This window comes from Nesoenas mayeri (genome assembly GCF_963082525.1).
Source record: "Nesoenas mayeri genome assembly, chromosome: 3".
Lineage (NCBI taxonomy): Eukaryota > Metazoa > Chordata > Aves > Columbiformes > Columbidae > Nesoenas > Nesoenas mayeri.
The window spans coordinates 97,799,823-97,944,001 of record NC_137544.1 but is presented as its reverse complement, the minus strand read 5'-3'; the positions used below and the strand labels follow the sequence as shown (position 1 = coordinate 97,944,001).

The 144,179-nt window shown below is 38.8% G+C and overlaps 1 protein-coding gene across 1 annotated transcript; it reads right to left on the bottom strand.

Annotated features, from left to right (window-relative positions):
* Window positions 1-31,437: 31,437 nt before the first annotated feature.
* KCNK2 (potassium two pore domain channel subfamily K member 2) lies at window positions 31,438-138,089 on the bottom strand (the record flags this gene model as incomplete). Its single annotated transcript, XM_080342799.1, has 7 exons — window positions 31,438-31,755; window positions 45,997-46,136; window positions 54,754-54,940; window positions 58,219-58,379; window positions 94,093-94,210; window positions 106,953-107,263; window positions 138,056-138,089. The coding sequence occupies 7 exons, from the start codon at window positions 138,087-138,089 to the stop codon at window positions 31,438-31,440; spliced, it is 1,269 nt and encodes a 422-aa protein (XP_080198925.1).
* Between the last annotated feature and the right edge of the window lie 6,090 nt (window positions 138,090-144,179).

Here is a 144,179-nt window from a genome sequence, read left to right as displayed (position 1 = left end):
CATTTATTGTAATTGATTGTATAGCATGCCTTATGTTATTATGAGGTTTAATAATTAGAAGCACATAACTAAGTCATCTCTAGCTGTGGAGAACCATGAACAATATGCACCATAAAAATAGGAGCAGCTGTAGTCATTGATGTTCTCTGATCTTCTAAATGCACACTGGAAATTGTATTATCGAAGATAACAGAAAGGGAAATGTCTTGTTTCAGAAATAGTATGAACATAATCAGATTTGTGGAACCAAATGATTTTAGTACTATGGGGCACTGTGCACTGAGAGCAGAGAAATGGTTTTTTGAATTGTAATTCACTACTCAGTAGATGGCAGAAAATGAACCACTTCATCCTTCTCTGTCAGTGTGATTGCTATTCTTGACAATTCAATATAAATTTTGATTTCTCAGGTGCCACACATTGGAAGTATGAAATTGGGACAATGCTTAGCAAAGTAGCTTCAGAGTAGCCGCTTGCACTTTTATGTTACATTGAGGAAAGAAATGCATGGAAATAAGTCAGTGGAAGTCTGCTCTAAACATCATGTGTTCCTTAACCAAATTTTTATATTCCCACACTGCTCATATGTGACTCCTTTGTGTATTTTAATTGCTCTTTTTCTAATTCTGGTTTCGTAACCACCTCTAAAGAGGTGAAAACAGGTTAAATATCTTTCCTACTTGAGAAAAAAAGAGTATCGCTACATGTGAAGTTGAAAAGTTACTCATTTAAGTCTCAAAATACACCCCTTATAGATGCTGTTAGACTGTGCTGAGTCATACTATTCAAAATTATTTGTCTATATAGAACAACTGTATATTAATTATGGAAGACCATATTTGTGCCATGAGGATGGAGCCAGGCTCTTCTCAGTGGCAAACAATGATAGGACAAGGGGTAATGGGATCAAGCTGGAACACAAGAGGTTCCACTTAAATTTGAGAAAAAACAACTTCTCAATGAGAGTGCCAGAGCACTGGAACAGGCTGCCCAGGGAGGTTGTGGAGTCTCCTTCTCTGGAGACATTCAAAACCCGCCTGGACATGTTCCTGTGCAACCTCACCTAGGCGTTCCTGCTCCAGCAGGGGGATGGGACTAGATGATCTTTTGAGGTCCCTTCCAATCCCAAACATACTGTGATACTGTGAAATACGTCTGAAATTATGGCTTTAAGGCATGCCTAACATGCATTTCATGAGCTGAGCTGCCCAGCTGGGACATTGATTTTTGCCAAGCCAGTGGGTTGCAAATTAACTATCAGTTGGTGTGACAATGTACTCTGAGGTACAAAAGCAAACACAGAATGTAACCTCATTTTTCCAACAGAATTTCTTTTTGGAGTGTTTGTCTCTGCATTTTTGCTTCTAACTATTCTTAAACTGTAAGTGGAGGTCATATTGAAGTGCTCCCTGTCTCTAAATACCACTTAATGCTGTTCCAACATCACCAGTCCTCTCACATCTTTTTCCCCATAACTTCCAGTACATCACTACAAATAATCTCCTCTTTTCCCACCTTCACTTTCTGTTACAATACAGTTTCCTGCTTTAGAATCATAGAATAGTTTGGGTTGGAAGGGACCTTCAAAGGTCATCTAGTCCAAGCCCCTCCAGTGAGCAGGGACATCTTCAACTAGATCAGGTTGCTCAGAGCCCCATCCAGCATTGCCAACCTTTTTCCTATGCTGGAAAGATATTCCTCATAAATACCCACAAAGTTACCTCAATGATCTTCCATCATGTCCCTTGCTGCTCTTCAAAACTCAAACCCTGATACACTTAGCAGAGGTTAAGCCTCAGACATGTTGGTATGACTCCATATCATGCAAATAAAATCCAACTCTATTCACTGCCTCTATTCAGTGACTTTCATCTGTCAGTCAGCATCTGCTGCTTTGAGATTTTTATGTAGCTAGCAAACTCTGAGGCAGAGAAAATATCTTTGCTCTAGGTTTAGAAAGCTCCTGACACAGTAAAGAGCTGGTCCATAACTGGTTTATATAGGCATTGAGGCAATTCAGGTAATTAATAATAAAAAACCATTTACACAAATACTACACCTATAATTCAGTTGTAGTATAAAAGAAGGAATCAACTTTTTCTACCTAATGTTACACCATAGCTACAGTCATAACTACAGAAGTTTGGAACCCCAAGGCTCATAATATCTACAGATTATAATGATGTTGAAGATCAGGGAAAAGACTAATATGGAAGAAAAAAATCTCTTATGTATTGAAATACTCTCCTTTGAAGTAAGAAACAATAAGGGCAATATTGAGGACAAAATGGACCATGAGTCTGCTCCCTATATAATTTCATATATACAAAAAAAATGCAACATAAACACTATTCTAAGAGATGTCCAGGACATGCTCAGCTATGTTAAAAATATACCACTAGTCTTTATGTCAGTCTAGTTTTGTCAAATATATTTGTCATTAACACCTTGTCCTTTTAAAATAAGCATTAACTTTAATAAAACAGTGACCTAATATTCATACCATTGAATATTTTCATTTCCCAAGGAAAAGGTTAATTTATAAGTCATGGTTTAGATCTGTATCTACTTGGAAGATTAACAAGAAAAAAGTACCAAAGCGACTACTATCCTGTATATTATTTATAAATGTGTTAAAATAATTGCCATATTAGAATATCTGAATTAATCTGGAAGCTTGTATAGCAATAATTTTATATTTCATTCTTAAAAGGTACTTTAAAAGACCTCCTAGGTCTAAAGATTCTAAAATGATAAAGATATTTTTGGTATAATTTAAAAGTAGAGAGACAGTAAATCTATCCGTTATAAACTCACTATTATTCAATCAGACTCTGTCCAAGTTAAGTGAGGTGAGCAGAGACTCTGGAGTTTGAGCCAGGAACTGTAACATATTATTCTTTATGCTCATGGCATAGCAAAAATGAAATAAATAAATAAAGGAGGCATGTCTACTGTGGCTGAGTGCTCCAATCAAAATATTTACAAGGCTATTTAGCAAAGAACTTCTTGACTAAGGCAAAATCTAATTTAGCATATTGTACATTCCCATACCACATTTTGCATTTTTTTTTCAATTCAGTAAGACCTCCTCCTGGAGGATTTAAAAAATATTAATCCAGGGATTTGTATTTCTGTCTAGGCTAATATTTGTAGCTACTTCTTACAGAGTATCTTTTATTTTTGTGTTTAACACTGGACCCCAATGAAAAATGGTCTTTCAGAAGATTATCTACTGGTTGAGATACTCTTAACACCCTCCATGTGCTGATGTTTCACTGGGCAAGCTTCCAAAACAGGCTTTGGATTACATATTCTTCAACAAGCTGATTTATGTGAAGGAACAGCTGCTGAGTAATAAGAGAATAGGGAGTCTAACAGAAGCAATGTGAAAACGTAGAAAAACTGTAAGTGTACAAAACTGAAAACATGTCAGTAAATAAATGAGGAGTTCCTCTATTTTTTCTGCATCAAAATATAGTTTCGCTAGGCCCTACGCAAAAGTCAGTTCAGATCACAACTTCAACAGAAAGATGATCAGGCAAAAGTAGCACATAGTTTTCTGCTGGATTTGTCGACTGGTTCAACTCACCCCAGCAGCTCAAGGGAAGGCTCAGGTCCACATGAAAGCACCTGTATCTGTGCATGGGAAGACAATGAGTTGTTTGGTCAGTTTGTGAAGTCTTAGTCCAATTCAAAGCCTGCTGAACTCGATGGAACTCCACGGATATTTTCATCCTAGTTTTTTTATCAAAGAATAGAGCATCATATTCATAGTGCCTGCATCAGATTTTTTTTTTTCTTTAATTTTTGCTCAGCACAGAGATTCGCTATGACTAGATAAAATGGCAGGATGGTGAAATCCAGTAAAGTAGTAGCTGTCCCACCAAACAGTTCATATCACCATGCCCCAAATACCGTCTACGAAATCTGTATTTTCCCATCGTGGGGTAACTGAGAAAGTCCCAACTCTAACATCTAAGAAGAAACAGCATCCATTTCTACAGACAGGTAAAAACATACCTCAGAAATCCTTCTCCCATAACCTATCTGCTTCTTGGGTCATGTAAGACTTTTGGTGCCAGAGGCCACTCCTGAGGGGGGGAATTGCACCATCCTCACACAGATGGAAAGGTCCCATGTCCTCCCTTGCACTGCCCTGGTGCACCTACAACACCATTTGGAGGGCAGGTCACCATTTACGAAAGGAGATTAAAAGCCAAGCAGTTTTCCTGGCTCCTTACTAACTTCATGGCAAGGGAAGAGGGTGGAGATTGTCAATAAAAGCCCTTTGCATTCCTTGCCTCATAGGTGCTTTACAAAAGCCAAGAGCAGTTGTTGTTATTAACAACCTGCAATATGAACATACTTGGCCTGATTTTCCTCTTGTTCACAATAAGCTTCATGCTTGTTTAAGCCTCAATCAGGATGGAATAAGCCACTTTCTCTGGTCAGTGCAAGGGGAGTCTCGAAGAGGTGGCATAACAAGAATCTCCAGAAGAAAAGGCAGAAGCAATATAAATAATTAAATAAATACATACATACTTGATTGAGTGCTCCCCTTCCTTGAAGGCTGAGCATGGAATCAAAACAACATCAATTGTATAAGCCTTTGCCCCGTGCACTTCTCAGTCGCTTGAGTGATAAATTGTCTTGTTTGGAAAATTATTTTTTTCAATGAAAGCTTTTTTTCTTTTCAATGTGTCAAACTGCTTACGATACAGCGAGAGAGACATCAAAGATTCTGCTGAGACTTTTTGATCAGAAAAAAAAAAAAGTCAAGAGAGGGGAAAAAAAGGAGAAATGAAACAAATCTCATCAGTTTGGGTTCTGAAACACTTTTCTGTAAAGCATTAAGATATTTGGAGAGGGAAGCAAAACAACACCACCAACCCCTATCGAGTTCTAAAATGAGTCCCAGAGGTTATGAGCTTTAATGTTCTGCAAGTCACAGGAGGCCCTTTAGTTTGTCCTTGATCCTTTGAAGTAGCTGGAAACAAAAACATAGTGCAGAAGCTGTGGCTTCAATTAGACATAATATTGGAAAAAAAACCAAACAAACAAACAACAAAGTTTGATAGCTCTTTCTTGCTAATGTCAAACAAGAAAAAAAAAAGCTGTGGAAGAATGCCATCCCGCCCTGCTAGCTGATGTCAATCGAGCAATCACACACATCTAAATATTATAAAAGTCTGGGTAGCTCGCAAACATAGCTGTATTTTGCACCTTTTTCCTCCATGGACTGGCTCCTTCAGACTTGAAGCTGCATCTGCCCCTTTTCTTAAAGAAGCTTTTGATGCTTTCCTCTCATCTTTTTAGCACATCAGAAAAAAATTAGTTAGGAAAGAAGGTGCTGGATTTTTTTTTCCCTCTTTCCTACTGTAATTCACAAATTATATCAAGGAACCAGGCCAACCACTTTTGAAGTCACTGTTATCCCAACTAACATTGCCCTAATATCAGAGGTCTCTAAGCTTACACTGGGCAGATAACATTAATTTAGGAGAGGAGGCATGTGAGTGAGCTTAAATATCAGTTTCAGTCCTCATTCTGCTTAACATGGCTTGTTGTGTGTGCAGGTAATTAGGACTAAATAGAGCACCTGTACCTTTACATTTATGCTTTACCACTTAAGTAATTTGGTTTTTTGAAGAGCTGAAAGGGATCTATGTATATATATAAAAAACAAAACAAAAACACCCCCAAAAAACCACACACAACCTCCCTTCCCTCATACACACACAAAAAACCACCACCACCAAAAAAACCCATGCAAAACAAACAAAAAAATCTAAAGCAAAACCAACCAAACAACCAAAAAACAACCATATCGCAGGAAAAACATAGAAGTGGAAAGGAAAATTAAAATTACAGTTCTCGTTCAGTTTTGACACCACTGCCAGCCTGCTTGATCACCCTTAACTCCTAAGTGAACACAGTGAATGACTATCATGTCAGTGTGGGGCTCAGGATGGTCAGGATCCATATCCATAGAATCAGCAAAACAGCAGGGTTGATGCAATGACTGTGTACTGAGGATCCATATAAAAGATCTAAATTCTGTAGTCTAGAGCAAATACCTTGCAAACATCACCACACTATACAATGGGACTCAGAAAAGGGCCAAGAATATTAACATGACTCTTTTTTTAAAATTATCATTACTTTAACCCCAAGTGATGAAATCTTTTTCAGCTAAAAGATAGTACCTTTCCTATATTCATCCAGGGAGTAATAGATTCAGTTATGTTGTCCTTCTACACATTAATAAAAAAAGCATTTTCCTAGGAGCTAGCATTAGTAGTTGGGAAGAAATAGTGTATCTGTTTGCAAGTAACCTTGCTTTAAGTTACTTGTAACTTAAATAATGTATTAGTTACTATGATATACTATTATTATTTTAAATATAATATAAAATACACAGGATACAACAATGCTTTTAAACAGCAGCTGCCAGCCAATGTTTCACGTGTCATTCCAGGGTGAAGTGCAACTTGATACAAGGTGGGAAACTGAGCTCAGCTCTCCATCAACACCTTCCATGTCGCCCAGAGATGAGAGACGCCCTCAATGCATCAGGTCTCTTTTCTGGAAGGCAACAGCTCCAGCAGAGCTCAGCAACAAGACCTTGTCCCCATCCCCCACAGCGCCAGCCACTGCTGCCTTCTCCGGTGAGCAGAGGAGGAAAAGGAGCAGCAAAAATGATCACCCTGAGGTCACCCAGTGACATTCCATTGACTTATCACCTCCTGTACCTAAGCAGGGTGGCTGTTCTCGCCATTAATCCTACTTAACTTGGTTCTGCACACTTGTTTTTTTCCTTTTGTACATTTTGTTGAATTGAGAAGACCAAGATATTCTTCACTCTAGCATCATTTAGGAAAGTGTTCAGGATTCTTCATGGCTTGCTGTTTCAAAGGAGGATTTACTATACTAGTAAGGCATAAAATACTGACCATTTCCTCAAGTGAGGCTTAACAAAAACAAACAAACAAACAAAAACCGTCCCAAATAACAACAGCAAAACCAAAAGAACCCAAACAAACAAAAAAGACCCACCACAACAAAACACCACAAAACCAAACTACAAACACAAAAACCGTCTCAGAGTTTTATGTGTTTCCACTTCTTCAAACAATTTGTTTTCAGAGTCTTTAGCACCTTACACACTTTCAGCAAGACTTCTAGTTGAGATTTTTCATAGAATTGCATAGCTCCAGCTCTCCAGCTGTTATAATGGAAGGTATCAGGGAACTTTCCCAAGACCCTGCTTTTGGTTAGTTATAACTTTGAATAATCCTAATCACTTTATGGATTTTGTGCCAAAGATGGATGCTCCCTAGATCCTATTAAAGATGCCTTTGAGAATCATTTGTTTGCAGGTAATTAGTAGAAACTTGCTTCACCTCAACAGCTAAAAATCTTACTGAGTTTATGGAGACCATCTATAGTCCTTCCAGTCAAATAGCTCATGTGTATTAGACTGAAAACCTAAAGCTGAGCATGCTCTGACCCTTCACAATGCCTTAATGCAATTCCTAGAGTAATGAATTACCGTTCATTTTGCAGACTTCTCTTTTTTCATATACAATCAAAAAGAAAGATAGCAAAACTGGTTCTGCAGAAAGCTCTACCTGGTGCATAGCTTTCCAAGCACATTTACTCATCTTCATACCCTTCCCTGTCCCACCCCATAAGGTAGCATAAGCATAGTTCAGAATCAGAAACTTCACGTTTTACAGCTAGAATAGCTGGAAACTCAGCATTTTCAAATGCTCAAACTTTTGCCCACAAAAGTCAGGCCCTTCATTTATACCAGCCAAACCAATTTAAAAGTCATTATTGCCATTTACACCAAAGACATAGCTCGCAGATTGCCACCAGAGACTTCCAGTATTACAGATTTGCAGATCCTCTGAGCATTGTGGCAATGAAACTACACAGAGAAAACCAGGGATACTTCCAAGCTGCAGTTCTTAGTGTCATTTATTTCAGGAGTCATCACTTCAGAAGTGTTGCTTATTTTAATAAAAAATAATTTTTTTAAAAAATATACTCCCCCAAATACAAATTCCTTGTTTCTTATTCTTGTGCATCAAAACTTTGAGTATTTCCAATCAGCAATCTCGAAGTACACAAGCATCAGTACTCTGATTCGGCTTCTTTGGGAGAGACAACAGCTACACAGGTGTAGTGGCTACTGACAACACTCTTTAGCTTATAAAAAGAAATTAAAACCAAATGGTAAGAAATCTCTTATGGATAGCTGCTCTTGCAGAGTGGAACATCTAATTTCAGATTTAATTTCAGCCAAAATAACTGGAGCACTTCTGCTACAGGGGACCTGTAAAAAATTCTGTAAGTTTTATAAATAAATCACCTTTCAAAAGTAATTATCCCTCCTCCATCATTCTTTCTTTTCAGGGTTAGAAAAGTAATAAAACATTTTAGTTACCCTCCAGCAAAGGCGTGAAGATATGCTAGTAATATTCTCATGTTTTTATCTTGACTGAATCTCAGCAAACCTCAAAAAATTTTAGAAGGACTGAAAACCAGGGAAGACAGCAGTCCCATGAAACCCTGAAAAGCTGCATATTCACAACTCATATGGTATAAAATGCAAGCTCAGAATGCCTTTGATTAAGTCTGTCCTTAATTATTGAAGAACAAGGTAGTACAAATAAGGGAGAGGGATAAAGTACTCAGATCTGCAGCATTATGTATACACCTTTCATATCTAAACAGGTCATTTTATGTTTAGTTTTTCAGATCACATTAATTAGACAGCAGAAGTTATGGCTGACTCTACAAAAAGCTTACTAGCAAAAGAGCTAGGGATACTATTTGCAAATTAGTTGTCAACAACTAAGCTAGCAAATAATTTGGGTTTTGGTTTGGTTGTTTGGGGTTTTTTTTGGCAATTCCACAGAGTAAGTAAATAACTTGATAAAATCATCTTCACTGAAGGATCTTAACAAACACCGCTTCAGCAAAAACTATCAGCAACAACCCACGTGCCACCATCAGAAATTCTTTAGTTAGAAATGGTCATGTAGTCTTTCAAAATTGTTCTGGATTTCAAAGAAAGCTCTAGAGCTGGATCTGAAACTAAAGTTGTTTTTGATATACTGTCAGTTTGGGAGGACACAAATTTGAGGCCAGATATAGCTATGTAGGTTACTTATTTAAATAAAATATTACTTTTTTCTTCTCATAGTGAAACTGTGAAGGGGAAGAGGTTTAACAAGAGGAGAAAACTCTTCTTGATTGAAGTAGATTGTATTGTATTTTATTTATATGTACATTACATCAGCACTTCATGCTTTGTTATAATTATATCCTGCATTGTATATTGTGTATGTATTGCACCATAAAAAAAAATGTTATAACATGGAAGGGTTTAGCTAAATTTTGCACCCAGGCCAATGAGATGGGTATTTCAAAATAAACCTTTCCTCTCCAGTAGATAAAACAAAACCTAAATAACAAGCTTTTAAGTGACTGCAGCTAGAGAAGTAAACTTAATCTGTTATAATAAATAGAGGGCCAACTACCAGCAGTATCTTTCTGACCCCACTTTCTTTCAGACTTGCTTCCCTCTAGGAAGAGGGACACAAGACTTCTTTTTTACTCCCTACTCCAAAATACACAATAAAGCTTCAAAAACTTAGCTTTCTAGTAGGGCTTCCATTTAAGATTATTATTGTGGCTTCACTTACTGTTAGATAAGCCTTGATTGAATTTTAGTAACTTGCTGGAAAACTGCTGTCGCCAGACACATACCTGGAAGGAAAGCCCCATGTTAGGTCACAGATCTTTCAATGAGGTCCACAGCACATGAATGGCCTCAGGCAGCTTAACATCCACAGTTTGTGGCTGCCAGAAACTTGCTCTTCATTTGCAGCACAATCTGCAGGAGTCCTTAGGGAAGACCATGAAACAGCAGTTGATTTATGTGACTTCCCCCACTTCATTACCCCATGCAGCTGGTGAGCACATCTGCAGAAACACAAGTCATGGCTTATGGTTTTGTCATGTACGCTGACTTTTAGGGCAGAATAAGTGAAATATTGCAACTGTGACAAAGATTTTTGAAGTTTAATTGTTACTTAGATGTCAAAACAACTCTAATTTCTAACATGGTGGGACACTTGCATTTTGGACAGTTCGTCATCTTCCTCCGAAATCTCCCATGGGCAGATTGTCTGACTTTATGTATCTGTTTTCCAATTTTGTTTCACAAACAGTGATCCAGAATGTAATTTCCAAGACATGCAACTTTCACTAAGTAGACTTGAATTTTCAAAAATAAGCTGCTAAAAGTGTACTTGCTTAAAATGATTTCTAGCAAGAACTAAAATCTGTATCTAGGCTCCATATTACTGATTTAGGTTTTGATCTACCACTCTGAAAATGACTGCAATATTTTCTTTGCAAGGGGAAATAGAATGTTTCCGTACTTGGGGAAAACAAAACAAACAAACAAAAACCCAACACCAACTTATTTTGGCTGAAATGTATCTCCAGGGCACACTGTTAGAACTCAAATATATTTTTAACAAGCAAATGTAAATTGTTCTAGTGGGTACTTGGCTACTTACGATGCCAAAAGAAAAAGAAGCCGTTCTTATCAAATTGTTGATACATACTCAAGAGTTATATGCACAGTAATTAAATTTAAACTTCAAAGCTTGAAGAAAACCCTGCATATCCTTGGAGGTCCAGCTGATAAGACTATCAATTATAATTTCTGCTTTTTATTTTTGTATTTAAATTGTACTGCTTGTCTCTGCAGTTAAATTAAAAGCAGAATCAGACACTGAATTAGTAAATCCAATGACACCAACATAAAGTCCCTGAATTTAGTCAGAGATGATCATTAGGAGGCAGCAGGTTAAATCCCATCTCAACAGAAAGAGAAATATGTTTTCCAACTTTTTTTTTTTTTTTTATTTGGTAGGGAAAATTCCCCAAACAAACAAAAAAAAATCCAGGCATAAAAATTCTCTTAATCTTTCCTTTCTAAAGAATGACATATATCCTGGGATTTTTCCTTGATTAAATGAAACATAACATACATGCTCCAAAGAAAAGTACATACACTCAGCTGAACTTCTAACTCTTTGGTTCAAATGGTAATATCTTGACAATAATCACTGAAATATAAAAGGCAAAACAGTTAACAACAGCAAAGACCCACTGTCACTTCAGTATGGCTCTTTTTGCAACACAAGGTGAGTGTTGATGACTCTGATATTCTACACTACTACAACAGCAAACTAAATCCTGCTACAAATGACTGAAATGCTGCCAGCTTGAAGATATGACTGTGAAAGCATCCTGATGACTAGTGATTGTTAAAGCAGAAATAGAAGTATTTCTAATTTTGTGGTGTTTGAACACAGAATTTATTTTCTGTTGCAAGATTTTATTTTGTTGCATAAAAACTCAGATTTTGTGAAGAGAGAGGGGATTTAAGCACACTTTTAGCCTGGCTACATCCAGAAACATTATTCCACTACTGCCAGACATCCAAGCTACTTTCCAAATCAAATAAGTAATCGCACATTTAGATTATCCTTCCCTGGTAGAATGAGTTGAAGATTCGGAAAAATAAAAAGCAGGTTTGAATAACAGCTGCCATTTTGGTACTCTGACAGTCAGACTGGCAGACAGAGAGATGAAAAGCCTCATTTTATCCAGAGGGCATGAACAGCCCAGACAGCAGTGCTGGAAGCTTTCCCTGTTGTCCTACCCCTCAGAAAATACAAAACAAACAAACCATTTTGAATAAATCAACATGGCTTATAAATTCCAATAGATTCCAACTCCATCTTGGCCCCCCACTAATAGGTCTTGAGCCTAATCTAGCATTCCAAAATACAGTAAAGTGTCTTTCATTTCCAAAGCACCATAGATAGTAGTAAATCATGGATCAGTACTGCTGTTCCTAAACACGAATGTCTTTGTCTTTTCTGTCTTGAGATCTCCTCTAAGTTAAAAGTAGGCAACTGAGCAAGTAAGGCACAAGATTTACTGTCAATCACATTATTAAGAGAAATTTTAATGACTGCTTCAGGGGTGTAAAACTTTTGCCTGAAATATCTGGCACCTTTAAAACCACTGTACTGCAAGACTTTCCTTTTCCTGTATCACTCTTCATTTTTGAAAAAGGGCAAGCAAGGTTTTGATAAAAATGTTAGACTAGTTAAATTTCTGTTATAATCAGTGTGCTATATTTCAGTATTTCCGTATTGAGAAATATTTCATTATTTCTAGAAAATGGCTCCAAGAAAACTAAGGAGCACAGTGGTGTTTAACTGACTCTTTAGTCACTTGATTCAGCTGTGGGTATCACGCAAACAGAATTGTTTTGTTTTCTAACTCCAAAACTTTCTTGCTCTGACTAGGTAAGGCAGCTATAAATGAGATCTAGTGGCAAACCAAAGTTAGTGGAGACCAGATTTTGCCTCATAAAAAAAAATGACCAGAGTATCTATATATTTTCACATCATTCAGGAACAAGAAGATGAAGATTAGGTGAAAATGCAACCATTTTTAACCTTGGTATAGACTTCATTTTATCTACTGTATAGTGGTATGATGAAATTATCAGATACTTCTCCAGTGAGCTTGCCATTCATGTGCTCACATGCCATTTAAGTTTGAGGAAGTTGGATAATAAAGGTATACTTCACACAAAAATGGACTGCCTCTTGAAAAGAGAGTCCCCTTCTGGTACTGGTTAACCTGAAGGTAGATCCAAATGGAGGATAAATTTCTCAAAGGCATTGCGAAAAGCCTGGTGTGAAAGATGTCTGGCACCTAATGACATCTGATCCACACAGTCTATAATGGATTTTATCAGCACTTTTGAATACCGAGAAACACAATATGTAACTGATCTCACATTTATTTCCTACCAACTTGCCTGCCTAAGCCAATGAAAACAAAACCTGGAGCCAGAACAGCAGCAGTTTTCACTTTTACTTGTACTGAGTTTAACAGGACAATTACTTCAGAGTTTAAAATCATCTCTAGGGTTCAGATGAAGTTCTGCCAAGCTTTAGGTTATATAAATAATAATTGGGTTGTAGTTTAGAAAGTGGACAGACCAAAGAGGATGTTTACTAGAAGCTTCAACAATTTCATTCTTTAATTTCCTCTTCACCATTGGTAGTAACAGAACTACATACAGCTACATTTACAGAGACTAGCAGTTTGCTGAAAATCTAATGGTTTCTTCAAATCCTGGCCTGTTATCATATTGTTGCATTTTTCATATTAAGCTACAATTACTCTCTTTCAGCGGTTCAGTTACATTAATTTCTAGTTAACATTAGGGTTTATCTACAACAGATACACTTAAAACAGCTGTAGTCCCTTTTGGAGCTGTACTATTATTGAGACCATATGGCCATTATCGTGCTGTTGTTTCCTCTTTTTTCCTCTCCTCTTGACAAAATAATTTATCTTCAATGTGCTAACGCCCTTCAGAGCTGGTCTGAACACCGGTTTATTTTTATCCCCTGAGATACTAACAACCTCACGAATAAACAAAAGTCAAGGGAAAAGAGCATGGGTGTTCCAAAGGTAAAACTTTAACTAAGATCTCCACCCATCCTGCTTCTTTTTTTTCATTAATATCAATATGACAGCACAGTTTGAAAATAAACAATGCAAACATATGTCATACTTGTTTCTCTGCTGTTACACTACCACCTTTTAATACTATAACATTGCCTGTTGCTTGGAATCACTGAGAAAGCCATTATCTGTCAGAATCACCAGTTCCCAAAATTCAGTTTCTGCTGAAGGATTTGCTGATAAGGGTATAAAAGTAATAGGCGGGAATGAAATTCACTGAACTCCACAACTAAGCTCTATATGACCACAACCTAAAAACCTGAACTATCTGATATGGAGGCAGAAGGGGAGGAGAGCAACCTTGTGGATATCAGAGAGCTGAAGGTGGGGATTTCCTCGGGTCTTCATGGCATAGGGACAGAATTAACATACAGTTTAATTTCTTCATAGAGTACAGGTCTGCCTCTCCTTTTCTAAACAATCTTAATCTAAGTTCTGTTTGCCAGTACTTTGACTAAGGCAAATATACAAGAAATACATATTAGATAAGAAATTTGCATGAAGGAGAATTGTAGACCAAGACAAGATGTTCAATTCTACAATATAAAAAAAATCCTTAGATGTTCTAAAATCAGTAGGAGAAGTATATACACAACTGTTAAATTTCTAAATTTTTTAAAAAGAGTTGTAGATTGATGATAAAAAGTCTAGTTTAAGAAGCCTCTGAAAACATGCAGAAGAAATTTGGCATGTGACAGTGACTCAGTGGTGCAGCCAAGCATCTTACACCTGCCCTGGAGTGGTCCTTTCCAGAATGAGAGCTCAGCCCCATGCCACCCTCCTCCCGATGTCCCACGAGGTTGTTCTGTTGCCTTGGCTGCGTGCAGAGCTTCAGCTTTGTTTTGCAGGAAACCAGGCAGCTTTCATTTACCAACAGCTTTGTCTCCATGGCTTCTAAGCCTTGACAAGACATTACAGAGTCCCAGTCACCCTCATCACCTCACTAATGAGCTGCCTTAATTAGTGTACTCGCCAGTTTCCCCAGAATCAGGCACTGATTAACCAAAGCTTGATATCAGACGATGTGTTCTCCCATTAATTTGGGATAGAAGACAACTCCCAACTTCACAATGACAGACATCCTGTAGAAGTATTTAGCATCCCATTTTTAGAATTGTCAGACCACCTTCTTCATTCACACACAAGATGCTCTGGATTGTTTTTCCAGTCCTTGCTCAATCAAAATTGCACAAAGCTAATATTTCGCAGAATGATGTTAACCTGTATTAGCTATTTCAGGCTAATGAACACTTCCAAGGATGCAGTGAAGACTCAGCTACTTTTTCAAAAAGGTAACCACAGGCCAAATCTAAGAAAATTCAAACTGATTAATTAATATGCAGTGTGAGATTTCAAGGAAAGGTAAGGTGATTAAGGTGATGTTCAATTACCAAATGTCTAAGTAGATTTTCCCACTCACACCTTGCCATAGGTTTCATTCACTCATACTCCCAGACTCATGCTCCCACAAGCCCCAAGACATGTGTGACCAAGCAGCCTGGCTATTTACAAGAGACATCTGGATCATTTGCATGAGACAGTGGATCAGAGATACCAGCTTTCAAGTCTTCGCCACTTCTCCAAATTTCTCGCAATTGGTGACAACTAATGTTTGGATAAACCTTTTACAGCCTTAGGAGTCAGTACTTGTTATCCTTAATTTCAAAATCTTGCTTACTTAACTCTCCTTAAGCAAAGGTGTCATTCATTCTTTTTCCAGGTTTGTTTGGAAACAAACATAGGATCTTCCACAAAGGAGTCATCTGTGCTGTGGTCTTGCCAACATGGTCTCAACATAACAAAACCCCTATTTTGCTTAGCTTTACTTCTGATTTACCTGACAGCAGCATACTTAGGTTTCATCACAAGCTATTCTTTTAATCCTTGGTCTGACACTTTTTTCAATGCCTTCACAGACACATTTCAATTTATATTTCATTCATGCCAAACTAAATATTTCTTACAAGTCTATACCTGGAAATAAGAATGTGGTCATACAATCAGCAAAGAGTGACCCCAGAAATATTTTGCATATTGACCTAAACTTGAAGTGGCCAGTTGGTAACACACGGGCAATTCAGACTCTCCAAGCACCATCTCACAACTCACAGCTACCTGGGCTCATGACAGGAATGAAGGTGGATGAATTAAGCAACCCGTATGCTCCAGCAGACTCCTTTGCATAGAGTAAGACTCTTATGGAGAGATCTGTTTTGATCTAAAGAGGAGTGTTTGCAGCTCCAAAAGCAACAGCAAACTACTGTGCAGTGGTACAAAGAGAGTACCAGAGGGAAGACAGGCTGAGGCTAAAATAAAGTGAGAAAGGAGAATCTATTCCTCTTGAGCACAAAAAGGAAGATATAATAATAGAGCAAACAAGCTTCTGGCAAATGCAAACCAGAACCTAGTAACACTTGCTTTATAATCCATTTCTCTGCAGGAAGAACAAATAAAACATTTCTGTTTGCCCACAGTACCTCAGCTGACATCTCCAATAGCCCTTGCTTCCAGACACTGTGGTCTCCTGCACATGGCTCTCTGTGGCCTGTTACCATATGTAGCTTGATGCCATTGTCATTATGCACTTGCTTCAAAGCCAGGATAGGAGTCTTCATGTGAAAATGAGTGGTGACGACTTAAATGATCTGAGCAAGGAGGGAGAACAAGCCTCTCCCAGAGGAATGCAAGACTGAACTAAGTAACTTAGTCAACACAGAAGAACAAAGTGATAAACAACAGTTGTTTGAGGGGAGGTTTTAAAAACTAAACCTACATATTTGTTAATTAGCACTGAAAAGGCAGGCTTGCAAGGATTTAAGAGCCAGAGTTACAAAGTCTATTAAGTTTTTGGTTGTTTGTGGTGATCTTTCCTGATTGTTTTAGTATTGTTCCTATATACCCAAAGCTAGTGTCACTTTTTTCAAAACCGTATTTCACAATTCCCAATTCAATAAATTCACCTGACAGCCCTAGGTTTTGCTCTATTAAAAAAAAAAAAACAATCAATCAACCAAGCACACAAACTCAAACAAACAAAAACCACAAAAAACCCCACAAAACACGCAAACAGAAACACATAAGACTGGGAATAGTCAAGCGTTTTTGCTTATCATTCCTCATGCTGCATCAGTATGGATGAAGTTGGATCAAAGACAAAAGAGAATAGAAAACTAAGGCCCAAAATGCGAACCTAAAGAAAACTAAGTTGCATGCAACTATTCCTCCTTCTGTACTAAAATGCGGACTTGCGTGACTCCTTTTCTGAAAGCGAGTTGCGCACTAGTAATTGCTTTGTCCTTTTAGTTATACTGGGAAAAATCCCACATTCAATAAGTAACCTTCAGCAAAAACCTTGACAAAGCATTTTTTTCAGTGAACTATCAACATAAAAAATGTAACATGATGAAACAGGCAACTCATCTGATTTTGCACATCACGTTTTCTTCCCTCCTGTGCATTTCATTAACGTGCTATTCCTGCTTGATTTCTCTCTCTGCAACATGATTGCTGCTGGATTCCTTACTATCCTGCTTGCTTAACAACATTGCAACATTTCCTACAGCTCTCCAGGAATTCCACAACTGCAGGAAGAATTTTAACTTATCATCATCAGTCATAGTATTTTCTACCACAGGCATCACTATCTTGACTCAAGTACAAGACAGCCTCCAACCTAACAAAATTCTCACTTCTGGGTTGAGAGGAGCGCAGTAATATGGTGTGTTAGGAAAATAAGAAGAAAAATCAAAGTAAAACACAAATAGTCCAGACAGCCCTTCATCTCCCTTAGCTCTCTTCACCCCCTTTTCTAACATGGCCTGAACTCAATGCCCCCTCAAAGTGAAAACAAGTGACCACACTGCCCTCCCCCTCTCTTATTTCAACCAATTCACCAGGCTTTATCTGTATGCATCAGTCAGAACTCAAAGGAGCCTGAAATCCCCAACCTACCATAGCTCGCTGCTCTGTGCAGGCACTGCCCCTCCATGCAGCTCATTGACCCATAAAGCCTTACCACCACCATCTCTCCCACCATATGATATCACCTCCACCACCACAGCTGCCCAGGGTGGAGGCTGATGAGACCCCAACCACACCCTGCTGCAGGGTACAAACCCACTGTGTTTTGCCAGAATATCTGGCTCCATCTTTTGATTTCCAGAACTCTGGATTTTTGGAATTAGGCTATTTTTCAGAAGTAGGCTTACTCTTTAGGTTAGTGCCCAGGGACATCTTCCAGACTGGAGACTCAGCAAGTTAGCTGCCAACCTCTTCCTCTAGAGTTGGTTTTCTACATCACCTTGCTTTAAATGAGCAGTGGGTCAGCCATAGGGCTCATCTGTGTAGGACTAACTAGCTTGCACTTCAGCTGCAGGGCTTTTGTCACATACCACTTCAGTTTCAAGTGGGAGAATTAAATGTGCTACCTTGAGAGACGGACCTGGTGCCCATGGTTCAACTGCTATTCAGGGATGCATGAACTCATCGTCTCCAGCTAAAGATATTAAATATTCCAGAAAGCTGTTGGGTAAGAGCTATTGTGTAAAAAGAGGCAGTAACAAAACCCACTTCAGCCTGCTCTGACTGCACATTAAAAGGTCCTGCCTAAGTGCTTTGGGAGGAAAAAACCTTAGTAACATATTAGATCAAGTACCGGGGGAAGCATGTCACTGCATCCTCAGATAAATCTTGAACATAACGCTTACCTCTATTTTCAGCATTTCCATTTCTAAAACTAGATCTAGACATGAGGATTCAGTGGGGACCTGAGGGGAACTGCAGCTTATGTGTTAGCAAACCCTGGTGCTTTCTACCAGATGACAGAAGAGAGCTCAGTTACTCCCCAGCCCCCCTGCCACATCCTCTGCATCATTAGCAGGGTCAAGTCCAGCCTAACTCATCGTGGCCAGGCTGAGGGCACCACTCTTAGGCCCTCTCTGATGATCTGAGAAATTTCCTTGGCTTCTTTGTTGCTCTTGGGCCTCAATAATATGCATAGGGGTTTGGGTCCCTATCTGGGGACCAAATGCTGGAAAATTAGGTTCTTTATTGTCTATTTTTAAGTGCATAAATTCTTTATTGGACCTAAATCTCAGAGCTATACTGAATGAAAGCATCAATTATTAAGTATCACCTCAGTAATTAGTCTTTCATGTTAGCTGAAAAGCTTAGCATTCCTTCATTTGATCAGAGGTATCTCTCTCTCTTCTTCTCATTTTCTGTCATTTCAGATATTTTTATTCCAAGCCTGATCTTTTAAACTTGAGGGCTTATGAATTAGAAGGAAAATGTTCCGTAATATAATAAAAGTGAGGGCTAGAACTTATCCTAATGCATATTAATCAACTCTGTATTTTATTCTACCAGAAAAAAAAAAAAAAAAAAAAAAAAAACACAACAAAACCAAAAAAACAAATAATCCAGCAGCTGATAGGTGCTTTTACACATCATAAGAATTTAGCTGTGTGGAGGTCACTCAAAAATGGGACAAGACAAAACGGATCAATCCCACCACATGATACTTCATCGTCATCTCTTGTGCTTATGTCATCTCCTTGTGATTTGCAAAGCAAAATGTAGACATCGTGCCCTTTTATTTATGGATTTTAGATGCATAGAGATTGCCTTAGAAAGTGCTCTTGCAGTATGACACTTTCCTTTTAGACAAGTAATGGCATAACCTTTGTTTTCCTCCAGTGACTTGAAGGCTATGACAAGATCATCAGACAACCTGAGTAGTGACTTTGCAGAAGGATGAAGATGAATCTGAGTTCCTCCTCGTTATCTACTTCTTTGCCCTAGTTTGATTTATTAAAAACCAAAACAACAACAACAAAATCCAGTTGTAACCACATCTGTCAGCCTACCTGTCCTCCTACTTATGGAATAAATGAAGACTGACAAAGACGAAACAGGAGCTCACTTGAGTGGAAAAAGCATCTTCAGAAGGTTTGGCTGCTCTGTAGAATGGGAAGTGTCAAAAGGACCATTGTGGTAGCTCTTGTCCTGAGCTCCATGCAGCTCAGCACATGCAGTGTCAAGCACACACACTAACACTTGTTCAGAAAGCAAAATTGCTGAGCTGACAAGTTATTAAACTCCAAGAAAATCTCTCAAAAGCTTGACTTGAAGTGCCACAGTGATGTGACTATTCTGCTCCCAAGCTCGAGTCTGTGTTTGTTGCTTCAATATATAGGATGCGTCTTGCCAATGAAGGGCCAAGCATAAGAGGTCTAAAGGGAAAGAGGTTGCACAGCTTAGGGGAGCCCTAGGCAGCCCGAGTTCAGTGCACCTCCTCACCCTACGATCGGCTGTAGGATGTCCACAGCAGCTTTTTGCCCTTCTGGCACTCAGCTACACTGACAGCGAGTGAGCTGAGGTGGCTGCAGACCCCAACAAACTTGAAAGTCACTTGATTTTGTAGCTTCAAGTGATAAGATGAATGAATATTCAGGCATATTAGCAACATCATTATGGTTAATTGCAATTGTATTAAGCTGCCACTCACTGCATAAATTGTGCTTTTGCAAATACTAAGACTTCTGGTCGTTTTAAAGCAAACCCTCTCCTGCAATGTCCTTGTTCTCCCATGTTTTCCTAAAGACAATACTACCCTGTGGGTTATTGGAGCAGAAACTGTTGTGATATTTATATGTGAGTTTCAACAGCAAATGAGAAGAAACTACAAGTAAAGACTTTTTTTTGTCATTGTCCGTATTCAGAAAATAGACAAAAGCATAATTTTAAGAACAGGGTCAAAAAAAGGGTTGGAAAAGGCACTTCAACAGCACAGTTCATGCAAACTTTAGAAGCCTAGAGAGTAACAGAGCATTGAAATTATCCTTGCAAATATTGCATTCCAATTTTCTTGCCCAGTCTTTCAGTTTCTTTGGATAAAAACTATCCTTTTTTACTATAGCAGAAGACTGGGGGACAGAGTTAGTCGAAGAGACAGAGATGAGACTATGGCTTGATATTCTGCCTAGATGGAAGGACATCGTTTTAACAGGCATCTCATAGGAAGTGGAGTTATTTATGTTGCCTTTACTGACAGTTTATCTGACATAAAAACCAGGACTTCGCCTCCTGGGCTTTTGATTCTTGATAGCAGCACTCAAAGGAAAGCTCTCCTTTTACATTTTCTCCTGTGTATATTTCATTTCATGTAGCCATCACTGGCCTTGGATCTTTCATGAGTCACACCTCTGAAGCAGTCCAGCAATCTGGCTGCCTCATTTATCAAAGCAGCTTCACGTCTAGTGTTTTACTGTGATTTGGCAGCATAGGTTTTAGTGAATTAATAATTTCTGTCATCTTCCGTGAAAGGGAATATGTAGGTAACCTTTGTTGTAGCTTAAAGTGTAGGTCTGAAGTCTATTCCCTTTTATATGCTTTTCAAGGGTCTGTACTGTAATGGCTGCCTATTTTTTTAGAAAAATTGTGACATTTAATAAGTACTGCTTTGCAGCTCAAGACTATGAAGTTTTCAGTGAGCCAGCAGTTCTGTTCTGGGGACAAGGCCAGATCTCAAGTGCTGGCTTTGATTTTACTTGCTTGTCATTATAGTGACTTAACAGACGCTTAGAGTGCTCTCAAATAAACATGACAAATAAAATTAACATATTATCTGTGATTCCCATCCTTTGCACTGCTGTGATGCTGTTTCTTTAATACATACCCACAAATCATTCCCAGTGAACTGCATTGATTAAGAATTAAGGCATCATCCTAATACCACAACACACAGCAATTTTTTAGCATTCCAATTAAAAAAGATTTATTCTGTGCACAACAATTTTCCTTTCTTCAGAATCACCCTGCCCTTCACTAGATAGCCAAGGTGATAAACTAACTGCTGGTGGCCAAGATACACACGGAGTACAAGAAGTTCCTGGTAGTCTATATGAATGTGGTATTCAAGATAACTCATTTTCATTGCCACAAGAAAGAAATTAGGCATTTTGGTATCCCACCCAGTGAAAAGATGCAACTGTTTGATCACATGGTGAATCTGCATTACTATAATACCAACACAGAACCCCACTTCATACAGCAGAGAGTAAAGAGATGATCCTTGTCTCCAAAGGCTGCAATCCCAAGACAAGAGAAAGTACAGGGTATGCAGAAAGACATGGAGTATTTCAACAAAATGGAAACAAAATGAATGACCACAACGAATTTGCTCTGATCATGACAGTAGCTAAACCGTACTCTCTGTCATTTTATCACAGCAAAAGATAATTTCTTAGAGTGATTGAAGGAAAGGAGATAAGATAAAACACTTGTAGAGAGCTTCTCTCAAGCAAGATGAAAAGCATATTCTGGCACTAACCTGCAGCAGCAAAAAGAAAAATAGATGCAATTTCAGAACACTTCTATGTTAGGTATTCAAAATATATTTTATTTATTTTTACAGACACAACCTAATGCAATTGTTACCTATAGTAAGGAGGTTCTTGTTGTTGCTCTCTAAATCAGTGCAAACTGGAATAGAGTACATAAACCTAACTCTGGAACTCCTCTGCAACTGCTGTACAACACAAAAAATGTAAAATAAAATTTAAGAAAAAAAAAAAAGAAACAATGGCAGTGTCATCATGGTGGGACCTTTCTGGAGAATACTGAGGAAAGAAGGAATTCTACTGAACTGTTGGACTGGTTTTGTTTTTAATGATTTTTCCGGCTAATTATTTTTAGCTCTGGCTTTCATTATCTGTAGGATGTCTGAGGAATATACAGTCAGGTTGTAAAGGACCTCACTTCACAGTACCCTGATTTGTAATGCTCTGGATTTGCATTAGGGATCACTTGCTTCAGATATAGCTCAAATGCAGACTGGACATCAAAAGCTACTGAGACAATTACTATCCCAAGAATTCCCAGTGCTACTGTGAATTCATTTTTATTTTATCTCAGATAGAATAAGATTTAGTGGAGGCTCACAGGCAGTTTCCAACCCAAGCTATATAACTGCAGTGATAAGACAGCACTTCAGTTGTCAAGCTATTTCTCTTGCACAGCTCCCAAATAGCACAGGTGGAGAGAGGAAAACAAACAAACAAACATACATAAAAAAATGCCAAACACAACACTTGAGAACATAATCTAATAACCACAGCTGCCCCCAGACCTTCTCAGGTCAGTATCTCCTGTCTTTCTGTTCTTCCAACTGGCTTCAAAGATCTTTTTGCTGCAAAACTACTGAACTGACAGGCAGACAAGATGGAAGAGATAAGAAAACAGCTTTATTTTGGATGCGTGCAATTCCAACAGCTGTCTTAGGCACTACAGGGAATGGCAGCCCATGGAGATCTGCACACAATCGTGTTGTGCTCTTCATACATCATGTCATGCCACAATCACCACAGCAACATAGCATTTTCAAAATTTCTAGCATATTAATTGGGAAAACACTAATCAGATGCTTAGTCCATCTTTACTATTTCTCATGTATGATTTTTCTAAATAACCCTTTCCACCTGCTCTGGTGATAGTTTTATTAATTTCTAGTAGGACCAGAAATGTGCAAACCAAAGGCGCACAGCACATAAATTTTCTTCAATGAATTACACTTGTTATGCAAGACACCACTAAAAAAACATTAAAATGTATGAAGTCATTTAACTATAGCCTAGAGACAAAAACAGAAACAACAAAATTAAAGGAAGATATCCTGACTTATCTTTGGAGCTAGCTATGCATTTCTGAATTCTTTTTTTTTCTGGATGGAGTAACTTTGGATTTGTAATGAAAAGGAGGAAAGGTTTATGCTCTGTAGCTAAGGGCTGTACATATTCTCCAATGCCATCCTTTACTCTTGGAGCAGTAGGTTCTGCTAAATGACAGTAAGTATGGAGCGACTTAATTGAAGTTAGCAGAGTTAAACTGATGTGCCCTTCTGTGCTGACAATAAAAATTAATTTCAGTTCTAAACTTGATTTCCATGATCACAAATCAGCAGCACGAATTTAGAGAAATTTTCTCTTTGCTAATTTTCAAGGAACTGTTTTCTTACATTTTCAGTCCACACAAGTAGAAACCACTTCTAGTGCTAATTTGGTACTTAAGTCTTGCTCATTAAGACAGGCCAAGCTCAAAAGCAGCATGCAGCTGCACTGATTAAAAAAAAAAAACCAACAACCTTGCAGCTTCTGTTCTGGTCTTGGAAATACAAATCAGGGTTTTTTCAAAACCTTTCTCTGCCTAAAATAGTGTTTTAATGGCTTCATGTTGGGAAAAAAAGTGAATTTAATGTAGCATTCAGCTGTGGAGTACCTGTTCTTAAAAGCTGGTCCTGTCCTACAAATACCAAACTCATCTCTTCTTACTCCACCTGTGCAGTACAAGCAAGTTTCTTCCCTTTCAAGCAACCCCATCATCATTAATCAACCAGCACTGAGAAAGGTGTCATACATTAGTATCTGGGGCACATTCAGAGCTTACAAAAGCATTGGAAAAGAGCAAGAATATACTGATATAATTCAGACTACACTCTGACTTTCTCCTGACAGTCTCTAAGGACACTTAGAAATGAAAAGGTCTTTGTGCCTGTGCCACCTCCACTTTTTTAAGTGCACAATAGTACATGACGTGTTACTCCCACTTCGACTTTTCACAGCGAAGCCTAATTTTTTATGCTCCTTTTTGCCACAAACCACTAAGGTACTCTCTATTAAAAAAAGCTTTCAGACTATGTGACTTTTCACTCAGTAGTTCAGAGGGGCCTCGACTGTGACTCTTGGGCTGTTATTCAGTCCAAATGAGCAATATAGTGCCTTTAAATCTGTAAAATTCCCTCTCTTCTACTACAGAACAAGCAAAGGTGACAAATTATTCTAAATGCTCTATAAATTAAAGAGAAGGATATGCTCAGTGTGGCTGTGCTAGTTAAAAGAGAATCTCTCTTGATCACGTTTATTGCCAGATCCAGTGGATTTAAATCACAGATTGCTGCAGCGATGCACTCAACTTTATGTGGGCACATCCAATATTTGCCCCTTTAAGACTATTAATTTTAATATTCAGATATCCTTGTTGGGTTTGGCTCTTAGCTGTCAGGAAACTGTCAGAAAATATAGGGAAATTTTGGACAAAATTATGATCTTGGAAAAAAACTTCAGAAATCGCTTTTCATCACTCTAGTTTAGCATGCTTGGGTGCACAAATACTATAATCTTTGGAGAAAATGCAAAATCTATACAAAACAGGAGCAGATTTGTGACCAGTATAAAAGTCAGAATCAACAGTATAGCAATGTATTCCCTCATGTTCCCACAAGAAAATTTTTAACAAATAGATTCAATATTTCTAGTCATCCAACAAAGTTTGTCTCCCCTGAGCTAAACAAAACTTAAATACACTTACTGTGAGAGAAGTATCCCTTCAGAAAAACTTCTAGGACCTCTCTGTTTAATTTGAAAGATAGAATTAATAATGCAACTAAAAAAAACCAACCAACCAAACAAACAAACAAAAAAAAAGGAAATAAAAAAAAGGAGCTATCACTAAATTACAGTTTAAGAAGTCAGGTCATTTCAGGCTGCTGTTCATCTTCTGAAGAATGTTATTTATTACTAGTGACAAATAAATACATTCCCATCATGATCTCTATTATGTGCATATTGAATGTAAATCCTTCTTTTGCAGTTTCTCACTGAGGACATTAATTTGCCAAAGTCATACTAAAGACCTCTATATAAACAGTCTTGTAACATTCCCAGAAAAAGTGGTGCACCCAGAGCATTTAATGAGTACTACTATTAATAATTAGTAACAATGGAGACGAAACATAACGGATTATCACAGTTTTAGTCACGAAAAACTCTAATATCAAAAGCCTGATCATAGTGTATTAATTACAAACCAGAGGGAGACGAGTTGCTTTCTCTGTAATTATCTGTCAATAACATCTAGATGAAAAACAGCTAAACATCCAGAAATAACTAAAGCAGCGAATAAATAATATATTATTTATTATATTGCCAGTGTAGATAGACTGCTATAATTCATAAAAAGTTGTGAAGTAACTCAGTTTTCTAAGATACTGATTTTAAATTGAGCTATATTGTCAAATCACTAAATTAACGTGAAACAATGGTCAATGTACCAAAGTGGGTTTTTTGGTCAACTTAAGATGATACAACAATGTCAACACATATTGAAACTACAAATATATCTGAGTCCAGAATTAAAAAGATGTATAAGTTACTGTATCAGCTGTTACATATAAAGGGTAAAATGCTGTTGTTCTACAATAAGTTATTTATTTGTTTATAACCTTATTCAACATATTCCTCTGAAAGTTTGTAAAAGCATGATAAGCAATGGCCTAAAATCAAAATGTTCAAGTTTTCTAAGTACAATAAACCTATTACAATCGATTCTCACACAGGCTTTTTATAATAGTAACAATTTGGCAAAGCATAGAATGGTCATTCAAATAAAAGAGCTAACATTTTTAATACCCCTGTGTAGCTCAACAGCTTTTCATTTCTAATAACAGTAAATCGACATCTTCTCTATTTTTCCCAAGCATGACACTTTGTTTGCAGTAAGTTTACATTGTTCATTTAAATCTGCAGGGCAAGACAAACAAAAAAGTCTTATTCATGTTTCTATGACAAAATAATTACTTTAACTCTGACAAAATAATGTAAAATGTATATTTTTCTTAATATATAAAATCTTTTCCTTTCAAACAGTAATGCAAGATAGGAAAGAAAAGGTAATTACCACGTAATTGTATGTCAGCATTTTATTAGAAATATTACTGCTGTATTTCAACACTATATGTAGTTTCCCTGACACAAAAATTTCCTTCCAGGAAATACAATTATATACATATATAGACTTGTGATGAGCATGTATGGTTGAAGAAATAGAGTGGCCTTCCATTGCTTCTTCCGCGAGGCGTGTTGTATTATATTCCTATTTAGACACCATTGGTGTAGAAACAACACACTGGAGGAGCAAGAACTCAAAACAAACATACAGACCATATTTTCTTCCATTTGCTGTCATGGTCTTATAGGTTTGCCTAGTGACCTAAGGAGGGTCCACTGCAGGTCAAGGACGGTCCTTTCCAAGATTTCAAGCTTCTGTGGGTTTCTACATTACCCTCCAGCTTTCATACAATTTTAGGAAAAAACAATTCAGGAAGAGGTGAAGAGAGGAAGGCACAGCTAGGATGCTCAGGAGATTCAGCAAGCCTCTGGGTTTAACCCTTCCTGTCATTTGCAGCTCAGACATTAGCACCTCTAGGCTGTCTAAATATTGGAAAAAGGAGGACAGGTAGCCTGGAGCTACAAAACATGGAGGCGATGCCAAAGCAAGCACTTCCCCTGGTAGTCAAGCAATAATGGCACATGGAAAAAAATTTCTGTGCCACTCACGCAAGGCTATCCAAAAATCAAGGCTTTAACCAACATAGACACTTTGGACACTTCACCAGATATAGTACCCCCCCAAAAAAAGGTGCAGGATTATCATAGACAATAGCAAACAATACATATTAGCTACTTGCCTAACAGATTTTGGGTCATTTTTATTAATGTAATGTTTCCTCTAGCACTGAGAAAGAAATTATTTTGATAGGTGGTACATGTGCCTTTACAGATTCTTATGTGCTAGAACTTGTCTCTTATCCAAAACATTTTGCCAATGTCTTTTATTTCTTTTGGCAGTACAAGAGAAAATAACTCTCTACCAAGCTGGAATACCATTTTCACAAACTTGCTTAAGTAGCAAGTATACTAACAGCCTGGAAATGTCTCTCTGTGTGTGAGAGGAAGGAGTTTACAAATGGCATTTCATTAAGCCTCAATTCAAGCTTTTTTAGCTCCATACTTACAAGGGAAAAGGGAACTATGCAAGATTTGCAGATACAAGACAGACACAGGTTTTTAATACAAAAGTCCGCTCTTACAGGAATAGAAAGAAAAACCTTTAGAGTCCATTACATTTCATAAATTCACTAAACCATCCACAGCATTTGTGATCTACCACTATATGTGGAGTGGGATAAAAAGGTTTTCAAATGACATTAATGGTACTAGACATTTGGATCATGATAACTACCTACTTATACCATCTGGACTGTTGCATCTTCTTCAGCTATTAAACTTACAAATAAAGGATTTTATTTGTTAATGCTTTATTCCAAACAGGCAAATCTATTCTAATTTATGTTGATAAGGTAGGATCATTTAGTTCTGTTACAAAAGTGGAAAAAAAAAAAAAGAAAAAAGAAAAAAGAAACAATATATTTCATATATCAATTAACAGGGGTTCTTTTCCCAAAGATCATATACAAAATCAAGGTATCCTAGTTCTGTTAAAAACAAGACCAGTTCTCTTTTAGTGAATTTTCCTTTCATCTAAGTTCTTCCAAGTACCTTCTAAGTAACTGCACTTTTCTGAATTTAACTACATGTTTTTTCGAACACTGCGCTCCGAAACTGGTAAGAGCGACTGATGGAATGCAAGAGAGGCTCATGTTTAGATTTATTGCTATAACAATTAAGAATTCTGATAACATCCCATAACTGAGAGGGGCGTATGTGCAAGGAGGGGCGGACAGAAGAGGTGACTAAAACTGACCAACTGAATATTCCATCCCATACGCGTCACACTCTCTATAAAAGAGGAATATCATGAGGCTTTCTTTGACCATTGCCAGCATCTGAAGAGGACCCTGCCAGTGGTGCCTGCAAATCCTAGGCCTGGATCCAGGCCCTGCATCCCTGAATCCAGTTCTGGTTTGCTGTGAAGTCCCACCCAGGACTTCTGGGTGCCTGCCCCGCAGCTGCCAGAGTGATGCCAACTCCATATTGGGCAAAGATGCTACCCCAGGATATTAAAAATTGGTTTTGTATATTTTGCATATTTTCTCTATTTATTAGTAGCATTAGTAAAGCCTTTAAAACCTTTCCAGCTCAAAGTCTCTCTTCCTTATCATTCTTATCACTTTTTCCTATCTAAGGAGAGAGTAGAGAGGGGATTAACAGAGAACATCTGCCATGGTTTATTGTCACCTTGCAATTAAACCTTGACACAAGGTAAATAAATGCTGAATGGATTTAACAAATATCTATACTAGTACCTCAAATATTGTCACAGGATCTCAAAACAACATATTCTTTTTAGCAGGTCCTGAGATAACTAAAAGTTTCTTTAAATTGAAAGAAAGTACATAGACGCTCACTTCCATATGTTGGTAAATGGAAACAAATTGTTGAGAATGATCCAAGGGTTTAGACAAGGATATCACACCTCTGAGTGTCAAAGACAGTAAACCTTAAACACTACCAGTCCCTTCTGAAAATTAGATCCAAAAGGCACTGAGACACCTCCCACACAAAGGGGATTGAAACAATATAAGAGAACTGTCTTCTTCACTTACCAACACACAGCTGCGGACTCTTGTTCCCTTGGCTGAGTTCTAATTAAACAGCCCATTGTAAAATATTCACTGCAGAAACAACTGCTTTGGCGTGAAAAGGCTCCTTCCCTTAGAGCTGCTTGTGCACACGCTTCTGTGGAATGTCACCAGTGACCACAAGAGAGCTGGCAGGGCAGCAGGTCAGAGCTTCCCACACCTCCCTTGCTGCAAACACAGAGCAGTTGCCATCAGATCTGTAGCACATGACAGGAGAAGCCGCAGCCTGTCAAGTTTTTGAAACAAAATGGCAAAAAACACAACTTATGGTACAGCAACCAAAGAACTTTTTTTTAAAATAATAATAATAAGGAAAAAAAATATTTCTGTGCTGGGTGAGTCAAGCCTTTATTGCTAAACCAGCTTAAAAAGCAGGTGGAAAACTGCTATACTCTGTAACCAATGAAAGCACAAACATCAGTTTCACAAATTATTTTTTTAGCATTCCAGTTGTAGCAAGCAGGAGATTCAGAAAAGCTTATTTTAATTAAAAACTTTATTTTTCATTACAATTCACAGTTTATACATGGCAAGAACCCTCACCATGTGGACATTCAGAACACTGTGCTGGGGAGATGAGGGTCTTTGTTATAAGAGCATTGCTCGGTGCTGTGTCATGGAACTTCCTTAGTTTTAAAAGCGTACTCTCTGTAAATGTTAATTCTTTGATATTTACACTGAATTGACTGAATTTACATATTAACTTATATTTATTAGAAAACAAGCTAAGCATCCAAAAAACATGAACATTCATATCTTGCATGTTATCTAATGGTCAGAGATGCTGTAAGATTTGCCACTTGAATCATGCCCAATCAGCAAAGTCCCATTCTTTTTTAATTTACACAGAGCCTAAATTATTCTTTAAGGCCTGTTCTATTCATTTTATGTACAGCCAAGTTACAATAGACTAACATAAGGGAAAAAAAAGCAAAATTATCCATTCCAACCTGCATTTCTTCTGAATCTCATGTACACCTACAAGCAAAACAGAAGATACAAAATTAATGTGTTTTCTTAAAACCAATAAAGAAAACCCATAGTCTGGTTTAGATCTGCTTCTCATCAGCCTATCCTGTCTGAACAATCATCGGTATTCAGATTGTGCTACTTATCAGCTCCTCTTCATGCCTGTACTTCTATTCAGAGTCATCTCTATTTGAAATGTAGAAAGTCACAGTGATACCAGTTTCAATTGCATTCCCACGTTAGTCACAGCTCCGGCACAGGCAGCCACTGTACAGCGTGACACTCAGGAAAGCACTCCAGGATTCCTGGGGAAAATATTGTATGTTGTCTGGTGTGACTTGACTTAAAGAGGAAGTTACAAATCCTTTTCATAGAGCAAATATCTGGCGGGAAGTTTATGCTTATTAAAAATCACTGTATTTTTCTGCATTGTTTTGTGGATATGGTTATTAGAATACAGCAATTAAAAGCCTCTCCTGCCTCTCCTTGAAATAGTAATATTTATTTGCTCTTGTCATCTACCAAATAATTTAGTGATAGATAAGATGCAGACTTTTTGGTACATCTGATGCAGAGAAAAAAAACAACTGCTGAACACTGCTTGAAAAAATAAGACCCAAAGAGGGTCTGAAAATTCTACAAGTCAGTGTGAAACAAGTATCAGCTGGACCTGAGTAAAACAAAATGCTTCTGGGGGATGTGTTTGCAACTTTAAAAACTGCAGTGCCTTTAAATTTAGAGCTAAGAACGTCATTTGATTATTGTTGAGTTTTGGCATTCATTCATGCTGGTTGGTATCTTCATGACAGACACCTTTAAAACACCATCGTTTCAAGAAGAATGAAAGCTCAAATGAAATACACTTCCCATGTGGAAAAAAAAAAAAAATCAAACAAAAAACCATACAGGAACTGCAGAGGTTCTGGTTCTTCAAAAGATAAGGCACTGACAAAAATTTCTTAGGTAAAAGGCTGCATAAGAATTTCTTGCCATTTACAAATGTGTTGTAGTCCAGAAATGGTCCATTCCTAGGCTCAGTAAGGTAGACCCTGAAATTTTAAGGACTGATCCCTCAAAGCTACATTGTTACCAGAAACAAGTATGATTCATTCTTGAGGCCATATGGCACATCGGGAGAAGTGAAAAACAGTCTGGGCAGATAAAGGCAGAAGACGTTGCTTGTTCCAGCATCTTTTGATAACAGAAGTGCCATTCATCTTTGTGTCTTTGAAGAGATGCGATGGTAACTCTGGACTGTAGTTTCTGTGGAATTCATGCACACATATAAAATGCTATTAGCATTGATCATTGACAAGGTGGAGAAAAAAAGGTAAGTGGCCAGTCTAAGCCAAGAGCTTCTCGAGGACTGGGATCCAAAGTCATGGCTACTTCATGTTTTCAATAACAGCTATCTCTTCTGTGGCACAGTGTGGTGTCAAACCATTCATGTAAATGCTGTCTGTCTTTGTTAGAGCTGGCAAGATGTCCTTCTCACTGGTCAGATGGTTGACTGACAGGGTTCTCTTGCAGGGAGTCAGGTCTTGATTGTGGTTGACGGCGAGCTCTGCAGAGAGCTTCCTTTTGATAGAGGTAGCCCGCTGGAACTTGTCATAGATCTCCACGCTCAGGCGCCTTCGAGTTTCTTTGAACTCTGCGGTGACGTTGGCTGTCCACTCCGCAGCATGGGCTCTGAATTCCCCTACCTGCAACAAAATGAGAAGAAAACAAAACAAAACAAAAAGAAATCATTATGGGGCCAAGAACTTTAGACACTCTTTAGGCTCAAGAGCCTGGTGAGAGAGCTAGGAGGCTTTTGTCCTGGCAAAGAGCTGCTGGCCTAAATTTCTCATGCTGCAGGCTCACTCTTTTATTGATATCAACTAAACAAGAAGAAAATGTCACACCAGTAAGAGTTAACAATTCCAAAAACACAATAAAAATCTCTTCTGCTAAATTTTCTTTAATTATAGGCAGTCAACAATAGGGAAAAGCTGCAGAGCCCTGACAGCTGCACAGTACCCAGCTGGTCAGGGGATGCTGAAATCCCAGCAATCCAGGCTGTGTTGTGTATTGTTACTAGGGTGAGGGGTTATTTATGAGCACTTTTACTGTCTCTGGAAAGACCCCTGGGAGACTTGGCAAAGAAGTTTCTAAATTTAGACAGAAAAGCTTTTCTAAAGGAAAACGTCAGCTGCTTGCATTCTCTTTTTTTGTGTGTGTGTGCTTGCTCAAACGTAGCGCCAATACAGCAGCAGTTTCAGTCATGTCAGCAACCTGTCTGTTGACCACCCTGACTTCTCTGAAATAACATACTGAAAAGCAGCAATGGAACTTCTTGTGATTTATACACGATTTATATTTTTGGTCTTGTATGTCCACCAAGCCACCATTACAATATTAACTAAGTTACATAAGTAATTAAAGGAGGCACATTTTTTTGAGATTATCTTGTGGTAACTGCAAAGGAAATAGTTTCCCTTTAAATCTTTACTTTGTAAGCAGTTTAATAGTTGGAAGGTATAGCACAGGGAAGATAGACTGCTGATAAATATAACTCCAAAGCAAAGCATTTCAGAAGAATTGACCCACTTAAATAAATTAGTCTAATTGGTACTACTCAGTCCAGAATTTCAATCATTGGCAAGCAAGCTCAGACTTGGTGAGCACAGAAATAAATAAATACATACATAAGCACAGAAATACAGCGGGTAAACCACCAAAGAAATGTGCCCACAGGCTTATTCATGCTTTGCAGTGCAGGGGAAAACAGGACTATAATGAAGGTAAAAAACAATCAGCTCATCCAGGAGTGACAGGGTTTAAGGAAAACTTCTACCCTCCAGAAACAAAACAAAAAGATCTCTTTACCCAGGGGTCATTTTATTACATTTGTCTCAGCTTCAGTGAATTACACAGATGACTAATGTGGACCCATTATGTATTTTTTCTAAAACAAGGATGATTATCCATAATACACAGAGGACTCGCCCAGCTGAATGACTATTAGTATTTAAATTGTGCAATTAGGATCAGACACACTGCACTTCAGATCTGAAAATAATGAAATCTGTAATGCTGAAACATTTCACCTGCTACAGTATTTTTATTCATAGTAAACAAGTAATAAAAATAAGATAGGCAGTATCAATGCACACCCTGGGGCAGCCTGTCGTCCTCTGAAGATTTACTGAAGCAGGCTCCTCAGGTTCTGGAGCAGGATTCTGTCCAGGGAAACAAAGAGCTGGTATAGGGGTTCCTATTTTACCCTACACATTTGTACCCCTCAACAGCTGTGTAAGCATTCACCAAAGCAGTTATTTTGCTCATGCAAACATCTCTGGCACTGCTGGTGGTCACATTCAAGGAATGTTTTCAGACTGGTAGCTTAAAATTTGTGTCTTGGCAACCTTCTGGAGGATACAAGCACCCTGAACTGTCTCCCCGTGTGCTTTTTAACTTTCCTTTCACAAGTAGCTTCAGTTCCCATTTGCGTCATATTTTCCTAGCAAAGAAAAGAAACAGTTGATCATGCAAGTCTGTGTAACCTCTAGGATAGGCTCAGGATCCCTTGCCAGTCCTCCTCACTGCATGCTGGTGATGGACCTGTCTTGCACAGGGCAAGCTGCTGTATTGTAACATTTGAACATTTAAGTTGTTCAGGAGAATTTTAAAACTGTAGTTGTTTGGATATCTGATTATGAAATTCTAATTAGACTTCTTTTGGAGAGCGATTTTATGCAGCCAGCTGAAGAATCATAGAATCATAGAATGTCATTAAATATGCCTTTGGAGATGGGCTTATGTTCCGATTATGGTGATGTGGAACACGAACATAGTGGACTCAATCCTATCTTCCCACAGACCAGAGCTATGATGCTGTTTGGCTCAATTTCAGTTTTATATTAAAAATCATAGGGGGAAAAAAGGAAAAACGCAGTGCTATTGCTAAGCAGAATTGAAATGTATCAGTAGTAAAACAGAGGTAACTGGCACAGCATGAGAAACTAGAATTTCAGTGCCATCTGAACCGTTCATGCCCCAAATTACTGCTTTCAGTCCCTAGCTTTTGTGTGAACTGAAATGCACTGAAAATGTTATCTCTTCAGAATAAAACTCTTAATTCCATAGCACTTACAGACTCAAACACAAAAGGTTACAGGGAAAGAAATGTGCAGTATTTAACTGCCAGTGTTCATAAGCAAGTTGGTCTTATAATTTGATCCCTCCTTTATCCATATGAACTTTTATGTATGTGTTCAGGTTCCTTCTGTCCTTAGGGTATGAGATTTTACCATACTACATTACAGCTCCTCTTCATCTGCGGGCTGACAGCCACAAAATGTCTTATGCAAAGTGATTGAAATGCCAGTTGCCTATGCTGCTCAAAAAAAAAGGAAAAAAGATCTTAACATCCCTACCTACTGTAACAATAGTTTGCTTTTCTCCTATTCTCTTGCCTCATTATGGCACACAGCTATGTAGACTCTGCAGCTGTCATAGTTGGGGCAATGCAACATGAGGACAAGGCCTCTTCATCACAGAAATTATTGACAACTAAGTGCTTTACGTAAGGCCGAATGACAGAAAATATATCAAAAGTAATAGGAAAAACATGTCACAGTGTTAGCACCAGGCTTAGCCATATAAGAAGCAGCACTAATCTGGTTATGCTGCTCACTCCTAACCTTCGGAGAATACAAATGTCACCAGTAATGGGGACATGGTCCCTAGCCCAGCACCAGGATTGACTTTCCCCACATTAAAATCCGAATTAGACTGCAAGGTGTTAGACATATTTTACAAGGAACATCAACTCTAACCTTTTAGCATTGTACTTTGAACATCAACGGCCAGTAACTTTGTTAGGTATTTATGAAGAAATACCCTACTGCCTTATGAGTCCAAGGAAGACAGGTCTCAATGACAAATTCTGAAGAAATATGGTAAGGGTAATACAACTAAATATTCCACACAGCACACTTCATCATGAAAAACTGACACTTTTCTATCAAATAAACAGCATTGACTCAGTTCCTTGCCAAGCACAGGCTGGCTGGCCTGCAGCTATCACTGCAGATGGGCCTTGATATCACATACATCCTGCATCATATCTCACAGCCCCATCGAGATGTCTCAAGTACCATAGGTCATCTCTAGTAGCATCTCTAAATGTCTATGTTAAGGTGTCTCTGTCTACCTGTGGTCAAGTGTCACGTTTATGAGGATATAATGAGGAATAACCTCTGAACAATTTGGGAGTGTGTCTATTCATTCCTGTTAAAGTCACTTTTTATTTGGGGGGGGGGGGAGTGTGTGTGTCTCTTTTTAAGTATACATATTAAAAAAGTAAACAAAAAAACCCCACCAACAGTCCCCCCAAACAAACAAACAAATAAACCAACCTGCATGAACTTCCCGAATGACCAAACAGGTCCCAGGTTGTACATGTACATTATCTCCAATGTTACTTAAAGACAGACATACTGAATTTGACAGAACTAAGAAAACACACGGACATTAAGCAACCATTCCTTCACCTTTTCCTGCCAAAACCCATCTAAATTAATAATGACTTAAAACTGGCTCTTAGCCAATATCACCGGTGTGACCAAAACTCTCTATTCATTTTCATTGCCACCATGTGTTAGCTTTCTCACTGTCTAGCTGAGCTCCACTCTTGGATAGAGGCCAACTGCATAACCCAGAATGTAAACATGTCCAAGGGGATGGATGCTGCTGTTAAAAGGGGGAAAAACAAAACAAAAAAACAAAACAAAACAAAACAAAACAAAAAAGAGAGAACACAGAGATCACAACAGATATCCAAATAATTATACAAACACAACTGCCCAATATTTAGAAAGACCATTCATCCTATTAAGTGTGGTCTGGACAGCACAAGCCTTGTTGCCATAACCTTTACATGAGTAGTCTGTACTGTGAACTAAGCCATATCTTTGTTCTAACAGGAAAAAAAAAAAAAAAGCCCAATTAGGAATTAGGTAAACCACTAAGTACCAAAAAAAAGAAAAAAAACATAGCATTATATGTGTTGCGCAAGAAAATGAAAATATGTATTTCTAAATAATGCATGTAGCTTTTTTTTTCATAGCTATATGCTGCATATGTTGCTTCCCTTTGGCATACAGGGGCTCATACATTTTACAATGGCTATATTAGTGCAAGCTCAGAAAATGAATTAAAGATCCAGTAGAAGAGCTGGAGATATCTGACTGCACTTTAGGAACAACAGAAAAAAAAAATGTGGCCTTTGTTACAGATATTATAATGCTCTAGATGTTCCTCAGTATATAATTTCTAACATTTACCCCTAATGCGTTCTCCAAAGTTTTGCAGGTTCCTTTTTCCTCTCCAGTGTACTTCTGTTACTTGAAAATAACACATCCAATTAACCTCTCCATGTTATGCTACTCAGAGACAAAACTAGAAAGGGCATGTACATGTCACATTATCCAGGCAGCAGAGTAGAGTACATAACATTTTGTCTTTGCTCTCAAGAAACTAATCCAGCGTTCATAGAAATTATTCTCAAAGTCCCACTTAAAAAAAATCAAAATTAAAAAAAAATGTCGGTACGGAGAGGGTTGATGAGTTTAACAATGCAGCTGCACGGTGGATTGATTCACTGCATGGGTTTGTCTATCTGACATCTCACTTTTCTGCAGTTCTGGGCAACCATAAACCACCTGAGCTACTGCTGGCCACAAATGTGTGCTCACTACATCAGTTGTCTATGGGCTAGAGAATACTGGGATGCAGAAGATAAAAAGTTTGAAAGTCATTTTTATTGAGGCCCATGTATTTCTTCTACATGAATGGGATCTCATTTGTAGTCCAACTAAATAAATTCCCATCCCAAGAGTCTGTCTCTTGGTATTTCTGTAATTACAGCATTATTAGTAAGCACCCAAACTCCATCATGCTGTAATCTTTGAATGGGTATTTAGAGAAGACTGTACTTGTCTTTAATGGTAAAACAAAACAGTAGTAAAATGCAACATAGAAAGACCAGAGACACTGATGAGATACCTGTGCTGAGCTTTCCCAGGAGTTTAACTACCATCTTCTATTCCTTCATTATGTCAGGACCTCAGCTCTGTAGCAACTTCTTTCACACTAGGTCATTAAGCTACCAGACTAATTTCAAAGTGAATGGCACAAATCAACTGATCTCTTTTTTTGGTTCCCCTGACTAGTATACATGTCCCTCTGCTTTTGAGGCAAATATTAGGGAGGAAAAGCATCTGTTTTGTGAAACTGGTATCTTCTGGAGTAACATTTAATTTACATAAACACTTGCATTTTTGTAACTATGGTGGTCAGAATTGTTCTGGGGACAACACTCTCCCACTGGAAATCAGATTATTCAGTCCTGTTTGTGAGTTCATTCTGGTGAGCAATGATTGTTTGGTTTCACCCACACAACTTCCATGAGCACATCTGATGCCTTGGATGAAATAAACCACATTCTCCAATGGGAATGCAGAAAGCCCATGAACTTTGATTATTTTGTTATGGAGAAACATCTATGGGAATATGTTTTGTAGAGATGTGGCAGATGGCAGATGCAGAAATGGCCCTTTTGCTCTATCATGGTCTGATTCAACAAAATAAAAAAGGTGGCCAACAAAATAAATTATAATAATAAGAAAAAAAACCCACAAACAAACACCACAAACAACACACACCATCTCCTACCTACAAAACCAGAAGTACTCATTGTCACCATGATTATTTTGTTTTACCTTTTTTTACCAGAAATGTGAACACTCCTGTTAGGTACCTCATCAGAACTGTTGTTGAATATTGCCCAGACATCTCTTTGCATAGAGCTGTATGTGATGTCTCAATACTGTACACAAGCTAATGGCCTGACTCAGTCCCTAGTGCTCTCCTTTATTAATAACTTCCAAGGATAAAAAAAGATGCTGACATTTTCCTATCAAAACCAGCTATTTGATTTAGCTGTTTCATCTACCTCGGAGAGCCACCCAGCCCCTCTTTCCACATGAGAGTGAGTGACATCCATTTGTATTAACCACAAGAAACTATGTAGCTTTACATAAAGCTCTACCAGCTGAGCCTAAGGTGATTCAGGAGAACAGCATGTATTCTCTGTCTGCACTATAAGGACAACAACTTTGGTGCAGCCAGAAATAGCGAATGTTTTAAGAATTATACTAGAAGCATAATGAAGCCCAAGCCCTGACAGTTGAAAGATGGTCTCAACTTTCTCCCACATGAAAAGGACAACAACTCTTTCATAAACTCATTGAAAGGACTTTCAATTTTGACTTGGTACTGAGTAAAGGCTATTTTTACTACATAGTCAAGTCCCAGGAAAAACTGCTTATTTCTTAACTTCCCAATGTTTATAACTGGAGCAATCTTTGTGTGAATTATTAAAGATCCACTTTGTTTGTCCAGCACTAGTATCACAACTACATTCATCCCTTGTAAAGGAAAGTATTCCATACTTTCTTCAGTCCCTTTTGTCCATGACTGCAAAGCACAGTTTCCTCACAGTCAACAGAACTTCTTGAAGATGCACAGATATTCTGTTGAACTGGCTTTGTCTGGCGACTCATCCACAAGACAACTATCAAATACATACACACTCATTGTTACTAGCGTTTTTGGTGTCTTTTTCTAACAATATCCAGACTCTGAGGTTATCTTTAAAAATAAAGTTTTCAGGAATGTTAATCATGAAGATGTGGGCTGAACAGACTCCAGATTTAATATCACTCTGTCAAAAGAGTTAAATCACAGATACATAAGTTGCAGTAACTTAAAGGATTGATTATGTCTCTTCTCCATAAAAAAATTGAGGTTTCCTAGTGTAAAACATGATAGTGTACATTCAGGGAACCTTCATGGATAATTAACTTCAATAAATGCCACTGCTGTATCTGAACTCTCTTTAATCAGCTTCTCTTATTATGAAGTATAAGTCACTTGCTCCAGTTTTATTTTTGCAAATTCAGTAGCTCTCACCATCACCACCTGGTTGCATGCAGGCCACACTGGAGGGATTTCCATCTCCCCTGAAGCACCCAGTTGGCACGGTGAGACCAGGGGTAGCACTAGGGGAACGCAGGGCCAGGTGGGGAGGCTGTGCCCCCTGCCCTTGGCAGGCACAGAGTGCGGTGCCGCTCCTGCAAGTGTCATTTCAGCAGCACACCTCTTGCGATCAGCACCACACCAGCATCGCTTCAGGAGCTGGTACTTAAAGTGTAGTAACAAGGCAGTTGTCTCTAAGGGCCTTCAATATGCCCAGCTAAGAAGAGTGATATAAATGATATAGATATAAACCACTCCAAAATGATAACAGCGTAGATGTTACGTGTGTGTGTGTGTTGAATGTGAAGCTAAGCAGGCATCATATGTCCAAAGTACACAAAGCAATGAGGAAAGACATATCAAAAGAAGAAAAAAGCGTCAAAAACCATTGGCAGATTAGTTTCCCTGGGACTCTCAGAACAACATGTTCTTTCGTTTGCACATAGTAGTACAGTGTGCTTGTACAAGACTGATCGATACAGAAACTTGGTATTACAGACTGTTGCTAGGGCAGGACTGAGAACACCACCAGGATGACTTATATTCATCATCTCTTGAGAAGGGAAGAGATCAAATTGCATTCAAAACCAGGTCAGCCATTTCTACTTTCTCCTTATGCCAACACTCTTTATACATCCCCAAGAAAGTCAGAAGGGACTGTATTCCCATCTTTTGGTTTTAAGGCAGGGTTTGGGTTTCTTTTTTTTTTTGGTTGGGGTTTTTTTTTTTTGGGCAGAGGGTTGTTGTTGTTGTTGCATTTTTTTTCTGTTGCTAGTCAAATGTGATCAGAGACCGATGGCTGTCTTTATCGTAGAAAGATTTTATATTTTTCTCTGCCTCATATAATCTATTAGAATCTATTAGAAACAATCACCTTTTTGAACATGGCAATTCTTTCTCAAATACACTTTTCTGTACAGCTTTGATGGACTGGAAAAAGCTCTTTCTGCTGGGTGAACTCCTCTTCAGATAACTCTTCTGCCAGTTTTGTAGCTCTCTGTGTTCTTTCTGAAGTTTGAAGCACGGATCTAAGTATTGTTTTCTGGTAATATATCTTCTAATAACATCTGTGGCAGTAACACCTCTTCCCTACAGAAACTCAATGATACTCTGCTTGTGCATCCTAGAATTGTGTCACCCCCATTAATCATTGCCTTGCAAAAGGACTTCACATGCAATTGCTTTCACACCATTACTGTCTCCCACAAATATTTCTGATTCAGTGCTTTGTAGGAACAAGCCTCCACCAAGTCAGACTGATCTACCCATGGAACTTGTGTGTGTATGATTGTTAGAACTACTGCAAGGTGGGCTTCTTTTGAGGTTGTGTTTTGTTCGGTTGGTTTTTGTTGTTGTTGTTTGTTTTGTTTTCTATTTTTTGTAAGAAAAGGAAAAGCCCAAACAGTTTTCCTCAACAGAAGCTGATCTACCTCACTTAAAACAACGTACGATGGATCAGCAATTGGCTCATAGCTTCTAATTACCAGGCAGAAGAGCTATTCTTATTACCTCCATTTCTAAGTGAACAGAGTTTGCTTCTCAAAACAGTGAGAGCCAAGTTAAGAGATCACCACCATTGAAAGAACTCCTCCTTCCTCCTGCTTGCTGGCACACCATCACTGAACAGCATCTCAGGCCTGTCTCTTTGACTGCTACACTGATTCAACTCATTGGAACCATGCAAAACTGTTTCTCACTTGAGCCCACTCATTTTTTAACCTTTTCTTGCATGCAGCCTACATTTAGGGTCCCTCCTTGGGAGATATGAGAGATGGGTTAAAGTTCTCTTGAGGCTGAGACCCATATGCAGAGTGAGCCTGAAGCTAGTAACATGAAAAGACAACAAATACTACAGGGAGTAAAACAACCTCCATGGCATGAACATGACAAGCCTATTTCTGTTTTGACAGATGTGATACTTCTGCCACTGGTGTCAAGAAGATTAAACAGAATGATGATACAGATGAGTCAAATTGGTTTGGTTTGTTTATGTGTCTCAAAGATTCCAATTGCCTCTTAAATTTCCACAAGAAGTGAATGTGCTATTTCTCATGAAATTTTAGGCTTGGTATTTAAAGATGGATCCCTACCATTCACAGCATGAAAATCACTTGTCAAAACTTGTCTAACATGAGTCTGTCACCTGGACTCTTGGTATAGAGTGAAGAAAACATGCTCTGCCAGGGTGCAATTCATCCCGTGTGGTAGATGCCTTAAAAAATTCAAATGGATTATGCTAGAAACACCCATTTCCTTCCCCTGACTATAAAGCAAATGTAAATGACTAGGTCATCTACTAGATCTACACTAGAGAGGAATCTCATCTTCCTTGACTTGAATGGAGTCTGGACAAGAGACTAACAAAGATAATATTGTGTGGCCAAGAGACACAAGCACTTAATTTAAAAAAACAAGAATTTGAAATTTATAGCCCAAATTACTAAGATTCCTCATTGGGCAGGCATTTTTGCTGGAAATGGCTGAAATTCAGAAGATGCTGCATACTGAGGTAAAAGAAAAATATGACAAGGAAAAAAGTCCTACTGAAATTTTACCTTTCGACGAGACTAAAATCAGAAGACTTTAGAAGTGCTCTGAGTAATCAGAGTATAGAGAATAATGAAGAGGAGGGAGTTTAAGGCAAGCTAGTAGAGCTGAAGCTGAGCTTCAGAGACAGATCGCCTACTTAAGATTACAGCACACAGCATGTTCCAGTGACTTTCTGACACTTCATCTGTCTTACTGTATGAACTGCTCCAGCAGCAGATCTATCCTTCTAAAACTCCCACTTCTTTCTCTACTTGTCTTTCACTTCCCTCCCCATTTGATGCATTCAAAACTCTCAAGAGTATTTCAAGAGACAAAAGCCACCTGAGCAACTGACAGACGTTCTGGTTATCTGGATTTTAATGTCAAAATACAGCATTATTGTGGATCAGTGCATATCTGATCAGATTTTTTTGTCTCAGTTCTACTTGCATATGGCAAACTTTCCAGGTAGTACCCTGAAAGAAAACAGATGTTTTATTTTGTTGAAACAGTGAAATGCATTATTACCACAAAGTCTTATGTAAACTGCTTTTAAGAACAATGCTACTGCATGAACAGGACTACAGATATTAGATGATATTTATTATCAGCATGCCCACTTCCTGGAATATGGAGGTTTCCTTTCACAATATATATCCTAAATGTGCTATGATAAACGATTTTTTTTACTTTAGACTACAGGAAAAAGCAAAAAGAAGATTATTACAACTGCATACCAAAAGAGATATCACATTCTTTGGCAAATACGGAGTTTTGGTTGTTGAGGAGAAATGAAGAGAGCAGCTTTTCAACACTTGCAACCCCGCTGTCTTCATCCTGGACTCTGGTACAATTCCCTTGACTTGGCTGCTGTCAGCCCCTGAAACTAACCCCTTGGCAGCTATCAGCCCCTGGCTTTAGACCACTGAAACTAACACAACCAGTCACTATTGAATTATTTGCTCCCTCCTGTGTCTTAAACATGGTAGTCTACTACTTGTTTTGTTCATGGAAGGTATGCTACAAATCCTATAAAAAAATCTCATTTACTTGTAGGTGTCAATACCCATAGTAAGTTTAATGAAGGAAGATTTTCAGTGTCTTGTATTTCCTAGGAAATATATTAAACTGTTACAGTTTTCTGAGTGCATTAATTGTGGTCCTATAGATTTTACCATAGCCTCTATCTCTTGGGACACTTCAGTACATAACATTGTTCCTAATTTCAAAGGCTACCTTTAGGCACAATGAGCTATTTCTCCAAGAACTGACTGCATGTTTCCTTACATTACAGTCAAAAAATATGCTTAGAACTAAGATTTTTCCATTGCACTCATTTCTACTATTTGAACTCCAAATAGGTTCCTCTGCTATTATCTGCATTCATAGCAGCTGGAACAGATGTAAACTTAGGTTTAACTGAAAAAACAGACAATACAAGCAATTCAGTCTCCTTTGGCTTCTGCTGGCATAAAGGAGACCTTATGACAACATTTCCACTGAACTCCCTCAGCTTCTTCACTCATTTTTTCCTAGGCAGATGGTAAGTACGAGCTAAGAGCAGCAGTTTTTATCATAAAATCCTACCTGCAAAGTGAATATTTATACAACTTCTGCTCAAATATAGCCAACCTTACAGCAAAATGCAGTGTATCTGTATGCAAGTTTCTTCCTACAAAGTATAATTAGGATAGAATACAGAAATAATTTTTCATATTTTCTAACTAGCACACAACTTGCGCTATGTCATAATTCAGTTCTCAAACTGATCTCCATAATTTTTAAAACTGCAGCACTTTTAAACTGCCAGAACACTTTCTTTCTGTTTTGAAATTCTTCAAGCATGCCCAAGCAATGGGTTAAAAAGTAGGGGAAGATTTCTGAACATCAGGGCTATGATTAATTGAACAAATGGCACCAATTACATTATGTCTGTCTTTAATCTAACCTAACCCACATGAGACACTTGTATACAGCAAAATCCAGAATACATGCATCAGCCAAGAGAATTTGGACATATCTGAAGAATTAGTTTTTCCTTTCTGTAGACAAAATGAATTGGCTTCTTTAGGTCACAAAGGTCAGACAGAACGGAAAGACAAGATAGGACATACGTTCCTGGTGCCTGAGAAAAGAAAGTCTCACATAGCATTGCGCTGCATAACCTGGCAAATGGGGCCTTACTTGATGAAAATAGGAATGTATTTAATGTGTTAAAGGAATCCATAAATTTGTTCAATTTATGTTTCTTTAAATATTTTCCAGATTTAGTCTATATTGAAATAACTTCAGTATAAAAATAACAACAAGACATGAAAAAATACAAACATTCTTAATATTTTATCATCATTATTATAATATAGATGAGACACTCTAAACAATATTAAACCCTCAGTGTGCTATGTACAGTTATACACTCAAGAGAGCATCTGATCCAGGGATCCTACTGTCTAGATAAAACAGAAGAGTATGAGAAAAGCAAGATTAAAGACTAGATTAATTCTAGGGAGTAGTGTGAAGAACTAAACTGTTGCACCAGTGTGTAAGCAAATGCAGCAAACCCAAGCTTGAACGAGGTACTTTTTGCACAGATCCAAATCATAGTGCAGTTGTATACCACATTTTTTTCAAGAATCCCAGAAACAACTGATTGAACCCAGAAAAACTGATTGTAGGTTAGGAAATGCCCCAATTTGAGGACAGTTACACACTAGGAGAGTACACAGGAGAAACACCACGTGTTTGTCCAGCTCTTACTCCTTCCCAGTGCAGAGGGAAAAATGGGCTAGACCAGTCTCATTCTGAAGTTCATGCAAGTTAACAGTATTTGAAATTATCTACTGGTTTCCTTGCAGCCAGTGTAAATCATGCAAGTTGGGTGTAGAAAATGCCTTCAGTGCTTTTCCAGAATACAAAATGGTGATGCTGCACACTGTTGAACTTGCAAAAGGAAACACTTGTGTGATACCTGCTGCGTCGCATTTGTAAAGGATGCTACTGAAGCTCATTGTGTAGGGAAAGTTATAAATATCCTTCCAAATGTATAGCACAGGGGCAAAAGCTGATACTCTTTAAATGCAACTGATCGAATAAACGCTGTCCTCTGCTTCAGAGCTAAGTGTTTATAAAATGCAGAGTAAAAATGTACTTAAAACAGACGTGCCACAATGCTGTCTCTAACTACAAAGAGCTATGAGCATAGCAAGGGCAAGGAAAAAGGGCGGCCCACCCCACAAGCCTCATGGAGTGGCCTTCATCCTGCCCAAGCACGCAGCTCCCAGCCCGGGGCCACCATTGCTGCTGGGGAAGGGGCAGGGACCCCAGGATCTGTGATAAATTGTGTATGGGGGTCAGCTATCCTTGCCAGCAAGGTCTTTGGGAGCTCAAGGATTGCCAGAATTACATCTAGGCATCGACACCGTGCCCTACAGCCAGGAGAAAAATTTTAAACAATCCAAGTAGTAGGCCACTGCATGGTAACCAAAGCATTCATTCCATCAAAAAGAAACCAGAGTTTTCATATTTGAATAACATGAATGAACTGATGACTGCAGAGGAACTGAAGGTAAACTAGAGAGAAATAATACGTTGCTTAAAACAAAACTGATTTGTTTCTCAAACTCTAGTAGAACTTGAACTGTGCTAACTGCAATCAAAGGAAATTTTATTTATCCTTTAACATTTTCAAAACCAATACATCTTCTTAAATGACAAATCTCAAAGTAAAATATTGTAGCATCATTATAATGATAAATACACATTTACAAGTAAAAATATATTTGAACTAAAAGTAATACACCTGACTACAAATAACTAGGCATTGTTCCTGAAGACATTACGGTGAAATAGACCCAGGCATATTTAAATAATTCATTCCTATACCTTACATGATATGAAACATTTATATTCTTAACACTATAAAATGTTCAAAGGTATCTTAAATATAACTATTTAGTGATTTAGTATTTTTATCTACATATCTGCATGCCATATAGAAACTATCAAAGCAGAATAATTTTTGCCTCAAAAATTAAGGATTCTGTTCTATTGTCTAGAACATACTTTTATAGATTTTATTTCTTTTAAGGCTGATGCAATTGTGCATATACACTTAGCAATACATTTAATCTATTTTATATGCAGCCAGGTAAAAATCACTGTCTGTTTGACTAGGCTGCTACAAAGTTTGCTGCAGTTTGAGCAGCAGGATATACTTCATACATAGAGAGCTTTGACCCATGACCTAAGAACAAAAGCAGCTATAAACTCACCTGGCTTCTAATCAAGGCTTTTAAAAAGTAGTATTCCTTCCCTTTTTAAAATGTTCTTACCTCTTCCTTTGTCTTTTTAGAAATGACTCTTAGCCAGTCTCCAATCATGCTGAGGACAGCTGCAAAGTAAGCAAGCCCAACAAGGATCCAGAACCACACCACCGGCTTATAAAAATCTTGGTACTCAATATCTGATCCCCCTGAAAAACAATGAAGTTAAAAATAAAACGGACTTAATAGTTATAGGTGCAAAACTGTTTTAAAATTAATTCTTTTCCTAAAAGGAAAAAAATTGTTGTTTCTTACAACCTCTTATATTTTCTTACCCATGTAAAAATTCATAGCAAAACATTTTGTTGAATTTGAATAGACAATAATCTAAATTCATCCACTCTTGAAAACACAGTTTGAAGCACATTCATTTTAGACAATGATTGCTAATCATTCATAATAACTTAAAAATGAACACAGATAAACTGATTCAACTTCTGATACATCATTATTTAAGGTAAAGGTCACTGAGGACAGCTTGAAGGAAAGGACTTCCCACCTTCTCCAAATAACAATGCTGTCCCAAATTTAAAGTATTGCTCTGGCACATGTAATGCATTCATAATGTGAGAAATCTGATTTTGCAAGGACTTGAAGAAGAATAACACCTGCATTGACAAGTGTCCCCGTTGGGTAGGCAACATGATCATGTCCTTTTTGCAGTGGAGGAAACCAGGGTGCAGGGACTGAGCTGAATAGATCATACTCAAATAAAAGTGGATAAAATAGATGGCAGCTGAAGGCAGATTTTTTGTATCCCACTGCTGTAAGCACCAGTCACCACCGTCCAGTGTTAAAGTAAAATGATAAATTTCGGAGATGTCTAAAACTGAGCTTTCAGGTGTGATGTAGCTACAAAGAACAGATGCCTTATTTATACACACGAAGTTATACTGACCCAGAGCTCTTGACAATACAAAATAACTCATATTTCACATCTTGCAATACAATAAAACAGAAGCCTTGCAATTCAGCTATGTTGCAAAAAATAGAATCAGTCTCCTGGTTTGAGTTGCTGCAAGTAGAAGTGTGCTGTGTTTATCTGCCCACAATGGAAGAAGAGACTCTACAGTAAAACCTTCTCAGGAACATTTCAGTAGTCAGTATGGGTACATGATATGTTGCTGTATGTATCTGAATCCTGTACTGAGTAGCCAAAGGAAAACTGCCCCCCAAATATCAAGCACCTTGTTACAGTAACAAGCTCGACTCTCATGAAGAGTATTGTTTTTTCCTAGTTGTTGTTATCCAAACATCACAGAGATGACATGCAAATAAGAGAATTTCACTGACGGTTATCTTTGTACAGAAGCCCTCATAGACAGAAATTTTGTTATTTTCACGTCAATAAGCCTTTTCATCAATAAAGTCCATTGAGTTGCAGTGCTTTGCTCAACTGTCCAAGAGATGAAGCCACATTACAAAAATGGATATACTTCAATACCTATATGTCACCAGTATGGTAGATGATAGAGCTCTGTCTAGAACAGAAGACAACTAGCCACCAAAAGGCTGAGTTTGTCAAAGCCAAGATAAACAAAACATCAGATACAAAGCAATTTGTTAACATTGTCCATCTTATGTCAACCTAGTAAAACCAGATTCTTAGAGATGATTAGCATAAAATCTGTTGTCATTCAGAAAAATGGTTGGTTACCACCATGCCTTTACTCTATCAGGACTTAGTCATGACCCATGCTCAGTGGTTCAGCTTCTCTAGCTGTTCATACAATGCATAAGAAAGCATGATATAAAGTACCCATTCAGCTGACTTCTAATTTTTAGTGTGTAAATTTTATAAACCAAAATTGGAACCTAATTCTGCCAGTCTGCAGGGAGTATTTCCTTAACAGTTTATACATCATTTGTTTACAGGAATGTTAATTACCAGGGTAGGAGTTAGGACACGTTCGTATTCAACCAAGAGTTTTCTTTACTATCTGGCCAGGAGGTGGCTCCATCTAGCCATGCCCAACGGCGTTCAGCTTTCCTAAAGTTAGAAAGGGGCAGTGAACAACCCTATGAGAAAAGGCTTAACAGCTAAAAGCTTTATTAGCTGTTGAGTGTCTGACTTTCAAGAACTCCTCAAGAGAGGTCTCAATTTAATGGAATGTTGGAGAGAGAGAGGGAAAGAGAGAGAGAGGGAAACATAGCTAAGGATGCTCTTCCTGAAATAACTACTCTCCTATGATGCTTAAACATCACAGTGTGCTATAATGCAGTTACCCAGGAATATCATGAAATAGAATTCCACGTAGGTAAGAAAACATTATCAAAGACAACTGAATTTAAAGTAAATGGAATTCATTAACTGCTGATTTACAATTCACGTAAGTGGGTATGAACGTATTTGAGTATGGATACGTGAAGGTATTTCTACTGAAGTATGAGATAATCCATCTTATTAGTTTACTGATAACATTGTAAAAAACATATCAACACATGTGCATGAATTTTTCATAGCATAATTTTTATTTCATAATTCCATAATATTTTTTTGCAATGCTTTTTTTTTTTTTTTATGTAGCCTTTTAGGAAGCAAAATGCTGAGAAACAAGAATTTGAATTTAGCTGGTTTTTTTTGCAAAACCAATTTAGTAGGCCAAGGAACAAAACATTTCTGCAGCTTTGACCTCCACCTGAAATAGGTTACAACCACTATAAAGAAAAAATACATCTTCCTTCTCAGATTTGGTCAACTGGACTGTGCTTGCTTACTCTTAACCCAGAAGTCTCATTGCCATAATCTTTTACCCAGAAGAGCCACCATTTATTGCAGAGATGTTTTGTGGTGAAGATTTGATCCAAAGTCCCTTGAAATCCATGAGAAATCCAAGAGTTTTTCCATCCATCTCCATCACAGGCTATCATGTTGCTGCAGCCCCTATTCTTACATCTGCCAAATAACTTGAAATTATTTAATATTTTCAACACTGTAGAAGGCATACGTTGTTTTACAGACCTAACACATATTATTTACTGCGGTGAAAAGGTTTATGTTTTAGTGAAGGGTGGCATTAAAGAAGATTTCAGGGGTGCATTAGGACAGATTGTGGTTATCAGGTAAGGGATCAGGCTTTCAAATATATATATTTTTTTAATTTACATAAAACATTTACATTTTAAATAAATATTGTTCTTTATTGTTGCCACTCTTTTCCTCATTCTTTCTACAGCTGACTCAAAATAGAAACATGCAATTATTTTTGTCAAGTTGTCTGGTTTTGTTTACATTTTTGCTTCAAAAGTAGAAGCAGAGAATAGAAAGGGGTATTGACATGGAATATCTTAATTCCATACCAGCATAAGGTTATTCAGAAGTTGGCCCTTCAAAGTAAGAAATGTCTTTTTTTATTTTTAATTGGCAGAACAAGTTATTCTGGGTATACAGATGTGATTAAATCCAAACACAATTTTAATTGCAGAATAACGAGTAGCTGTCCATCATCCCTTTTGTGAGAAACCTGGCCAAGAGGCTTAATCCAGATATGTAATTTGTCACACTCCAAAGAAATACAGAGATTCAGCCCCGCAGCTTAAAAGGAATTACCTCTGAAGACTGCAAAAAGGGACAGAGACAGAACTGGCTTATGTGGAGATGGTGAAAAGCAGCATGCTTGGGACAAGATAACATTGCCCTGTCCACGACAAACAATATAAGTACCTCATACAAGTTACTTGATGCCACTAAGTGGAAAACGGAGGGCTACTTCTGAACACAAAGCACAGCTGTAAAACACTCGTCACATGCTGTCCTACACGGAAACCGAGCAAGACATGGCAATCTTGACTTAAACTTAAAGCAGCCTGCATGGTTCAGACCAGGCAGCCCATTACAGATGTGAAATTCTGAGGTGGCAAAGATCACTTTCAGGTGGCAAAAAAAAAGACACAAAGGCCATGGGAAAGGAGAGCACACAGTTCTTACAGGATGCTTGACACGTGCCTTTTGCTTGGCATGACAGCAATTTCTTTCTGTAGAGGTCTTTCTGCCAAGTAAATAATATCCCATAGTAAGAACAGAGCAGCTGGGCTACTATGACCACCAACTGAAGCGTTCCAGTTCGGGGAAATTAAACAAGATTAATATATTTCAGCACTCTACAAACGGGGTCTCAGGTCAAGCAATACAGTACAGACCCAGATTATATTAGAATATATTAGAATATATTTTTAAAGTGAAGAGTTGCAAAGTTCTGTGATATGTTGAATCGGACTGATTACAGCATAACCTTATATCATAATTACGCCCCGCTCTGAACAGACTACTGATGTGCTATCTGTTTCTGACCTCTACCTAATTCAGTCAAGTTTTGGACATCTAATCTAATTTAGATTTGAAACCTGTTAGATTAAATACTTTAGAAATATTTGACTGTACCTTCCAATCTGCACTGCAGTTAAAGGATTTATCTGCACATCTAACAATATATTATTATGTTTTACATATATAACTCAATGATAAATTTAGTACCCAACAATATCTTTCATTTTACTAAAAAAAATGACACATTTGACATGAAAAGTCTTCTTACTTTTCTCTTTCATAGAATATTCATAATATCAGCTTGATTTTCTTCTGTCATAACAAAGCCAATGGTTTCTCTTGAAAACAAGAGAAGGGATATTTGACTCTGCCCTGATTTTCATAAGACAGTGCAGGCTATTTTTCGGAATACTGTTCATATATTCTTGAACGTGCACTACAAGGGCTCTTCATCTTTTTCCCTCCTTGCATGCACCTTGAGCAATCAACCTTTTTAAGTTTGCCTTAAGGCTTCTCTTGCTGGTGGAAATTGCATCTGAAATTTCAACAGGCTCCAAAGAGCAGCTTAGATTCTGAGAACAAAAGGGGATGTTTGGGCATTCTAGTTTCTGGGAACAGGGTACTTGTTCTCCAGTACAAATGAGAAGAAACTTGTAGAAAAATTCTGGAAAACTCTACAAGAATTTCTAAAATGACAAACTGCAGTACAGGCTTTAAAACCATTATGTTCCTGAACCCCAAGTTCTCGTGTTGGCTCCCTTTTGGTACAGCTATTCAGAAACTCTCCTTTACCTCCTGAAAGTTCTTCAGGGCTTCTCTTCTACTTTTAATTGCCAGAAAGTGATGAGTTCCATGTTAGTTGTAAATTACAGATATTGTAAGAAATATTTTAAACCCAAATACACATTTTCACAAATGTCACAGTTGAATGTGGGGCTTGCAAACCTGCTTTCCTCTAGGATGGCACTTGCCAAAAAAAAAAAAAACAAAAAAACAAAAAAAGTAAAAAAGCAGAATATTTGGAATTTTTCAAATATTTAGGAATTTTGGATTTTTGAGGGAACTTTATTAGCCAAAACTGACACATAATCATAAGATATCCCATGGACCTCCAATATGCTACAAGAATTCACAGGATCACAGGATATTAGGGATTGGAAGGGTTCCCAAAAGATGATCTAGTCCAATCCCCCTGCCAGAGTAGGAACACCCAGATGAGGTTACACAGGAAGGTGTCCAGGTGGATTTTGAATGTCTCCAGAGAAGGAGACTCCACAACCCCGCTGGGCAGCCTGTTCCAGTGTTCTGTCACCCTCACTGAGAAGAAGTTTCTTCTCATATTTAAGTGGAACCTCTTGTGTTCCAGTTTGCACCCATTACCCCTTGTCCTACTATTGGTTGTCACTGAGAAGAGCCTGACTCCATCCTTGTGACACTTACCCTTTATATATTGGTAAACATCAATAAGGTCACCCCTATTGCCAGTTTGATTTTCATGGTTTTAAGAGTTCACTACATTTTCAAATTGGAGTACCACTGCCCACCACTCTGCTTTAGATTTGACTATAATTCTGAGTGGAAGAAGGTAATTTTCACTCTAATTATTACTTAAGAAGTATGCCTTTCTGGCCAGAAAATACCAGGAAAAGGAATAAATTAACATCAATGTGAGTGTTTTTCCAAATGCATTGTCATCTAGGCACTAAGTGGCCTGAAGTGGCATGCCTCACTATGACAAACCAGAACCAAGAACATAATAGTCTAGAGACACAGTAATTTCAGATACAATACCTATATTCTATCATGGCAAACTTCCGTATAACCTCATACAGCATTACATGCCTTAACCCTATATGCTTGTTTTGCCTCTGTTTATGGCACTCAGATTTCCTAAACCTTCAGGAGGGAGCATTCTAGATGAAGTTTGCCACAAAATATCAATGGCAGTTAGTGTCTGTATGGTAGCTACGATTTACTTAAAATAAAAACAAGCAAAACAACAAATCATAAAGACAACTTACTAATTTGTTAGCATGCAAAAGATTCTGCATACTTCGTCAAAATGAGTAAGGACACCTAGCCCTTAAGACAAATTTTATCGGCTCTGTTGAGAACTTGTTGTGTCAGTTTTCTTCTATGCACACTAGTTAACTGTAAGATTCCACAATGTAAATCACAGTTAATTAATAGCTTACCTATTTTTTTCAGAATTTTTATTTAACTAGACAATTATGTACCTGAATGACAAGGAAGCAAACAGTGCATTACGAAAAATCCTTCAAGTCATCTCCTATAAACTGGGCATGTTAGGCCACACAAAGATGATATTTTCAACTTCATGTTTGACAAAAATACAGTCTAGTGGCAATGTTAGCTTCCCAGTTCTGATGAAGACAGTCACCTAACCTTGTTCTCTTGAGCATCATTGCTACACACTGAAACTCTAAGTCCATAACATGTTACAGTACAAATACATGTCTCGTGCATTTAACTATAAAAGAAAATAGAAAACATTAAGAACATGTTTACATCCTGCATTTACAGTGGAACTTCAAAATAATAAAATACATATGAAGCAAATCATAAAAGTCCATAAGCAAGAGAAAATTATAATCCAAGGACGTTCTGTAGAAAGAGAAAGTATTTCCTGGTAAAACTAAAAAACAGACGTGATGTAGGAACAAACTATGATATCAAGTGGTCTACAAATAGAAAAACCTGCAGAAGTTTATAATGAGAGTAATAATGAATGTACTCAGTGTTCCAGTTAGAGTCAAGTGGGCCATTTCACATAATACCTTACAGTTAAATATAACCAGGCCTTTATACACTATTATTTTTATTCTCTGACATACACATACCACCTCAGGAACAAAATTTAAAACACACAGACTTTTGACATGGAAAAAGCATATATTTTTTATTTGGTGCTAGTTACAATCTGACCAGAATCATAAATTCCTGAAGACAAAATGGAAATAAGAGAAACAGTATGGGAAAGGGAAAGTGAGAAATCGGTGATATTTATTCAAAAGAAACATATAAATATTTAACAAAACAAAACAAAACAAACAAACAAATGAAAGAACACACAACTATGTTTAAAGTCCAAATGGATTTCATTTGTTGGTTTACAGCCCAGTTCTATAATTTATAAGAATCTTCGGCAACTTCTCATGTGGACTTAATATTTTTTTTAAACACAACTTAATATCTTCCACACTATCTAAATTTCCCCCTATTTTACTCAGATAATTTTTGAATATGCCAAACATTTCCAACACTTTAGAGATCTCTATGGGACTTCCCACCAACTTGAAAAACCTGCCAGCAACAAGACCAGTCATGCTCCTGCCATCAAGGCAAACTTGAGGCAGTCCTGCAAGTCACTAGGATGAGGTACCCAACCTGAGGCCCTCACCTTGGTGCACATGGATTCATATAACTGTCATGGCTACAGATGGGACACGGAGGAGCCCATGCCACGTGGATGTCTACTAGAAAGGCTTCCCTCCAGCAGGGCAGCCCACTGACAGCAGCCCAACACTGCTGGCCTTCTCAGCAGCCTTTCTAAGCTCCCCCTGCCTTTCAGAGTTCAGAGGTGAGAGGCATCTCAAAGAGAGAGATGATGGTGCTGCATCAGGAGAAGCAAGAGATCAGGCTGAAGAACACAAGTCTCAGAGCACAAAGTTCTAAATTTCTAATCCTCACCTCCACACATCGCTGGCATGGACCAACACACTTCCTCAACACAGACAACATATACTTAATCCTACTCTGAGAAGTGGCCCAACACCTCTGACACCTTTTCAAGAAAAAAAAATGATGCAGATAACTGTTCAAATACACTTTTAGCTCAGTTTGAAAAAAATATTTGCAACCAATCTAATCCAAGTTAACAGAACCATAGAAGTTGGACATGTTATCTATGGGTTGTGTTAAACCTTCCCCTTACATTACGAAAAACAAAGAGACAGGTGGATGCATAGCAATCTGAAGAAACAAAGCACAGAAGCAGGATCTAACAATAGAAACACATCAAAGGCAGAAACAGAGCTCTGGAACAACTCTTTGAAAGTAAGAGATGCACACAAAAACTGTGTTATATAACCCCACAAGGTAAGACATTTTAAGTGATTCCAGCTGAAAAAATAAACTCAGCAGACTAAAATACTGTATTAATTCCTGCACTTCACTCAATCTGTAAGAACAAAACAATTTATCTAAAAATTAAGTAAAGCATCTTTTAACAGTACAGTAAAAGAAAAAAATGAGTGGGCAGAGACAGAGACCATGCATTTTGTTGTTCTCCCTCCTGTCTCTTGCCTGCCACATGATCCAAGATGGGAACAGGCCCCTTCATATGCACTGACACAAGTGATAAAGGGTAAAATTGGGAGTGAGGAACAACAGAGGTGTGTCTGTTCCAAAATAATACAAAATGAAGAACATATATCACTGTGCAAAATACTGTAAGATAGTTACGAGAAAAATCTTACCTGCAACGTAGTCACCAAATCCAATGGTAGTTAAAGTGATAACCACAAAGTAAATTGCATCTAGTGTGCTCCAGCCTTCTATGTGCTTGAATATAACTGCAGGAAGAGCGACAAACAGCACGCAGCCAAACAGTATGAATATTATTGTTGATATTATGCGAATCTTTGTCTGACTCACATTCCATTTCTGGAAAGGGAAAAGAGAGGAAACCCATCATTAATAAAACTGCAACACTGTACATAAGCACCTGTCACTCATAGCCCCATAGTGAGCACTACATTGCTCAAGAGGACAGTGCGTTAAAATTCTCAAACAAAACAGGGAAATCAAAGCAGGGGTTTACTTTGAAAGGGTTTTCAAAGCAAGCATGACTACCCTAGAAGACACTCGCTAGCAGTAAATGCTGAGCAGGGCTGGAGTCTTCATTGTGGCCAGGTTTGTGGTCTGGGTGATGGCATGTATAGTATTAATATTTACAGCTGATCATGCTGAGGTTTTAAGTACGTGCTAGATATTTGAGTGGGCTTCAAGTAGTGCTTGCACCTGCAATCTTTCTGCTTTCTTGCATCCACAAATAATGGAATAAATTAAGTAACCATAGAAAATAGAGCTGCAAGGGAGAGCTCACCTCTTCCAAACCTGCCCCAAGACAAAAATAAACCCAGCTAAGCCACTTTAGACACATTACTGGACAGGCAAAATGTCATCACACTGAACTGTTCTTGTCTTCAGAAACTTTTTCCTAACGCTTAACTTGCATTTCATCTCCTCCAGTTTAAGTCTATTATTTATGATCTTATACAAGGCAAACAAAGAAATTGCAGCTTTGTTCTTTCTAGCAAACTTCTAGAAGTGTTTTCTTTCAGTCATGTATTCTTTAGATAGAAAAAAAAAAATCATTACTTTCAGGCTTTCTTCACCTGCCCATTCTCATAGCTATTTCCTGGCTCCAACCAATTAACTGACATTTCATCAGGTATTGTACTCAAAACTACGTATTAAAAAAAAAAAATCACAAAATAGAATGGAAGGATCCTTTCTTATGTTTTATCTACTTAGTTATTTACACTGCTATTTACACTTCTAACTATGATGTATGTTTTTTCACAGCAGTATGTCATGCAACCATGTTGTCTTATGAGCCCCTGGAGTCCTCAAAACACTTCTACAACATTACACCTAGACAACTGTTTCCTGACATGTAATTGCATGTTTTATTATTTCTTCAAAGAGAACTTTGAACACGTCCTTACTGAACTGAATCCTATATATACAGACTGCTTCTCAAAATTTTCAAAATAATTTTGAATTCTAATTCTGTCCTCTAGTTTTTAGCTCTCCCCATCTTAAGATAATGTGTAGATTTAATGAACAAAGTCCTTTATCTGTTGTGTAAACTATTAATGAAATTTAAGAGTACCAAAGCTAGAATGGACCACTGCTAAGTCCCATCCGACATGCCCTGCCAGTTTGACAGTTTTCCTCTCAGTACAGTTTTCCATCCATCCAAAGCATGTTGGCTCAACTCAAAGTAACCGAGGGATTGCACAAAACTGAAAACTTTCAGAAAATGAGACCAAAAATGATATCAGATTGTTCATTATATTTGTTTACTTGTATTTAAGTTTAGTGCCAATGTTTCACAGTCAGCATGACCAAGGTCCACGTTTTGTAACCCAAATCACAGTAGTAGTTTGGGCTACGGCAACGTGAAATTCTCTGTTCTAAACTATCAGTGCCTCCCAATTCTTCTTTTGGAGAACTAGTACACAGAACAAGGGAGTGTGCCAGACTACAATGTGTAGATCAATATTTTCATTCAGATATTGCCAAAAGGGGACAAGATGCTGCTTTTTATATTGGGGGCATTCTTGTTGTAGGGATAAATCCACTATGAAAAAAAGGAAAGTCATTATCCCTATGAGTAACAGGCTAAGAGACACACAAATTAGTCTCAAATTTTTTGTACTTCTAAGCAAAAAATAAAATTCAGTTATTTAAAGAAAAATAAACACACACACAACACCACCCAGAAAGTATAAAAATAAAATTCAATGTTCTTGTCCATTTTAGACAAATCTCAATTGAAATGTATGTTATTCATCAGTACCTGGTTTGGACTTGAACTGATGTTTCAAAGTCAAAGATATTTGGCCTCTCTTAAAAAGCTTTCAGGCTTGTATTTACCTATTGCATAAGATTGCTCTGCACAGCCCCAGTTTGCTTGGCTTCAAAAATAAAGCCATGGCAGACCCCTTCTGTATAGAACAAGTGTTATGCATGCAAGATTAAGGCTTGTTGCAGAAAAACAATCCTTCTAACACTTGCAGTGCTGAGGCAAGCAGCTACAAAGTCAGGCTGCTTACCAAGTATTCACTGGATATGACATATTCCACATATCAAAAGACAAATGATTTGAGCACTAGATAATATTTAAACCTACCACATTTTATTAAAGATCAGTAAAACACTTAATTTTATAAAGTTTCATTTACCATTTATTCTATGCTTCAAAAATCTCAGTAAATACATTTTAACAACTGCATTAGTAAAATACAACCTTAATAAACTTTTCTGTGTGAGAAACAGAGACTAAGTAAATTAAGTTTCTCTGCTAGAATCCAAGGCACTTGCGTGTTAAGAACTGGGTATGGCTGAACTTTATCAGTATCTGCACAAGCTTTTAGTCTGTTTGACAGGTCTCTACTTCTACTGAAGTTGTGTCACTTTGCCTGAATAATTAAAGATTAGTAGCCAAAGAAAATGAAGGGCATGAACCTCTAGGCTGTTCTAAGCAGTTTTGCAGAACAGTTTGAAAATCACTTAAACTGTAGAACATCCTGCAGCCTAGTGATGAGACCACAAAGAGGAGTCCAACGTCAGGGAAGCATCAACAGGCTCTGTCCCAGTTAGGTTGTCCAGCTTCTGTGAATGCCCAAAGCTTTAGTTACCTACATACCCATAAATCTGGAAACATAGGTGCCTACAGACTATAAGCATTTTCTCAGGTGTGATGGCATCTGAGTAGAGATGTTAAGAATTTTGATTTTAGATTCAGACACCAAATGTCTTCTGAGAATCAACTCAAAGCAGCAGCAATAATTTCCTTGTTACCCCTACAATTCCACTCTTCCACCTGAGTCACTGATTTCCTGACATAATCTATATGAAAACCTTTAAAGGTAAATATCACAGCATGCTTAGGAGTATTATAAGGGCAAAGCAGAAATGTTTTGGATCTTGTTCCTCTTCCTAATGACCGTTATTGTAGAAAACATTGGGCTTCATCCAGTTCTCAATTTGAAGTGTTCAATAACATGCTCAGACTTTGTAAAGTTCTTCCTACCTTTTACTAGACATCTAGTTACAATGATGAGCTATACTCTGTTTCTCAGGCTTTTCATTTCCCTTGTTAACTTCAGAACAGCAAGCAGCATGAAAAACGAGGCAGTCAGCATACTCACAACAAAGGTATCTTCTACTTTGGCGATTCCTTTTCCAAAGATTGTCCCTAGTTGATCTCCAACACCAGCCAACAGAAAACCAAACAGAGGAATTCCCAATAAGGCATAGATGATACAGAATATCTTTCCACCTTGTGTGCGTGGGGAGATGTTTCCAAAGCCTAAATTACAAACAACTTTAGATGTTTAAGAAGTTACATGCATTATATTACACATTTTAAAAGGACTGCAGGAATGAAACAGTTAAAAACAGGTCCTACAAGGTTAACCATATGACATAGCAAACATTGTGAAAAAAACAAATGACAGTGTGTGTCTCATAATCCTCTCAGAGCTAAAATTAAACTGCTGCACAATTAACCAACTTATTTTATATTGTATATGTACTGTAGAGAAGAAAAACCTTTTTTTTTTTAAATAAATGATAGCTTTTCTCATCTACTACATGTAGTTAATATCAAGTGGTTAAGCTACACCTCAGCTTCTGCTACCTGGAAATGTCTGTTACTGGACTTGTAATCATCAGGCTGCAGCACTTGTAAACAAGATACAATTTTCCTTCAGATGTGCTGTGTTTCTAAGTGAAGCAGCCTGAAAAAAATCACTTGGATGAGCAAAACAGGGATTTCTAGCATAAATGGGACTGATTAGAGTCTTCATTATTGAAGGCTTTCGTTCTTTCAGTGTTGCAAACAAAGCTTAGAGAAACAGTTTAGAGTTCACCGCTCTCCCCACTTGAAAGGGGAAATAATTTTGTCTTCACTGGCTTGACACCTCAATATGCCCAAAACTTCTGAAATACAAAGACCACAGGGCCTAGCATCTGCAAAATGTCCTAAAACGCGTCTTCCAGGACTGGTATTTTAACAATTTAAGTAGGGTCACCTGGGGAGAACCCTACAGACAAGTTTCATGAAGTTCAGAAGTCTTTCTCCTCCAAAGTATCACTCAGTGTTTTGGGGGAGCAGTTGAGCAATTGTAGTAACACCCCAGCATTTTGAACATTGTTTCACTTTTCAGCACAATGTGCATTTTGAAGGAAAAATACTTTTGTTTGGGGGAAAAAAAGAAAAAATATCTTTTGTCAGAGACAGGCTTATTTTCCATGGAGAAATTAAACAAAAGGCTTTTTAAAAGTTACCTTTTTTGTAGGAAAAAGTAACTTGTAAATAAAAAGCAAAATATTTTAGAAAGTAATTGAGAAATTTCTTTGTCTTAAGTAAAAAAAAAATGCAATTTTCACATGAAAAAGCTGATAGACGAATTTTATCAGGTCTATTGAGAACTTGCAATGACAGTTTTCTTTTCAAAACAGCTCTAGTATTTATGCACAATAATGCCTATAAGCTTCCATAAGGCAAAGCATATTTAATGAATAGCTTACCCATTAATCAGAATTTTTATTCAACTGTTTTGAGCATGTTGTTTTAACATAAATATAGATTCTCTTTGTGAAAACTATTATCTTAAGTTTTGGTTCTGCTCTTATGTAGGTAAACCACACCAAATTTCTGTTGCCAAAACTACTTCTTCCTTTCAGTACACAGGAGACGAATCTTCCCCTCACCCAGCTTCACTAAAATACAAACAAATCTCAGTGGAAATATATTTTACTCCTACATATTGAGCCCTAACATCAGTTTCCAAATAATAATCAAGCAAACAATCTTCAGTTAGATTAAAAAAGAGATTAAAAAGGAAATTAAAAAGTTGATATTAGAATTGTCCCCAGACGATCACTAATGAACCCTGTCAACTGAACTAAAAAAAAAAGACAAAATTATAGGAAATATCATAAATTACAAGTTGTGGAGTCCTCTAACTTTGCAAATTTTTCCTGTACTAATGTAATGAAAACGTCTGACTCAGTCAAGTGGAATAAAGTCACAGCACCTTTAGCCCAATCTTCTTCTCCTAACCCAGAGCTGGGGCTAAAATTACTGGTTATTATAATTCTGGAAATTTCAGCTCCATTGAGTTCACTCTGTCCCTTCATGCACCAAGCAGAAAAAACCCTTGAGTTTTAAAATAAAATTAGCTCATCACGAACCAAAAAGCGACACACAGATCCAAGCCACTCTGTTTCCATAAACATGCCTGTTTATGCATCAACAGGAGCTTGAACAGTTGCCAGGGCATAATTCCTGCAGGATCTTAATGCAATTCAGAATCAGGGGTCTGGATACACCAGATTCATAAAATTCATACTAGGGGATTTGGAAATAGCTCTCCTTTTTTTTTTTTTTTTTTTTTTTGATAAGAAGTGCATTCACTTGCCCAACAAAAGCGGTGTCTCATAACGGTGATAAAATACCAGTCCAGCAAAGCACATGCCAAGCAGGCAGTTTTGCTCAGTTAACTTCATAAAGCAAAGCGGCATTCTCTGTGCATCCCACAGCTATTACAGAGACAATTGCTGCTGCGGCATTAGTTCTCATCTGCTGCTCATCAGTATGAGGACATGAAGTACATGTTCAGCGCTATGTATTCTCCTCCCTAAATCAGTCATGTCTTGCTCAAGAAAAAGATGGTGCTCCACTTGACTTCTACCCTCACAAATTGTTTTTCTTCATGAAAAACAATGAATGCTTTTCTTCCACAAATGACAAAAAGGTCTTGTATGATTAATTATACTTTAAAAAAAAATCTCACATATTACTGGATAAAATAATACTCCAACAGTCAGTAGTTCATCTCTGTCCAGCTGCTCACTGCACATAACACAAACCATGGAGTGCTCATGCTAGGACATGTGCTTTAGTGAACTGATCTACCAAGGGGTTTCCATCACACATTCATCATATTTCCTGCAGTGTCATGTTTCATAACAGTCTACTGCTGGACACCACAGCCTACTTCATGAGTTACACAAATTGTCCTCACATCCTACTCTCAGTTTCTCCAGTGAAAAGCTAATCCATCATTTATGCAATGGGAGAGGAAGTGTATTTATATTTCAGGCAGTTTTGTCTCAGAAAAGTAAAAAAAAAATGAATTAAAAAAAATCCTGCTGATAGGGGATACCCAAGGAAAAGTTCATTTAGGGCACTGTGCTTGGGGAGGTGCACCCTCCCACGGGAATGCCATTGCACATCACTCCATACCACGCAGTTCTCCATGCGCAGAGCAAGAATGCCTGGCACTGCTGCAGTAGCTCTCCAGCACAGTGTTGCTGCTTCAGAGTTTCCACTTCTGCTCCAAAGTCTGATATAAAGTCTGTCTACAACCATCTTACTCACTGAGAAACCTCAGGGAATCAGCCACATCACAGCGTAGTTTCCACTGCCCCTTCTTCCCCTCTGAGCTGCTTGCCTGGAGGGGCTGGGGCCGGCACACCCCTAATTGTACAGCCAGCCTTAGTGCCTCGGTCTCTCTTCACACCTTCAGTCCCGTGCAGCTTTTCTCTTCCTCTCTTTTTATTAAGCGGGTAGTTCCTAGAACCAGTTGCTTCCCCATTACATTTTGAACATGGAAATGAACAAAGCACTTGATTTATTGCTCTCTACAACTACCCGAAAGGAGGTTGTAGCATGGAGGGGATTGGTCTCTTCTCCCAAGCAGCAAATGATAGGATAAGAAGAAATGGCCTCAGGTTGCACCAGGGAGGTTTAGATTGGATATTAGGATTTTTTTTTTCATGGAAAGGGTTGTCAGGCATTGGAATAGACTGCCCAGACAAGTGGTTGATGCACCATCCCTGGCAGTGTTTAAAAAGATGTGTAGATGGGATTCTTAGCAGCTTGGCTAAGTGGCAGTATTAGGTTAATAGTTGGACTCAATCTTGAGGGTCTCTTCCAACCAAAATGATTCTATGATTTAAACTTGCTAAACTTATCAGAAAGTATCCCTCAAAGAGCTTTTAACTAACACTGTCCACAATGAGTAGTACAGAGCACAAAACTTAACTTGCAGATTGGGATCACTTTTACCCAAGACAAGGTCCGTACCATTATCAGACTGTCCTCCCCCAATACACCCCACACACATTCCAGTGTCGTAACCAGGAGCACAATTTGCCTCCTAGTTTCAACAAATCCCTTTCATGTCTTGATAAATGCTTAGCATGCCTTTAATGCCCAAAGGACTACATACATTTAGAATATGTTGACTCTGACAAGCAGCTGCAGAAAAGGAAAACATTTTAGAAGGAGCTTCCAGCAACCTCTGAGTGAATTAAGAATAAAAGGTCATTGTAAATTGATAGTAACTAATTGCTCCATTCAACAAAATAACACAGTTTCAGCTCCAAAGTCCTTACAGCCTTGCAGATTCAAAGCGGATTCAAAGGAAACCTCAGACTCTTTGGTCAGCTATAGAGATGGAAGCAAGAATATGCTAAATGAAAAGAAAAAAGCCCAAGAGACTTCACAGGAATTATGTATTTTCATGTCCTCTTTTTTGGACATATTTGAGGATTAGTGTATCTAATTTTTCCGTCTGAAGTAGATTTATTATTAAGTAGAAATTAGTGACTTTGATAATTACAAATATATTACTGCTTTTGAGGAAAACAACATCTGAAGTTTCAATTTCTAGTTGGTTCTCCCCGCCCACATAACAATAGGTTACATTGCAAATATGGAAAAGTTCAAAATGCTAGAAATTCTCATAGAATTGACAAGACACTTTTTTCAGATGAGACATGAGACTGTATGCAAACCTTCATAAAAAAGAAGATTGTTTTAACTAGAGAAAAAGATTCCTTTGCTTTCTAGTTAACTGATATCTCAGTCTTTCAGAAAGCTCTTTTAGATTCACATTTTCAAAGCTGAGTTCAAAGCATAGCGATTCCAAATGACTATGTTTTCACAGAAATTTCCTAGACAAAGCAGGGCATCTACTGAAACTAGCTGGCTGCAACTAAGTAATTCTCATGTGAGAGATTATAGGTGCTTTTGAGAGTTGTAGGACTAGATTTTACTTGTGAAATTGACTGAAAAAGAGTGTCACCACTTATGATTCATTTATATCAAATAGCTCAAGTGGGACTGAAAGGTCTGGGGAAGGCTTAGAAACATTTTCTTTCCAAACAAGAAAATGTAAATTCAAATACCAGTAATTGCTTTCTCACTGTTTTTGACATACCTCAGATTACACAAGACATCATTCATCAGATAGCAAACAAAGTGAAAATTATACCAAAATAATGTCATATATTTTGAGATATGAGAATCTGCTCTCAGCTGTAGGTTTGGATATGTGAGCAGCTGATGAAACAGCTCCATACTGAAAGACAAACAACTCGGTGAACATGCATACCCTTAATTACACAAAAATGGATTGCAGAAACTTGATACTGAGAAGACTGCACAGACTCAGAGCAAACCCTGAGCTCCAGGCTGCTGAATCCCATGGGACAGAGCCTGGCAAACTGGCTGCTGTGCCCTCGGCTTCAGCCACCAGCCACCATGTGCCACTAGCAGTGGCGCTGGCGCAGGTTCACATCCAGCCCCAGTCTGCAGCTCAATTACAGTCATTACCCTTTGCAAAGGGCACATGTGTGTTTTGATACTGAATGTCAAATTGATCTTATGAGATCAAAAGATGCATTTTCCAGGCCCTGAGGAGCTCTCTGATGAAGTCTTTATGAAAGGTACCTCATTTGATTTCTAATAAGATGCTTTCTCCCCTTTAGAATGCCATTTGGGCTCAGGAGATTACCATTTAAATACATGACTGCCCATCAGTCCCAAGGCAAATATATGCACTTATTTATAGATAAACAAGATATCCTTTTTAGCATAAATATTGGTCTGAACATAATCATTAAACAAGAAGGCAGTGTATGTACCCATATGGGTTATGTGGAAATCTCTGGATGCGCTACAGGAATCCTAAAGCTTGTGTGCTCATGTTGACTGTACAGCAATATCCATGTTTTTCCACTTATTCCCTTGGCTCTCCTCTGCTTAACTCTGTCCTAGACTTCAAGCTTTGATATAATTGCACATGCCCATGTCAAATACTTACAAATACTTCACAGGGTTTTACGGCTTTGATTAGTAATAGTATAAGGGCATTTTCAGTCTTCCATGAGACTCTCCTCCCAACATTGTGGTGTAGCTAGAAAATTCCTATTCTCCCTTTTACAAACAGGTCAGTGAAGCACAGAGGGAAGGAAAGTCCAAAATTCTCTGTATCATTTACCTCCATAACTCACAACAAATCTGTGGCTTAGGACTATGCAGTCACATTACAGTGGCCCTTAACTAGGGAAAGTTTGGCATCTAAAGTCCTCAAAGAACCTCAGTCAAGCTTGTTTGAGGCCACACAGTAAGTTGTTGTGAATACTCACAAAATCTATGGACTCTCTTTCTGTCTGGGCAAACACACATGCACATATGTTCCTGAGTACAGTGCAAGAGAACTTGAAGGCTGAATAAGAGCAAAGACTATTTGTAAATCTGAATATGTGGATGAATTGAATGTGAATACCCTTGCAGTGAAAACACAGTATTTCTGTCTTGAATATATACATTAATTCTTTCACACATGCTGTCGTAGTTTAACCCAAGCTAGTAATACAACCATGATAGCCACTCACTCATGCCCCTTCCCACCCCCCCCAAATAGAGGAGAGAATTGAAAGGGAAGGGAGAAACTTGGATTGAGATAAACACAGTTTAATAACAAAATACTAATACCCTACTAGTAAAAAAAAAAAAATATATATATATATGTATATAATAATAATAAATATATATATATATAAAACAGAAATAGAATATAAAATAAAAGGTACTCAATGCAATCCCTCACAAACTCCATCCACACTGAGCAGCCAGTCCCAGGAAGCAGCACCTGGTCCCAAACAGCTGATCCCGATGAGAGAAGAAAGGCAGAAAGGCCCAAAGACCTCTGCAAAATGGCAAAAGACTGAACTAAATGTCCCAAACAGAACTCCTCTGAACAGTCCTGGCTCTGACAAAGAGAGCAAAGAAGCAAGAGAGAGACAGGAAGATCCTGACTCTCCTTAAATATGAAGCATGACACTAATGGGATGGAATACTCTTATTGATCAGTCTGGATGTCAGTCAAGCTCTGCCTCATCTCTACCCTCCTTCCTCCATGCCTCACAGCTGTGGGCAGAGCACTCAGAATGCCCTTGGTTCTCAGACCAGAGCAATTAAAAACATTAATTCTCTGTTGGGGTGTTCTCTTGTTCTCAAATTAATTGCAAATAATGACCCTGCTGACTATGAAGAAGAAAGGTTTCCGACTACATGAAGAAAATTAACTCATTTTCAGTCAAACCAACACACATGCACATATTATAACCAATTTTTTATAGACAGTCCTCACAAGCTGTTGCTTGTGGATTCTGTTAGATCATGCAGCTAATGCTCCTCCTCCAAGTTAATTTCTCAATTTAAACCTTAAATACGTTATCTACATGCAATTGATGAAATTGCCACATGGATCCTGCTGAAGGAAACATCCTGTGCAATGACATAGGGGTGAAGGTACCACAGCAGTCTGCTACAAAACTGAAAATCTCTGCTTTACAGAAGTTCGGCATAATTTCTTTATTAGTCACTACAGCTTCCAGAAGCCAGTTCTCTTAATGGTTTTAGTCAATGATTTGGGAATGATATTTTCAAAAAGTACAACTGTTTAGTTAATATCTTTGCTCAGCACAGTACTCCTTTTGGTATTATCTAGATTCCAACCTAGCAAATTCTGGTTTTTAGCACTAATCCATAATTCTGTGTCACGGAAGTGTCAATATATTATATTGAAGGTTATAATGTTTTGATTCAAGACTGAAAAAGTATATTTTATTTTTTAAAAAAACCTCTAAATTACCAGTACCTCTGAATAATAACACAAAACCTAGACAGACATTAATAAAATGTCAATATTCAAGAGCTGACGAGACAGACACTGATCTGCTTTCAGTGGTTTCTTTTGATCTGTGTTCTGGGGGAGTAGTAATCAAATCAATAAAACTTCTTTTAAAAGAAGCAGCTAGAAGTATTCACAGAAAATTAGTTTCCTTCAAGTCAAAGTGCTGTGCTGGAGAGGACACAGCAGCTGTTGCAGTGTTCAGTAACTCACATTCAGTTGCTAAGGTAGTTTCTCAAGGAACTGAGTAATAATTGTTAAAAGGCTTTTAAAAGCTTAAACATCAATTCAGATAGCTCTGCCTCCCAGTACAGGTCCTTCATTTCATTCAGCAGTCACTTTGTCCAGGGACAAGTGTTTCTTTTTTGTTGTTGTTATTACTTCCATTCATTTTACCTCTAATTCTTATTCTAGTAAAATTGAATCAGCTCCAAAAATGCAAAAACTCCCACTTGATTTTTTGCTTTTAAGTGAGATTGATCCATGGGAGCAAGATGCCTGGCTAACACAACTAGCCAAAACATAATATAATTTAAAGGAAAAAGTTAATAGTTCATAATATCACAAAACTTTTACCACTCATATATCCTTATAAAATGTAAGCATGTACCAGATATGACAAAGTGACATTTGTTCTGCACCAAAGTAATGAACAATATCAATGTATAGATAAAATACATTCATAACAGGCAATCTACAGAAAAGCAAGAATTATTAATTATAGACACACTGACAAAAACAATCTATGAACAATTTTTCTGACACTGCAACTTTAATGGAGATCTGAAATAATTTTTCTAGAGTTTGGGGGCTTTCTTTTAATATATTTCCTTTCTATTCCCTACAAGTAATTGAAGAAACAGGTTTGGGGTTTGGTTTGGTCTGGTTTGGTTTGGTTTTTTGTTTGTTGGTTTGGTTTGGTTTTTTGTTTTGTTTGGTTTTATTTTTGGTTTTGTGGTTTTTTTTACAAATAAAGCAATTCTTGGTAGTGAGTAAAGCAAGCTCTTGCTCGCCTCTCCATCCCAAGTACAAAGCAATCCACATGCTTTCCAGCAGAGCTAAACCATACCCAGCCTTCACATGTTTCTGTCTTCCCTACAGATAATAAAATGTAGCAAAAGTGTTAGCATATTAAGGACTATGGAAGACTTACAGCAACAAATGAGAAGAGAACAGCTAAAATATGTCAAATACCCAGCACTTGCCCTTTCTCTCCAGGAGCACTGCTATTCCCAGAGGTGAGGGGACACAGTTTCTCTTGTGAAAGATGTTCCGTGCCAGCACAGGTATTTTATAAACACACTCTGGTGTCACAGATTTAAAACAAGCACTAAAATCCCCATAATCCTACAATCAGCAGAGTCAGACCTCTGATCCTGTTAAGGTGATAAAACTGGCCAAAATCAATGCAGGTACCTTGACTTGTTAGGTAAACTGCAATATTCTTTGTGGCTTTGAACTTTTCTTCATGCACCTTATTTTATCTTAGAAGAACTTCCACCAGGTCAGTGTTCAAAAACGCAAATATTTTGCCTCAGTTTTGAATGTCACTTATCTATTCTTGTTTATAAGTTACATGTACACAGCCCATATATCCAGATCTTTTACCCTGAATCAGACAGAAATTCTGGGGAAGGGAGAGCGGTCCTGGAGAGATGAGAGACAAGAGACTACCAGGAAAAGTAACCTCCTCCTTTGCACATATTTAAGTACAAAATTGCTTAATCTTATTAAGACAGGTAGGAAGGAGAGCTTTTCAATAGAATATCTATATGCTTATATACACACACAACCATGATATTTGGCACATAATGTCAAATATCTCTTGACTCAGCCCTAACATACATGAGCATATTAAGAAACAGAATGTCCTCAAAAGAGTTAAGGTTAAAAAAGAAAGAATGCTACCAAGTCTCTATAAGAAAAAGATCTGAAGATTTTTATTCATAATATTATTTTCTTTAGTGAGAAAATGAAGTAATTTTTTGTCAGTGAGGCTCAGCATCGAGTATCTAAAAGTGTGAAGTCATTCTCCTATTTCATTTTTTTTTTCTGAGGCAATCTTAACAATTAGGACTAACGTGGGATCTTAAAAACAAGAAAAATGAACCACCATGCATAAATAACTCTACTGACTTCATATTTTGGCTTCCAGCTACTTATGTGTTATATTCCTGATTCAGCAAAGCAAATAATGTGATTAACTTTAAAAATGTTTAAATTTACTCAGGTAACATTTAAATACCTGAAAGTATATACACCTGCAAAGATGAACAAACTTATATACTTTGTCAAATGAAATTCTCAACACATTTTCAATTCATTTTCAACACTGCCGTGATGTGGCAGAAATCAATCCTGGAAATCATGCTGTCACCACGTCTTTAATTTCCAAGAATTTCACATTCGAGTTCAAAAAATCTTTTGTTATAATGTCATTATCTAAGCAACCGAAGAAAGTGCAATTATAAGACTGCAAAAATATTTAAAATCCTTCCAAGAAGCAGGAATTAATTTCTGCTTTCACAATTTTTGATTTCTAGTGAGTCAAAACTATGCAGGTGTGTGGGTTTTTCCTCTGAACAGAGAGTGCTTTAGCAGAAGGCGGTGGGAGATGAGGCCCCTGTGGCTCACAGCATCTACCAACCCTCAGTACGACCCCATGTCTTCACCCAACCACCTGGTGAATTATCACACTGGAGATTCGCACTTGATTCTTTGGCAAAGAGAGCAGTCTAAAGATGGGAATCTACAGAAAAGAATAAAGATAAGCTTCTCATAAGAGTTTGTGATTCTAACCAAAACTCCCTAACAGAGCAGTAATTGAACGTAAAATCATCTCTGTGCATGCTGTAAAGCCATTAAAATGATGACTGGCAGGCACTGCAAAATAAATTCAAAAGTTTGTACTTTAAGTACATTGAAATATTTTGGTTTTACATGCCCAGCTTGCTTTTGAAAGAAGCTAATGTGATTCACAGTGGACAGGAATTTCAGCAAGGAACAAAAACATGAGCACTCAGTTCCTTCACACCTTACTTTTAAATACATAGGCTGTGATTTTCCTTCTACAAAGATAAATCTTTCTGAACTCTCTAATCACCTCACCTGCAGGTAGGAAAATTATTTAAAACGGGACAGAATACTTCGGGACAAGGAATAAAGCTTTCAGCTAAAGCTCTTAAAGTTATATTATCTTGCATTTCAGTTCACAAAGGGAAAAGAAACACTAAAATAAATGCATCTAAAAATTAACCATGTGTGAAGATACTTCTCAAACATTATTTCACTTCTTCCTCTAACCTCCAAAGCCCTGAGCTGAAATAGGAACAGCTCAATTAGTGTAGACTAAGCCATCTGAGTCTGCTAACACAGCTCTGAGTCTTGCTTTCAATATGGGATATGCACAGTCTCCTGAAATGAGCTGTGAAATTCAGTCTCAGTTAGACCAAGCACACCAACTAAGAGTAAAAAAAATATTTATTTATTAAGCAAAGGGAAAATCAAAAGGAAAATAACTTGAGAATCAGCTCAACCATTTGGTGCTCCTCTCCATCAAGCCTGTGAGGCACAAGGCACAACCTGTCTCTTCCCCAGTCTTCCCAAAAGGCTTCCAGGAATTCTCCAACCTTGGATTCTTGTGGAGACTATCAACCTGCCGCCCTATTTAAATCTAAACCACTTGAGGGCATTTTGCATGCTGCAGAGTCAAGCCCTTTGGTTTCTCCATCCTTTGGTGTCTGACAGCCCACATGGAAGCAAATGAGGACTCAGGAAAAATACCAGAAGCAGCCGAAGTCCAGCATTACCACAACAGCAAGCAGCAAAATGGAGTGGGAAAAGGAAAGAGCATCACCTTTGGGGAGTGCAAATTGGTGTCTTTCAATACAAATAAAAGTTTAAGTTTTAATGGACTCAGGTTTGATCTAGTTCCTACTTCAAACAAGCACCTTCACCCATATGCCATTTTTAAAACACAGAAGCATCAATTTACTTTTTTCTCTGTCTCTCCTTTAAGCATCAGTACATCTTGTAAAAGCAACAGCTCCCTTTTCATCAAAAGCACAATATCTCTTTGAACTGAAAGACAAGGAAAGGAAAACCTTTTTCCTGAATAAAACAATATTGTTTTTCTTTCCATAAAACATGAAAACATATAGACAGATGAACACAGCAGGTATGCAAGCTAAGGACAATAAATCTTAATGACTTTTAAATAGGACTATTCCTGATATGAGAAGAGGACAGTTACATTAATTAAAGCATACCCCATGCCCTTATTCAACCCTAAAAACCAAAAGAGTAAGATGGAGATAAGAAGAGTAATATTCTGAATAGTATTTTAGCAGATAGCATATGTTGATCTTAATTTTTCTATTGTTATTATAGCATTCTGTATTGGACTGCAGAAGAGAATATGTGTTAATTAGCATCAGTAAAGATCACTACTACTCCATGACTATCAGAAATATGCAAATACTCATCCTTTCAATGTTTTAGCTTCTATGATTTCTATATTAATCACTCCAGTTTGACATAGCAAATGTGCATGGAATTTAAAATTCCTTAGGCTACATTTCAAGAAAAAAATCCTGTATAGACAAATAAATTTGCACTCATTTTCTTAAAATGCATTTTGCCCTTTCAAACAGAAAATAATATTTGCCAAAAAATATTTAGAAGTCTTTTTAACAAATATTCTGCAACAGTGTTCATAAACAGATCTTTGTTCATAAAAGATCTTTGAAGATCTGAACTGGTGTTTAAATTTAATCTTGTTTCTTTTCCTTTGGGCTTTTAAGACACTTATGATATTTACATATAGCTTTTGTTCACACAAATATTTACTAAACTGTTGTTGGTAAGCATTTCCATCCTGAACAGGTATTCGTGCTTATTTCACATACCATCCTCATGGAACAATGTGAAAACCCAGATATTAAGAGTCCAGGTTAATACAAGAACATTACTCATCATACTTTTGTCTACCCTCTCCAAAGGTTTCTGGTTTTATTTAGGAATATATGATCCTGAAAAAACGCATGAATATAACTGAGACTCCCTATGTCAATGGGTTTGTAAGAAGCCAAATGCTGCAAATGAGTTCATTCCAATATTTTGGCAAATAAAACCAGGTAATTTTGCAGAAGCCTGCCTAACAATCACAAAAAGAGAAAACAAAAAAATTAAAGTGTATACTTTCCCCAGTCCATATTATCTTATTTACATTCAGCTTGAACAAGGAAATTAGAGTAGCTAGTTTGTGCCCAAATATCTAAACAAAATACAATGGCTCCAATTAATTTATATGAAAGATTACTACCCAGAACATTTTATATAATAACTCTAACTGCTTTTGCTTACAGGATTTCATTTTTCCTCAGGCAACCAGAATGGAACATACCTGGGACAATAACTGGGAAAACAGTGATTTAAAAAAAAAAAAAAATCCAGTCATAAAGCCTAAATTAATTTGTTTACAACTGTCTGATTCTACTGGACTCTATTTTTTCGGGAGAACACCATAATACTCTGATTATAGCCATTAATTTTGCAGAAAGTAATTAAGCCATCATCAACTGAAGCCTGATGATTTTTATCTTGCTTTAACTGGGGCTTCTTTTTGGAGACCAGAAATATTTGTAAGAGCAATCTGTGTCAGTTTGGTATCTCACAGTTTCATCTGTCAACACAAAAATGGGAAACAAATTGTTTGTTGCCATTTTGTTTTTTCAGCAAAGCTCTGACTCTTGGTTGGAAAAGAACTGTCAGATGAATTCTTTATGTATACACACAAGCAGACCACAGAGAGATGAAAGCAAAATTACGTCTATTCGTATGCCCAAAGACTATGGGGATTCATTAGTGTAAGTCTTTTGATTCCCTTCTTTAAGTGATCATGGACAAATGTTATGATATTTATGATCTGGTATTTTAAATTTTTCCATACTAGTAGGCTCTCAGCTAAGACACTAATGAAATCCTTATTGCATCCCAAGTGTTAAGGTCAAAGACAGAAGAACTTAAGCACTACATTTTTTTTTTCCCCCTAAGTAAGGCCACAAAATTAACTGTATGTCTTTCTGTGATCCAATATACATTGGCTCCAATCAAAAGGAAGAAACTCTGGGACCTAAGGGTCTTCCACACTGTAGTTCCTGAAATCAATCTAAAGTACTAGTTTAGTATTCACAGCACAACCATACAGCAAGAATTTTACACGAATGAATGGCAATGACAGTTCTTCAAGATGGGACTGTTGGCAATTTAGGTTACTTGGTAGCTAAATACTATAGCATTACATACATTAAAACACACTAAAATTATGAATAATCAGACTAGAAATATTTTTTTCTAAACAACTCTTTGTACATTTAATTTACACTTAGTCCTACAGCTCAGAAGGGTCAAAATAGATAAAAAGTTTTGAACAGAAATGCTTAATGAAGTGCCTAGTGATAAAACTTATTCTCAAAAGAAATGCTGCTCCCAAATGCATTTTTCTACTAGAAAAAAATGGTTATATATACTTTTTAGAGTAAGTCCAGCAGTAGAGCCTAATGATCCAAAGCTCTCTAATTGGAATAGCCATTATCAAAATAAGTAGACATGGGACTAACGGCCGCCACACTCAGGAAACACAAAAAATACACAAAGATTCTACATAATGGTGTGCTATTCCTCCCAAGTCTTCAATTATATTCAAACAGCATACACACACAAAATAGGTGCAACAAATGTGCCTTTCCTTCTTGTTCCTCACTTCAAGAAAAGTGCTCCAGACATTAAGCTCATGCTAAAACAAAGTGCTCCAGAAATGCAGTAACAGTTATTTTTATGAATGCATATTGGTGCACTTATTTAAGTAAAGAAATGCCCTTCCAAAAAATATTAAGACTAAGCTTTGAATACATCTGCCTTCAGGACCACACATACAGATTAGAATATATGTAGATAATAACGAAAATAGATCAAATCATGAGTTAGCATACAAAGAGTAAGTCTCATATCACTTGAACTGAAAAAGAGGAATCAAATTTTAAAAATCAGAATCCTGAAAGTGGGTACACAGTAACTCTCGAAAAACTGTGTACTGGACATAGAGTTTTGGAGGTGAAATTTCAGGTTATCTGTTCTGATGAGATGCTGAAGTACTTGGGCATCATACGATATTGATCATGAAAAACACGAATCACCTTCCTTGCCAATTTTTGCCAATTAAAATGCAAATCAAATACAAGAATAGTATCACATTTTTCCATAGATGTCTCTAGAAAAATAATTTACCTTTGAGATTAAGTACATTTTCAGTTGTGTATTGAAAAAAACAAACAAACAAACAAGGTTGGAACCATTTTAACCTACATTTAACCACCTCAGAGTCCATTTTAGCTATACATTTCATCACCTCAGACCAGGTAATGTGCTTCCCAATTCTTCTCCAGGCAAAGAATGTACTGTGAACTGAAAATAAGTGTATTCAATACTACAGAGAGAGTATCTGTCTCTATATACCACAATTCTTTCCCTGCACATTTCAAAAAATCTACTGCGTATGACTGAACCACTTGATGCTACCTCTTCTATCCTGAACAATAGCCTCCAGATGCTCATTTTCATATATCAGTAGAACTGGGGGGAAAAAATATATGTATACATAAATCTGATGTGGAGAAATAAAATCTCCATTTAACTGAAGCTGGCCTAGAGCTTTTCAGTGCAGCCCTCTCTTCAGCTAAATGCTACATTTTGTGCCTCAGCTTTGTGGTACAACTCTGTACTCAAATTCTTGGTAAACACTACAGAGTCCTAACAAACATCCAGTGCACAACCAGGCTTTCCTACAGCACTGTTACCATAATTTAGAAGAACTGAGCATCTAGAAACTACCACACAAACTGGACACTCAGTTGAACAATTTAGGCTAGAAAATACAAGATTCCACATAAAAACATCCTTAAAGTTAGAACTTCTCTCTAGTCAGTATATCATCTTTGCACAAGGCAGCATTTAGCCAACAAAAAAAAATAATTTTCTTATTTGGCATCAGTATTTTTGGATACAGGCCTGCCTGTAACAATTGTGACAGACCAGGAGAAACTGAGGAAGTAATATATATAAGGAGTGAAGTTCAAATCAAATGTTTAGGATTGCACAAAAAACTTGCACATTTAAGTAGCTACTGTTTCCTTTTAAATGTCTCACTCATTTTAATCCTTACCACTTTCAAGCTGATTTAAGAACAAAGATCTCCTTGCAAAATTATTGTCATACATACAAAAAATTCAGAGCTCAAAACTGGATCTATACCCTGGCCTTTGGACAGTCATGTAATTAATTAAGAATATAAATTATAATGCAACTTCTCTCTGTAAGAGCTCCCTGATTAATAAAAACAGCTATTTAAAATTTCTTTGTGTTGTTTGTGCACATAAATAAAACAAGACACACTGCTAACACCTTCTTCTTCAGGGAAGCGACAGAAGAGTGTTATTTTTTTTCCACTGTATCTTGAAGCAGGTACAAAGTACAGGCCTGGTCACTCACCCTCTCCTGATTTCGCTATTCACATAACTTTTTCTGCTTTCTGCTACCACTACCCCTGTGTCGCTTCTTACCTTCTAACTTCAGGAGAAAACTTCATCTTTTAGCCAACTGGCATGTGATGTCCTGGCTGAGGAGGTTTGAAACATGGGAGAACATGAACAGCATAAAGTAAAAAAGGTTTTTTTCCCCTCCAGTTACTAAGTTACCTTTCTTTTATTTGCTCCCACACTCCTTTCACAACACCTTCTTCAGAGGAGGCTGACAAACTCTTCAGCCCCACAGAATTTAGTTTCATTAAGATCTCTTAGACCAGAAATCAGACCGGGATGGAGAGCTCAGCTGGAGGCTCTCACCACAGTACCAAATCTCTGCAAATTTCCTGAGACTGTTTCTTATAAATGCTGCATATATTTCATTTTTCTACCAGAGATCAGACCTGCTCAAACCCTATTCACGTCTTCAAAAATACCCGAGAAATCCCTTAGAGATGTTACATAAAACTGTGCTATTCTCAAAGGGACTGATAATATGCATCTAAGAGCACTCCTGATATCGCTCAAACCAAAAGGATCCCCAGACAGTCAAACATGTCCATTAGGCAGGAGCTTAATGAAGAACAAAACTGCAGAGGACAAAGTGCCACAGACCTCTTCCCATCAGGTGGGGAAGTATCAGGGCAAAGAGGAGAGGACCAAAACTACTACTAAGTTACCAGCCCAAGCTAATGCGTCACAGAGCCTTGGTGCAGCCAAGGGGTCTTGGAGCACAAGTCTGATGAGGAGTGGCTGAGGGAACTGGGGCTGTTCAGCCTGGAGAAAAGAATACTGAGAGGAGGCCTTATCACTGTTTACAACTACCTGAAAGGAGATTGTAGCATGGAGGGTGTTGGGCTCTTCTCCCAAATAGTAAGTGGTAAGACAGGAGGAAATGGCCTCAAGTTGTGCCAGGGGAGGTTTAGATTGGATATTAGAAAAGATTTATTCACGGAAAGGGTTCTTAGGCATTGGAACAGGCTGCCCAGGGAAGTGGTGGAGTCACCATCCCTGGAGGTATTTGAAAGGTGTTTAGACGAGGTTCTTAGGGACATGGTTTAGTGCTAGATTTAGGTGATGGTCGGACTTGATGATCTTAAGGGTCTCTTCCAACCAAACTAATTCTGTGATATGGCTGTGAAACTCTCTGCTTAGCCCTGTTCAGACTGGAACAGCAGACACCAAGGTTTAAAGTCCCTGTCTGCTCACATGCAGGTTGTATCTTTGCATCCCAGGGACAAATACATTCAACGGACATTACACATTAGTTGCCAACATATACCAGCTACATGGGGAGTAACATTCAAAACACACCCAGAAGATCTTTGGTACACAATTTGTATATAAGAGATCTGTTTTATCACAGTTGGTCAACATCTCTTCTCTTTGAATTGATTTGAACAGAAATCTCTGCATGAAATAAAAGTTGATATACACTTGTCAGGACACAGGAACAAAGACTCACTAATGAAAAGTAAAGCCATATACTGCTTGCAGAGATGCCAAGATACATGTATTTGCATCAAGGTCTTTTAAATATGTGTAAACATATATTCATACCTTTAAACATGTATTATTTGTGCAGTTAGAATAACAAAATTTACTGTACACAGTTTGTGTTATACAGTTCTTTCTAGTGCACCACTGAGCCATGGTATTGTAGCCAAATACCAGGAAATCTTTGTGTTCTTACATACTGCAAGGCTTATCCTTCTGGAGGCCTTTCACTGCAGTTATTTTAAGCTCCATTAGCTCCAAGCAAGCTGAGGTTAGTTATGGGAACACCTGTGGCTGCCCTACAACACAGCATCCAGGAACAAAATTGCTCCACTTTTAGAACAAGTAACAGAATATCCCTGAAATCTTCAGTGCAGAATTACCTTACTAGGTTGGACTTGAAACCTTTCTGCATTGTTTGCTGAGACAGTATACGCAGCACTCGAATGCAGCAGGAAGGTCTGAACTCAGAATCTATGCACCAAGCCACCAATTTTGAGTAGGACTTCAGTTGAAAGTGCCTGAAATACAGTAGATGTGGGCAGTAGCTGAGCCAGTGATGAAGTACATGATAGCTGATTGCTGAACTTACATGCTTTAAGGAAACTGAAAGCCAGTGAGTTGGTAGAAACATACATTTTCTATGAATAATTGAATTTTGACACGTACATGAAAGGACAAGGATTGGCAGAGGACTTTGGCAGCATAAAATAAAAAAATCATCAGAGTCTAATATGTAAAAGAGAGAAAACTAAAATGGCACTGATTTAAAGAAATTTTAAAGATTATATAGCCAAGTAATCTAGAGGCAGTTTCAGTAAAACTACCTTTACATTGGACCCTGGCAGTATTCACCAGATTGAAGAAAGGTGGGTTTTAAAAATATTTTTTACAACGTATTTAAATTAATTTTTATTACTATTAACAAAAGCTTCCTCACAGGAAGCACAAAATGCCGTGACTATAGAAAGACTTCAGAAGCACACGACTCTACCACAGACTGAAAACAGAAGAGTGGAAGATTCTGGGGTTAGACATCAGTGAACTCGCAAATACTGAATGCAGCTGTAACACCAGGCATGTCTTGTCTTCTCCCAGTTTCAACATCAGCCCTTTTCCACAAGAGTTCCGGAAGGTCCTGGCCTGCAGAGAACCTCCTCATGCTCCTCAGGTCAGGCAGAAGCACAGGTGCTTGTAGGACCTCACATTTTCACTACACCACATTTCACACATGTTATTTTTAAATCTTTGTGTTTGGATAGGATTTCATCTGATTCACATATAGATTTATTAGCTGTATGCATCAATGCTGCCAAATGCTGTCAAATCTGCTTTTCTCTCTGGAATCTTCTGATTTTAATTTCCCTAGAAATTTATTTGCAATTTAGTACTTAGCAATAGAGTTAATGATAGTGCCGTATGAAATATATTACATGACAGACGTATTACCAGCGGCTCACAACTGGACTAGCCCAAAAACTAAGTTTGTAATATGTTTTGTGATAAAAAGAAGCAGCTCCAAATGGTGCCACTCACTGTCTCAAAGCCCCATCCTCATCCAGACACCGGTTGCAGCCTTCCCTGGTGAGATGTGTTCTGTTGGTTCTGCAGTTATTTTTCCAGGTGAGTTCAGAGGGAGGACAGATGAAAAAGCAGACAAGAAAGGTGGGTGTAGATGAACCTCAGATGAAAGGATGTTAGAAAAAGATGGGGAGAGAAGGAGAGAGTGCTGGAGAAAGCAGCCAGCACAGGATGAAGAACGCCCACTTGGGCTTCCAGACAACTCAGAGGAACATCCCAGCTTTGATGATTATGGTAGCTGTCTTCTCTTAACAGTTTCTCCGAAGGCCATATGCCAGGAAAAGGCATAACATCCCTGTAGCCAGAACACACTTTGCACTATTCTGTGTACAGTGGTACCTCATCAATAAAGTATTCACCATCCCAGCTGCTTTTTCTGCTTCTCCTATGACTTTTTTGTGTTAGTTCGTAACCAGGTCTCTGTGGGAGCATTTTCACAGAGGACTGCAGTTGAAATTTCCATCCTGCCTCTGTGTGACTACTTAGCAATGTGCTATTCTAAGAAGCATCTGGTAATCTTTCATATCTTCCAACAGCTTTCAGTACTTCATTTCTCTATCCCATCACTAGAGATAGGTGCTTTAAGTAGATCACAAAAGTTTATCTTTTCAAAAATCCTGAACTGTCTGGATGAGAATAAAATAGTCCTATCTTTCCATGCAGCAGATCAACCATCTTACAATTGCAGGAGTGCATGGCCAGCCAGTGGCAAGCTACCATGCATTTATTGCCCTTCTGAAACACATCATAGCATTTGTCCTCAACAAAGGCACGCTGCTCACTATTGCATGCATCCTGCCCAGCAGGGAACTCACACATGCCCAAGACTGGCAGGCTACTTTCAGGATGTTTAACATTATATTTTCATATATATGCACACACATTCACACATCTGTCACAGGGTTCACAAAGCAGCACAGGGTAAAGTTACTAAAAAATGATGGATTGGTTTCTCTCAAAGTCAAATATAAAACATATTTATGCTAATGAGAGCTGAATAGGGGCCCCATTCTATCATCAATCCATTTTATTGCTAGTTCTAGGGGAAAGTCCTCATGTTTGTTTCTTTTATTCCCGCTACTGTTGCCCTACCATGGCTGCAGAGCACAGGACAGGGCTTGTTTAGCCGGTCAAAACCTGGGGAAGGGACATCTCTAATGTGGAAGCCAATGTATTACAAATACTTTTCTTGTTTGAAAAATAATTTTGACTGCTTCATTACCTTTTATGAAAAATATCTGTAAATTCATTTATTCTAAATCCGATCTCTTATTTTCAGCATATTATGGAAAGAATGATTATTTCTAATTAGTTCTTAGAAGTTACTACCCAGAAAAAATGTAGGCAACTGCTAAGGTTGAAGTGCTCTAAATATCAAATCTAAAACATGGTGATGGAAAAAAAATACATTAGTAACACGGATGGATCTTTACACTTCCACTGTTAGTGCTGTACTTGATATTCGCAAGACGATCCAGCAGCATATCATTACAAAAATCTGATTTAAAAAATTAAGTTAGAACAACAAACATTTTTAAATCTTTTACTATGAGAGTGGAGACGTGAGTCTCTCGATATCTGCAAGACTGTTGAAACATTTTATATTATAGATAGGCCTAATAATTGTTCTTTTATAACCAGGATAGTAGAAGAACATAAGTGGGATAAAATGATAAAGTGAAAGGTCTTTGAGTAGAGTTTCTGATGATACAATTAGAAAAACAACAGTATTTTGGGTAAATGTGGCCTTTTTCAGCTATGCCCAAAAAGCTTATCTGTTTTTCCAGCTGTTTTGAGTGGCTCTAGTAAAAGATAGTGCCTTTCCCTTTCTTGAATTCTAGTCATGTTATAGTCATTTTTCTCCATCATAAAATATTGTGGTTTTATAATATCAATAGGTAGCAAGATTTGCTCATACAAGAAGAAATCCCTACAAAATACATTCTTCCAAACTCTTAATAGATCATCAAGAAATAGTGGTCAAACCCTACAATCTGCTTCATGCAACAGTTCCCACTTCCATGAACTACCTTCACTAGGCTCATCTGAGACTTATATTAATTTTAAAGATAATTTAAAATTGAATTTAAATTATTTTTTTAATTTCCAATTTCTTTCCTGTCTATCTTTCCTTCCCTATTGTTATCGATCACCAAGGCTATTTTTTAACTTTGTAAATCTCTCTAGTGTACAGGATTGAATATTTAGAATAGAATGATGGAATCATTTCAGTTGGAAGAGACCTTCAGGATCATTGAGTCCAGCCATTACCTAACCTAACTCTAGCACTAAACCATGTCCCTAAGAACCTCATCTAAACACCTTTTAAACACTGCCAGGGATGGTGACTCCACCACTTCCCTGGGCAGCCTGTTCCAATGCCTGACAACCCCTCCCGTGAATAAATCTTTCCTAATATCCAATCTAAACCTCCTCTGGCACAACTTGAGGCCATTTCCTCTTGTCTTACCACTTGCTATTTGGGAGAAGAGCCCAACACCCTCCACGCTACAAACCTCCTTTCAGGTAGTTGCAGACAGCGATAAGGTCTCCCCTTAGCCTCCTTTTCTCCAGGCTCAACAGCCCCAGTTCCCTCAGCTGCTCTTCTTCAGACTTGTGCTCCAGACCCCTCACCAGCCTCATCACCCTCCTCTGCACATTCTCTAGTACCTCAATGTCTTTCTTATGATGAGGGGCCCAAAACTGAACACAGTATTTGCCATACTACATTATCATGTAGGTTCATTGAGCTACCACTGAGGGCAATTTTCAGGGCTGGCTGCTTCTAAAGGTGGCAGAATATGGCATAACACAACACACCTCTCCTACTGTGCTTGAAGGAACTATACTCCTGACTTCACCATACATCACTATTTCAATGAAATAAAAAAGCTGAACTTAGGATATCAAATTATCATTTCTGTTATAAGTTCCAATATCTTGAGTTCCAAGATGAAGTATCTGCCATCTACATTTCCTGCAACTGCAGCCTTTAAAACAGAGCATGATCCTTGGTCTCTGCAACACACTCCTGTTCCTTCATACCGAAAAAAAATCTGTTGTACAAAGTCCTGGACAAATTGATGCTGTACACTTGGGCATGAAATTCAGGTTTCTCACCCCTCTAGTGAAGCATTCCATGCAAACATTTGTCTCTCCTGCAAATAAGTCAATGAAAATAAAAGGAAAAGAGGAAATGTTGGTGTATTACCCTGTACATTAACATAAAGTCAATTGGTTTAGTAGAAGTATATAATTTTTTTTCCCTTTCTATGCCAGACTTAACAAAGCCATTCTATTGGTAATACTGCAGCTTCAGAGGCACCTGTGAATCTACATATTTAACAAGACACCTATCAATGAAACATTTAATTCTTGTATTTCAGTATCTTCACTCTTATCTAAAACTATTTTAAGATTAATATTCTACTAAGTAGCAATTGCTCAGTTATAACATGTGTGCATTTCTGATGGCACTGACTCATCTCTTCTCTATTGCTGCAGAACCACACTGGTTGCTGCTCCTTTTGCCCAATCATAAGAAATGCATCACTTGAAGATTGCAAGATAAAAACACATCGCAAAGAGTACAGAATAATGACTTCTTAGTCTTCACTGACCTACAGTGGACAAAAAGGATTACCAGTTTATTTGAACAATCAAATTGCTATTTCATATTTGCCTGTAGACATGAAAATTCTGAACAATTTAACAGGAATGACTAATTAGCAGTCAAAATTTCAGACAAGAGCGTGCGATGGTTGCAAGTAAAATTTAAAAGCTATTTACTAGAATGAAAAATATATTAACACGATCTGTCATAAGTAATTACAAATTTATAGATGTCTCTTCACACAGATGTTCTACAAACCATTTCACAGCAAAATAAGGTATTTTAGGCAAACACAAACCTAAATTACATTTTTATGTAGCCTAAGACTATACCACTTCAGGGCTCAGCTGAAGCTCAATAAATCCTATAATGAGACTCACAAAAATTAAAAATTTCTGTCCTGATGAGCTATGATGAGCATTGAATCAAATAATGGATTTTTTTTTGTGGTAAGGACATTTTCTCTGGCCAGTGCTTAACCAGACAGTAGGCAGACATATGGTCAGATAAGTTCTCCTTTCTCAGGCTGTTGAATTGTATTTTTCCAATTACATTGTCTAAAATGTGGAGCAAGGTTTACAGCCTCTAATATATCTCCTTTCATATCCACCATCCTTTCTTATATCAGAGAAAGAACAGAGCAAGCCAGAGAGCAAAGATTCTTTGCCTTCACCAGGAGCACGGCCATGGCTGTCGGTTGCCCTAACGCTTCCAGAATTCTAGCAAATGTATTTTGCTGCACCCGTTTCTCCAAGGAGCAATCATGGCTGTTTGCCAAAAGTCTGAATTCCAGAGGGTTTTGCAGATCATCTCTGCTTTTCTAATCGGAGTGAAGTTTACCAACCTGTGGTGCGATAAAAACATGAATTGGTATCTCCAGGTCAGTTCGAAGAGGAGAAAAGGTTTAACCCAGAAATCATGACGGCAAATTTCTGAAAGCATTTAGTGACATCACATGTGTTTCAGCATGTTTATGTTCAAACCTAAGACTACATTCAGACTGTGAACATGACTTTAGAGTGGGTGCCAACAACATTTAATCGAGGACCTTTTTAAGCCATTAAAATTACTTAATTTATTTTCTATAGAGTACATCACCCACTTAAAAGCTGAAGCTAGAGACTCTAATAATCTCTGACATTATCTTATTTAACTAAAAGATTATACAGTAAGATTAAAAGATCCACCACTACATCGAAAAAACTTTCAGTCTTTAAGTTAGTCTGCTGTGGTTTTTTGATTTTTTGGTTTGGCTTTTTTGTTTTGTTTTGGTATGTTTGTTGGTTTGGGGTTTTTTGTTTGTTTGTTTGTTTGGGTTTTCTTAAACTAATATTCAAATATCACATAAAATTAGATTACATAGATTACAAGTAGTAGAGATCCTTAATCTGAGAGAACTTTGATGCAGGAATTTTCCTTGATCATGTTCTTACCATTATGACCCAAAATACTTGCTTCAAAGAGTTTGTGATCTAAATAAACAAGACAGACAAAACAATAAAAGAGTAAAGAGATCAGAACGGTGCATGGTAAGCACCCTGCTGGTTTCATAGTCAGTTGCTTGTTGTGATGTATCACAAAGCAAAAAGCTTCAAAACCGAGATCATCCATCCACGTTTTCCCCAATAACTGTTCTGTGCTACACTACCGAAAGAATGCAGGTAAACTACGCAAGTCATTACTAATATATGATACAATTATATTAATTTAGAATGGGAGCCTGCAAAAGTCACAGGTGAATAAATAATCCTCACTATGTTTAATCCTGGGGGTTAAAGAGCTGAAAAAAGACAACTAAAATATTCCAAATTTGGACAAGAAGAAACAGCAAGTGTAGACAAGAGGAGGGAATTTCCTTCTTATGCAGTCTCTTAAAATGGTGAAAGTTTTTATGGGTTAACAAAATGCTAACGTAATAAAAGTGACCTGATCCTTCAATAATTTATCTTTATAAAAAATGAAAAACTAAAGCTAAAATAAGTTGTACAACTCGCCTCAGTGACAGAAAAGAGTTTATTTTTCAGTCCCAGAAGTAGCGAGTGTAATCAATCCATTCTTGAGAGGTATTTAATTCAGATTATAGGCCTGGAGAAAGGAAGCGAGACAAAAAAAAATCTATATAGCAAGAGGTGATGACAGCAAGAAACAATTATTCAGAAGTTACGGTTGAAGCCTGGCTATTGGAAACAAGAAAGGACCCAAGAACAGCGTACCTAATTCTTTCATTTGGCTACAACTTCAGACACTCTTATGATGTTCTGGTAGATAAGAAACACCAACATTTTCAAATCCTGTCATCCTTAACCAGATATAGCTTTAACACTGGATACTCGAACTTAAACATACATTTTACAGAAACAACCAAGAAGCTCTGTAGAATGAAAAAATGCAGCTACCTTCAAAGCATTAAAAAAAACACCTTAACATTGATAGATTTTGTAAAGTATTTCAGTTATCAAGATTGGAATTATTTTTCCTACACAGACTGCTTGATACTTTCTGCCTATTCATCTGAATATTAAATTAACACTTCCATACCCACAGTATCTGAGCATACTGAATTTCTGATTTCAGATCAAAAACTGGTTAGAATCCCTGCAGATAAGGGAGATTAACTGGGACCATGATTACCACCAAATTCCTGCCCACCAAGTGAGGCTTGAATTTACACAGTTTGTATCGTTGCTATGAAACCTCCACAGTAAAGATATCCATAGGAAGTAGCATCTTTAATCATACTTAGGTTTAGCTAGGTCCTGTTTACTGTTCCAGCAAAACACATTGGGATCCCACACAGGTGCCAAAAAGGGAGCAAAGCACCTCTCTAGTGAAGCCACAATGGTAAAACTGTCTGCAAATTTGTCCCTGCAGAACTGAAAAGGTAAAAACCTAGATGCTAGTCTCTTATTAACAAAGACTATTTCTAACTGCATCTATTAAATCTAAATTTAAATTTTAAAAATAAAATGCATATCTTAGATAGAATAGGGTGACTTTCGGAAAGTAAATTAACTAGAAGGTAGAAAGTGTTATTCTTCCTCATCCTGCTGAGCAAGTGCAGACTAAAACTTTAGCCATTCATACTCAATATAATTACACCTTGAGAAAGAGAACAACTCATCCTATGTTTTAAAGGCTGATAGTTTTACTACCACACATATATATTGGCTTTTAGCTAGTATGTCGCAGACAGTTGTCATTCCTTTAGCTTACATCCCATTTTTTTCACACATGGAAAAGCATATAACTATTCATTGGTCAAATCTAGCATGACTAGGAAAGGGTAAATGATGCATACATAGGGCTCTTCTGTGCTGTCACCTACAGTTTGCATTCCATGAGTCCTTTTATACTACAAGTTTTACTATTAACTTGCAAATGACAGGTGTGTTCTGTAAAAGTTTGTTCCTCCCAGATGAAAAACTGAAGTCATCAAAATATAACTGTTGTACTCAGTGATTACACTTGCATTGCAGTTCAAATCAGCTGTTATCACTTTTTATCCTCTTCAGTACTACCTATACTGACTGTATGCATGTTACTGTAAAAATAAACTTGTACTCCTGAAAAATATAGGTTTCTAACCCACACTGGGATGTGAGCTAGAATATTGCTTGCAGTCATACTGACTGATGCAGCTCTTGCAAAAAGTATGACACCAGAGGGTGAGATTTTCCAAAGCACCAGAGGATTCAATACAGCAAAAAGACTCATGAAAAAAAAGTTAATGGATTTTGTTAATTTCCCCTTTGCCTGTATTTCTACCCAGCTTCCCTTTTGGTTTTTCAGGTTTTCTAATGGAACAAAGCTGCTGGCAATAATAAGAAATCTATAAAACATAGAGAGAGCTCAGTGCATAAGAAAGAAATGCTTTTATAAAATATGCTAATGGATATGCTCATGTGATACATTATGCTTTTTTACTCTATAATGCTGGTGGCACAACACATCAGATTTTATACTACTAGCAGTTCACTTCAAGAAATATGTAAGCACTAATAAAAAAAAAAAAAAGTAGTTATCTTTTGAATTTCACTGAAATAGAACCCATCAGGTTTTTTGAGTAAATAGGGGGCAAAGAGTCTATTCCAGACAACTGAGCCTTTTCTTCAGCAGATTCTAGATCTCCAGCACATCACTGGAATATTGAGGTGCAGCTATTCCCTGTGAGCACCAGCCCTTGCCCTGCTCCAGCCAGCCAGAGTGCCAAGGGACATTGCTGGCACTTGTGAGTGGAGGTACAATTGAGGTATACATTGAGCAAAGCCTCAATACAAGCGATCTTCTTCAGATCTCAGTTTCCAGGAAGAAAAACAAAACAAGGAAGAAAAAAAGAAATCCTACATTTGGGTCAATGTGACAGGCACAGTGGGACTTATATTAGACATCTGGTATAAAACAACATACTATTTGCCCAGATCTGCAAAACTGCTTAACAAGAGATCTTCAAGTCTCTGGAACTTTGGCACCTTACTTAGGTGCTACAGACGCCTAAATAAGTGCCTTAATTTCAAAAGCGATCAGTAGGCAAGAACTCCAGATGAGACAGTCAATTTCAATTTCCAAGGAGGTTGCAGCCCAACGTGCTACTCTTATATTGTTAGTCAAAATAAAAGATAAAAATTAAAAAATAATTAAAAAGTAAAGAAAAAAAATCTGGCATTGATTAGGGTTGCAGTTTCCTTTTTTAAAAGCTGGTCCTGCTTAGCAGCTCAACTAAACAATAAGTGCAAACAGCTGTGCATCAAGAAGCACATAATGGTAAACAGCTTAATATGGTCAAAGGGGAACTTAACAACAGGTGACCCTGATGGGATATACACACTACATACAAGTGCTTTCATTTTGACCTCTAAACCCTGCATGCTCACTGACTCCAATTTTGTTACTTCTTGTTTAGTAGAAATACAGCACAAAACATTGCCTTTTTTTTTCCTAAATTTTCAAAAATCCCATACCTCTGTTTGCTTGTAGGATTTGACATTCTCATGGTTGGTTGCACCACTCCTGATGCAGTTACAAAAATAAACACCACGGGAAACAGGAAATCATTTCATTCATCCTAGCATTCTGCAAACAGTGTAATCATATTCAGCAAGTCTTCCTGGCAGCCTCTCCTTTATTGATAACAACAAGCTTTGGTAACCTGGAAATTAGAATGGACATGATCGGAAGGCTCAGAAACCCTATACTCACCAGCCAATGGTGAGGTATCTGAATAAAGAAAACAAAATCCCGTTCCGTTAGCACACTGGCTTTGACGAAGTAAGCTGCGAAAATTTCAGTGCTCACTTGCAGTGTAAATTGGGGACTGTGTGACAACTGTCGAATTGACATTTTCACTTCACGGCAAGACCGCAGCAGAACTGCATTAAGCGTGGTCTACTTTTTAGAAAATTACAGAACATACAAAAGAGTGATGAAAAGCTGTATATCTGGCAATTTGCTTTAACACAACTTTTTGCTGTTTTTGAGGAAAAGGGAGATTAAAAGGTCAGAATGTGCAAGCACATCACACTGCAAAAATGGTACATCTTGTTTTGCAAGGTCCAACAACAGTGCTGCCTAGAAAGAAGCTTATCAATGAAATTAAAAAGGCTATTTTGACAAAACAAATTTGTAATGAAAACACATCAATGTTGAAAAACATTCCAGATGGTCAGAAAAAAATATTCTAGATTATAAACATAGTTGGAAACTCAGTGTTATGAGAAAAGAAAGTAGCTGGAAGTGTTCTGCATCAAGACTAAAAGACAAAAAATGGATAAAAAAAGCTTAGTGCAAAAAAGATATGAAAAGTGATATGAAATGTCGATGATACCACCACCTTCCCTAAAGAGACAGCACCCTGTTATACTATCCATTGTCAAGTTTCTTGTCCAGAATTCAGAACGTACCAGATCAACAAAATTCCCTTATATATTCACACTACTAAGAGGCTATCTCACCCTAAGCTTTTCTAACATAGCTAATAAATGAATAATTTCACCAGAAATATCAGATCCTTTCTTTTCTGAATATGGCCCACTGAACAGGCAAGTGCTTGCAAATTGCCATATACCTGCACATTAGTTACCTGTGTATCAAAAAAAGGCTAGTAGAAAAAATAGCACTTCTCTGTTTAATTAAAACTGTGTATCATCTCATAAACATTCACTTCTTCAATTTCAGAGCCACTCTTAGCATTGATGAGTATTCTGACAAGCGCAGGAATAAAAGCAGTCCCCTCGTTCTCTTACTTCCAGTTGTTTTGGTCAGTCAGGCTCTATTTCTTTTCTCTGATTTGCTCATTCAATTTAATTCTTTTTTTTTTTTTTTCTGATATACCAGCCCTCAATGTCTCTAACTGAGCTCTTCATCTAATATAATTGCCTTTCAGATCTTCATCATGGTCCTTTCTCCATCACTCTTCCGTCTTCCTTAGGTCCCAGCAGTCTTATCCTAATTATTACTTCTGAACCTTGTACAGTCCAAGTGTTATTTCCTCAGCATTCAAGTCAAACAAGCTCTCTTTCTCACTGCCTGAACAAATGCAGGAGAAAACTGAGGGCATAGTGGTAATACAGTCTCTACTCACTGTTCCTGGGAGAAATAATTACAGATGAAATCTCGTTTAGTCACTACTGCCCTGGGAGAGAGTACACTTAGTTCAGACGAAATATTTGGAGACTTTTGCTGCCAAATCCCAACAGGTCTCCCAGTGTGCGGGTGAACCACTATTTGTCAAGAGCCGGTAACTGGGTCAAATTGAGACACTTTTTATCAGGAGTAACAAAAGAAGAATAAAAATTAGAATGGAACAAATAGACTAAAAAGCTACTTTAGGCCTTATATCTTCTATTAAGAACAGCAGCACAGGGATGGAAAGGTAAGCACAACATTAACCTAGACGAAAGATTGAATTCTGAAGAGATATCAGGAGGATTTTTTTAAAACAAAATAGTTCTTTCTGGTGACATTTTATCAGATGAGGTATACCTTTTTAATACACTTTGAGAGTTGATATGAAATCACAATAAGACAGCAGGGGTTTTTGGTGGAGTCCTTTGCAGAGTAAGAGCTGGAAGGAGCATTTCCACCTCATTCCCCAGCGACTTCTTCAGCATATCTCTCACTACCACATTTGCACAGACCATAAATCTTAAACACTCATTTTCTGCATTGCTTTGCAGTTGGTCTTACAAACTAGGTATACTCAGCTTTGCCACACATATACCCCTGCTAGAAGCCATATGAAATCTGGACACACGCATTCAGGCTACTAGTGCAGGATGAGATCCATGACCCTGCCCTAACCAAGCTTTACCTCTTGTTATGCAAAGGGAACCAAATAAGATTATTTTGAGTAGAAGAGCTTTGAAAGAAACAGGTCCTCAGAAGCCACATACCGCAATGTCCACCAGGGAGTCAAGTTCATTTAAGTCATAGTCTCAAATGCAGATTTGAATACTGATATGATGGAGAAAACCACATACCAGAACATTTTTCAGGAAAATATAGAATATTTTACATTTTTTACTTTTAGGAGTTCTCACCAACGCCCTCCTCAATCACCTCGACATTTGCACTTCACTCTATTTTGCTTGCTTCTTCTCTCTTCCTTCTAAAATACACAACCAGAAATCCCAGCAAATACAGAAATTTATATTGTAATAAACAAATTCGAGTAATCTTTTCAAATGAAATTTTTATGCTCACCCTAGATAGTTGTGTTTCTTCTTTGGTGGCACAAAAAAAAACAACAAAAAAAGAAAAGCATTCTAGCATAAGTACATTACACTTCTTAATCTTCTGAACTAATTGAACAAATTTTTCAACATCATTTGCAATTTTTTATCTTTATGGTTATCCAACATAATAGGTAACACATTCAATTATGAGCAGTATTTGTCTTTTTATGACATTAAACATATTTTGTATATTTTAATTTTCAATACATTATTCTGTTACTTTTTATTTCAAAAATGCAGTGAAATGGTGCCAGAAGGGACAGATTTAGCAGTAGGATTTTATAATTGTTTCAAATCAATAAGCAATGTAATAAAACTTTTTTAAATACCCTTCCTTCACAAGAGAAGCAGTGGGGAAATGGCAGAAAGTATTTCTCACAGTGAAATTGCGTTTGAAGCTATATAACTAATTGCAAATCTGAAGGTGACAAATCAAATTCAGATTTATAGTCAAAAACATTAATCTTTTTTCAGAATCGTAGCTGCTTACTATTCACAACTGTTCCCTAAAACATAAATATTTACAATTTGTTTCTTGTATTTTTAGGAAAAAAAAAAAAAAAAGCACTAACATTTCTTTGCACTCTTTAATAACATTTGCTAGGCTTTTGGACTCCAAAACCATAACCATATTGCCTCAGGTAGTTAAAGACTAGTCATGAGTTAATTTCTCAAGAGGTTCAGTTTCCCACTGCATACACGAAGTTTGGGTTCAAAAACCAAGGGCTGGTGAAAAAAAAGTGGAAAAGGATAAAAAATAACAAAGTGTTCTTCCATTTTTTATTTGGAGACACAATTATTAGCAACTATTGGACTTGAACATCAACATGGCTGCAACATATCCTCGAGTGCTAAGGTATTGATGGAGCTCTATGAGCTCTGGCCCGTGTAGACACAGCTCTGTTTGAACAGATGCGCTCTGGTGAACCAGAGCAGCCAGAGAGGTCGCTGTCACTCCCAACAGGCTCATAACTGCTACTCAAGATACTCCATCTTCCAGGAGTTTGAATAAGTGTCTTTTCCACTATATGTCTACTTGTAGTGCTTGAAAAAGTCATTATGGACTGGCTGGAATAACAGTAGAAATAATACATCTATTTTAGATGAAGATCCATAAGACTCTAGTAGAGGTTTTCATGATACAGTTTCTGATATTACAGTTGAGACCACATTTTTTATGTCCTGAGAGAGCAGTAATTTGGGAAAATGACTGCTAAGCTCAAGGCCTTGGCATGTAAATTTTGTTTTTTCATTTTCCTGGATGCAGATCTCAAGTTTGCAGCAAGAGACATCTTCTTTCCTACCCTGCTGCCAATATAAAACTTTCTCAGACCCTAAAATATAAGTTGTTCAGGAGGAAGGAGAGTGTGTACAGGTTGTGTCTATATGCCCATGTCTGAGTTAAGATACCTATTGAAGCAAATGATCTAAAAGATAAAAAAACATGTGCCATGCCAACAATGAGCTCTCAGAATAAAAAGAGGTGACATAAAGATGATTTTCCCCTCTTCCTCAGCACTGTCTCCAATGCTGTGGTTGAGTTACCATTTTTTCTTGCTTTTCTTCTCAACCCTCTTTTTCCTTTTCTTTGGACATGTGGAATAGGACTGACTGGATATTGACAATTTCATGTGGAAAAAAAATAGTATCTTTTTTGCTTTGCAGCATGCAGAGTATCCCAGGGAACAATGCAACAATATTTTTCATAGACAATTTTAGCATTCCCATTTCCCTCTGCTACCCCTTTCCCTCTTAGGAACTGTCTGAAACTGTTCCGTACACAGAGCAATCAGGTAGTTTGGCACTTCTTTGTTGAGATGAGACACATTTGTTCTAAAAACATACCCAGAAGCGAGAACACCTAACTAAGCAAGCCAAACCTATAACTAGTGAGGCCCCTTCCTACAAGTTTTATGCTGTTGCACAGTAGTAAATGCAAAGCCAAAGCCGACCCACTCAGACATCAAGAAAAAAAAGCTACAAACGATCTTTTCTGAATAAAGTCCTGTGAATTTTTTTGACCCTGATGTCTCAAATAAATCTACTTCTTACAAAAGATCTAGTAGCAGTATGACAGATTATGTTCTATTAAAACCGAGTTTATTAATTTTATAATATCCATTATGACATTTATTGGATAGCATAAAGGATTATAAGAGAATAAACCAACCTGTTAAATAAGCATCAAGTCATGCTTTCTCTAGTGTTACTTCTGCTTTTGATAGCTGGCTTTGAAGCTTAGTAGATTTACATCTCCCCACCACAGAGCCTTTCAGCAGACTACAGGAGACCCAGAAAAGTAAAACTACAGATGGTTCTGGACTGCTGCCAATAGCCACCCAAATACACGGTCAATATTTTTCACTTAAATGTTCAGCACTGTTGCGATGCAATAATAACAGTAACTGTAAAACAATAACTTATTGCTTTAGGGAAATGCTAAAGGCTTTATTTATTATCCCCTCTCCCCAGGAGCCACTTGTGGGATGCGAGTACTACTGTCATTAAAGAAAGGTTTGGGAAACACTATCCATAAATAAACTCTCGGTTCCATTTGAATTTCTTGGATTATAAGATTTCACTGGTAGGAGTGTGGGCTAAATGATAAGGTAAAATTATAGTAATAAGAGGTTTGGAAAGCTAGAGAATCTGCTGTAACACTGGAAACCTATCATTTTCTCTAAATGGTAGTAATCCTTTTTTCTTCTATTGAAGTACTTCTTAAGGTATACTGTCTAAAGGAAATAAAATTTTTAATTTTTATTCATATTTATAAAACCACTTTTACAAATTATTTTTATAAATTTGTCTTATGAATTTGTAAGGCCCTGTCCTTGTCCACAGAGAATATCAATAGTGTTTTGCTGAAACACATGACAGCTCTCTGGAGATGCTCATAAACCTAATTTTTAGTCTCTTGAGAAATTAAAATACCAAGTTACACGATAAACATATGCCCCCTAATTGGAAAGAATGCCTTCATTTTCAAAAGGTTACTCATATATGAAAATACCCTGCTCTGAACACCAAATCACTTGATGGCACGTAATACTATAAAAAGTAAGGGAAAGCACACCCAACTTTTATGCTTATCACCATTTTCCTGGGAAAATCACAATTCCAAGGGCTTTTCACGACTGCTCTGCCTTCTGTCACACTGCCAGCCCTGTAAACTGTCGGGAAGGTGGTTCATTGCAGCAAGACAATGCCGACCACACTATGGCTTTCATGTGAGTTTGCTGTCTTCAGGCCCTAAAAGACACAGCTCAAAACTGCAATTGACTGGAAGATTCCCCTCAGAAAGGGTCTCTGATGAAAAACACCTTCGACTCCAAAGCCAAAATATTCTATGGAAGTTTTTTTTCCCCTAGATTTTCCTGGTTTCCTATCACAAAACGTGAAATAAATATTTACAGTTGCCTAGTCTGGTCTGATTTTGATGACTCTGGTTTTCAGAAATGACCTGAAATATTAATTTTCAAATGTATTTCTTATTGGGTTATCTTGCCTCTTGGAGACAGGGGATCTGTGGCCTGGATGCCTTTGCAGATCCCTCTCTCTCCTCTAAGCAGGACTCACGCAAATTTCAGTTGAATCAAGTCAATAAATTAAATCAGGAAACAATTTTATTTAGAAAAACCTTAGTTTTACTTAGAAACAAAATAGTGAAATAAAACGTTCCACTGCTTTAGAATAATTTTTGAATAATTTAATTCCTTGAACACTTTTCATACATTAACTTTTATCTTTATTCAGAACTGAAACAAATATTAAGCACTTTCTACAGTACCATGGATACTTACTTACAACATAAAGTTTTGTGCTGTCAGAAGAGGATAACATAAAAGTGATCACTAAACTATGCTTTCAAGGTTCTTGTTTTTCTTGATTATAATCCGTTAAAATTACATTTTTCAATACTTGCTTTTTTATTGCCTTGTGGACCTACTACTATAAAACCATTAAGCTTGTTACTAACCTCGGGGAGGTAAACTTCCATTCTCTTTTCACTAAGCCTGTGTTTCACTTATTCTAGATGTGAAAAAATATTACACATAGACATAATATTTAGAGAGAGAGAGACATGTATATACTAAACCACATAAAAATTATAGCACTCATTCACTTCTACATAAAGAACAAAGGTACATACAATACTTGAAAAGAACCTCCCCTTCCATCACAACATGCACATAAATATTACATAATTATTGTAACAGTGCTACAGTTCCTTATGCATTACTTTCATGATGTTGACCTTAAACTTTTCTCATTCGATTTCTTCAAATTTCCAGCCACCTTTGTGGGTGCCCCTCCTATGATGTGTGAGCTGCACTACATCCTTGAACTATATGCCATGTGCTCTGTATTGTAGTCAAAGGGTAAAGAAACTGAAAGGTCAAATGCTGCTCCTATTGACTCCTGCTCAGAGAGACAGTGGTTCTTAAATGCGGGAAAGACCCAGAAAACTCCCTGGGCTTGTGAGCACAGATAAATACCCAGCAGTTTTGGACTTCTCTGAATGCAGCAGAAGCCTCAAAGTAAGACTTAGAATGTAAATCTGCCAATCAATACAACACTTATAACTGATTAAACTAAGCTGAACTGAATTTTTACCATGTTCTCATCTTTTTCAGAATTTAGAGGAAACAACAATTTGGAATGGGATTAGACAGACTTGAAATTTCATACATCTCAGTCAAGGTTTAATGCACATGTGCTTTAAATCATGCCCTAGTTAACACTTGTGATTACACAGTTGACCAGATTCCCCCCCGAAAATGTTACCACAATATCTTCTAGTCACCTTGCAGAAATACACAGCAACATTTTTCTTCTACATAGGAATCGTTTACTCAGCTAGGAATCCTTACAGACAGCTATAATTTATGCCCCTCCAGCTAAAGAGTAACAATCTACTTTAAACCAGACAATTTGGAAGCTTTACCATTAACAAATACACGTACACACTGGAAATCAAAAGAGTTTCAGCTCATTTACTATGAAAAGATAATAAGCTGTGTCCTACCTATGGTGGTAATAACAGTGCCAGCAAAGAAGAAGGAACTTCCCAAGTCCCAGTGACTGTTCTGAGTAGATGTGTTTCCTAAAGGTATGATTCCTGCATTTATTGCTGCCACTACTTGCTGCAAGTTTAAAAAGATTTTTGTCAATATTCATGAAACAATAATATTAATACACATTATACAGCAAATTGATTAAATCACTTATTAATCTAAGCAATAAACCAAGAAAGGATCAGTGTTGCTCTGCTAGAGTTTTATCATTTGGTCAGGCTACAATTTAATCTCCAGCAGACACCCCCAAGCAATTCAGCATGGAAGCAGAGCTGTAAACTGCAGAGCACTAGGAAGAATGCAAAATCCACTGTAACAGTGACAGCATCACCTTAGCTAGATTGCAAACACTATTATTTTTACTGTTGCAACTATTTGGTAAAGAAAAATATGCATTAAACAAATATTTAAAATGAGAGTTTCCCAAAATATTCCTCTATTGAGTTAGACAAACAAATGTACTTCTTAAAACATGGCCTTTTTAAAACTCCAAGAAAAAATACCCATGCATTGTTTTGGATCAAATGAGCTCCAATTAATTAAAACACTTTTGTAGAACAGATAATTCAATACTTAAAGATGAACAATTACACTTATGGTTATAAAACTTTCATTATGTTAATAAAAAATTCAGAGTCAAATATCAAATGTATATCTCTGAGTGTGTACAACTATATACTTCATAAACTTTGTCTTGAAAAATTTCATTCTAGCAGCTAAAATGAACAAGCTTGCAACAAGTGACATTTTCATAGTCTCAAGAAATACAAAACATTTCCCGTTTGAGCAGTGTCACCTACCGTAAGTTCCCATTACAAAAAGTATTCCTGTTCAGTTATATCTCTATTGCAGATATATACCAGTATTTGAGTTAAACAGTACATACCAAGAAAAAGTATTTTTAAACTCGCAATAAATATTTTAAGGAATGTAAGTTATAATTTCATTCTGAAACTTTGAAACAAGACTTATTTCATAATCATGGTCCTTATAATACTCATTGGTGTTTAACAAAAGAAAAACAGAGGATGCAATACTGCAAAGCTAAAATGAACATTTTAACTAATAGTTTCTGCTTGGCAAGTTGTCCAACAGTGATTGTGCACATAAAGATATTGAGCAATAGGGCAGAGCAGAATGGTTTTCCACGTGGGCAGTCTGTTGCAGAGGAAAAGTCTTGTGCAGTAGCAATAATTTTTTCAATCCCAAAATATATTGATCATTTGCAAAGGAAAACATTTGCATTTCTAAAGAGTGCTCATCCAAGTCAGAAATTACAGAATACCAACATTGGATTAACCAGGCCACCAATTTTTCATGATGGGATCTCAGCTTAAATCCAGCACTCCCAGTTTACCATTTGCAAAGCTCAGATGCACAAAGTGGCCATTTTAAAGTCCACAGCTGCATCTCTGCAGCTGCAGGGATCTGGCTGCTGCACCTAAGCCATTCACAACATCCAGGGTTGTCAACAGAAAACCCACCAGGGTATCTTTACATAGACTTTACACTGATTTGTCTTCTTTACTTTCAACTGTTTTCATGTCAACTTTTATTTAAAACACCAGAAAGGCAGACATGAAAGCTGTGGAATTTTCAGTCCTACTGAGGAAGGAGAAAGGATGGGGAAGGAGAAGGGAAAAATTTTCCTTTGGGGTGTATGACTAAATCTTCTTCTACATTTGTACATCACATACAACTTGGCAACAGTAAATACAGCAGCACTGATACCAACAGGTGTTTACATTACTGTAGGAAGGAACACATCAGAAGAAACAGCATGTGAAAACCATCCCTTGTATTGATTTTATAATTTATACAATACAGATATTCCTTTGATTTATAAACCCCAGTGTGCTGCATTACCAAGCCTACCGAATACATTTTGAGTTCTGTTGCATTTCAGTGGACTGAGAACTTCCATCATAAGTCCTTGTACCTGCCAATGGGAACATGCTCTCCAGTGAGAACATCATACAGTAAAGCACTGGATCAATATAATTTTATGGGACCATTCATGTTTTATTACAGTTTATTATAGTGGATGAATGCACTACCCAGAGCAACACACCTGTTTAGACAGTCTAACAAGACCAAGTTTTGTACAAATCCAGATGTGAAATGTTTTCAAAGCTTTATATCATCGCTACAAATGTTTGAAGCCATAATACCTCAACTTCTTTTATATGAAAGGTGTGCCAATATCAACTGCTCAAAGATGCCTTCCAGCTATGTACTTCCTAACTGCACTACAATGTACCTACAGACTGCCAGGAAAAAAAGATATAACTTAACCCAAAACTACTCTGTTGGGTCAGACTTAACAGAACACAACAGATGGCTACAAAAGACAATTAGCCACTCTTATTTTGTCTCTGATGTTAGCCAACTGCTAATTAGGAAAAGAATCAGGGCAAGTAGGCAAGTGGTGCTTTCTCTTCATACACCCTCTTGGCTTCTGCTAAGCACAGTTTTAAGGACCTTTAGAGTGGGAGGCTGCGTCTGCATTGTGGTGTTCAGATTGGTTCGGGTAGATCATTTCACCAAGAATTTCTTTAATTGCTTTTGGAGTTCACTTGTGTTTTGAGAGCCAAGTCACTGGCAGTAAGTTCTGCAGTTTACTTGTGGATCATTTAAAAAGCATTTCCCTTTTGAGATATTTTGTGCTTCAAAGTAATTTTATAAGTTCTTATGTTATGAGAAACACTTGAATAACAATTCCTTATTTGTTTTCTTCGAGAAATGAATGATATTATAGACCCATCAGCTGCCACTTTTTTTCCAAATTAAAGACTCTTTGTATTTACCTATTTAAATTAATATTTTGAATGTTGTGTATAAGGGGTTTTTTTTTATCAGCTGTATGTCTCATTGACTTTCTTTGTACTGATTTACTTTATCAATTGCCTTAAACATAGTTTTAGTCATGAAGGGCCAGATTATGCCTTCTTCATCACTGGGTTATTAAGTTTGCAAACACACACTACTATGCTTTCTCGTACTGTTCCCATGTTTGGGAGGAGCCAGACTTAATACTAACAAAGTTGTTGTATTATATCCCTTCACGGTCTTATGTAAGTCTTTCTTACTGACAAGAATGGCAGGTAAGGTTGCTGGTTTACAGAGATCATTACTCCTATCATAAAGTCTTTGAATGTTGCCCGCAAATTTTTGGGGAGGGGTAACTACATTTTCAGTTCTTTGGATCAGAGGACATCTTTTCTTGGTTTGGTCGGTGCCTGTGATCAAATCCTCATTTAAGACTATTCCCAAGCATAATTTTAAAAGAAAATCGTATATAACATGACTCCTAAGATACATACATTTCAGGGTACTAATTTCAGGGTAGCATCTTCTTTCTGACTACGATGTTCACTGCACAAACTTACCTGGAATATTGGATACTAGCATTTCCTTCACCCAGAATAAAAACCCAGGCTCCCACAGCTGGTTGCCACTAACTTTAATTAGGGTCAGGGTCTCATCCTCAATGTTCAAATAGCACGCTATTCACTGGAAGTGCTGCTAGATTCAATTTTCTCTGCCACTTAATTTGTGGTTTTCAGCCATTTTTCTTGACTGATGCCTTACTACTAGAGCAAACACAACCACTTCATTTGTCACAAATTTAGCATGTCATTCTTTCCTTCCCTCATAACTTCTGTCACCTGAGCCCTTCAGCTTATCTTAACCTATACAATAGTGATGGTAACTCTGTTTCTTTTGAATCTCAGAACAGTGAGAATCATGAAAACTCTATGTAATCTGTGTGTTTACCATATGTTGCAGCCTGTAAACGCTTTGTGTCATCTTAACATGGGAATTTCTCAACTTGTTAAAAATTACTTTACAGTATTATAGTTTACTGACCACCTCAGTGGCAATTTTTCTAGTTTTTCTTATCTTTATTCCACATGCAAACTAAATTTTGACTTAAAAACCAGTTTCACTTTGTGCTACAGAACAAGTCAGCATTAGAGCAGGGATGTGGACAGTTTCAATTCTTAAACTGTGTAGATTATTTCACTTGCCTTATCTTCTTCCAAAGCATTTGCCTACCAGCTGTTTCATATGGGATGACTGAGGACTGAGCAGAGGAGGGGTCACCCAGCACATGGCACCCAATCAAGGCCTCCGTGTGCACTGATTTTAAGAATACTACTATATGGTTACAATAAAAGAATCAGGTTTTTCACCATTTGCTTATTGACAATTGTCTTTATAATGGTGAAAATGTGGGGGGTTGGGGATAGTAAAAAGAATTGAGATCAAATTTTCAAATATCTAAAACTTTTAGGAACTTAATTATCATTTTTAAGTTAAGTGAATTCTTAGTCTAGCTCTGTACTGTACCTTAGCACAGGCATGAGTTGTGCCTTAGTACAAGTCCTAACTGGTACTACATCCAAGCTACCTGACATTACACCAATATTTGGGAATAAGCTTTAGTAGAGCATCAAAGGAAAGAGACACTTGAGTGCAGAGTAGATAGGCCAGGCCTGACTTGCCTTACTTTCAAAACTAGGACCTGAGTGCCCAAGACACATAAGCATCTCATTCACGCTGTAAGTATTTTTTTGTTTGAAATAGGAATACTGAGTAAAAGACAGTGACAATATCAAATCTCTTTTAATTTAATGGCTGCTTTTCATTTCCTATATGATTTTAAAACACTTCTTGGTAAATACAGCATGCAGTTTAGTGTTATTGCATCCTTGCATTCACACAGATATCTGTCCATAGAGGCCACAATGAGATACCTTGCAGATTAAGACAGAGAATTTTGTGACTTTTTTTCTGTCAAAATGAGAGATAAAAAAGCCTTTCAAACAGCACAGTCATTTTATGAAAACAGAAGACAATTCTCCTAGGTCAGGGATTTCAGCCTCCGGTCCTCTGACCCTGCAAGGAGTCAATGGAGATGACTGACAAGAGCCAGCCCACAGGCAGTGGAGCTACATCCACTACACAGGGGTCTGCAGAACCACAGGAGCAAGACAGAGAGGCTATAAAATGCGAAGGGCAGCCTCTGGCTGTCTACCACTGTCTCATATAGGGATCAAGCAGAAATAAGTACATGTCAAACCAGTCAGCTTAATGCTCATCTCCTTGTTCCACGCCAGGCTCTGAATATGTGCTTTTGTACCACCTTGCAGTCACTTCACTTTTATGAAATGATGTAGCACAACACTTCATTAGTCTCAGCTTTTCTATCCAAAGATTAAAATAGAAGCACCTTAAATTACGCTTCTGATAAAATACAGAGCGTGCAGTCTTTCGTTACCCAGCTTGTCAGGAGTTAGCTTGTGCTCCCTGGCAATCATTTAACAAGAGATTTCAAAAAGTCAGATGTGCCTCAAAGTTTCTGGAAACTCATTTCTCAGCCTGCGCTTCTTCCTTCACTGCTGCTGTCGTTTGACAAGAGCACTCTCTCGCTCTCCAGTGTGATGATAAATCTCATACGACCCAGCTACTGCACAAGTCCTGCGTTCTTATTTCAGCTTTAGTTTACAAAGAATGGAAATCCTAGTTCTTTGTTCAGAGGTACACTAGGATGCTTTTAACACTTATCAAACAACATGCTTTTGAGCCTCACTGTTGACAGACATTGCAATGATGTTTGGATTATAATGCTGTGACGGCTTGGTTTTCTTTTTAGTTTGTATTCTATAACGTACGATTGTAATCTGCACAGGAGATTGGTACCCAACACACTGAAGAATTGAAGAACTCTTTTCATCCTATGTTCACAATCTGCTTGAACTAAAAATTTGTAGAAATATATTGAAATACATTTCTATTTCTAAATATGCATTAAAAGCAGATTGCATATATAAATTTTGTGTGTGTGCATACATACGTATGTATGTATACATACACATTCAGGGAAGAGGGCTTTTCTTTGCCTCTTGAGATTAAAGACTGGAAGAATTATTCAGACAGCTGCTCAGCAAAACTCATTAATGAGTCATATCTGCCACCCTTTCTAAGACAAAAGCTGTCATTCAGATGCATTCAAGCTAGCTAGGTTTTAGGTCCTATAAAACTGTTCACCTGAAGAAAATGTATCCTTCAAGAGCCCTAACACCAGAAGAGGCAAAAAAACATTTGGAAACCATCCTGCTTTGACAAGGACAGTTAGAATTTATTTATTATTCTCAAAAAAATCTCTATCGTTCTTGTGCTCATGAAGGATAAAGACTATGTGCTTTAAAAAACTCCTTTTTGGTTTAGCTGCCATATAGAAAATAACTACAGAAAAGGGAGTTGTCCTGTCAGCGAAGGGAACGCACTCAGGCAACGGAACATTTGGTAAAAAAAATCTCTTCTTCCAGGCACTAAGTGCAAAAGCCCAGACGAGTGTATCTGGGTGTAAGGAGACATCAGGAACTAGAGCAATCCCAAGCAAAGTACACACAAAACCCAGGGGCTTCTGCAGCCCCTCCAGCTTTCAGTCAGTGGACTCAACCACAGCAAGTGGGTACCTATGTGGAGGACAGGTCTGAGTAGGGTTATGATCACAGGTCTTCCACAGAGATCTCTTGTGTAATAAATGTTCCTCTGATCTGGAATACAGGTAGAATTTGAGGGACTTTACTGTGGAAGGCGAGAACAGCATCTGAAGGTTTATTTCTGACGAGAGCAAAGCGACAAGGACATACTGGGGTGAAGCCAAACTTACAGACCAGAAAGAAGAAAAGACAAACAGGATCTTACTGTACCAGTTAGGGCTACCTGTATACTTAAGACTACATAAGCTCGAGTGCTCTGATGGGCAGACACCTTCCTAGGGACAGACTCACGCAATATGGTAGCAATATAAACTGCAATTCCTGCACTTTGTATTTTAACTACTTTAAAAGCCATTTATTTCATGTTGCCTTGAAAACAACATCAACGGGCAGCTCAGCTACTCGTATTTGCAATTTTTCATAAGCTTCATGTTTGAAATGCGACAGTACGTTAAAAAACTGATGCAATGGTATTTTTGGATCCCCAGATGAATAAATAAAATATGCTGCAGCATCATTTTATTTCATGCTGGTCTATCAATCTTTTCCAGTCTTTAAGATTTAAAAAGCATAAACATCTGCTGCTTGTGGGTTAGGATCCAAACATGGATGGTTACTTCTTCCTTTGGGGGAGGCTGGAAGGAATTATAAAAGGGAGAGACTAAGAATATTTAGGGTATAAACTGGTGCATTCATATTCCCTCAAACAGTTCCTGCTTAGAGGATCTGTAAGCTACAGCTCACAAGACTGAGAATCCCTATAAATGTTGTGATTCAAAGAATTAATAAAATTTGGTACAAGACTAGTAGTCTTAGCTAATAAATTTTAAATTTGTTTAAATAATTTTCAGATCTGTCTGAAAACAAGATCTTTGCATCTCTGTGGTTTATTTTCAAAAATGATACAGCAAGCTTAAATACCTTCTGATCTCTGTAAGAGAAAGAAGGGTTTGCATTTCTATATTTTAACAGTTTTCTACACAATGAGAGAGGTTGAGGCTCAAGGAACTTATCTGGCTGAAATAAAGCAACATATTCCTGAGGATGCGGCAAAATTACTTGCTTGGGGCTACAATGCAAGTGTGAAAAAGCCCTATGAAAAAGACATAAAATCAGCTACTGGTGGAAGTGCGACTTAGTATAGGTACCTACCTTGCACTATAAAAATGAAGGTACAGAGAACAAATATTTTTAAATGAAATATTTTTACAATAAATTAATCACATAAAAAGTCACTATGACATTGTGATGATGCCAGTTTGATGAAAGGGACACTGCTCCCATGTCATTCATAACTGTGTCAGGCTTCCCTCAAGAGAAAGAAAGGAAAAAAACCACATTTTTCCTCAAGGGAGATAAAAAGAAAACACATTTTGGTCTCATTCGCAGTCTAAGAGATGAATGGAAAGAAAAGAGAGAATGCAGCTGACGCAAATGCAAGATGAAAACAGGCACGAGACATGATTGTGGACCCCAGCACGGAGAGCTGTTCTCATGTTTAACCACAACCCATGCAGAAGACAAAGAGACCAACTTGTGAGATCAAGGTCAATTCAGCTAATCTTAGTGGTTCATTAATTCTTTTTTTTGTTGTTTTGAATGCAAGTACATTTTTGTGGGCTGTCAGTTTTCAGAAGAAGCCACATACCCTGAAAGGGACTGGACTTAAGACTCTACAAGAGTCCTTTATTGCCGAGACAGCTTGGTGCAGCACCCTGAAAACTTGTTCAGATTTCAAAATGAAGGCTTTATAAGATAAAAAATAGCACTAACAGCACTTGGAACACATTAAAAGATTGTGCTGTTTAGATTGTGCTGTGGTATTACTCCTTCCCCTTGTTAGGCTTTTCAGAATAATTATATTTGAAGGATGTTTCTGCTAAAGAAACCAGAAATTAGGTACATTCTGTTACTAACTCAAGTTTCAGTGTACCTTTACTTGAGAACTCTTTACTGAGTTTCAGAATTAACTTGTTAATATAACCAAAATAATTCACACCAGCTTGCTGGGACACACTGGATATTTAAAATAACATAATTGAAATTTCTCTTATTTCCAATTTTTGTATGCAAAAATAATGCATTAAACAATTTGATGCTTGAGGTTTAAAAGGATTTTTTTTTCCATTTTAGTTTTTAAAGGTCAGCACTAAAACAAATAACTGCTGAGCAACACATAATTAAGTGATATTTACATAAAAAGCTCTTCTGTTTCTTTTATTCATCTTTCTCTTTGGCAGGGGGACAAATATTTGACTCCCATTGCCAAGACATCCCACAACGTGCAATACTGGTCCCATCCTTCCCTCCTAGGAGCAACATGAGTTCTGGGTAGGGGGAAAGTAAATTCATTGTTGTTTCATACACTTCCTTCCCTCTATAGGAAAACCTATATGAAACAACAATACTGACAACTTTACAAAGTTGTTGGATATCATATTCAGTCAGGCTCACCTGCCCTCTGAGACAAAGTCTTAACCCCAGGAGATGTCATGAAGGTATATATGTATTTCATGGTCGCACAGCACTGCAGGAGGACGTGGATGCAACCTGAACATCAGCAGTGGAACCTAAGGTCTCTACATTTGCTACTATGCACAGGTGCATAAATGCAGCAGATTTTTGTAGGTACTTGGCAATATACTTTGTGCATCTGAGTTTGGAAACAGTCTCCAACTTTTAAAAATGTTTAGTGGCAAGCTTGCCATAGGGAACAGTCAACACACTATAAAGAGAGCTAGAACTAGACTGAAATAGTTAGATACAAGTTCTCTAATTAGAGAACTTTTTTCATTCTTTGATGCTTATTGTTATTTGCATGTGTATAGCTGGATTACTCCCAGGTTTCTATCAGCTTCAGCCAACAGAAAGCTCAGTGGTGGAGAAAAATCTGTTACATATGAAATGTATAAAATCCCTAGTGTAAATGAAGAGCAGGTTTATATATTTTCCCACATATACATAAAATCCACACAGTCTGAACTACATTTACTCTTTTATTCTGTCACTTGGCAGTTACTTTGCATTGTATGGCAGGGTCAAGTTGAGAGCAGGCATGGACAGAGAAACCAAAACACCATCCATGCTGAATTGTCAAGAGTTCTTCTTTCAGAAGAAGGAATAGTAGCAAAATGTCTGGCCACGTCCCTTTCTACAGCTTTATAATGTACTAGATATTATATATAATCTTCACCAAATCAATACTGCCAATAACTGAGATCCTGCCAAGATCTTCCAACTAAAACTTTGTTATTTAAAGTCTAGCATCAGACCATGCACAGCTTGTTGGTCTACTGTATACTCATTAGACTCACCAAGGTAGCGTTTGTACATTCACGAGCTTCCCTCCTGGGATATTCCCCTAGCTGTTGATTTAGATATTCCACCACTGATTGCTGTGCACTGCCCACCTCAACACTGTTGTGTACACCATGCAGTGACCCACTTAATATTGTTGTTAATTCTGGCTACGGGCTACAGCAGAAGGGGTTGAAACTACCTGGGAAAACTGGCCTCTTGGGTGTACAGATGTGTTCTGAATAACTTTTGCACATTTTAAGTGTGGTACTAAATAAAAGTGCACACAAAATGACAAAAAATTATGTACCTAGAAGAAGGTCTCAGAGTCATACATCGCTGTTGTGCTTTGCAGGTATATTTTATTATAGCGAGACAACAAGTAACTGAAGTGGTAACTGAAAAGGTGTGAGGAAAAAGGTTTTTCTGAGGCAGCTGAAGCTACTCAGCTGTAGCCATTAACTTTGCACATTTTCTATGCTGCAGACCAGTTCACTGTTGCCCTATGTTTCGTATAAAATATATAAAGTCTGTAACAGTATCATTATCACTGAGTACACCTTGCGGAGCCACATGATCAATGTGAAAACCCAGTCTCAGGAATTGGAAACCAAGGAATAAAGCTGTGTGTGCGTTTATTGGCAACAATATATATTATTGTGCCAGGAAGGTTCTTGGTGATTGGTGAGATAAAATAAGCATAGAAAAGACAAGAATGGAAAATTCCCTATCCTCTGTGTATTTATAGAAGCACACAACCCTGTGCTCTAATCAGCTCGGTGGCAAAGGGAAGATTTTAGCAAAGATGATGGAAACTAGATGGCCCCTGGGTGCTAGCAAACTGGACTTTCATTCCACTTGTTACAATTTCTTTTTTTTTAGCTGAATTTGTGCTCTCAAAGTAGTCTCCCTAATTTGCTCAGCTGATTAAGCCACTGCACATCGTACTGTTGGTTAGCAGTCTTGGGATAGTCAAGCCTGCTTCAGAGGAAGGATTAAATGGCAGATTAGAAGTTCTGAGGATTGAAAAAGACTGTCATGATAAGCACGTTCAGCAATGACTAGCGTGAACCAGAGCCAAACTAGTTTCTGGATTCCCAGAACACAAAGTTCAAAAAGAAAAGTTTATAATGAATTTCATTATAGTTTGACTCAAGGTAAATACTTGATTAAAGAAGACATTACAGTCTGTAAGCTCTGTAATTTTCTTCACACACACTAATCATTCCAGCTTCCTCCTACACTAGTAGGTATTAATTTTCAGTTTTATAGCTTTCAGTGAATTCTTAAATATAATTTACTTTTTCCTCGCATGCACTATTCGTTTTTATTCATACAGACATCCAACAAAAACTGAAGAAACGCTGCATTATATTGTAATAGCAATCAGACCCAGAAAGACAAAATGTATTTGAGCAATTTAGCTTCTGTGACAAAGCGGTAAGTAGGGAAGAAATATGACCCCATAGTTAAGATAGCAGCCTAGACTTGGAAAAATGGAGATAAGACTCCATTTCACCACTGCTTTCTTATTTTATTTTGGGCAAGTCACTTAATTCTCCACCCTTAAACAATTCAATGTAATTTGTTATCACATATTCTACATAAAGAAAGGCACCCAAATGAACTTGTAGGACCAGGCTCCCTATGCCTCAACTCTCTTCCTATAAAAGGTGTGTAATAGCACGTTCGTGTCTCCACGTCATGGTGTTCTTCATCGCAGAGAAGCAGAAGGGAACAAGAAGAAATTGAGTTTTCCATTTATCCCAGCAAGCAGCACAGCAAATTCTTCCCACAACTATCTCGCATCCACGTGCTGTGGGAGACTGTGTCACGCCCTGTGCTTCACAAGCCTGTGGCTTTCTGGTCACACCAAGATCACTGGCAAAGATGGGAGCTAATGCTGATACAGGTATCTGTGCTCTGATAATTGTACTGAAACTGTCATTTATTTTACACAGAACATCAAATAGGCATTGAATGCTGATGAAGTGGGTTTTTATTACCAATCTGTGCTTCTGGGTAGGGAATCATAAATGCTGAAATATCTAAGTACTCCAGAGCAAATTTCATCAGTTTTTGCCTTAAGGACCATCTCATAGATGATGTAAGATAATATTGCTTCAAAATTTCTATTTTCAGCTTTGCAAGTACAAGATCTGACCTAAAAATTTCACATGGGGGTATTTATACTAGCTACGAGAGATTGTTTTAATCAGAATGCACTTGTATATTTCTCTGAAAGATTACCCCACATTGTGCTGGTAAAACTACTGAAACATAGTTATTACACAGCATCAGAATTAGTATCAACAGCTCCTCCTCAGGCATGCCTAGTCAGGGCACATGGAGGTAGGAACTGCCTATCTAGTTCTGTGCTACCGCAAGTAAATATTTCCTATGGTTCTGAGGCAGATGACCTGCAAGGGTAAAGCCAAGTTAGTTGGAGCACACCAATGTACATCAGTTGTGGATGTGTCTTTAAGAAGCAGAGGAAACTGACATTTAAGATCAAAATAGCAAGTCCATGGTACTTTCCTGTACTTAAAACAAAATCAATAAAAAGAAACATACAGCTGGAAGGAAAGCTAGCTTGATACAATCACTGTAAATTAGAAGTCCTTTAAGGCAATGGAGGGTATATTTTCTTCCTCAGAATTAGGCATTTCAAATATTGACAGACCTAGTAAGGCACAATCAATATATCAATTCCTTTGTGAACTATTAATTATATATATTGCTGATGAATAACCATTTAATTAGCATAATGGGAGGCTTCAGTGAAAAGGCTGTCTACCAAGCCTACTAGACCTAAAAATAGCAAGAGCTTTTCAACTGAGGCTTTGCATGAAATTGCTATTGCTCCACTCTGGTCTCAACACTTGTTACATAGCTCAGCCAATACAGAGCTTGGCTAATAAAGTTTTTCTCCTTTATCACAGCAGTGCTGACATATGTAATTTGTCCCTCTAAGGCATGGACAAGGGCTGGGTATGGATTACCTGAATCAGTTCATCAAGCTCTGTTGCATTCACACAGGAATGCTGAGAAACAAACGTCTGCTTCTGAATCACAATGGTGGTTCTCTGGGAGGTCTCATAAGGCTGCTCCAGGGCTTTAAATACTGTTGCTCCAATTATTAAATACACGACTACAACCAGAAAAATTGTTGAGACTGTCTTCCATTTCATAACATTAATGGCCGAATCACTTTCCTCCCGTGAGGAGAGCACAGTAGGCTTGGTGGAAAATGATAATCTTGGTTTGGAGTTCTGAGTGGCCGATTTGGGATCCAGCAAGTCAGGTGCCGCCACTGGCAAAACAGAAAAAGAAAGTTAATTTTTACAGTGCCGCTCAGATTTCGTTAATTTCTTGTCAAGAGATTACAGAAATTCTGTGGCTTCTAACTGGAATTCTTAAATTGATGAATCTTTCTGTTAAATTCCATGCCACATTGCAACAGATTTGCTGCTCTGAGTAGCAGTATCCATTTTACACACATATGGACATTTGTAGCATTTTCTATACGTATCTGTCCCCTTATGATATTCAATCAGTTCCAAAACGCAGATTTCCTCTACACTCTCACATTTCTTTAAATTCGTATAAGATGGTATTTTGGTGCCGAAATTCTTTACATCCCTTAAGCCCTGCTAAGCAGCTTTCCAGCTGTGTTTTACCTCAGCATTAGAGAAGTAGCAGAAAAATAGAAATTCTGCTTTCTCACCTATTTTGTCCTGTGCTCTGACAAATGCTCTTTTAGAACAGTTGCACGATCACTTCTGAACTCCCCAGACACAGCCATAAAAACAGTATATTGCTCATCATCCTGGTGTTAAAGCGCTAATTATGGATCAATAACACCGTTCAGGAAATACCAGTAAAACATATGTGTGCTTACTGGAAAAGTCACCTATTTGTTAGAGCATGTATTTTTATTTACAGCTACAAAAACCCACCAGGTTACGAAAAGAGTAGCTGAGCATGTTATCAAGTATCTCGATAACTCATGTGACTACCAGCAACTACACGGGCACTAAAAAAAAATCCGCCACATCAAGTGCAGGTAAAGGTCTCCCGTGGGAAGATGGCCACAGCAGTTGACCACACGAGCTATATTTAAATTGTTTTGAATTACAAGTGCGTTTTGAACCATCACCACACCGCTTCCAGCTACCGGTGGGAAAAGCCCAGATTTAAATCTAGAGGAAAGTCTCCCTCGGGACGGCCGAGGTGGGACATGTCCCCAGCGGGGCTGGCGGTGGCATTGGCAGGGTCGCCCCTGGGCACGGCCGGGCTCAGGCACCCACCTCGGTGCCGGGAATGGGGCCAGGAGGGATAGAGAGAGCCCCCTACCCGGCCCGAGCGGGGACCTGGACACTCCGCTGCTCCGGCCCCCACCCCGCGGGCAATTCGGGAGACGGGCACGGCCCCCCCCGCGCCGCACACCTTGTCGGGGAAGCCCCCCTCCCCGCCGCCTTCCCTTTCCCGTCGCAGCCCCGCGACCCCCCGAGCCCCCAAAGACGGTGCCGGGGGCCGCGGCGCTCCCGGCCGGCCCCGCCGAGCTCGCTGCCCGGCCGCCCGGGGCAGCGCCGACCCCGCCGCGGCCGCCGGTGGCGAACAAAGGAGTGGGCACCGGGCACCGCCGCTCCGCCGTTAGCCCCGCCGCTCCCTCCCCGCGGCCGGTGCAATGCGCCGGGGGATGCCCAGCGCCCCCGAAGGGCGCAGTCCCGGTGCGGCGGGTGAGCCCCGGAGCTGCCACCGGCGGGGATGCTCCGCGTCGGGGAGCGGCGCGGGGACGAGGCGGCCGGCGGCGGGGCCGGGGCGCGGCGCGGAGCGGGGCCAGGAAGGGAAGGCAGGGGAGGCAGCCAGGCAAGGTACAAAGGGGACCCGGGCCGCCAAGGCGCGGGGAGCATTCCAGGGTCCCCCCGCGTCCGGGCGTGGGGGAAGAAGGGGCGCATGCAGCATCCGCAAGGCTGGGAGCGGGGAGGCACGCCATTGTGCTCGTACTCACTTCTTATTTACCGACCCGGTGCCCTCTCCTCGCTCCACGGGCAGGCATTTTTTCAGGGCTTGGGTAGATATAGTTAAAGCAGATTAAAAAATATTAAAAAATATAAAAAAATAAAAGAAAGGAAGGAGCAGACAGAGAGGAAGAGGCTGATGGATGGGTCTGGAGGAGAGGGAGCGGCAGGGGCGGGCGGGCTGGCAGCGCGGATCCCGCCGGCTCCCCCCGGCCCCGGGGCGTGCGAGGTGCCTCACGTCGCGCATCTCGCATCGCACATCGTGGCGTGTGTGTGTGGCCGTGCGTGTGTTGTCTGTGTGTGTGTGTGTCCGTGCGTGCGTGTGTCCGTGCGTGCTCCGGTGCGCGGGGCGTGCGGAGCAGCCCGAGCCCGGTGATGCCTTTTGTGGGGCGGCGGGCACCCGCGCCGCTGGTTACCCCCCCCACTCCGCACCCCTTCCGCGCCCTCCACCGGCGGAGGGGCAGCGTCGCGCCGTTCACCACTGCCCCCGGCCCGCCGCGGGGTGCGCGCCCCTCCGCGCCTGTCCGCGGAGGCAGCCCTACAGCCCGGCTGGGCGGCGGCAGATGCTGTACGGGCGCAGGGAAAAAAATGGAGGGGAAGGGGAGGCGAGAGGGAGGCAGAGCGGTACCTGCGAAGACCAAGGTCTCGCCTGGAAACGAGCGAGGAGGGAGGCAGGAGGGAGAAGACACCGGCCACCCCCGCCGGCCACACAGAACCTGCCAGCGGTCCCCGCTCCAGCCCCAAACGCGACCGCCTCGCCAGAGCCTCCTCTTGAACTTTTGAACTAGAAGAAATGTCAGGGCAGCGGGAGCGAGGGGACAAGCAGGGAGACCCCGGCCCTCGCCGGGGAGCGGCGCGGAGCAAGGCGGCTCCGTCCTTCCCGGCTTGGCCTGGCGTTTAACCCGTGTGCTTTGCAGCCCGGTGTTCTGCTGCAAGGAGTTAACTAGGTGGGATCTAGGAGTCAGGGGTGGTAGCTACTCTCCTGTCGCATGGACTGCCAGCGTCCTGCTTCCTTCCATTTTAGTCTGACAGATGCATCAGAAATGCTGCTTCACCCGTGGTTTCTGTCACTAAGAAGTCTGAAATTATTCCTGTTATCTTTGCCACGGACTAACTCCCCAATTTCCTGGTCATCTATCACCTGTGACGTTATCCATGGGTCAGTTGTTCACATTGAGGTGATGAACATCTGCACTTGCCTAAAAGACAGAAGAGTATTTACCAAGAGGATCCAAAAACTGTTCCCACAACCACTCTCTAAAAAGTCTTTGCAAACATGTTAAAAAACTACTCATAACAAAAGGGTATGGGTCACAAGCATTTAAAGCTTGAGGCTGTATCTGTAAAATGGCTGAAGACAGTCATACATTGGGTGTTTAATTAGCTATAATCCTGCTCAAATCAGCACCACCATCAGCAAACACTTTAGAAGTCACTTATTTCAATGCTTCTCCATATCAATGTGACATAATACAAATGAGTGTAATATTGAGTTCCTTATGACTTCCATTTCAGCAACATCAATCATGCCAGTTTTCCCTAGTGTGTCCACACATCTCCACAAGGCGCAGCATTGGGTAGGAAGCCTACCCAGTTTGAGCTGGAGCCCATCACTCCCCATCACCATGAACCAACAAAGCAGTTGTCAAGTGACAAGAGCCACTGGGCCCAACCCAACAAACCCTTTTGCAAGTCAACCTTCAGTCATATGGTTGGCTTCCCAATGCTTAAGCACCAGAAGAAAAGTGAAATGCCCACTCCACTCTACTGATACTCCATTGTTCAAGGGATTCCTGAAGAGGAAATATTTTCACGCCTGGATCTTTTTTATGCCAAAAAAAATCACCATCTTTCTTCCCAAAAGATTTCGTAACCACCAACCTATATAAACACAGTTTGTTCCTATCTCATGGAAAAGAATAATTTCACAGAATTTCTTCCAACATCCTATGGGAAAATAGGCATGAAAATTTTCCTTCATGCTGACCTGTGTGTCTATAAAATGTTGTGGAAAATAGTACTGCACGTCTTCTTTAGCAATCTAAATATTTGGAATAAGATTTTGTTTTTCCTTGAGAAGAGGAATTATTAAAAGCTGAAAAGGGGTCAGACATTGCCTACAATTTGAAATCAGTGGGAAGCCTCCCAATAGCTTCAGGAGGGTTTGGATCAGGCCTTAAATTGAGGCATTCCACCAAAAGGGGCAGAAACCATTTTGAGATCCACTATAGGAATGACTGAATTGGTACCTTAACTTGAATAACTGAAGAGCTGTCTCTGTGAAAGCGGTTATTTCCATTAATTACCTAGTAAATGTCTCCAATATCTACATTCAGTTTGCTGATATTTTCTACCTACTGTGATCCCAGATGTAAACCCCAGCTGGAGCTTACTGCTTTCTTAAAGTGGACTTGATCTGTGCTTTCTCACTTCTCCTACAGGTGTAAGCACTCCACATATGATAGGGACCTCTAATGACAGGCATCTTCAAATCCAGCAAGAAAACCAATAATTCTTGTTGTGGTGTACAACAAAAACCATCGGGTATAGCAACTCCTATTTTCTGGAGGACTTATATAAACCCAGCATTTATTCTGTGGAGTCGTGCCCTCCAAGATTTTTATTGCAAAGTATACCACACATTGTTCGAATATTGTGCGTGACTGTTTTGCCCTCAGATTTGGAACTGACATTCTACCAGTTTGATGCATTGAGCCTGAGCTTTACTAAACAAACACACTGCAGCATATCACTGACAAAACATACCACCAACCAACAATGACAAGATTAAGTAATAAAAGGTGCTACAATACAGAGCTCCAATCTTGTAAGCAAATGGATTTGCTGCTGAGCCAAATACATTTATCTGGACAAACTGGAAAAAAAAAAAATGTTCCTAAGACTAAGCATGTGCAGGTTTGTGTATTTCATGCTAACAAGAGAAAGACTCACAAAGTGCAGGACCATCAAATGCTGTCTAACAATGTATTGGCATGAGCTTGGGAAGGCCACATTACTCGCAGACAGTGGCTGCTGTAAGCTGCTCAGCCTTTTGAAAAATAGGCTCAGCTGAGAGAGGCAAGCATGCAGCATGCAGGGGAAGTCAAAGCTGCATGATAAGCATAGCAGTCACAGATCCACACACCTAGCAGCTGTAAATGATCTAACCATAGCTTTGATAGGGCAGGAGCATACTTGTAAGGAAGTAGTTATTCCAGGAAAATATCACCCTAGAAAGACCAATTTAAAAAGTATACATAAAAAGTACCTTTATCTGTCCCTAACACTTTCCTCTTTCCAAGTGCAGGAGCCATCCCCTCCCTGGCAGGCCATGAAGAGCACTTGCTTTGTGCCGAGACAAGGGGTTGCTGCTAAGCCCCCACCTCTGAGTGCAAGAAACGCTCCTCTCCTTTAATCAGCTTTGGAATAGGAGGCACCACAGCTTCCAGCCTCATTTAGTTGCCAAGGACTTCTACATTCCCAAGGGATTGTTATGGCAAGGGTTCCAGTGAGGGCATTTCCTTGACTGACTTCAACAGGCTATTCACATGGGCACCTATTTAACTCGCCACAGGGTGACCCATGCATTTGATCGGACAGAGTATTGCTCTGGGCTTCAGGCCTTGCTGTGGACAAAGCATCTGCCATTCTAAAGAAAATGATACATCCTTGTGACACTAGAGCAGGAAACCTCTGCCTCTCTTCAGAATCAGCCACACCATACACCCGGTTAAATTTAAGGATAAACCTTTGCTACTGCTAAGTTTCATTACAACAGAGCTCAGCAGAGATACTACTGGTCTTATTTAATAAGTTAATTTTAAGGCTTGTTTTACTTATTCAGCAGCACTTATAAATGTCTTGTCTCTTGACTTCTTTGGAGACATTCAAAGATCTCTGTCAGTTCTTTATGGATAATTATGACATTAAAGCCATGCCATGTTCTGCCCTTAAACCATTAGTCATAGCCTGCTATAGGAATTTACACTAAATGAGAAACCAATGGCATACAGCCTACTTTCCCTTTGAGCAAATGAGGAGACAGAGCATGTGCTTCTCAGGCAGTGAGGACACGGGGCTGCTTCCAGTGACCTTGCTGAGACCGCAGCGTCCCAGCCCACCACCAGTGTTAGGAGGGCAGAGAGAAGGCAAGAGGCAGGAGACACCCGCAGTTCAGTGATACTCAGCTGTCCTCTGCCTCTGAAAATGGCAAAAGCCTTAAGGAATCCCACTTAAAAACATCATCACTTTTAATTCACATTTTTAAATGAATTAAGTATATGCAGTACAACCAGAATATGTATTAATGAGTTTTACGTCACTAGCAACATATTACATCTACCATGGGTGTCTGTCTTATAGTGTGATGAATTATTTGTTCAGCAGAAAAGCCATTGTTTCTCACCTCATCAATTACTAGAAAAAATGTTTACATGTACCAAGCTATTTTCATACAGCTCAGCTGTCAGTTTTAATTAGGTTCTAATTCTTTCCATCATTAGTAATTCTTATCTATTTATCCACGTGAAGCAAGTGGGAAGTTGTTTTAGAACCCATAAAGTATTCACTGTTGTAATTAATATCTTGAATGTGTATTTTTCTTTACTGGCTTGCAAGTCTCCCAGTGGGTTTCCTCCCTGTCTGTGTCGTGTTATTGGACCTAATGGGATTTATTTGTCACATGTTCTGCCACTGTTTTTTTCATATTTGCTTTCACAAATCTGTTATGCTTGGACAGCTTCAGAAGCAATGATTCTAACTTTTCAATAGCATTCTCATCAACGACAAATGTGAATTCCCATATGTCACCTTGATTATGTATAATTTATGCACAGGAAAAACTTACTACTACTTTGAATTACTGATCTGATGAGGGAAAGCTAGTGGTGCTTTGGGACAATTACAATATGTTTTTCTGTAATTATCAAAATGTTCTGCACAATTGCTGGTTTGTAATTTGTTTTTCATTTTTGTGAGTTGTGGTCTCTTCAAAATAGGAGACTGACACCGGGAATATCTAGATTTTATATCTGGCTGTCCACACCCATTAGTACCAATCATGAGGCTGTCTTCATATATTTTCATGGCTCTACTGGATAACTTAGGAGATGGAAACCTAATCTTTGTATTGTCATTGCAGACTGAAAAAAAGCATGGAGTTCTTTGAAAGAAAAAGAACGCACACATAAGACTGTATACATCAGGCCTGGCAAGAGAATGAGCAAAGTTTATGCAGACTCTAAAGGTAGTTTTACTGGAGTAAGTAAGCAGGTGCTTACTTTTAAACTATGTCTTGAGGAGCTGAGGATTTGATTTTTATGTTTATAAAGTACAACAGACACATTTTAGCGAGCTCTGGAAATAGTGACACAGACCTATGGCACAACAATCTGTAAATTGAATTAAATACAGACAGAGGACACTGGAATTCACCTAAAATAACATTAGTGCTTTCCTTGTAGAGTAAGCCACAAATAAAATTTGGAAGAAACAAAACAAATCAGAGGAGAGGAGAGGAGAGGAGAGGAGAGGAGAGGAGAGGAGAGGAGAGGAGAGGAGAGGAGAGGGAGGGGAGGGGAGGGGAGGGGAGGGGAGGGGAGGGGAAGGGAGGGGAAGGGAAGGGAAGGGAAGGGAAGGGAAGGGAAGGGAAGGGAAGGGAAGGGAAAGGAAGGGAAGGGAAGGGAAGGGAAGGGAAGGGAAGGGAAGGGAAGGGAAGGGAAGGGAAGGGAAGGGAAGGGAAGGGAAGGGAAGGGAAGGGAAGGGAAGGGGAGGGGAGGGGAGGGGAGGGGAGGGGAGGGGAAGGGAGGGGAAGGGAAGGGAAGGGAAGGGAAGGGAAGGGAAAGGAAGGAAGGAAGGGAAGGGAAGGGAAGGGAAGGGAAGGGAAGGGAAGGGAAGGGAAGGGAAGGGAAGGGAAGGGAAGGAAGGGAAGGAAGGGAAGGGAAGGGAAGGGAAGGGAAGGGAAGGGAAGGGAAGGGAAGGAAGGGAAGGGAAGGGAAAATAGCCCAGGCTATAGCTATGCAGGGACAATGAAAAAACTTGCTAGCAGAAATAAAGAAAACAAATGAGGAGATGAAAAAGAAGAACATTAAGTATCATCTGTGTTTTAAAACCACCAGACTTACTCTACGTGGCAGTAGCCATAAGAGAAAGTGCAATTAAATTTATGAATTATTTTCAAATGTGCACAAGAGACTCTGTTTTCTGGCAGCCTCTGTGTGTTCAGCTACATGGAGATACAGATTTTTTAATAGAAAGACAGCATTTGCTAGTTTTTTGTTTGTTTGTTTCAAATTGTAATTCAAGGGCTTGTTCTATGGATAGACCTCTTATTTTATGTCTTCTCAATTATTTTGTAATTTTCTTTTTCCCCCATGCCAGGCACAGAGCTCACAAATCACAGCATGAAACTACTCTGTGTGCTAGTGCTAATGTCAAAATATGGCACTTATAAGTAATGGTTAGTTAATTTAAAGAGGCATAGAGTTTCAGCTTTTAAATCACTGAGCAAAAATAAAAGTATCTCCCAGTTTCCCACTTAAGCACCTAAACAGAGGTGAAGAGGTAATTTCATATCACATTATTAGTCTGACTTTGAAAATCGCGGGCATCACAACTTCATAGCTTTATCCACAAAGGATCACCTGCCATTTCCTGTGACCAGAGCTTTCTGCCATGATAAAGATGCCACCAGCACCATGCAGATGGGTGAACATAGCCCAGCTTTCCTGAGGTGCTTGGACAGCAAGAGGCATAAACTGCTGCCACTTAGATCCATGGTGCATTGCCATTGCTCAGCGCTTCCATCCTTGAACACTCTCCCCTCTATTTTCTTTAAAGTGTAGACCTTGAAATTGTGGGCTTGGTGGTTTAATCTTGGGTTGGCAGCTATGGACTGTGTTGGCAGGACGACAAGGTTCTTCCTCATCCTTTCAGCTTTAAAGTATCCGCAAATCTATCTTTACAAGTAGGGTCTTTCAGTTGTGTTATGCCACTGATGTTAAGCATGCAAGGAGACTAATCCACTGTTTCATACAATTCCCTGGTTTATTTTCAGTTGTTAGAGGGAACATTAAAAGCTGGCCTGCAGCTCCAGTGAAAACGCAGGTACAAAATATAGAGGAAGATTGACCCACATTTTCCTCTTTGCGTAGCAAATATAAATATACCCTAGATGTAAATACCCCAGGCACCAAACAGAACCAGAACCAGACTGTGACTGATGAGAAAGTTACTTTATATGACTCCTTCACATAAAACAGCTAAAATTAATATTATGAAATTTCCATGACATTTCAGCAGCCTGGACATTAATGCTGTTCTGTTTCTAAAATGTTCAACATCTTAACATTATTAGAATCACCTGTCTGAAAGATCACTTGCCCTATCACTTGAATGGGCAAAGTAAGACTGTAAAAAATTAATTATGCTAGAGTAAAAGGTATTATTCAATAAAAAATATTTTTCTAAATTATTTATATTGGTAATAGATATAGCACAAGTGAGCTCTTGTAACAGGTTATGCAACCTTTCTGTGAATTTTTTTGTTAAAAATGGGAGTATAACGATTTTAAAAGCATATGTGCCATGGAAAGTTAGTAGAAAAGCCATAAGGAAAGAAATTCCTGAAATTATTGCTTTCTTAGCTTTTCATATTCTATCATATAACAACTTCAGCTATTAAGGAGATTGCTACTCGAAAAATTTACTATAAGGCATTTTCCAGGAATAATATCTCAATGGAAGAAATACAACAAAAGTGATGAGTAAGGAAGCCTCAGGCTGGACATTTGTGCCAGATCTTGGGGACTCACTGGCAATTCCTTTATTTTACAGGGACTTTTCTTACTCGTAAAAATTGCCTAGAATATTTCAGAAAGTCAGCTATGATCACAATATTGTAACTAGTAAAGTAGACTTGTGGGAAAATATCCCCTATTTGTAATTTACAGGGTCCCATGTCCTGCATCCTGCCAGGAAATCCACAGGAATACGTGTAATCCGGATGTGAGGGATATTGGATATACCTGTCCATCTCAGCAGAACCCTGCACAAGGAGCCATCTGGGAATTAGGAGCAAGCTGCTGCATGCGTAAGATCATGCATCATAACACAGAAACCTTGCCAGCTCCTGAAGGTAGGGCAGGCATAGTCTTAGCAGCACACTCCAACTAGGAACTCCAGCCTCTCAGAATGGCAAACTGGCTTAAGTCCAGTACATCCACTGCATGCCTGTGCTGCCTCCAGTTCTGGAGTTACCTTTATGTCAGCTACTTTGGGCTTTTCCATATCATTGTTCAGGAGGCAGACATGGCATCTGACTTGGACAGAAGCACCTATATGCAAAATTGTGATCCCAAAGAAGCTATTTATTTTAATTTCTGTGTCGCTCAGTTTTCACCACAGGTGTTCTTTAGCAAGCCTTCTGCTTCTGGACAAAAAATACACTTCCCACCATGCTGCTCAACACTAATGGCATTCTTATGCCCAATTGATCCAGAAAATAAGCCTTCCTTACTTATCTCCTCAGGGGAGTTCATTTGGAAGGCTTTTCTGAAAGGCTAGCAGAACAAACTTCACGTAAAATGTAGGGATAGTTACCACTTTCTTTTACAGCCTAAATAAAAGAAATACATGCACTAGATTTAATGCAATAGTGCAATGATCGAAGGACTCTCTCAGGATAAGGGGACAAAGGATTCTAATTATTTCTTCTGTATAAAGGAATTTAGATCCACATCTTTCACCTTCCTGGAGAGAGCCTGACACTGAGACTTCTCCATTCTCAGCAAACGGTGGTTAGAGACCACCCATCCTAATGCATTACTGGTGTTAGAGAAGTTCTGTTCCCTAACACTGAACTCAAATGTGCTGCCCTGTAATTGTGTCTGGTCTCTAGGAAATATTACTGAGCTGTATTTGTTGTTCTCACATATTCGTGCAAATTAAGGTTTAAATTTGAGTGTTATAAATAGTATAATAATATACCTACATGGATGCTTTGAATGTTTAACCTCCTCTGTCATCAGCAGAAAGAATTTTACTGAAAACAGGTAGATGACCTGTTTTCAGATGACCTCCAGAGCAAGTGCAGAGCTTGTCACGATGTTTTGCCTTCCTATCACATCAAGGGTTTCTTCACAGTCAGTCAAGTGCTGCCTTCCAGCTGAGCCTACACTGTCACAGAAAGGCACTCCAAAGGCATCTTTAAAGAGCAAAGACTAACCTGTGGCAGGCAGAATGCAAGAGAGTTGGATCTCAGCACCAGAGGGCTGCAGCAATTATTCTGGAAATTATTTTGGCTTAAGTGCCTACTAGCTACATGGAAAGACAAATCACTTTGAAGCCCAACTAGAATGAGATGTAGCTACAACATGTTTTATTGTTTCACTTCTCATACCTCTCTCCAGAAAACAGTCACTGATTTTTTTTTATTTTTTTTTTTTTTGTAATCTTGACATTTTAGTATAATAAATTAATTTCATTTTTGACTGAAGGCTAGTTAGAGCAAAGACGGATCTCAGGATGGGTGACAAACCTTAAGCAGCCATCTCCTCAGGCTGTGGCAAATCTGCTAGTGTATGTCAGCCTATTCGTACAGTTCCGAGCACCCCAAGTGTCTCCTCTATCTTGCAAGATTCAGTCTGCTTACTGAAAAAAACAGACTCCAAGTAGGAGATTAGTCCCCCCCTATCAATGTTAATCAGAACCTACTCAACAGGTATCAAGGTAATAAGGAGATGGCATGAGATTCAGATGATCTTTTGAGGTCCTTGCCAATCCCTTACATTCTGTGATTCTGTAATTCTGTGATTCTGTGACCTCCTCAGATTTATAACAATCCCGTAATCCAGCAGGCATTAAAGAACTCTGATGTAATCCCAGTTCTTCCTGTAGAATCCAGGATTCATGAGATGGGAAAAGCACAGAGGGAGGAAGGGAGTAAACACTCCTAGTTAGTGATTATGTATTCACTTGGCAGAGGAAGACATGAGTTCCTGCTCCAAGGACTGTTTATGCATTTTAACCAGTGACAGTTTCAACGAAAAATCCAAGTACAGAAACAAATTACATCTGATCACTTCTACGGATATTTATCACTGATAGTCAGCATCAATCTTAGTCAGCAAACACTACACTGACACCACCTCCTTTCAAATTGTTTAGTAAGTTTACCTGTTTGGCATGCAAGAAGACAAACTGTCAAGGATGCTGCAACGCTCAGAAAATTCCTGCTAACTCAGTTCAAACAGAGTAATTAACAGAATTAATCAATTTCGACTGAATGAGATCAAAGAAATATCCCATCAGTTCACTGTTTAGAACAACTCAAGGAAGATTTATTTCTGTCCCTGTGTTCTCTTGATCCCAATAGGTTGTTGATGACAGAAGAGTAGAAAGGAAGCTTTTTATCATCAATCACTTTCATTATTACTTGAATACCCGCTGTGTACAAGGATCCACAAATCTCTCTATTTTTAGACACGAAAGCAACCCATCAATAACTGCTAAACTACTAGCCATTCAAAATGACCACTTAGGGAAGAACATACACACGATAGCTGCTGTGTAGAATATTTCACAGAAAGCTATATGTGGAAAAACACAGCTTATATTCCAAGTGTCACACCCAGCCATGTTTCTCTCAAAGTAAATAACATTAAAGTGTGTATAACAATTACTGATGAACAAACAGCAATGCACCCTTCAGTACACCTCTTGTACGTTTTAGATAGGTATACATCTGCATTAACTGCATATACTGCATTTATACACTACCTATAAACTCTAATTATGGCTATAATATTAAAGATTTACAGTAGTATATCATAAGCAGTTTATGATAATGAAATAAACATCAGTAGTTTAATGAAGTTGTTCACACACTCCTTTAATGCAACACAGGGCTATCACTTAGCTGAACAGACTACTGGCATTGAAATGAGTGATACTCTGACCTGCAGCATGGGACTCCCTGTCTTACAAGAAGTCTTTCTTCCAGTCCAGATTCACATCTCATTGGTTACTGTGTATTGATGCGATCTCCCTGACCTAGATTACACCACTGTAAATAAAGTCAGCCAAGATTTGGCCATCATCTCTTGTGATTTCACCTTGGCTTTTATGGGCTTTGGGCTTTGCCAACACAGAGGTTTAAGAGTCACTGTGCACTGCACTGGTGCACCTAGCTTTCATTAAACACAACAGATGCAGACCAGAGTCAGAGCCTGAGTTCCCTATATAACATATGGGGAAAGTCAGTCACCCACAAGAGGAACTCACAATGGTCTTCCAGAAAGTGCTATCAACTCACCACTGGGCAATCCTACAGAAAATCAAGTATACTAAACCTCGTCAAGCTCTGGGATTTAAGTCTCTCAAGGGAGGATCTGTCCACTCTTCAGATTCCAGATGTTGTTTTGATGGGTTTTTTTAAAGTACTTGACTTGGATGGAGTAAAAAGTGGGAAGGGAGGGAGGAAAAGGAGAAAACAAGGGCCTGAAAGGCACTACGCAGTGCAACTCAATACCTGAAACATCCACCCAGAAGATAGGAGGGGAAATCTGGGCTCATGTCTTCTACCTCCCTGTGAATACTTTAATCAGCAAGCCATTGGGTGGAGTATTCTTAATCCCCAAATATTTAGCTACTTATGATTTTGGCAATAAAGCATTTACTATTGGCACCCATGTCCTAACAGGCCAAAACTGAACACTTTTATTCCATTTTTATGCATACTTTATTCAGGCAAATTCCCATCTACTTCAAAGGAAGCCTAAAAACTTACAGGCATTCAGTTCTCACACAATCTATGGCTATGTCTGCATTTATGTTCCCATGCATGCCTTGGCACGCCACCGGGGTCCTGCTCCATGGAGTGTTCAGACCAACGCCCAGCTACAACATGCCATGGCTCATGCTCAGGCTCTTGGGCTGGAGCTTTCATTGGCACGGGAACCAGGTCTGAAGGATGTGGGGACACACAATTGGCACATGCCAGGGTCTTGCCCCGATACTGAGGTGGTATTCAGCCTTCATCAGCTTTGAAGCCCAGGGAAACGGGAAGGACTCCCACATACTCCTTCAGGCTATGAAGATAATGAGGGGTCTGGGGCATCTTTCTTATGAGGAGAGACTGAGAGAGCTGGGTCTGTTCAGCCTGGAAAAGAGAAGAGTGGGAGGCGATCTCATCAATGTCTCTAAATATCTCAAGGGTGGATGTCAAGAGGATGATGAGACCAGACTCTTTTCAGTGGTGCTCAACCATAGGATGAGGGGCAATGGGCACAGACTGAAGCAAGGGAGGCTCCATCTAAACATGAGGAGAAACTTCTTTACTTTGAGGGTGCCAGAGCCCTGGAACAGGCTGCCCAGAGAGGTTGTGGAGTCTCCTTCTCTGGAAACATTCAAAACCCGCCTGGACACGTTCCTGTGTGATCTGCTCTGGGTGAACCTGCTTTAGCAGTTGGGTTGGACTATATGATCTCCAGAGGTCCCTTCCAGCCCCAATTATTCTGTGATTCTGTAAGTTTGTGATTCTGTATCCCTCAATAATAAGTAAAATTCTATGTTTTCAAGAAACTGCTTTACAACTATATTTAGTCTGTATATAGCTATTATGGAACTGCATCTGTCACTTCACAACTTGGGTTTTTTTGTTTGTATTCAAATTGACTTAAGATTTCATATTGACCTGGGTATCAATATCCAATTTATAAGCAACAATTCCATCCATGTTGAAGGGGGCATTTCAGTCATCTGAAATAGCTCTCTATTTGAGCAATTTTCACAGAACAATTTTCTTCACTGTGCAGAATACTTATACTTAATTTCATTTTAGGTACATCTTCCCACGGATAGTTTTGTTTCTTGCCAAAATTGTAGCTCTATCAAAGGCCACACATTGTTTAGTTCACCCATTTTTTTCCTTCAAGTGTAAACTTTCACATTACTTCTTGCAAATTCACTCCACGTGAGAACTCAACTGTTGAAGTTTTTTTTTAACTTTGCCAATCCATTTTTTTTTTTAATAAGATTTGTTTGTCAGACCAATCTACCATTCCATCACCTCTTTTCTTTCTAAAACTTGCATTCTCATCCAAGAATGTTCTGCAGCCTGGCAAACTAACACAGCTGCTTCTAAATATAAGTCAAAATTTCATATGATGTTTCTGCAAAATGATCTCAAATTAGGATGCCATATACAGGGAAAAAAGCACAGGCGTTTTTATAAATATCAAATAAAGCTCTCTTTGAGGTGTTTCACATGCAATTAATCCTTTCAGAATTTCATTATTTTAAAGAGTGTGACTCTTTTGAATTTTTTTTTTCTTTTTCACCCAAACTGGTAATTAGACTGCTCTTCTTTAATTGTAGGTAATTTAATACAATCCACTGCCTCTGGCCTGAGGTCACTGGAAAAAATGAGTAGCTAGTTTTGTCCACCTTTCTCTTCAGAAACTTTTATTTTTGAAGAGAAAAAATTCTCCTTTAATGCCTCTGCCTGATGCTGTCGTCCTTAGCTGCTATTCCAGGTCCTTCATACCTCACATTTTCTTATACTTTTCTGAAGCTGAATGCATGTTTACTTTTCTGTCTCTTCTTCAGGTACCATAGAGTTCTCTTGGTGGTAATTAATGCAAGTGCCCAGGTTGGCTCTTGTAACCATGATGAATCTTTCTAATTGTAACGACTAAGCTGAAAAGTATGTATCAGTTATATGTAACACTGGAGCTTGTGAGGGAGGGAAGCTTATGTTTCCCTTTACCTTCCTCTTCCTGTTGATCTGTTATGGTTCAAAGCAATGCATTGCATAGGGAATGTTACACTTCTGCCTAAGACCATTCGAGGTCCAATTATCCTTAAACCCTGAGTCTGATATACACTTTCTGTCCATAGGAAGGAGATTCTTATGAACAGTAAGTATCCTATAAGTGACTGGGGAGAGTTGGTACTTTCTGAAAGGAACCCCAAGTGGCCAGGCCCTGAGCAGAAATCCAACAAACATCACACATTTGGGGTACTGACTCTTTCAGAACCACCGACAAACAGCACTACCTGCGTGAGCTATTGCATTCTGGTCCTTATCCTGGTCTTATCACTGTATGAATACAAAGAAGTGCCACATAATAACCTAGGCTTTTTGAGCATTTTTTGACTAAATTTATTAGAAGCCCTGTTAAATCCACCATCTTGTTTATACTGGTTATTTTTGCTAGTATCAGCCTTACAGAGGAGGTGAGGTTTGGCCAGCAAGTGCTATCAGAGTTCTCCATGCCAACCCACAGGCCTCAGTGAAACATCAGTAGCAAAAGTGTACCTGCTTCTAGTCATCAGTGCACCTCAAAAATTAACCCAAAGAGGAGCAGAAAAGACTTCTATATGGATTGTGTTAGAGGAAACTGTAACAGCTGAGCTCACTTATTCTGGCAAAATGAAGACTGAGAAGACATCTGAGTGCTGCATGTAGATCAATCAAAGAGAGCCAATAGACCACATTGGCACAAATACAAAACCATTCAGTGAATAAATTTTGGCTGGAAATCACAAAAAGCATGAGAAGAGCCAGCTTCTGGAACAATCTCTCAATGGGGAGGATGAGAACAAAAACCTCACATTGTAAAATAGAGGCTGGCCAATTTATTAAAAAAAAAAAAAAAAAAAGATTTATCTGACATGCTGCCCACAAAAAAAAACGAGGAGATTGGTCTCAGAGGCTCAGTGGTGAGATGGTCAACCTTCCTGACCCCATAAGCCACATTCTTTAGTCTTCACAGAGCCATGTAGACTTCAGAGAGCTGTGGGGAGAGTGGATAGCTCAGCAAGTCTCAGATCTTTCATTGTTCCCCTGTGGGTTTGGGCTGGATGGCCTCTGCACCCCAAAGTCATGCCCTTTGGCTCATGTCCCCCAGCAGGCTCCAAACCAATGCAGTCCACTGCCCCATGATCACTGTTACCCCAGCATGGGAGGTCATTTGGCATGCAGCGCAAAAAGCCCAAGACCTTCATCCCAAACCCTCTCAGTCACACACACCGAGACATAACATCCTTCCAACCCATAGCTCTCAGGTACCAGGGTGTCTCTTTTCCAGACTAAGGAAAAGAAAAATCAGCTGGAAGAACATCTTTTAGAATAACATTTTTTTGTAAGAACTCATTCTCTGATCACCTGTATTTTTAGCAAGGGTGGCACTAAGAACCACAGTGAAAATTGAACATTTTTATGCTAAGTTATCGTCATCAGGCTGAAACACCGTGCTGATAACTTGAGAAGACTTGAGATTTAAGAGGCAATAATGATGTCCTGGACTGGAAGTTCTACCAAAGCCAAAACACTCACAGCAAGTAAGCGTCAAGGCCAAGAATATGTGCCATTTATTAATAGAAGATGAAGCTATTGCTGAGTTAAGAAGAAGCCTCAAGTTACTAATATAATTAAAAATTGTGATTAAATATTCATGAAAAAATATGAAAAAATATGAAAAAAATTATGAGATGTCAAAGTGCCAAATAAATAATTCAAAGACAGATTTAGAAAGCAGTGGGAACACCCTTCTGCTTTTTCTACTTCTTCATGTTACTAACCCTTTTTTACCCTTTCTAATATAACCCTCACACTCTGATATTTGCATAGGTTAGCAAGGTTAGTTTCTCCTACAATATACTTCTGTTCATAATATGTATTTGGAAATTGCAGAAGAGGCTGTGCTTGCTCCAATGTGAAATAGACAAAAATGTTATAGTGAATAGGAGAAAAACCCTTTCTGGGGCAGTCACAGGGAACAAAATATTTGTGGATAGAGTTTGGAAAATTAATCAGAAGAGTGCACATGGGCTGACTGTGAGCTGTTCAGTTATCTAAATGTTTGTTTGTTTGTTTGTTTTCAGGATTTTTCCACCTCCATTTTCTTTGCTGTTAAGAGTTATTCTTCTTACTTTGGGTAAATAAAAATCTTTCCTTTTTCATCTAAAGGGTGTCTGAGGTGGATAGGACTTATTTGTTGTTGTGGAGGATCTAAGAAGCCAGGCAATTGCTGAAGCTAAACTAAGAAGGCAGTGTGTTGTGAGAGTCGGTCTGAAGATGGAGCAGTATTTGCCTGAACATCGCCATCAAGAACTTAGAGAACTGAGGCCCTCACAGATGGAACACATGGACAATGACTTGGAGAGAGGCCCAAGGAGAAGCATTGTGTTGCACTGGTTTCTTCGATACGGGGGGGCTGCTGCTTACAATGGCTGCTGTATGGACTTCGCCTGCTGCTTCAGCCAAACCAGCCCCTGCCTCCTGAAAGTTATTGTTATGAGGGTCTCTTCGACCCAGGGACAATAACTGCCGTCCAGAAGGTGTGTTCTCACCTGCAGCCTCAGTTACACATGTCCCCCACCTGCTCCTTCAAACAATGGCCAACGAAAAGGAGCATGCCCAGAAGCTCACCAAGGGTCCTGAGGTCACCCAATGGACCAGAGAAAGACCCCTGAATGCCGGACATGTAAGCGTTGGCAAAAGAAGGTGTGAATCTTTCGAGCCTGCACAGTACAAGCCTGGGTTGTGAAATCAAGGTGGAGATTGGCCTCAAACAATGGGAACAAGGTGGGGTGAAGAAGCATAAAAGATGGCTCCCAAATGGACACCATTGAAGATCTTCCCGCCAGAGGATTCCAAACCATGTCGGAGGACCGGCTGGACTCCATGGGACCGGAGACCAGAGGGACACTTCTGGAACTGAACTGGTGATAAACGCATCTTTATTTTTACTTTTCCCCATTTCTTTTCCCTTTTCTTTTTCTTATTCTCTCTCTCTATCATGTGCTGCTTTACGGGCAAATTAATAAAGTAACACTGCTTGATTGAACTATAACCCCCTGGCATTTTGGTCACCTTAATTTTGCACTTCGAGATCAAGGTAAAAGAACCATCATGAGTCCATCACTGAATTGACTGTGACATGTGTGCACTGACTTGCACAGGTAGTCAGAAGCTGGATCTTCCCACACACTTGAATGCCCTCTTCCACATGCTGTGAGAATTAAAATAAAAATTACAACTTTGTATTTTTTAAAAAAGAACTGGGTAAAAGACCCTCACACATCCCACAAAAGCAACTAGAGTGCAGCTCAGGACCCTCCCCTGGAATAAAGAGTCAAGAGGCAGTATTAATCTCTTGGTCCAACACCTTAACTAGCAATATTAAGCAGTTGCACTATTGTGCCCATTGTGTAGCTGAAATGCAGGTTCCCATGGGAACTTTTGGTCAGACTGGTGCTTTCCTGTGAGCAAAGGTTTTTTTCCCTTGAAGAACTGGCTTTTGTCATTAAAAACATTTTATTATACCTCAAAAAAAATTTCTCACTATCTCCAGTTCATGCTAGCAAAGAATAGCAACACAGCCTTGTTCCCACTATGCCAAGTGTGTGTTCCTGCTGTCTTGTTCTGTCTGCTACCAACCCGGATGGGGGCATTGGTCTATCATGAGTGTTGTACATCCCTATTATTATATGCTAACTCTGCGGTGATGCAAATAGACACCCATAGCTAGAGTACAAGGTATAAAAAGCCATGCATGGTTAAGGCACTATGCCGTGTGAATAAATTCAGTAAAAGCAAAGTTCCCAGCCCATCTTTTTTTCCCATAGATTATGGGAAGCAGAGCTCTGATGCACACATTAATGTTAGTTTAAAATGAAAAGTGCACAGTGCCCAAGGTATCAGTGAATACATTTTGGAGAAGCTAAGACAGAGGTTTCCAGATGAATGCCTACCTAGTTGGAGAATTTCGAAAGGACGGTTGGGAGTTCAGTAGAGAAGACAGTAGACTTCCACCCCATTCTGAACTCTGAGGACTGCCAACTTGTGCCAGGAATGACCCTCTGCTTAAGAGCTGATGACTTTCTGTCTGAAGATCTGTCATACAGGTTGCTTTACAGGACATGCTCAAGTCATGCCATTGGAGGCATCCACAGTTCTGCCATCACTGTCCTGTTACACTCCTGTCTATCCATAGTTTTAAATGTACTTGAGTTTTTGTGAATAAACTGTTCTGCACCTACAGCTAAAAACAAGATTTCTACAGTGTTCATCATGGTTTACTAGAAATCCCAAATGTTTTTGCAAAGCCTGTTGATAAATATGTTTCCTGGATAGAGCTGCATTTTTTCTTTCCTGTCATTACATATCTGTTGAGAGACATTTTATATGCACCAGCTTTCAATTTGATCTTTTAAGCCACTCTACTGCATGGCTTTGCACTTGTATTAAACATGTTTGCATTGTGAAGGTCTTGTTCTCTTACTTACACGAGTGTTTAGTTCTGTATGGAAGCAATAGCATCTGTAACTCAGAAAAAACTTCTGTACAGAATTTCATTCCTCATCTGTGTGCTTTTTTTTCTTTCATCTTTGCTGCAAGGCTTGGTCCATGTTAAATAAAGAAAGAAGCAACATATTTTGGCTTAAAACATAGGGTTGGCAGGGTTTCTTCTATTTGTCAATCAATTCTGGATGGATTCCGATGCCTGTACAGAATCCCACTGATTTTACAGTAAAAAAGCAGTCTGGGTGAGCTCTTCATAGTGGTGTCCCCTTCTGCTGGATATTTATCTCAGTTGAACAGAAACCTGAAGTAGATTCTTGAATAGAAGTATCCCAGCTTCCTTACAGTCTGTATGAGGACAGGATTAATGGAATGAAAGATATAAATTATCAAAACCATATATTTTGCGAAGTCAGTAACAGTTCTTCCCTCTGAAGATTTTACTTATGCTGAAACCGGTTTTTTTTATTCTTATATTCATAGAGGATAGGCTTTTCAGATGCAATTTGTATATATATTGCATATTTTTAAAGAATACTAGAAGCTTATCATTGCTACTAATTGCCAGTTCATTAAATTAATTTTTCTTACTCTTCGTTGAAAGGCATGGGTTATAAATTAGCTTCTTTGGGATTTTTTTAAATCTGATTGCATTTATGTAGCAAGAGATCCAAGACTCTCACAGCAGCCCTAAGCAACTAAACAAGAGATTCCCAGAAGATTTGCTACACAGGCAAATGGCTACACAGTCCAGGTGCAGCACCCAGGCAATGATGAATTTAAACTGTCTGGTTAAGTATATGCACTGAAACATTGGTTTCACTGAGTTTCAGTATTGAATTCAATGGAGTTTTACACTTAATTTTCCTTTTCAAAGAATCACAGAATGATTGGGATTGGAAGGCACCTCTGGAGATCCTCTAGTCCAACCCATCTGCTAAAGCAGGTTCACCCAGAGCAGATCTCACAGGAGTGTGTCCAGGCAGGTCTTAAATGTCTCCAGAGAAAGAGACTCCACAATCTCGTTGGGCAGCCTGTTCCAGTGCTCAGGAACCCTCAAAGTGAAGAAGTTTCTCCTCATATTCAGATGGAACCTCATCCTATCATTGGGCACCACCGAAAAGAGTCTGGTCCCATCATACACTTCGGCAAAGGCAAGAATTCTGTCCCACCTTGAAGAGGACAAGTACTGTTACTTTCTACCTGTGTTCAGTGGCTTTTATTGCACAGACTGAGTGCTGGACATTTCTCAGTAAGTCACAGAACCACCAGAAAGCCACTGCTGTCCCATTGGGTGGCAACTGCCACAGGACTCAGCTCCAAGCAGCACATCCAAAGAACAAGGGAAGCTATAGCATCTCTGAGTGTCTTGCCTCTCTATGTTTGCTGACAGCATGAAGAGAGATGATCGTGGCCCAGAAGGCAGATGGCAAAGCACAGCTCATATTCTGAAATACTGACTACACTGGGGCTGAGCTACATCAGCAAAACTCTTCACTGAGGCCCTTCTCTGCCATTTTCTTGCAACTGTTCTGTTCATAGCAAATTGCATTCCAGAGGTCATCAAATCCAAATAGCAGTGACTCATACATTAATAGGATTTTACTATCAGTCTCCTACAGTTTGTTCTTTACATGGGTTTTCCAAATTAAAGCATAAGTATGATGATGCCTATTATCACTTTTCATCAAATTTCTGCATATATAGATCAGCATACATCTTTCTACTGCAGCCTCAGACCAGATTGTTTCTGTGATTGTGGTTTTTTACTCTTCTTGGCCAATGGTTTTCAAAATTCCTTAAAATAATTACAGTAACATTTGAAATTAGTCGATGTCTCATCTGAAGCACCACAATATTAAAAAAAAATAATAATCAAAAAACTTCAGAAATCTTTTCCTACTTGAATTTGTCATGGATATTGTTTCCGTATTTTATTTGCTTCTTTGCAACAGCCAAAGCTATACTGGAGGTAGCACAACTTTAAAAAATGTATATAATACAAGTTCACTGTGATTTTCAATATCTTGCACTCAGCTCTAATGTTTGATTCCTGCCTGCCTGGACTTCTTTTGAAGCAAATGCTTATTCATGTGAGAGATCAGACTACGTACACCAGGCTCAGCCAGCTCATGGCCCCTGCTGATCAGTCGCCCTTTCTACAGGAGAGTCGAACAGCAGCAGTTCAGGCAGCACTGCCACTGTAACAGTCAAACACAGTTTCTTATTCCAAAGTATAACCAGGTGTTCAAGGCTCTGCTTTCTCCATGTGCGAGGAACAGTAGGGCTGAAAACACATCTCTTTTGGTATATGTGTGGTTCGGCATGTACAGCCAACAGCTGTCATGGTCCCGTTAACTTAGACCCTGATGAGGGGTCCAAAAAGTGGGTGAAGATTCAGCTCTCAGAGTTGTTGAGGCTGCACCACCTCAGGCCACGTGTATATAGGTGGGGATGTGATCCAGGCTCCTGTCTTCCCTGTGACAAAGGTCACCTCTGCTACAGCTTCTGCATCCCTCCCGCCACTTCTGGTGTGACGGTAACATCTCTGAAACTATCCTCATCAACCAAGGAATGGGGGCAGAAGGAGACTTTGAAGGGATCCTGGAGCACCCACTTATGAGTCCTTTGGAGGTAAAGTTACAACTCTGAGAAAACAGAGCATGGTGTCAGCACTTTCTTTAGTGTTCTACTAACTTTCCTGTGTGTAGATAAGTACATGCAATGCACTTAAGCTGTTTTGTAAGCAAATATAAAGCAAATGGTAGGTGGGAAAATTGAAAGATCTATTTGACAGAATAATGGCAATATTAGCAAGATAAAATCATTATGTAGGCATGTCTCCCACTGAGGAGTGTTTGTTTTGTACATGTGTTTTTTGTGAAGAGTGGCAAAAAAATAAAAGAGGTATCACATGCAGCAGAGAAAATCCAAACAAATGCCCTCAATTCAACCAAACAAGAACCCAGAACACATCTAAAGACAAGTCAATGGAAATTGTGCCTTATTCATCAGTGCTACAGTCTCAGGCGCCCCTAATTATAACGTTCTTTCTTTTATAAATTATATTACAACCCCTAAGTTGTTTATCTCTGGTCATATGATGGGGTTTCTATTTAAATATAAGTTATGCGGTTTTACCAGTTTGCAAGAGATTTGACCTTTCACTTGCCTTTCTCTATTACCTACCAACATATTTTTAGACAGTGATACATTTCTGTTTTAGAACATGATGAAAATGAAGACAGAACAACAAACCAGCAAGCATTTTTCAGTGGCATAAGGGATAAAAAACGGAGATTCTGTGATTTCTGTGCTCAATGAGTTTTCACATGAACAGTTCAGCAACCACCACTCCATCATTTAAGTGATTGTTAAGGGATATTTTTTTCTAGTATTAACAACTCTCAGTTTATGATACATCATATATTGCTTCAAATCTTTGAGGAAGAGAACCAGTCAAAATAATTTTTCTCCTAAATAATCTATGCATAACAGTTTTAGTACAAACATACAAAATTTTTTTTTTTTTCATCTTTGTTGCAAGGCTTGGTGCATGTTAAATATAGAAAAAAGCAAGATATTTTGGCTTAGAATCACAGAACACAAGGTTGGCAGGGTTTCTTCTAATTGTCCATCAATTCTGGACAGATTCCTTTGCCTGTATAGAATCCCACTGATTTTATATACAGAGACTTAATACTCATTGGGTAGCAGGAAAAAGTGAGGTTTTAAACTCCCTTAGGTTGCTTTCCAGCTGGTCTATCTGTGTCTAATATATTGTTCCAGTACAACAACTCCTAAAACTACTAATTCATTTTGTGGAAAAAAATGTTATTCTTCTCTGAGCTTCTCTTCCCGCCACATATCTTCAGTAAAAAGCGTTATATTACAATCTTAATCCTGATCCCAAAGTAAATAAAATAGTTTCCTAATTAAGTTTATGTATTTTGAATCACTTGATTTCGCCATCAAGCGTTTAAATAAGTGAATATTTTAACTTGTAAAGAGTCCAAGACTAAGACAAAAAAAAAAAAAAACTGAGATCCAAAGAGATATTACGATATATTTTAGGCTTTCGCATTGTTTTATATGCAGATTCAAAATTACAAACAAGTGGCAGACTTTCTGCTACATGTAACCAGCAACAGGTATTCTTCATCTAACAGAGGTCAAGTTAAGGTTTAAATAACTAATAATGAGATATACTGATATCCCTGAAGTCCCCCTAAAGTAAGACACTCTGGATTATGGTAGTAGCCTTTAATTTGACCCAAAAATCAAACTTGGAGTTTTTGATGCTGATCACTTTACTGCCATAAACCCCACATAAACAACACATTTCCAGAGCGCAGTTTCTTGTTTACTGGAAAGAGACTTTCGAAGTAGACTTCTGTTGTTGTCGCTTGTTTGTAAATCTGTTTCGTAAGCCAGAATCAAAGATGTGGCTCCAAAGTTAAAACTAGAGGACTGCCTGGAAGTGCTACTTCATGGCCACTGGACACATGTAAATTTACCTGCTACCAGAGGACTATTCATCCAGGAAAATAATGAAGCTCTGAAGTTTTAGCTTCAATTTAAGAAATAAAGAAGCACTCCATCTAGGTTGATCTTTACTATGCAAACTATGTAGAGGAGAAAATGTCTTCATTTAACTTAGGCACTACTTCAAGCATTTTAGATATCTAAATATCTAAATAATATCTAATATCTATATAAATATCTATAAATATCTATAAATATCTATAGCAATATCTAAAATATTTTTTAAAAAACATTCTGCTTCTCTTTATCCTTTTTTAACTAGAACTTTGCAAAATTTGATGCTGCAAGCTCATTAGTTGGCAATTTAATGTTTTTGTTATTTCATTTGGGTTCATGTGTCCCGAGTTTTCTTTTTAACTTAATATTTTTCCAAAATAAATGAAGTAGTTAAAATGGATTTCTGCTTAAAACATTATGGACTGGCAAAGGAATTCTGCTTTTATGGCTAGAAACAGCATGTCTTTATAGATCCGAGCGTGCAGATTCTTGCAGAATGTGTGTAAAGCATATTTTAGAGAGCAGTTTTGAAAATCTCTTTCAGTGTTTCATAACACAGAACACATGAGTCTTTAAAAAAAAAAATAAATTATTAGTTAGGTGTCCCTGCAGTGCAAGGGATTTGTTTGTTTCAAGAATTAAAAGACCTAGTCTTCCATTTGGAGAGCTAATTCTACTGAAGTTTAAGAACAAAAAACCTTTACTGTTAATGCTGCACTGTAAATTATCGGCATTTCAGCAAAAGGTTTAAGTAACAATCTAGAACTTGATCTGTCACAATTGCCTCTTATATTTTACTCAAGTGGGATTGCTTTAGTCTAAGCACAGAAAAGACTTCAATTCTTTGAAGTACGCAAGGATGGAAAGCTGCAGAGCTGTACGGAGGTTGGTTTGATCTGGTTTGATGGAGATGAGAGTTAAAAAGCTCTCTGCAGAAAGCCCTGTCACCAGGCACACCTTTTCTGACAACGGGGTCTCTCTTGCCTGGATTAGCACTCAGTTCTTCTCTCTTCTTCCCCAGTCCACACAGGCTGAGGACTACCTGTCACCGCCTCGTCACCTCTGGCTCTTGGTCACTCATCTTCCCTTTGTCCTACCACTAGAAATACTTGCTTGGACGCCATATCCTTGCGCAGCTGCAGAGCAGCATTTCACCTATCACAGTTACAGTAATTAACAGAGAACATCATAGCATCTGCTTAATGCACTAAGTGCTAGTCATACTATTTCAAAGAATAGATAGTGACCAAAGCAAGGTGAGCTCCACCTCCTTCCAAAAGACGAGGAACAGAAGCTGAACACTGAAGATATGCTGATGGTCTGCAACTTATGCCACCGATTTTGTCTTAGTAGAGTGCTATTGCAGCAAGGCTTCAGGAGGCCAAAACTCAAAGTCATGGCTACTTTTACTCAGTGCTTATTCAGATAAATCACATTGGATTCTTTTGCCCAAACATTTTGGTTTGTTTGTATCTGCAAGAACCTGAACCTGCCCAAATTTTAAGTGTTTGTTTAGGCACAGCATGCAGACAGAACAGTGAGGAAAGGAATTTTTAGACTAAAATCCTGGGCATGTGAAAGAGGAGGCAGAAGAAAAACCCAGTAAACTTGTGCAAGACCACAGTGGAATGCTGGACTACAATATATTACATTTCACTGTTAACCTGTGTGTTATCTTTACAGAAAACACTGCATGAATAAAATCATCCCTCTCCCAGCCCACTCTGACTACCCTTTAGAAAGATGTGTTCTCTTTGAGTAACTCAGAAACCATGCATGGACAAGTCAATGCATTTACTGTAATGTTTCAGGTAGTAAGTATTGTTTCAAAACATGAAATGGCAAAAAAAAAGTCGTCATGACTACTTTAAGTCATGCATTTTTTTCCTTTTCACCAGTCAAAAATAAAGAAGGATATAATGAATAAAACAGTGGAAGGAGGCCAAAAAGGTATTTATCTTCATCTTACTTTGTGGTTTACCGCATCATATTGAAGATCTCATCATTATACTGTGTGGAATGTTACATGCATTTGCCTGGCAGCATGGTGTGGCTCCTTTCTCTTCCAGAAGTGGATGAAGGAAGCAAATCCTTTCTTTTCATTACAGATTAATTAAGATGGGAAGTGGCTATACATATGAGAAAATTAAACTATCATCTATTTTATCTAAGTCGCTCAATCAAATTCAAATAAATGTACAAAAATTATACTTAATCTCAATGTGATGCCTCTCAGCTTCTCAAACCTGCTTTGTCAGAACTGCTTACATTCTTTACTTCATACTTTACAGTCAGTAGGAATTCATTTCCATCTTTTTGCTCCATCTTTTTCAAAATCTATCTCATTGTCTTCTCACAGACAATTTTCAGCTCTCCCCTGTTCCTGCACTTGATATACTTACAAACTTAAAATCTTGACCACAGTAGAATTCTCACACAGGGCCAGGAGAAACACCAAGCACACATATTAAGTGTACATGCATTTAAATAATCTCTGCAAAGTAAGTCCTTACAGTTGTAGTGGGCTGACAAATGCTTGGCTGTATTTATTCACGCAGCTCTTTAACTAATCTAGAAAACTAGATAATTTGAAGATCGATGGAATAATGGAACAGAGGCTGCAAGAATAAAATCTCATCCATTTGGATGGAGCATGACCTAGGATATAACAAAAATATTTGCGAAACGAACAGCTAATCAAACAAGAAGTGCCACTTCTGGGACAGCCTTTTACTTTTTCTCCTTTGCTTTCAAACATAATACCTATTTCTAAGACATTTAGAAATACCAGAAATATTTCCTCTTTTCTATCCTCTTAACAGAATTTCACCTTAGCTTCTCCAGTATCCTCAGAGAAAAAAGTTTAAGTGCTGTTTGTGGTATAAAGCTGTTTATGATTTTTCCTTATTTCTGCTCTTAAGGCACCTTTCTCATTTTAGGTTATGGCTTTTTTGGCAATACCTATATTGCAAATATTGAAAGAGCATCAATAACACTAAAGATGTACAGAATAAATATCCATTGCACACAACCTTCAAAGTAAATCACATCTGATCTTGTTGGCTTGTTTGCATTATGTTTTGTTTTTTCATATGAAAAGGTTTTGTACTAAAGCCAATGGTTAATATTTAACTCCAACTTCCTCTTATATGTGATGCACAGACTCTCTTTTGAGATGTATTCTAATGTACCCTTCAGATTTAATGTCACAGATAGACAAAGGATTGTGTTCTACTAATCCAACCCATATATAAAACTTTACATTTCAGAGAGGATAGAGTTGATACTTCCTTGTGTTTTCTCTTGAAAAGTAATTTTTGTTTTTAAATATTAAGTTGGTGCAATTTCACCCAACAGACAGCAAATAACTGAAGTTATATACATTCTATAAAATGCAAATTGCATAATATAGCATGATGGCTCTGTACCATTATGCCTCATTACTAGGTTGAAAATTACTGACACTGTACATTTTTCTCTTTAGTATTCTATCATTTTAAATTATGACTGCACTGTAGGTTACTTTATGTAGTAAATAATCTAAAAACATTTCCTGCCTGGCACCCTACTAACAGCAAGCAACGCTTTCCTTCCCAGGTGGTTCTGACACCTTACTTAGATTCTAGTTGTGTAATTACGTTCAGCCTGCCTGAGGTCTCCTTTAGACTTTGCTGCAGGCTATGGAACAGCTGCCCTTGGGTGCTACAGCATTCTTGGTACCTCTGCATAACTTACCTCAGCTGTTTTCCATACTCTTTAGAACCACGGGATAAAGATTGACAGAAAATAAGTTATTGGCAGTGATGGTGTGTTTGTTTTCAGTATTTAAAATCAAATTCCTGAGCTCATCAGCTTCCTAAATTTTTGAAATTACACTCTTCATTACACTAAGGGTTGACAGGTTATCTAAAGCCTCTGACGTTGCTTCAGAAAGAAATTAAACTATTTCTAGATAGAAGTATGTAATCACTGGTTCCGTGAGAGACCAGAGAAGGAAAGAAAGTAACATAAGGAGAAATTACCACAGGCTGGGCTTTTTAATCAGTAATTCCAGCTTGAACGTTTACATCCATAGTACACACCTTAAAGCAGTAAAAGAAGTATATGATAAAGGATTCAACTAATCCAAGGAAAAGTGGTCCTTCAATAAAAATGGTTAAGTATTTTGGAAGGCATCATTTCAGCATAATTAAGCATTTAAAAGAAAGATAAAATCTAGTTCACTTTCACAGAATCATAGAATCATTTTGGTTGAAGAGACCCTCAAGATCATGAAGTCCAACCATAATCTAACTCCAGCACTAAACCATTTCCCTAAGAACCTTGTCTAAATGCCTTTTAAACACCTCCAGGGATGGTGACTCCACCACTTCCCTGGGCAGCCTGTTCCAACACCTGACAACCTTTTTTGTGACTAATTTTTTCCTAATATCCAATCTAAACCTCCCCTGGCACAACTTGAGGCCATTTCCTCTCATCCTATCACTTACTACTTGGGAGAAGAGCCCAACCCCCTCCATCCTACAACCTCCTTTCAGGAAGTTGTAGACAGCGACAAGGTCTCCCCTCAGCCTCCTTTTCTGCAGGTGAAATGGCCCCAGTTGCCTCAGCCGCTCCTCATCAGACTACTGCTCCAAACCCCTCACCAGTCTCATCGCCTCCTCTGCACTCTCTCTAGTATTTCAATGTCTTTCTTATGATGAGGGGCCCAAAACTGAACACAGGATTCAAGGTGGGGCCTCACCAGTGCTGAGTACAGGGGGCTGATCACTGCCCTAGTCCTGCTGGCCACACTATTCCTGATACAAGCCAGGATGCTGTTGGCCTCTTGGGCCACCTGGGCACACCGCTGGGCAGAAGTGTTGAACAGTAGACAGCAATCCAATCAAGTCACATAACTCTGCAAATCACAGAACTGCATCAAAGAATAAAGTTCTGTTACTTGGCACTAAAGCTTCCATTGCGAAGGTTGTAAGTTGTTTATCCCCAGTCCAACACAATTACTCAAGATTATGTTAACCTCTATGCTTTGTGAGGACTACAGTCAACCAGGCAGAAGGAGAAAATTCCTGCTCACAAACAAAAAACACTCATACATCACATTGGAAGGAAGTAGACTTTTTCTAAATTAGTTTTGAGTAGAGAAAAAAAAAAAAAATCTAAACCCAGAACCACTCCTTTTGTGGTGGCTCTGAAGACTCATCTCTCACTCAAAACCTACAGTGCGAGTCCATAGTCTGACAGAGATCTGCGAACAGATTTTCCTCTTTCATGCAGTTTAAGTACTAAAGCATTACTTTTTTCTCTCTCAGATTTTGTCTAGCATTTTCCTCAGGGCCTATGAAAACTTTCCAGCCACAACCTGCTGCTAATTCCCAAATGAAAACACAAGGACCTCCAATATATGACTGCAGTAGGGACTACTCACACTAACATGTTTAAATGAAATAATGTTTTAAGTCAGTTCTTGGGGTAAACATCAATCTTTTCCACAGATTCTTAACCTCCAAGCTCCAAATTAATCATCACATTGTTATATGTAAATAAATATACACAGTACTTAAGTCATATCTGTGATCAGTGCAAAGTTAAGGACATCTCCAACTTCCCAAATTACCATTGTGGAGGACTACGGTGGGTCTGTGGATTCCCTGATGGAGGGCACGGGAACAGAAATTAGCCTTGAAGTTTGTAAGGGCTACCCATGAGAAAGATGGGAGTAAAGGAGTATCCAGAGATGTTAAGGACGTACCCATGAGAGAGAAGGGAGTAGAAGAGTAACATTGATGGTAGCAAAATTAGCCAATGCGAAGAGACACATGAATTGGTAAAAGTGTATAAAAATGCACTTGTGGCAATAAAGGGCATCTACTACTTTCATCCTGGAAGATCTTGGTCTATGTTGTTTGTCCGTCTCAACCACGACAAACCATACCAAATAACTGACACAATTTGCCTAAATTATGCCGTTCTGATCCAGCAAAACTTCAATATGTACACAAGTGTGCTTTCTAAACAGATCTTACTACAAAATCAACATTTCAATAGAAAGGTCATTAACTAAAACACCTTTATTTAGAACAGAGAAGTATGTCATCAAGGTTTTTTTCTGATTTAATTATTAATCAATTAATTTAATTCAACATTCTAGTCCACCATCTCATGTTATGAAAACGGATTAAAAAGCATAAAGTTTAACTAAATTAATTAATTGTCTATTGCTAGTACTTACAGTAAAAATTATGTCTTGCTTGTGGGTTCCTCATTTGGTGATGTAATATTCAGAAGTCACCATGCTTTTGTTCTAAGATAAAGTGGTTCCTTTATGGCTGCCTTTAAGGAGTCTTCTGAACAAGTCATTTCATCATATTCTCTTCCAAAGTACACGTATCTTCTGTCTCTGTATTTCCTGTCCAAAATACTCAATGTACACATAAAAGTAAACCAGTGGGTTACTAATTATGACACATGGCATTTGTATCATGTTTTACATTTTCATAGTGCTTTACAAAGGGCAGCTGATAGAACAGATCAGGAAGCTCTCAGAAACGTGAACCAAAATCACCCAGAGTCCCTTGAAAGATTGAATTATTGTATTTCCAGAAGGTTTTAAAAGACTACTGCTTCTTTACCATAAATGAATAGATGAAAATCAGTGTTCCCATTAATTCTTCCTTTCTTGAGCATCATTCACATGAAACATACATATGCAGCATGCACTCCAATGGCTGTTGAAAGATCCCCAGTATGTTTTAGAGAGTCAGGTGTGCTTCGAAGTATACAATTTGCTCCATTGTTTAAAGGAGGAAGACGTACCTTGCTACAATTTATTTTTTAATTTATGAGTTTCCTAAGTAGCAGTCACAAACAAGGCTCTTAAGCATCTTTTCTCAACTGTATCAATAGTTATTGATTAGGATGAGGGAGAAGGGAATAACATAATCTTTATAAAGTTCGATTTTATTTTCTGTAACTTTTTTTAGAAATTTAATTCTTCATGTCTCCCCAGTTCACTCTTCCTCCCCATGGGCTGCAGTATTATCATTACCCCAATTATAAATTTTGAAAAAGGACCCTGATTTATTTAGTTCCGTACCCTCAGCTGTACACAGATTTCCCAAGTTCAGGTGTCAGTAATCTAAGGCATGTTGTTTATATTTCTATTGAATTCCTCAAAAAAAAAAAGGCATAATTATTCCAAATTCTAGAAAATCATATCACGTAGGAATCTTACACAGAAAAACCGGTCTGTTAGTCATAATATTTGTGTAGATGTAATTGTCACAACAGTCACATAGCTGTGCAGACAAAGAATACTATTTCAAGTAACGTGATGGTATGGGAGCCATATAACCTCATTCTTAAATTTCTGGTATACCTTTTTAAATATTTGAATATATGGCGAGAGGTTAAGAGAATGAACGTAACTATGCATCTCTCTTAAACATTCTGTAATCCTCTTGTAAATACTATGCATTTGCAAACAAAGGAATATCATCATCAGGAAAAAAAGTCTGTCTTGATCTTAACTTGTAGCCAAACACTTGTGTGTGGTTGATTTGCAATCCACTATTTATACTCCAAATTCTTTTATGGCCAATGGACTAAGTCCTCCAGACAAAAAGAAAATTATCTGAAAAAAAAGCTGATTTTGAATGTTGTGTTACACAGAAGTCATTCCCACTCTATTCAGTTAAAAAGGAACTTCTGCTTGTGAATTTCACAGGCTGGTAAGTTGGGCCCAGACTTTGGAAACAGACTCATATATAACAGAATTAAAATAATTATAGTGCTCATGGCCATTCACATGATGTCATTTCTTAAGACCTTCATAGAACCTCTTAAGATGAAGATGTGTCATATGTGACTCCTTGTGATAGATACGTCAGCAGTTTCACATATCTATTTTTCACAACTTTCCACAAAAAGCTCTAAAATAGTTAACATTTCATCTAAAGGCACGACATCTGAAGCCAAGTAAATATTTTAAAACACCATATTTTTTAATTTGATTTCTTGGTTTTTGTTTGCAGTGACAAGCTGGAAATATGAGTTGCAGTTGACAAAGAACAAATAAAAGAATATCATAGTAGTATTTTTAATTAACTTTAAAACTTTACACTTATCAAGAGCTTGACAGCTATGATGAAGATGTAGATACAAATTAAAGCAAAATCTGCCTTGCAGCAAGATTTAGTTATGTATTATTTCTTAATAAGTCACAAGTGCAATGAATTATTTAAATTAGAGAATGTTTTCTGGCTTTGTGCATTTTAAGCACAGGAGCCTACCCACTCTGTAAGCAACTGCGTACAGGAACAGTTCTGATAGACAACGCTCCTCTAATCCCATTTAATTTAAAGTGATACAGAACTTTTGATCCAGCTTTCTGTCTCTCTGTGAAAACAAACATGTAAGTGCTGCCACCTAAGAATCAACAAAAATCAATCCCACAGAAAACCAAGCCTCAAGAATTTTAGGTCAAAAACAAGTAGGAAGTTCTTGGAAATAAAAGCAGCATCAAAGATGGTCGAAGTGAGCCCAGCACTGAGCTGAAAGCATGAATTGTCTAGAAAGACTTTCCACATAGCATGCTTTTCTGCTCAAATTCTGTTTTGATTCCTTGGCTTTTTTCTACAGACAAAAACATTCTCCTGGTGTGCATGTCTACAAAAATGCTTTCAGATGATCAATTCTCTTTACTTAAGCCATTTTTGATCATTTGGTTATTACACAAGAACACAAATTGCGTATTCTCATTTCCCATTTCTGTAAGTTGTGTAACTTGTTTCTGCGAGCAATTGCTACAACCCTCTGTAAATCTGGTGTGCATGCTCTTGTGTACTGACAATAATTAGGAATGTATGAAATGAATTCACTTAATATGAGTCAGTTACTGAAAATCTTCGAGTGGGGGAAGAATCAGAGTCTCCGAGTCAGACACTAATTAGCAGGTTTGCTTGGAATTCCTAGAGGAATGAGAACTCTGCTGAATTGTACCCTGAGAAATAGGGGACAGATCAACATTCAGTAAGTCCCCAAGTCCTTCACTTTAAAGCCCACCTCACCAAGTTGGCCAGCCTGCTGCCAAATCTTCCCTTGCTTCTTCCAGACATGTGGATCACATCCCTCCCTGACAGGTTATAGTCCTCAAGGAATGTCACATTGTCCTAAAAGCCAAAACCTTCAGGATGTCACCAGCCACAAAGCCACGAGTTAATGTGCATCATACATCTATTTCTGGCTGCCCCCTTTCCTCCCACTGGTAGAATGAAGGGAAAGAAGACTTGGGCACCAGTGATATTCACTTGCGGCCCCAGGGCTTGATCTCTTCCTTGATTCTACCCAGGTTCCACTTGCGGTGTCATTCATGCCTACATGCAAGAGTAACCGTGCTCTACAGGTGCAGAGTGAGATCAGAGACCGCAAAGAGATGACCATTAACTGTGAGGTAAACCTCAGCTACTGCCTGAACCAGCTGGAGAAAAACCTTTCTGAGGGGTGAGGATGGCTGCCAGGCATGACAGGATGGTTGGGAAGAACCTCTTCAGGCAACATGGGAGTCTAATTGGTTGGAATTCGGAATTTGGTGGAGGGGGCAGATTAGTACACCCATAACCACCTCTAAGGGCTTTCGTCCCCATCCCCTGCTGCCCAGCCCGCACTGGAGTGCCCGCGTCACAGAGGTGTGATGTCAGCGCCCGTGTTCCACCTGCAACGCTGGTCCCTGGCAACAAGCACAACACAGCCCCTTCTTCCCCATGCCGCAGCTCAGCCCCTCTTGTCTTGCCTTCTTGCCGCCTTCTCGTTTGCCCTGCTCCCACTCCAGCCCTTCCCTCCTGCTCCTGGCACCTTGGACACTCATCCCGTCCCTTTGCACCAGATCCCACCACCTCAGCCCCATCTTGCTGCTCCTGTCGTCATTGCAAATCGCAAGGATCCGCAGGAACAGAACACTTGTGCTGTTGCAGGTACAGCCCCGCTCCATAGCGGTGGGCAGGCGCATTGCCCAGGCAGGATGGAGCAGGCATCGTGGGGATGGCATGGGGTGGCAACCTTGCTCTAGGGGGCCAGGAGCTTGGTTCACCCTCTCCACCCAGCCCTGCAAGGCCAAGGGCTGGAAGAAGCCCTTCTGGGCTGCTGCTCCCCTGCTGAAATCCAGCATTCCTGCCTGGGCAGACACATGCCCAGCAGAGCCTGTGGTGCCCTGGGCTCGTGCTGGAGGGATGCTGGCCAGGAGCAGCTGGTGCTGCCTGAGCTGCTACCTCCTCTGCCCCTCTCCAGCCTGGAGCCAGGGCAGCCCAGCCCTGCCTGCAGAGCAGCGCATAGCCAAAAAGCCACCTGCGTAGGGTTAGGGGATTCTAGGCACTGAGGCAGGTTGAGGCTGGGCTCTGTGCCCGGGACCCCCCACAGGACAGAGACATGGCTGCCTACCCCTGGCCTCTCTGCTCCAGGAGGTCCGCAAGAATGCTCCACTCCCGGCCTTGATGAGGCACATGGGAGCGCAGGATCTTCCATCTGCAGGCGCTGTCCTGCGGGTGCTGGCGGCCCAGGAGCTGCCAAGCCTCCAGGCCACTCCTACGGGGGACATGCCCAGGGGCCCCATCACCCCACAGCTCTTCCCGGGCGGCAAGAGGGGACAGAGGTGCCGAGACCCCATCCCACGGGTCTGCTGGGCTGGCCAGGGCAGGACCAATGCACTTTTCTGCTTGGCTTTTCCCTTACGATACACCACCTTGTGTTGCGGGCTGCAGTGCTGGCTCTTTGAATGGTGGAGAGATGAAGGAGAGGAGAGCGCAGATGATGACAGAAGAAGCAATGGAGATCAGTGTGCTGGTGGTGGTGGTAGAGGAGATGGACATCGATATGGAGACAGATGAAGAGATGGACATTGATACACAGAGGGACGACGAGATGGACGTTGATGTACCGAGGGATGAGGAGATGGATGTTGATATACAGAGGGATGAAGAAATGGACGTTGATATAGAGAGGGAGGAAGAGATGGAAGTTGATTGATAGTTACATTGCTATGGATGTTGGGTGGGGTGGGTGGGGTGGAGCGGGCTGGGATGGGGTGGGAGTTGGGATGGGGTGGGCTGGGATGGTGTGGGAGGTGGGATGAGGTGGGATGGGGTGGGAGGTGGGATATGATGGGGTGGGAGGTGGGATGTGGTGAGGTGGGATGTGGTGGGATGGGATGAGGGGACCTTACTGGAGGGAGATCTGTCGTTTGTTATATTTTGTTGGTTATTTTCTGTAAATATATATATTTATGTTTTCTCAGACCTGAGCTCTCTGTCTTTTTCTTGTATTTGCTGGATTGTGGTTGCCGCTTGCTCTGGGTTCTCGAGACTGGAGGCAGCTGGGGGTGCTGGCACGGCCACCTGGGGGGCAAGGGGTCCCTGTGCACAGATCGGGTTCCACTTGCAGAGGTCAGGGCACTGGGCACCAGTGGGGTTCACAGGCTGCTGGAGATGCATGTCCCCAACAACAAAGCTGCCACCAGCAACAACTGAGCTCAGATGTGACCAAGCCCTGCATTGATGCTATCAAAGCAAATAGAGAAGGACCCATGGGCAACGGGTCTGTTGGAGGTCGCAGAGTGGTCATGAAATGATTGAGTTTTCTATTCCTGGAGAAGTTAAAAGAGTGATCAGCAGAACTGCTACTTTGGACTTGTGAAGGGCAGACTTTGACCTGTTCAGAAGCCTGGCTGGCAGAGTCCCTTGAGAGGCAGACCCCAAGGACAAAGGATTCCAGGAAGGATGGTCTCTCTTCAAGAACGTCATCTTTGAGGCGCAGGAGCAGGCTCTTCCCATGTGCCCAAAGGCGAGCTTGCGAGGAAACAGACCCGCCTGGCCGAATACAGAGCTGCGGCTGGAAGTCGGGAATAAAAGGAGAATTTATAACCTCTGGAAGGAGAGGCAGGCCGCTCAAGAGGAATACAAGAATGTTGCAAAATTATGCAGGCAGAAAATTAGAAGGGTCAAAGCCCAACTAGAGCTGAGCCTGGCCAGCACTCCGAAAGGCAACACAAAATGTTGCTAGAAATCTATCAGCAACAAAAGAAGGGCTAAGGAGAACTTCCATCCCCTGATGCATATGGGGGGAAACATAGTGACAGAAGATGAGGGAAAGGCTGAGGTACTAAATGCCTTCTTTGCCGCAGACTTTAACAGTCAGAAGAGTTGTGCTTCAGGTACCCAGCCCCCTGAGCTGGAAGAAAAGGATGGGGAGCAGAATGAAGCTCCAATAAGTCAAGGAGAAATGGTTAGGTTAGCCACCTGATATGCCACTTAAACACGCACAAGTATAGAGTGGCAGATGGGATACATCCAAGGGTGCTGAGGGAG